The sequence below is a fragment of the Thamnophis elegans genome, chromosome 1, assembly GCF_009769535.1.
Source record: "Thamnophis elegans isolate rThaEle1 chromosome 1, rThaEle1.pri, whole genome shotgun sequence".
NCBI classification, from domain to species: domain Eukaryota; kingdom Metazoa; phylum Chordata; class Lepidosauria; order Squamata; family Colubridae; genus Thamnophis; species Thamnophis elegans.
Window position 1 is genome coordinate 29,566,586 of NC_045541.1, and position 144,179 is coordinate 29,710,764.

The 144,179-nt window shown below is 38.6% G+C and overlaps 1 protein-coding gene across 1 annotated transcript; it reads left to right on the forward strand.

Annotated features, from left to right (window-relative positions):
• Positions 1–36,840: 36,840 nt before the first annotated feature.
• Positions 36,841–114,677, forward strand: LOC116508014 (sodium channel protein type 3 subunit alpha-like). The gene is given in 27 exon segments (XM_032216459.1): positions 36,841–37,107; positions 40,158–40,276; positions 41,402–41,491; positions 44,319–44,447; positions 44,845–44,946; positions 44,948–45,123; positions 46,959–47,231; positions 49,537–49,600; positions 51,248–51,389; positions 51,657–51,863; positions 55,122–55,394; positions 67,727–68,077; positions 68,980–69,112; positions 70,663–70,901; positions 79,223–79,396; positions 81,347–81,703; positions 84,334–84,819; positions 98,362–98,482; positions 100,539–100,693; positions 101,016–101,189; positions 104,207–104,329; positions 105,780–106,061; positions 108,713–108,766; positions 109,388–109,525; positions 111,981–112,085; positions 112,396–112,666; positions 113,485–114,677. Coding segments are annotated over 27 exon segments (6,198 nt in total).
• Positions 114,678–144,179: the final 29,502 nt, after the last annotated feature.

Sequence of the window (144,179 nt, forward strand, 5' to 3'; positions counted from 1 at the left end):
TTTTCCTTCAGGAGCATTAAGGGGCATAAACATTTTGCTTCACAAAAACGGAGAAGTAAAGTGTGAAATGAAGTGAAATGAAGTGCGATAGAATAAGATGAAGTGAGATAGGCTGAATGAGGATAATTCTGCCAAAGTCATCCACTGAGCTTTGGTAGCTGACACAAAACAGATGGAACTGCATTAAAACCTGCCCTATAAAATACTTTCTGATATTTGGATACCATTCAGGTAATAAGACTACAGGCTGTTTCCCAGCTGCGATTCAGCTTTCCAGATTTAAAATGTGGTGCTCCTTTGACTGTTCTACATTCAACAAAAAGAATAAAATGTAAGGAGAGAAAATAGAATCAGCTTAGAACAAAGTGGGAATAATTTCATTACAGAATGTCACTGAAGTGTTTACCTACTCTGCTACTGTTTAGATGAATTGTGAAGACCTGGTTCTTCACCCAGGCCGTCAGTGAAGAAAGCAGAGATCATTTCCTTCATCATACTTGCCATTATTTATTATTCATGTTTTACTGATTTTATTGTACTGGGTTTCATTGTTGTGAGACTCTCAGAGTCATTGAGAGTTCAGCAGCATGCAAGTTTAATGCACTATGGTTTTCTCAGCCAGATGTTTAGACTGAATATGGCATTTTTGTCCACTATCACGTCCTTCATAAGGGCCTGGCATAGGCACATGTTATCCAGTGGTGGGTTCCGGATCCCGGTGCAACCGGTACGGTGCAACGGGGCCGGGCATCCATCACATGCATGCGCACATCACATGCACATCATGCGCATGCATACTTACCGCCCGCGATGCTCCAGCTGCTCAGCAGAATGTCGCACAGGCGCCATATGCTCCGCGCACGTGCATGGAAGCCCCGATTGGCTCAAATGCAGATAAGGAGGGCGGGTGGGTGGGTGGCCCTGTGTAGCACCGTACCGGAATGGTACCTGGTGCTCCCAACAGGCATCGGTATGCCCATACTGGGGTGTACCGGTGGTATTCTACCACTGATGTTATCAGTTTAATAATATTAAAAGTATCATCACAGGATGTAACATTTTGCCATTGACTGAGTGATTTTGTCAATGCTCATGATGTTCCAATGATGTTGCAGATGTTTCATCCAAAACTCCTGTTACTGTTGGTACTACCTTTGGTTTTTTTGCCACAGTCATTCTACTTTTATTTACAGTTTATTTTATTTTACTTTCTATTTTTATTGCTACTATTATTATCATTATTAATCTAGAAATGATACTTGGTGGCTCCCTAAGATGGCTACTGAATGGTGAAGGGTTTTTTTTCTCTCTCTTACTGATAGTCTGCTGAATTTGATGCCAAAGCTGATTCTTTGGTAGTGCTGCTCCCTGAATTTGAATGGGAGCATTTAGGAATAAGCCAAGATGGCATTCAGACAGCTGTGGAGTCTCCTGGGAAGGGGAGTTTAAACATTCCACTTCTCTTTAGAAAGTCATGATCATTGGTCTTTCCTCTCGGCATTTCATTTTCTTAAGCATGCCTGAGTTTTAACTGCACTTTTTCAAGCTTTTGTTTCATTTTGCTTTTTATGTCCAAAGTTTGAATGACTGATTGGATGCTGATTTATCTTAACCCTCCCCCCCCCATGGACTCTACCTGTGCTTTTTTTTAAAAATCCCTTTGATTTATGCTGTTGTTCTGAACAACTTTTTCTTTTTCGGAAGAAAAACCCATGTTCTGAGATATCTGGGACATGCAGAAGGAGTGGATAAAACAATGGCTAAAATGAAGATGAGGGTGATGAGGATGAGACTCACTACAGAATTTTTGTATTTTACTGATTTGCAAAAAGTTTGAATTTTTAAAATTATTTTAATTTTGGATTGAAATATCCAGAAAATATCTTTCCTGCTTTTTTGTGTGTTCTTTTATCTATCATTGCCAAGATACACAGAAGAATAATGTATCAGATTACTGACAAGCAAATGTGGCTGACATCTGAAAAAGACTATTCATAATATGTAATTCCTATGTGAAACCTTTTTTCAAAAGTTTGATGAAATGGTAATATGTGTGAAAAATATTCAGATGCATTTAATTGCAGTTAAATTGGACTCATAGAAGAATGTAATCTGAAAGTTGTAGATTCACTGGAAAGAAATATGAACTCTATAGACTTAGAATTAAAATTACAACTGAGTTGATTCCATATCTTTCTCTGAAGTTCAAACCTACATTCTTCTACAAGAGCAGAAACCTGATTAAATGGAAAAATGACAAATTGGTTCTCCCTAAGACGATAGAAGGAAATTGAGGAATCAACTTACCACATCTAATTGCAAAACGATTTCATGTGGACTTTTTTGGGAAGATAAATCAACTTTGGAGATTAGACATATCATATTTAACCAGAAAATAATTGATAAGAGATGTTATTAAGAAATAAACATGGATATTTGATCCAGGACAAATCACTGCTATCTTTTGGGACAATTTGGGATAAATAAGACGTTAAAGTAAATTTTCTATGAGTTGATTACAATAATGGTGTGCCAGCAGAAGGTTTTGAAACTTTAATCTTGAATTTTTTTAAATTATTATTGTGCTTCCTGTTAACTGCTTGGTCATTAATATAGTGTATCGATAATTGATGAATAACCTGAAAATAAATTTAGTAATTTAGTAGTTTTAGTAGAAGGTGACAAGCAACAGGGAGAAAGCAGAACTATTTAACTCATTTTTTGCATCTGTCTTTACACAAGGGATAAAACAGTGCAACCTATCAAAAACAGTACCACAAAAATCAGATTAGGAACACAAATTGAAATAGGGAAGAAAATGGTAAGTGAGCACCTGTCTACCCTAGATGAGTTCAAATCACCAGGACCAGACAGATTACACCCCGGGTTCTGAAGGAACTGGCAGATGAGATCTCAGAACAACTGAACTATATCTTTCAGAGATCCTGGAGCACTGGGGAACTGCCAGACTGGAAAAGAGCTGATGTGGATCCCATCTTCAAAAAAGGGGAAAAAAATAGATCTAGGAAACTATAGACCTATCAGCCTGACCTCAATACCAGGAAAGATTCTGGAAAAGATAATCAAGCAACGAATTAGCGAACACCTAGAAATAAACAAAGTAATAGCCAAAAGCCAACATGGGTTTGTCAAAAACAGATCATGCCAGACTAATCTTATTGCATTCTTTGACAAAGTGACAAAATTAGTGGACCAGAGGAATGCTGTCGATATAGTTTACTTGAACTTCAGTAAGGCATTTGATAAGGTAGACCAGTGGTAGTCAACCTGGTCCCTACCGCCCACTAGTGGGCGTTCCAGCTTTCATGGTGGGCGGTAGGGGTTTTGTCCGATACTGAAGCACTTTCCTTTTTTAAAATTTAATTGACTTTTTAAAAAAATGTCATAGCATTATTTAAAAACATTTTCATTAGGTTTTGATAAAATCACCATTACTGTGGAACCGGTGGGCGGTTAGAAAATGTTACTACTAACAGAGATACAAAAGTGGGCGGTAGGTATAAAAAGATTGACTACCCCTGAGGTAGACCATAACCTACTACTAGATAAAGTAGAAGAATGTGGGTTGGACAGCATCACCACCAGATAGATTCGTAACTGGCTGACCAACCTCACTCAATGTGTAATCCTCAATGGAACTGCATCTACATGGAGGGAAGTATGCAGTGAAGTACCCTAAGGCTCCGTTTTAGACCCAGTAACTCTTCAACATCTTCATCAATGATTTGGATGAGGGAATAAACGGAGAACTCATCAAATTTGCAGATGACACCATGCTGGCAGGAATAGCAAACACTCCAGAAGACAGGTTTAAGATGCAGAAGGATCTTGACAAACTTGAACATTGGACACTATCTAATAAAATGAAATTCAATGGTGAAAAGAGTAAGGTTTTACATTTAGGCAAGAAAAACGAAATGCACAGGTACAGTATAGGTGATATCTTGCTCAATAGTAGTAACTGTAAGAGGGATCTTGGCGTCCTAGTGGACAACAATTTAAATATGAGCCAGCAGTGTGCAGCAGCTGCCAAAAAAAGCCAACACATTTCTAGGCTACATAAACAGAGGGATAGAATCAAGATCATGTGAAGTGTTAATACCACTTTATAATGCCTTGGTAAATCCACACTTGGAATACTGCATTCAGTTTTGGTCGCCACGATGTAGAAAAGATGTGGAGACTCTAGAAAGAGTGCAGAGAAGAGTAACAAAGAGGATTAGGAGACTGGAGATTAAAACATATGAAGAATGGTTGCAGGAACTGGATATGTCTAGTTTAATGAAAAGAAGGATTAGAGGAGACATGATAGCAGTGTTCCAATATCTCAGGGATGCCACAAAGAAGAGGAAGTCAAACTATTTTCCAAGGCACCTGAGAGTAGAACAAGAAGCAATGGGTGGAAACTAATCAAGGAGAGAAACAACTTAGAATTGAGGAGAAATTTCCTGATAGAACAATTAATCAGTGGAACAGCTTGCCTCCAGAAGTTGTGAATGCCCCAACACTGGAAGTCTTTAAGAAGATGTTGGATAGCCATTTGTCTAGGCAGGTTGTTGGACTAGAAGACCTCCAAGGTCCCTTCCAACTCTGCTATTGTATTGTATTGTATTGTTTAAAAATTGGGGGACTTGTTTTGCAAGGGGTGAGAAAATAATATTGTTGCAATATGTTAGTCATTATTCAACTGGGGTGGAATAATATGTTTACATGTATTAATTTTTAATGTACTTTTTAAATGTCTTGTTTTGTGTTTTTTATTTGGTTTTTTAAAATAAAGTTTTTATTTTTTGTTAAAGACTGAAAAACCTTCAGAAATACAAGTCTCGTATTCACTGGGTGAGTTCATCTTCAATCCATTTAGAAAGAAATAAAGTTATATGTTTAAAATTTGTAAGCTTTTTTTTCTTTGCAATATGTAGCAAAAGATAATTGTAACATTGATTTCAGGAAGTTTTAAACTGGATTAAAGATTCAGATTAATTTGAATTAAAGAAAGACTTAATTAAAAGGATACTCTCACAGGGAAAGTTTTTTTTATTTATACTTTGAACTGATAAGTAGACTTTGAAGATTGGGGGCATCAGATGGCTAATTTAAAGGAAATGTTTGATGTTCAGGTCTAAGATGCTTTCGAGCTAGTTCGATAATGGAATTAAACGATGTTATTAAAGAGAAACAAACACTAAGAGGAAAAATGAAATGGACTCTAAGGTGGATTTAAAATTACAACAAGAAAGAGATGGGAATATTGAATTTACAAATGCAATTAGAGGATGATTTAAAAATTTAAAAAGATATACAGATAATAAATCAAATGAATAATGTAGATTATTTTTCTATATTAAAATATAAGAGATCTATTGGAGTTACTTCAATGGAATTATAAATGATGCTGATGAAGGTCAAAAGAATTTTGAAAAAAACAGATAAGGAGAATACGAGAAAGCAGATATTAGAACTTTATGTGAATTATAGATCGCTGTGGAAAAGAAAAAGATACAAAATTAGTTTATTTAATTATGACTTTTTGACTAGATGATACTGATAATGATTAAGTGGATGTAATGGATTAATTTATTATTTTTGATTGTTATGTTAGATTTTATATATGAGTTAACTCTTTCTGGTTATGTTTAATGGCTTTTTGCCTGGGTGATGAGTGATAATGTTTGTTTTTTGACAATGTTAAATATTTGAAATTGGGATTGGATTTTTATTATTTAAAGAGAAGGATTAGAGCAGGGGTAGTCAACCTTTTTATACCTACCGCCCACTTTTGTATCTCTGTTAGTAGTAAAATTTTCTAACCGCCTACCGGTTCCACAGTAATGGTGATTTTATGAAAACCTAATGAAAATGTTTTTAAATAATACTATGACATTTTTTAAAAAGTCAATTAAATTTAAAAAAAAGGAAAGTATCTTCAGTATCAGACAAAACCCCTACCGCCCACCATGAAAGCTGGAACGCCCACTAGTGGGCGGTAGGGACCAGATTGACTACCACTGGATTAGAGGGTATTTTTTAAAGTGGAAATGGAGATATAAATATTTGAGATGTTAGTTTTGATGCACACTCACTGGACTTCTGCTGATTAATAATGAGAGCTAAAGAATTAGAGATGGACTTATAGAAAATGGGGGGAGGTACAAAATGAAAAAGAATTTTGTTGTATTTTAAGAAATAGTGATAAATTGTTAATGTTGACTATTCTTACTAGGGATGCAGGGGGAAGTTTCTTGTATTTTCCCCCTTTTTGTTTTTTCTCTGCACTTTTTAAACTGTATGTATATATTAGATTATTGTATTTATGTTATTTGTTTAACCAGGCAATGTGTGTCACATTGTGTCATCTTATTAGAGATATTTTCTTACCTAAACAAAGAAAAGGAATGACCAAAAGCAGGAAAAGTTGGGAGCAATTTCTGACTTCCTACCAACTTCCATATTGAATTTCCTTGTGGTAACCTGGCAGGGAACATTGGAAATCATCTTCCCTCCCTTCAGCCCTTTCCCCCTCCTTCCTTCCTTCCTTCCTTCCTTCCTTCCTTCCTTCCTTCCTTCCTTCCTTCCTTCCTTCCTCTTTCTTTCTTTTTTTCTTTCTTTCCTTTCTTCACTCCCTCCATCAACTTTTTGCCAGCTTCCCCATTTACTTTGCTTGTGGGAAGCTGGCAGGCAAAAAGTCAGTGGGAAGCCAGCAGGAAGTTGCAAGTTGAAGTCCAGCAGGCAGGTAAATGGCTGCTGCAGGGGAGGGGAGGGAGGGAGGAGTTAGAGGTCTGGATCATATCCCTGTGCACCTTTTGACCCACATTCTTGTTACCAACCGCACCCTCCCTGACCTATACTGTCCCCTGCACACTTTCCCTCACCCATACAGCACCTCTGACACATCTCCCAATAGGCTTCATGACCCATGCACACTGTCCCTGATGTGCCTGGCACCCTTTATGCATTTCCAAGCATTTCCAGGCACACTACCCAGCTCACATGGTACCAACATAAGTGGATAGCAGTTTCTTCTTCCCTGTTCCTTCCTCTATTCCTCCCTTTTTTCCTTCCTTTTTCTTCCTTCCTTCCTTCCCTCCCTCCCTCCCTTTCTATTCCTCCCTTCCTCCTCTTCCTCCTTCCCTCTATTTGAATAAATATGAGAAAGATGACTTAGAAAGACGTTTCTTGTTTTAATGAAAGTGACTAACTTTGAATTATAGAAAGTTTTGGGCAAACATGGAGCTGAACGTTGGTTACTAAATGTAATATGTATAGTATCTGATGGGGGAAGAGTGAAAATACTCCCCCTATTCAACCAAAGCTCCAGTATTAAGCAAGGAATATAGCAGAATATATTCTGACAGCTTGATTATTTGATGTATTTATGCTTAAGTGTATAAGGAGAACTTGTTATGAGATTAGATGGGTCTACACATTAAAATGTATGTGTATTTTTGTATGCAGAGGGTGACATGTTGTTAGTTGATTTTCAATGAACATTAGACTCTATTATGCAAGAATGCATACACGGATCTGAATAGAAATCTATCATAAACCATGTATTTGGTCAGGAAAACAGAGTGAACAATTAGAGGGAGAGGGAGAAGGGGAGGGGGGATGGAAGGAGGAGAGAGGGAGGGAGAGAGGTTTGATAGAATTATTGAGCTTGGAAGTAAGATGGGAAATGAATGGAAAAGCTTCAAGATGCAGAACCTAGTAGAAAATAAATAGGTAGTTAGTTCTGAACAATGAATGTTTGCTCTAAAAAGAAAAAAAATGCCTGGGTATAATAAGCTTTTGCCCCTTTTCTTAGATGGAAGTGAGAGTTGACTAAACCAGGAGAAATACTATAGAAAATTGAAGGCAGTTAGAGTAGGGGGTTGGTGTACTTAAGATATGTGTATGACAAAAAGAAATTGTATGAAGCAGCTGTGGATGTGGTCAAAGCAAAAATGGTTTGAAAGATGGAATGGTATCGGTATAAGCTAGTTTTTTTTATTTATCATATTTATTTATATAGCTTGATCTATGTAAAACTAGCTACAATATTTTATGTAAACCAACAATAAAAAAGCAAACAATGTTCCAGTCAAGGAGCTACCAGCTCCAAATAACAAGATAACCATAAACAACAAGCTAATTAAGGAACGACCAAGCCCACTTTGACTGGGAAAACTGCTAATATATAACATGAAAACAAACCTTACTCACACTGAGGATGTTACCTAGTTTGGTAATGAAATATCTGCAAGAAACAACCAAGCTCAGACAGCACCAAGGACTCCACACTACGTCAAACTATTTATGTAGTTTTCACTGGGTTTCCTTTCCTTTTCTTTATTTCACATTTAATTTATTTGCTTTATTTTTTCTTTCTGCACATTGCATAATGTTTTTCCCCTAAAAGCAAATACTGTGACTGTAAGCATATATGTGCATATGCTGTTACCCAACATATCTTACCTAAAATCTAGTTAAAAATCACGCATTCTGAACTTGAATACAAATATAATTGTATGAAAACAACAATATGCATAGATGATGCATTATTGTCTGGGTACATTATTTTTCTCAATGTGGCATTCCGTTTTACTGCTGCACTTTCTTTTATCATTATTCCTTTCTTTCAGAAAAGTTGGTTTTCTATATTCTTTCTATAATGCTTAATTTTGATCCAGAGAAGGGCTAGGTTCCTCCCAATTATAGATCATTTCAGAGCCACTGCAAGGAATTATATATATCTTACAGCGGAATTATATATCTGGCATGCACTACCAAAAATATTTATAACCATTTAAGTGCTAAAAACTAGAGCCATTCAAAATGACGCTTATAGGATCCACTATTCCAGGGCTGTCAAACTCCTGGCCCGCAGGCTGAATGTGTCACGCACTGGCCACGCCCACACCTGCTTTAGTGAAGGGGGGGAAGTCCCGATACATTCTGTGATGATGTGAGGTTGACACCCCTGCACTGGAGGAAATGCAAGGCACCTCATGTTGATACCTCTAACCAAAGACATTCAGGTGAGACAGCTCTCTTTACTTCCTATTTCACTTTGGGGGAAATACCTTTTCTACCTGTGCATCATCATCACACAGAAAATTGGCAACAATCAGAAGAATGGCTGATTCAACCCATATGGTGGTTGTTGATAACATGCTATTTTACTTTTCAAAAGCTTGTTGAAAGCAGACTTTGTTGAAGCCTTGATGGAAGCTTCAGAGTGTTTCTCTCAGGCTTCATAGAAGCCTACAAAGCCATCTGTACCAAATTTATGGGTAGTAGCTGATGAAATGTTGGCTAAGCGGAACAATGTAAATGGATATCATTTCTTTGTATTTTTACTCTTTTACTTGATGCTTTTTTTAAAAAAAAACCACTGTCCCACATCACTGCACTGGAAGAGAGAGACGCAGTTTACACAAAATTCAAGGAAACGCTCAAGATGGAATTTTCCAGGATTAAGGAGGAAAACTCATCTCATCTCATGAAAACCCAACACTGGACCCATTGGTGGAAGAAGTCTGTGGAGAAAATCAAACAACTCTACTTGTGAACCAGTTTTAATCTCCCACGATCCACGTCTCCTTCCCCTCTCCCCCCCCTTTCCTCGTTTGTGCATATATAGACATATAATTCACAGCTGTAGGAAAAGTAAAATGTTAGTCTGAAAAATAAAATAAAATAAACAACTCAAATGTTGCCCACTCAGTTCCAGTTTCAAAATTTAGAGAATGACTTCCATCTTCCAACAATTTTCAATCTTTAGTTGTAGAAGCATCTTCTGACTACATGCATTCATGGCAATGAAGCAAATGAAATGTTCTTAATAAACCCTCACAGTAGTATAAAGGATTAATTTGCAATCCATGGTATAAGATGAAGCTCAGTTTACGGTAACAATAAACATTTTAGATTGTGCATATGGGGACCAGATTTGCCTAGTGGTTTAAGGCACCAGGCTAGAAACCAGGAAACCATCAAGTTTTAGTTCTGCCTCAGGCATGAAAGCCGGCTGAGTGACTTTGGGCCAGTCACTTTCTCTCAGCCCAGAAATCAGACTCAGGTGACAAGTTGGTCAGTCAATTCCTGTCACAACCAATGGATCATCACTCAGTTGACCTTAAAGAAGTGGCCCCTGCATTTGCAGGAAAAATGCTAGGAAGGAATAAAAAAATCTAGCTAGTTTATATAAAACTCTGCAGGTGTTCCACTTGTTCAGGTATTCTCTCCATCTTTGTGCTATTTTATGATCCATGTATTTTACTTTTATTTTATTTTAAATCATTCTCTTAAGTGGCATTAAGTATTTTCCTTGATATTTGTTATTTGTTAAAATATAAAAGTAATAGTTGTTTTAATGGCAAGTGTTACAGTACTATAAATCTATAACTAAATATATATGTACACATACAAAGGTACCTATACCTTTGCTGTATCTTTCAATTTTATCAACGTTGGTCATGACTGTCACAAGAAAAATATTTTTTAAAATGATATAAATATACTCTATACACTATGTTTCTTTAAACATACGTAAAGTTAAACACAACTTTAAAGAAAGTTGTAGTTATAGCATTATATAGCTGTTGTATTTTTTCAATATATTATATTTTCCACTCATATTATCTATATCACCAAGATAATGTTTGAATAAATAATCCATTTATTTATAATTTTAAGGACTACATGGCTGGATTAGTTTGTTGGGAAAGAACATTTCACAAGGACCTTCCATTTATTAAAAACTGAAATAACTAACAAATTATTTGCTGTCTTATGACAGATTAAATTTGCTGGCTTGTGGTAGGGCGGGTTGCAAATAATAATAGCTATGTAGCTAAAAGCTTTTGAAACAGAGTAATTCCCAGGAGACCTAAATAAAAAGATTTCTTAAACACACTTCCATTTCATTATTGCCTAAAAGTTAGGCCGTATAATTGTAAGGCTATCTTATTAGGCTTTTCTGGCAGCTTTTTAAAAACAGCATTATTATATGGACAAAAATTATTCCAGGCTCATAACAATTTGCTTACAGCAATTTAAAAATTTTTTTTTACAACTCAGACCAAGTAAAATTAAATATGTGAACAACATTTTTTACCATCACATTTTAAAAACATGCTAAGCCAGGTTAATATTATTGTGTAGTGGGCTTCAGTAGGCAGCAGGGGTGGGTTTCAACCGGTTCGCGGCGGTCCCTGCAAACCGGTTGGTCGGCAAACCCGGAAGTAAGTAACTTCCGGGAACGGCGAAGGGCCCACCCACCCGCCCGCGGTCCTTACCCGGTTTTGATGAGTTCTGCGCTTCCACGCATGTGCAGGACGCATACAGCGCCTGCGCGATCCTCCAGGAGCAGCTGGAGTATCGCACAGACGCTAGTACGCATGCGTGCACCGCGTGTGTGCACGAGGACACCGCCGGCCCCGTTCCAACCGAACCGGTTGGAACGGGGCGAGAAACCCACCCCTGGTAGGCAGGAACCAGTCCAGCATAGCTGCAACAGCATTTATTGACTCAAAAATAGAAGTGAGGAATTGCAGGGTCTTAACCAATCACAGAACTAGAAAAAGCCTGCCCAAATATAAATGGTCTAAATTTCCCTCCAAAACAGTTGGGGTCATCTAAGGGTTAGTTTCACTTTAGCACAGTTAACAGTAAAGGTCATCTAAAGGTTAGTTTCACTTTAGCACAACTATATACATTCAATACATAATAAATATCATGAGTGAGCAGGTACATTTAATAAACTCAGATTTCATACAAGGGGAGAAAATGCATCACTTTTGGCCAGGAGAATTTATCATTGTGTATGGAAATAGTGGCAGGATGTTGTCTCCTGCTAGATTGGAAATATCTTGTCCAATTTATAAATATCTATGAACAGCCTGCTTGTGGAAATGTGACTTCAATGGCACGGAGTCTGACTCTAGTATACTGGGCTATACATACTTAGGGGTATACCCCGTGATTCCTTTTTATCTGTCATCTACCTGCTCTTTATTTTGTGAATCATAGATGGTTACTTTCTGGAATGTTCCTTTCTGGAACATTGCCACCCCTTCATGACAAATCAGGTCAGAAAGTACACATCACAACAAATAAAGGAATTCTACTTTACTGAAATAGATTATAATAACAGATCTCGAAAGCCCAATAGTTTCCCCTTCTCTCTCCCTTATACAAAACAGAATCAAGGCAGGGCAAACTTGAGTTTCTTTCTTATGCTTTCCTGTTTTGCTGGACTGTTTGTGTTTTCCCACATATTTTCCTTAAGATCGTCTCTATTCTCCTCTACAAACACTTCTCCTCTGACTTTCTTCTTGATGGTATTCGGTCAGCTAGGAGCTAAGCTTTACATATCCTTCTCATGAATTTTCATAAATAAATATCCTTTCTGTTACAGTAATAAAATCTGCTTCATTACTTCATTCATCCCACTTTCAGGATGGCATGTGAGCCTACGTATACATATACATATACCTATACATATATGCAAATGCTTTCCCTACAACAAAGCTGAGGCCAATTTTCAATTTCAGAGAACAGAAAAACACAGCTGAAATTTTTGAATAAAAGAAACTGGAAACGAGCATGTAGATTTAACTGTATTTTATATTTTTGAATTATCGGAGCCTCACAACTCTCTGCTATCTCATCACAAAATAGGTTTGCAACAACTCAGCAATGCTATTATAGTTTTGTATATTCTGAAATATTTAATATTTAAGACACATAAGGTTTCCTTCAAAAATGAAGGTGAAAATCAAATTTAGCAAACAAAATTTAAAAACCTTCATGGAGAATCTTATAAGGAGTGTTTAAATGAATATTAAAATTACTGAAACATATTTGAAGGTTTAAATGACAGGGACTCAAGCTGGGCTCAAGAAGGGTAAGGAAACTGGAGAGGAACTAATGAATCATTGGCTTATCTCTGAAGGACTCCCCATTGCATATCCCCGTAGGAAATGGAGGAACACAGCTGTGCTCTCAAAAAGTGAACATGTACAGTGGTACTCGACTTACAAAAAAATGAACTTCTTTAGATTAGAAATTTGTTATCAAGAAAGCATTCTCTAGGGTACTCAGGCAGCAGATTAATGGAGAAAGAGTTAATCTCTTTAACATTGCCTTCAATTAACATACCTCCCAATCTCAGGCTGAAGATGAATCAACCCAATCTGAAAATAAGAATCTAGGCAGGCAAACAGGCAGGCACAAATTGTACAGTACTTTATTCTGTTCTAGGCTCCATTCCAATCTAGGCCCTAGCATATAACTCCAGCCAGAGATGTCACTTATTTACCACTTGGCATAGATGAAAGTGGTAGTTCCAGAGATAGGTAGGAAGGTGAGAAAAAGGTGGCAAGGCTGTTTCAACTCCACTTGCTTCATCTTATTGAAGGTCACTGTATGAAACACCTTGTGCAATCTGGACTTTTTAGGATACTGTACAGTAGTCCTTGACTTACAATAACAATTTGAACTAGAATTTCTGTGGCTAGATAAAGGTGGTTGTTAAGTGAGTCATGCCCAACCTTTTTTTCTTTCCCCCCCCCAGATGTTAAGGAAATCACTCCAGTTGTTATGTAAATCATGTGGTCATTAAGCAAGTCTGCCTTTCCTCATTGACTTTGTTTGTCAGAAGTCTGCTGGAAAAGTAGCAAATTGCAATCACATGATCCCAGGATGCTTCAATTTGCCATAAATACATGTCAGTTGCCAAGAGCTTACGTTTTCATCACATGACTGTGGAGATACTGTAGAGTATGAGGACTAGTTGTAAGACACTTTTTTCAGAGCTGTTCTAACTTTCCAGTCAACCAAAAGATTCTGAGTTCCAATAGGAAAAAAATGTCGCATGGCAATTTTCTTCAGCTGCTAGCTGTGTTTTCTTTCTGACCTCTCAGTTTTTCTCCTTCTACAGAGAAACTCTGTTCTTCCAACTAATTTATGATTGTGTTACCAGTTTGGAAATTTGAGACAGACCGCAAATTTGAGACAGACTGCAAGACACTGCAACTGTCATAAATATGAGTCAATGGCCAAGCGTCTGAATTTTCATCATGTGACCATAGGGATGCTGAAAAATGATCATGTCACTTTTTTCAGTGCTGTTGTAAGTTCAAATGGCCACTAAATGAACTGTTGCAAGTCTAGGATTACCTGTAACTGAATATTGAAAGCTTGACAGAGTTTGTCTTTCCCTCCTTCTTATACCAAAAAAGATCAGAGCAAGGAAATCTTGCCTTCCTTCCTTGTGATTTCCTGTTTTGCTAACAGTTGCTAGTTATTTCAGCAACTGTTCAGCAACTGTTTGCCAAAGTATTGGCAAACCTTTTGGGCTCAGTGTGTGAAAAATTCAGAAAAATTGATAACTTGAATCTGTGGTTTGTTGAACACATACCTCTGAATAAAAGAGAAACAATTCTCTATCTCCCTCCCAACCCCCATCTAGGCCATTTTAAACAGCAGCATTTGGCGGCAGCACCAAGGCTGAAGTAGAGACCCAGGCTTCTAGTTCAATCCTGGTGCCATGCAGCCACTCAAAATGGCCATCTAACACCATGCTGCCATATGCTGCTGTTCTGGGCAACCTAGATGGAAGGAAAATAGAGAATTGTTTTTCTTTTGTTTATGAAGGATGGTGTTTACACACCAATAAAGTTTCATTCTAGAGTAGGTGTGTCCAACCCATGGCTAGTGGGCTGCATATGGCCCCGGATAACTAGTAATATGGCACTACAAGATAAAAAAAACATTAAAGAAAATTTGTTATTTATATACATTAACTATATTCTATATTTTATATGTGGCCCAAGATGATTTCTCTTTACTCAGTGCAGCCCAGACAAGCCAAAAGTTGGGCACTAATGGCCTAGAGTTTTTCACTGCAATGTTGCCTCATGAATATTCAGAATTTTTTCGGAAGTGCTATTTTGTAGCCCATAGATCTGTCCTCGCATTTAGAGTTAGATTTCTAATTTCCTGGTAAGTTTGTCTCAAAGGTGCTTTTCCTTTTAAAAAAAAAAAGCAACTGGACTAATTTTTTCCTTCAGGAACAAGATGTTTTGCTTCCCCTCCAAGAAGCTTCATTGGTTCTGACTAGATGGTAGGAGGGATGGAAGGATTGGTTCTGACAGGATGGTAAGTGTGTGTGTGTATTTGTGTGTGTGTGTGTGTGTATTTGTGTGTCATACTTCTTTGTAGTCATCTGGTCATTAGCGCTCTCTCTGAGAACTCTTGAGACCCCTTGGGGGTTTATCTGTGCCCTCAGGTTCACCTGAATCAGAGTGCAAATGGGTGCGGAACCTTCTTGGAACTGCTGAAAGGGCTGTGTTGTTGACAGGAGATAGGTGGTGTCATACTCCTCCACCTCTGTTGAGAGAGGGCTGTTCAATCTTAATGTACACAGCATCTTTGATCCATCTTTCAAAACAGTAGTCCTCTCTGTCCAGAATTTGAACTTTGCTATCTATAAAAGAGCAGCCTTTGTATTTCCTCTCTGTTGAGAGAGTGGGCTGTTCAATTTTAACATAAATGGCTTCTTTTACTCCTCTTTCAAACCAATGGTCCTCAACACTCCTTTCAGCACTTCCAAGAAGATTTCATGCCCACTTGAAGGTGCAGATAAACACCCTCCACCAAGTATCCTCAATGACTCATAGAGAGAGAGCTAACAACCAGAATACTGCAAAGAAATACAATCCTTCCACCACCACCCCGCCCCCATTATCCAATCCCAACTGTTGATACCTATCCTTCCATCCTTTCACCATCATAACTGATGAAACCTCTTGGATGAGAAGAGAAATGTCTTATTCTTCAAGGAAAAAGCATAGTTCAGGTTGCCTTTTGGGGGGGGGGGGAAGCATCTTTGGGACAACCATGACTGTATGATTGAGAATCTTCATAGACACCTGGTGAGTTAACTTCTTCTCAGAGACATTGGAATAAAGAGATAAAATAGCAATTGATGTACTTCATCTGCCAAAGCCTATGAGAGGGTTCTTCCTCTTTGAATCCTCTTGCTTCCATTCTTGACATTAATTAAAATAAGGGCAACTCAGCAGATTAGCTCTTTGCATGTCTGTGCACCCAAGGTATTATGCAATAATTAATCAGAAAAATTAATTTTAAGCAAGCTTTGCTTAATTGGCAAATACAAATGCAAGTTTTGACCCTTCAAGATAAAAATCCACCATTCCCTAATGATGGTGGAATGCTTTAACATTATGCAGAATTCACAGACTGTCTTATATTATTTATCTAATTCTATATGAAGGATTATTTTACTTATCCCAAATTTCCAGTATAATTTAGAGCAAGATTTGGGAAGTATGGCCCCATTATGACTTGCAGTCATGCTGGCTCTGGAATTCTGGGAGTTGAAGTCCACAAGTTACTAAGGGACGATACTTCCCCACCTCTGATTTAGAGCAATAATTTACTGTTATGAGCTCGAACAGAAAGAAGCAAATGTGAAATATTAGCTGATATGTGTCTTCATTACTTCTTCTCCTTTGTAAGAGAAATAAATCAAGAGTTCCATTTTGTATTGGCAGATTGCCATAGAGTTGTCATTCTCCCTAATCTCAACCAGGGTCTCAGAGTCCCACTTAATTTTGCTGCAGAAATGGCTCTTTGCTGATTCTCAGAGATCCACATGGAAGGGGGAAGGTGATAAAATGGACATCATGATGAAAACCTCAGAATTTATGTCCTTGTATCGAACGTCAGGATATAGCAGTACAAATACTAAATTGTATAGAAGTGCATAAGGGCGGTGTGAACAGTGTGTGTGTTTGTGTGTGTGTGTGTGTGTCTAAATCACTTTGCATATAAATCACTTTGCATGTTTCAGCTAGTGTTTAAGGCATCAGGCTAGGAATGGGAGATTGTGAGTTCTAGTCCCATCTCAGGTATGAAAGCTGGCTGGGTCACCTTGAGTCAGTCACTCTCTCTTAGTCCAGCCCACTTCACAAAGGTTGTTGTGGGGAAAATAGGAGGGGCAAGGAGTATGTTTACCACCTTGAGTCATTTATTAAAAAAAATAGAGGCAGGATAAAAATAAATAAATAAGTAGTTAGCTGCTGTTAACTACTTTCTGACTTCCATCCAGGGTCACTTCATCAATGTTAATCTCCTGGTCCCACCTCATCTTAGCAAGGTTGTAGGCTGGCCTTGGAGGGAAGCTTTTTTCATCAGCAACATGAAATATTCTCACAAGGCTTTCTTTCTAATTCATTCTAACCTTTCAGGCCATGCTTCAGCAGAAATTTATCATTCTGCCGCCCAGAGTCAATTGGATTAAGATAGACAGCTATAGAAATTGAATAAATACATCCATAAATATTTTTTTCCTAGATTTAGCCTAATGCTATTCCATCGTGCCTTCTGTTATTATGTAACTGATTTTATTAACAATTGGATTTTTTTTTCCTTCAAAAGTTTTATTTCTTTTAAAACACAAATATTTCAATATTCCTCAATCAATAAAACATCAAAGTACAATTTTTTTGTATGCCCCTCCCTCCCTCCACCCCCAACCCCCCTCCTCCTTCCCCCCCCCCCCCGACTTCCCAGAACCCGTACACGGTATGGATTTTTAACAAACACAGTCTAAAATCTATTGAGAAAAAAGAAACAAAGAAATTAATGACATTCTGCATTGACCTTAGCTTCTTCTTGCTAAACTAACTTTAAACAATTTAAATCATTTCTGATCTTAAGCATAGGCTAACTGGAATTTCTGGTCCCGTATTTATTTTGTATATAATCAATCCATTTTTTCCAGTCTCGTTTATATCTCTCATTTGAATGATCTTTAAGATATGCCGATATTTTAGCCATCTCAGCTAAATTTGTGACTTTCAATGTCCATTCTTGAGTTGTAGGCAAGTCTTCCTTCTTCCAGTATTGCGCCACCAACAGTCTTGCTGCCGTTATTAGGTGCAGAATCAAGTTAATCTCTACCACTGTAAAGTCAGTACATATACCTAATAAAAATAACTGAGGAGTAAACTTTATCCTTCTTTTAAAGATATTTTGCATAATCCACCATATTTTTATCCAGAATGCCTTAACTTTTTGGCAGGTCCACCATATATGATAATATGTAACATCGAGAGAACCACACCTCCAACATTTAGGCTGTACATTCGGATACATAGAAGCCAGCTTTTTAGGATCTAAATGCCATCTATAGAACATCTTATAAAAATTTTCTCTCAGATTTTGAGCTTGTGTGAATTTCACATTTGTTATCCATATTCTTTCCCATGTATCCAACATTATTGGTTCTTCAATATTTTGAACCCATTTTATCATACAATCTTTAACTAATTCTGTTTCTGAATCCATCTGTATTAATACATTGTATATCCTCTTTATATGCATTAAGCCTTGATCTCTTGTTTGTTTAAACAAATTGTCTTCAGCTTGAATAAAACCAATTTTTTGATCTATTTTCCACCTGGCCAGTAATTGCCCATACTGGAACCATGTTTGAACTACCTTCTCCTCTTTTAATACCTCCAAAGATTTTAGTTGTAGTACCCACCTTGGAATTTTTTTTAACACTCTAGACTACAACTTCCTATCGCGAGCCATTTTCAGTTCATCTTGTGGATTCCTTTATTCAAGTAGTATACAGGTATTAATATTAATATTTACCCCGGATGTTCTATTTTGAACTCACAGCCTAATTAGAAGTGTTGCTACCTGTGGTAATTGATTTGATTACCTGCCCTCTGGAGCTCATGGATCCCCCTTGGTAATACTGACCCCTGGGGTGCCAGGCTGAAACTTTTCCTCCACCAGCAGAATTTTTCTTTTAAGGAAAAAACAAAGCAAAAATCAAACAGAAGTGACAGGAGAAGATGGGACAGTTATCAGTCATCATCACGTGGCCCAAAATGAATGTCCTGTACGAAACCCTGTTTGGAAAGCAGCCACATGGCATGAGGGGAAAAAAGCAACACACACACACACAGAACTAGTGGAACAAATTCTGAGAGAGGCTCTAGAGGACAAGGTAGTGTTATCACACCTGTGAGGCAGCCTTGAAAGAAGTGGCCATCTTCTGAGTCAAGCACAACCACAGCCTAGTCTGGGGGATGGGGTGTGGAAGAGAGGAACCATTGTGCTGGGAGTTTGGGCAGCCACAGAATGCTGCCCGAAGGATAGAAATATTCTGCAGATATTCCTGGGTATCACTTGCCACTTTGCCCATGCAGTCAGTTTGGCACTGGGCGTGTGTGTACGTGTGTGGGTGGGGTGTGTGTGTGTGTGTGTGTGTGTGTGTGTGATGTCTGTGCGCCTCTCCTTTCCTTGCCTGGAGGAACACAGCTACTAAGCTGTTGATTCAAGAAGAGCCTGTAAAAAACCTGGGCTTCTCATTAATGCCTTCCCTTGACCAGTAGATGGAGCTGCCATGTAAGGTGCTGCCTTTCCCCCTCCCCATCTTTTTTCTCTCTCCTCTCCCCCTTTCCCCCCTCCTCTCCCCCTCCTAATGAACTGTTTTCTGATATATGTTGGGTACCATAGAGTGAGCCTGAGAACAGGAAGCGGAGGCAGGAGCCACAAGGATTCTGGAAAGGTCTCTGTGTTTTTCTTTTCCTCCAAGAAGGCAGAAATTAAGTGAATATATAGATACCCAGCTAGAAAGAGGGAGAGAAAACCTTGTGGCCAGAGACCTGGATCATTACAATAGGAAGCAAGCGTGTTATATGTTCCTGATTAGATGGATGTTAGGGCTGTGCTTCGTCCTTCCCTTTTCATCAGGTAAGTTGGCAAGCCATTTCCTCGGACTAAAGTGGGGGTGGTGGTGTTAGCAATCTGAGATCTTTATGGAAAAACAGAGATGCATCCAGTTTTAGTCTCTGGCTGGGAGTACAGATGCATCCAAAGAGGATCAGGGAAAATAAAAGCCATGTTGGATTATCCAGCTGAAGTGATGCTGTGCTGGTGGGTGGTTCTGTGCTGCTGCTGCTGCTGCTGCTGCTATTATTATTATTATTATTATTATTATTATTATTATTATTATTTCTATCTTTCTGCCCTCCCCTGCCTCCACCCTCCTATCTGTTTTAGGCTGTAATCTTTTTACACAGTGACCTGAGCCCAACTGAAAGCTTTGGGACTTACCTCTGAGTAGATATGCACAAGATTAAGCTGCAATAATGTCTTAACACTGAAAATATTGCAATATTTTTTTCTCCTCCTCCCCCTATGGATTTGATCCATTGGTAAAATATGACTTTATCTATTCTAAAGCGAGACCAGGAGTGTTTTATATTTCCAAAGGAGGTCATATTGCTTCTGAAAGGAAAGAAAGAAAATGTGCTTGACATTTTTTTAAAAAGGCTTTAGTATAGTTATAAAGCCCTAAAATCTAAGTGCCCTGGGGAAGAAATGCATATAATAGTCTATCTTATTTTCACAAGACTGCTTTCAGAAGCAGACTCCCTTTTCCTTGGATTTTTGATCCTTGCAGCACATCTATAAATATTATTTTTTCAACATGAAGTAGATTTTGTGAGGGGAGGAATGTGATACCTGGAGTAGTGATGATGAAAGGAATCTTACTTTCAACCTTTAATAAGAAGTTTCTGAGGTGAGAGTGAGGCCTGTTAGGAACAGAAGTCATCACAAGGAATTAATTATACTATATGTTAATTCTCACTAATGTATTTCCTTTGACAATAGTGGTTCCTGCTTGTATCTGTGCCTGTGTGCATGCTAATTAAGCAGCACAGCTTTTATTCTAGAATTATTGTACTAGTCTGTACATCTTATAATTCAGATTAAATTAACCTATGGATATATTTACATTTGTGGTTTGCCTCATTTCTTAGATCATGTTTAGATCTTTCAATAAGATTGCAGTACAGTAATAATGATTTTTCTTTGGAATGAATTCTATATTATTACTGCTTTCCTGTGTGGGCAACAGAAGTTTTTGGAATAATAATTTAGTTTGTAGGTACTACCAAAAAGGATAGCTCTATGAAGAATGAATATATGTTAAGACAGGATTAGATCTCAAGGATAAATGTTTTCTTAATTGTGTTCAATCATGAAAAAATATGATTCTTAATAACTGTTATGGCATATGAAAATATAAAGTATGTATCTTTCTTTGGTAATATTTCAGTACATTTTGTTTGATAGAGATATCAATGGATCATGAGAAACAGCAGCCTGAATTTTCTCTTAATTAATTTTTTTCTAGCTTGTCTATTAAGGCAACTAGATTGGCCTGAAAATCTGGATAAGCAGTAGATAAAACCAAAGCGATATAAGAAACTCTAGCTCTTTGCTGCCTTCCAGTCATTTTATAAATATTTGCATCAAGTTATATTACCAAATGGTCAATGTTGCTTCACCTTTCCCTTTTGAAAGACATGCTTAAAGTTATACACCTCTTCCTGAAATTAAATGTCTATTGGACTAAAAGCAAAAACTGAAATCACCACTAGATGGTAGCAAAGAGATAGTGGCAACCTCAGCACTTTTCTGCCACTGAGTCATTCAAAGTTTTGTGTCCCATGTCTGATGGTCCTAGGATTAAACTCAGAGGTGGGTTCCTACCAGTTCGCACCAGTTCGGTAGAACCGGTTTGTCAAATCTACCGAACCGGGTAGAAGAGGTTCCACCAGTGGACCCGGAAAGCAGGATACACCTACAGAAGAATTTTTTGAAACTCACCACTGATTAAACTTTATTAGAATCAAAGGGACATTGGAACATACTTTCAGGTTATTTCTTCTATTTGTGATATTAGTATTTTCTGAAGTCTACCAAACTTAACTTTCAAAAAAGCTGTAAAAGAAAACAAGATTGTATTGCTTCAACAATGGCTGGGTAATGCTACAGAGATGTTATTAGTCATTGCCGGGGAAGTAAACCCAGGAAATGAATGTCTGAATCCTTCTTACTTCAAACTGAAGTCAATTTTGAGGTTGAAAATTGTTGTCTATGTATCTTTATAATGTCTATGCTTGCAAAAATCTCTTCCATTCCCTTTTTTAGCTGTGGGCAAGAATAAGACAATGCCAAAAGTAATAGGGATCAGCGATGGGGATTAATTAAGCTGTGCCTGCTGTCTATCCTATTTTAAAACTGAGTGAGGATTCTTATTCTCGGATAATTAATGAAGTTATTTACATTAGTAGAAATTATATATATAGTAGATATCCAAATTCTCAATTCAAGGCATGGCCCTGGCATTTTTCTCTAAGCCATAGTTCAAATACTGCATTGGGTGATATTCAGTCAACATGGAAATTCTGGATTTTAACTCCTTTTGTCCTGGCTAACCACAAACACCTAATGCAATCTGCCTGCTATGTGCTTGGTAGATGATACAGGGCAAAGAGAAGTTGTGCACTGTACTGGAATGGAGTCATCCACTGGTTTGGGCCACTAATGCATTATCTGACAGGCATCGGGAATTTGTAATAAGATGAATTTTATAGAATAAAAGGAGAGAGAATTTAGTTGAACTACATCTCCCTGTTTTACACAATCCCCCTCCCCCCAGCTTTTAAGCATAAATTCAATATTCTTCTGTAAGAGTGTGAAGCCCATGTTTCCAGATATCTTCCCTAGCAGAAGATAAGTTGGTGGGACTGAGCTATGAGTTCTGCTTCTAATGTCCTGTATAGTCCCTGTCTGTCTTAGTTGGCATATCTCTCTTTCAACACCACACCCCCAAACCAGATTTGCTCACAGACCTGGTGAGTATGGAAGGAATATCCATTTGAAAGAACCAGACTCTCTCACTGCCCAAGACAGAATGATCCAGGAGGACATTGCCCAAGGATCTGTATGTACCAAGATGAGAAAGAAAACATCACCTTAACTTGGGGACAAGTAACAATGATATAACACTGCTTCATAATGCAGCTAACATATGCTGCTTCATATGGGCTGAGAATCACGTAAAGTCAACTTATGACATAGCATACAGAAGCTTGTTTGGCATGTTGTACTGATGTTAAATAATGCTTTTGGGGTTGCATCTCAGGGTTGCTGGCCCTGAAGTATTGTATGCTGTAACAAGAGGGAGATTGACAAAAAGAGGGAGATCGATTAGGACAGGAATATTCCTTTAGAATTCTTTTTTAAAGTCTAGCAATAGATTAAGAGCCAAGGTGGCGCAGTGGTTAAATGCAGCACTGCAGGCTACTGCTAGATCAGCAGGTCAGCGGTTCAAATCTCACCGGCTCAGGGTTGACTCAGCCTTCCATCCTTCCGAGGTGGGTAAAATGAGGACCCAGATTGTTGAGGGCAATATGCTGACTCTCTGTAAACCGCTTAGAGAGGCCTGAAAGGCCTATGAAGCGGTATATAAGTCTACTGCTATTGCTATTGCTATATTGCTATAATTAAAATATTGAAAATATTAAAACTGTATCTCCAAATAAAACACCGATTATCAAAGTTTAATTAGGGAAGAAGCAAAATTGGAAGCAGACTTTGGCAAGAGGATTAAAGATGATGTATGCCTTGTGTTGAATTGACATAAGTAGTGACACTTTCCAAGAAATGAGGAAATGGCTTGACTCATTTCCAAGGTATCCCTTCTCATTCATAAATGACAGATTCAAACTCATTCCCAAGTATGGTAGATGCCTAGTAGGATTGGTATTCTTAGAAAATGATTCAGAAAATGGGATAGACAGTGAAACAGAGCAGAACTCTCTTATCATGTGTGGAAATATTTCCTTTAATTGGGTTTTGAAGCATGAATCTTGCCTAGGATTCAGTGGTGGGATTCAGCCAATTAAAACCCATCCGGGAGAACCGGTTGTTAACTTTCTAAGAAGTTCGAAGAACGGGTTGTTGGAAGAAATATTTTGTTTTTTCCCACTTTACAGGGCTAATCCTGTAAGGAAAGCAGGAAGGAAACATCCTGGTGTTGTTTCTAGCCTAATCTTTATTGCCCTGCTTACAGAAACTGCCTCTCCGGTTAACCCTTATTACATTGTAAGAGCTAAGCCAAAGCGCCCATCGACATGAGTGACATTGAGTTGGTCACGCCCACCCAGTCACATGACCACTGAGCCATGCCTACCCAGCTGGTCATTAAGGCAGAGAACCGGTTGTTAAATTATTTGAATCCCACCACTGCTAGGATTGTACCCTTTTATAAGGTCTTGGTAAGATCACACTTAGAATATTGAATCTAGTTTTGGTCACCACGATATAAAAAAGATGTTGAGACTCTGAAAAGAGTGCAGAGAAGAGCAACAAAGATGAGTAGGGGGTTAGAGGTTGAAACATATAAAGAACAGTTGTAGGAATTGGGTATGTCTAATCTAATAAAAAGAAGGACTTGGGGTGATACGATAGCAGTGTTCCAATATCTGAAGGGCTGCCAAAAAGAAGAGGGGATCACCTTATTTTCCAAAGTACTAGAATACAAGACAAGTACCAATGGATGGAAACTAATCAAGGAGAGAAGCAACCTAGAACTAAGGAAAAATTTTCCGATAATGAGAAGAATCAATCAGTGGAAAAGCTTGCCTTCGGAAGTTGTGGGTGCTCCATCACTGGAGATCTTCAGGAAAAGACTAGACAGCCACTTTTCTGAAATGTTATAGGGCTTCCTGCTTGAGCAAGGGATTGGACTAAAAGGCCCCCAAGGTCCCTTCCAACACAGGTAATGTTCTATGAAGTTGCCTTCATTTTGGCTGCTGTGTCACCCTGCCCTGTTTCCTTAGCTGTCAATCTAGTCTTCAATCATTACAGCTATTATATAAATATACAATTTGTCATTTACTTTAGTATTAGCTACTAGAAATGGCAGAATATGATTTTGGAAATAAGCTCCACTTAGGTTCCAGTAAGCCAATACAAGAATGAAGTAATCAACTTTGACTCCCTTCCATATACAGAAAGCTGAGAGACAGGCAATTTGTTATTTGGAGTATATCTCAACTTCTCTTTGCATATGAACAGAGATTTCAGCAACAATCTGAGGTGCTTGAAACTGCATAGATGAGAGGCTTTATCTATTTATATTTAATATCCCCCAATGTCTTCCTTTAATGGAAGCTCACTGACATCTCTACTACTTAATCTGGGAGGTTAAAAAGTTGATATACTAATATTTTGGAATTCTTAATTTAGTTTATAGAACCTAAGTAAATATATTTTATCTATATGCTATTGCTGACACTTTATTCCTTCTTAATATTATTTCATTCTGTTTTTAATAACCTAAGAATCACATATAAGTTATTTTTACATGCTTTTAAATTATAATTTATGTCTATCTATCTAATTTTATGTCATTTGGACCAGTTTACACTGTGTGCTATTATGTAACTGGTTAACTGTAATAATTTGCCGTAAAATTGTAATTTAATGTATTCTGTACTCTCAGTTGAATTATTTGGGTTTAATGTCTGTTAAATGTGGGTCTGAATGAAAATATTATTATATCTGAAGTTTATGATCTAGAGTCTAATAAACTAAGGGTTTACTGTACGTCAGTATTTAATTCTGTTTCTTATGTTAAATCAAATATCTGTACTTGATTGTAGCAAAGGATCCAAAAATCCTTGGAGTTGCGGAAGTTCAGATCATGAAGATTTCTCCTTATTCCCCAGATTGCCTATATTTAGGTTTTCCTAGCACATGGTAATATAGAGAGTAAGGAAGATGATCTGGAAAAGAGATATGCAGGATCTGTTATCTAGGTAAACTGAACTGAAACATTTTTTTCTGAAGTCCAGAAAGAAAGTGGTTAGGCAGACACTTCCCCAATTCACTGAACTATTAAGAAGGAAGAGGAGGCATTGAACAATCAGATTGCCAAGATAACTGCTCTTATAGCCATAAATAAAAACGAAGAAAAGTAGTTCTAGCTTTCCTGTGGAGTTGATTTCCTGGTCAGGTTTACTCAGTGGGCTGACTAATAGATACAAAAGTGAGTAATTGTAATAGGGTTGGATTTTTAAAATGACTTTATGACCCCGGCATTGTGTGTATAGGTCCCCTCTTGTGTTGACTGGCATTTCCCCCAGTTGACAATAGGGAAGCCCTGCAGTTGGGAGCTTACCAGTACAATGGCCTTTGCCCCCTGCCTTATCCTTGCTTCCCCATTTAACAAAGGCCAGTTTGCCCATGAAAAGCTTTGATTCCCGGTGGAAGGATGCCATGATGCTCCAGAAGCATTGCATTTGTAGTCAAAAGATGGGGATTGGCCATCTGCCCAAAGCACTGTAGAACTTTAGCATCTCAACCTGCCAAATGGAAGTTTTGTGTAGATTGTTGCAGCAGGAATGGGAACTCTGGAGCAAGGTGGTAATAATACCAACCTCCATATAGGGAAGAGTTCTTGATGTGACTGAAAGTGGCCGGTGCTACAATAAAACTTTTGACTATATTTGCCAATGGACAAATTTCACAGCATGAAATGAACTGGATGAATAAAGTTGGGGCCAGAACTTCCATTGCTAAGCGATGCAGTCATTAAATGAGTCATGCCTAATCTTTTACCTTTTTTTTTTTTTTTTGCTACATAATCTGTCTTTCCCCACTCACTTTGCTTGCCTTCAGAAGTTGTGGGGGCTCCATCATTGGAGGTGTTTTTTTTTTTTGTTTTTTTTTTAAAGTGCTTTGTGAACAATATCATTTCCCCCTATTTTCTTGGTGGTTAATATTTTACCAAGTAACAATGGTTAGGTTACTTTAATGAAGATAGAAAAAAAAAGGACGTTTGGCAAATGGAAAAGATAACTTGACACCAAAATTATTGCAAGGTCTGGACAAGATGCTGCAATATTGTAGTAGGGTATATTTTACAAAAATAGGGTGGGGATAGGAAGTAATGGAGATTATTTTTCTAGTTGACATGTAATGAATAAAATATTTTTTGAGAAAATATTTCCTAGCAGATTATATGATACATGCAAGCTTCTTATACATTTGAGGGTGAAGCCATTTTGTGAAGGGAGTGTAAGCTGGTCTGGAACTCTTTGGCCAAAGAACAAGGTAAAAAAAATACATCAACATAAAAAATAGGAGGTTCTTACCCCAAAACAACTATTATTGATAAAAGAAACGTTTTACACCCTTCAGTCTCCATTGGCCAAGATAAATTCAGGCATATTCTCAAACTACTTGAAACCTGTGGTACTGTATCTACATGATACTAATACAGTGATGGCAACCCTTTTCGGCCCAGAATGCTGAAAAGGGAGTGCGCCCTTGTGGCACCGTGCTCATTTGAGCTGCAGCCAGGAAGAGGAGCTTTCCAAGGGACATGTGCTCTCCAGAAAATGAACTTCTGGTTACTGGCGTGGGCATGCGGGCCAAGTTTTCCGGTTACTTCCATGCATGTGCATGTGCTGATCAGCTGTCCGCTGCACATACTCACGCTGGAAAACAGAAGATCAGCTCTTCTGGTTTCCGGCACTGGTGTATGCACAAAGGCTAACTGATCATCGCATGCGCATGTGTGAGAGAAACCCGGAAGAGGAACGGGCGCATGCCAGGCAACATGGCTCCCAGTGCCACTTCAGGCATGCGTGTTGTAGGTTCGCCATCACGGTCCTAATATGTCTTCTGTATTTTATATAAGCTGCACAGAACTTCCACAGAGAGATGGTAGCAAACAATATAAGGTAACTCTTGCCAGAATACCATTCTGTTTACTGAAAGCATGAGGGCCAAGTAAAAATATTGGAAAATATATTAGAACATTAAAAGCATAATAAAAATATTAAGATTCTTATCCAGTTAAACAGTTGGATTTTGCAGTTATATTCCTGCATAATGTATTATAATAGTTGCTTGATAAAAAAATATAAATCTCTATTAGTTGCAGTTGTTTAAACTCGAGCACAATCCTAGTAAAGGGTCAACCCACAGCTGCAAGAAAAATGTGATTGTGGCTTGAAGTAGCCCTCCAGGCTCTGTGGTCTGGTTAACATAGCTGGATTTTGCATATTACTTGCTTTCTTTTTTCTCTGTTTGCAACTAGTACTAGAAATATTATTGGTATTAATTTATTGGATTGGATTGGATTTGGATTTATTCAACTTGTATGCCGCCCTATTCCCAAAGGGACTCAGGGCGGCTGAACAAAAGCCAAGGGGAGGGGAACAATACAAAAAAGTAATACAAAAACAAGACAACAATACAAACAATTAAAAAAAACACAACAAGCACAACCAATTCGAGTAGGGGTGGAACTCAAGGACCCCAGGCCTGCTGGGACAGCCAGGTCTTAACGGCTATACGGAAGGCCTAAAGGGTGGCGAGGGTCCGAATCTCCATGTGGAGATCGTTCCAGAGGGCCGGAGTAGCCACAGAGAAGGCCCTCCTCCGGGTGGTCGACAGCCGGCATTGGCCGGCAGATGGAATTCGGAGGAGGCCTAATCTGTGGGATCTAATGGGTCTATGGGAGGTAGACTAATATGGTATTTAGGAGGTTCTGACCAGTTCTGGAGAACCGGTGGCAGAAATTTTGAGTAGTGCAGAGAACCGGTAAATATCACATCTGACTGGCTCCGCCCCCATCTATTCTCTGCCTCCCGAGTCCCAGATGATTGGGAGGGAATGGAGATTTTACAGTATCCTTCCCCTGCCATGCCCACCAAAACATGCCCACAGAACCGGTAGTAAAAAAAATTTGAATCCCACCATTGACATATGCTAAGAGACATAGAAATAACCAAATGACCACATTGAGAGATTATGAATTGAGTTCCCCTCTTTTCTCCAAAACCATGAAATCTATGTTTATATTTTATTTATATAATTCATATTGTGTGTTTGAGTGTGTGTGTGTGTGTGTGTGTGTGAGAGAGAGAGAGAGAGAGAGAGAGAGAGTGTGTGTGTGTGTGAGTGTTTTACTAGGCTTAAGTGCTGCTTCAATTATGTCTGACTAGGCAGCTGACAGAGCTACAAAACAGTAATAAGTTTAAAAAGGTAACATAACATGAAGATAAAAGCATAAGAAATAACATCCCCACAGCTAAGGAACAGCCATTATATAATAAGCCTATAGGAGTGATGTTCAGGGGATTCATGTACACCAGAGGTGCTTTTGTATCAACAAAACAAACTCTCACTATTGCGACTCATCGAAGGCATTGTTCTTAGTTAGGCTTCCTTCCGATCAGCAGTGATCCTGAGTTGCGGTTATGTGGCTTTCTTTAGAAGATCTAACAACAGATTTCATTATTATTATTATTATTATTATTATTATTATTATTATTATTATTATTATTATTATACAATTGTATCACAGCGGCCAGTTGTTTCGCCGGATTTGGCATTGGTTACTAGTCGGGCCCCACCCAGGGGCCTAGGACGTCGTAACGTATTTTCGTAATATGCCTGCAGATCCAAGCAGTGAGGCTTTTTGCATTTGACTGATGGTGATTTTGTCAATTTTTAACTGTTTTAAATGTAATTCCAGTGCTTTTGGAATAGCACCTAGTGTGCCAATTACCACTGGAATTATCACTGCTGGTTTGTGCCATAGTCGTTGAATTTCGATTTTTAAGTCCTGGTATCTTGCGATTTTTTCATGTTCCTTCTCGGCAACCCTGCTATCACCTGGTATTGCGATGTCTATGATTGTGACCTTATTTTTCTCAACCAGTGTGATGTCTGGTGTATTATGCGTCAGTATTTTGTCGGTTTGTATACGGAAATCCCACAAGATCTTGACCATCTGATTTTCGGTGACTTTTTCAGGCTGATGTTCCCACCAGTTTGTTGCTGTTTTAATATTATAATTTTTGCACAAATTCCAATGGATCATTTGTGCTGCTGAATTGTGCCGCAATTTATAATCAGTCTGTGCGATTTTTTTACAGCAGCTGAGTATGTGATCAACAGTTTCATCATCTTCTTTGCAAAGTCTGCATTTGGCATCATCAGAGGATTTTTCGATTTTGGCCTTAATGGCATTTGTGCGGATAGCTTGTTCTTGCGCAGCCAGGATTAGTGACTCTGTTTCTTTCTTTAATGTACCTGTTGTTAACCATAACCAAGTTTGTTCACTGTCCACTTTATCTTTTATTTTTTCCAGAAATTGTCCATGCAGTGCTTTGTTCTGCCAACTCTCCATTCTTGATTTTATCACATCTTTTCTGTATTCTTGTTTCGTCTGTTGGGCCTTCAGTAGATTTTTGTTCTTTACTTCGATTAATAGATGTTCTTGACTTTCTTTTAAATAATCAGCCAGTGCATGTTTTTCTTCTTCAACTGTTTGCTTCACTTGTAATAATCCTCTGCCACCTGATTTTCGTGGCAGGTATAATCTATCCGTATCACCACGTGGATGTAAACTGTAGTGCATTGCCATTAGTTTCCTGGTTTTTCGGTCCAAAATGTCCAAATCAGCTTGTGTCCAGTTAACTATACCAGCTGTGTATCTTATAACTGGTATTGCCCAGGTATTTATGGCCTTGATTGTATTTCCACCATTCAATTTAGATTTCAAAATTTTCCTAACTCTGTTGGTGTACTCTCGCCTGACAATAGTTTTTACTTCTCCATGCTTGATGTTATCCAACTGCAGAATGCCTAAGTATTTGTAGGCTTCATTTTCTTTGCATTTAATTAATTGGCCATTGGGCATTTCAATTCCCTCACATGCAGTGATTTTGCCCCTTTTTATGGATACAAACTGCATTGAAATATCGGTGCTGAATACTCGGACTGTGTTTGTCAATGATTGGATTTCTATTTCTGACTTTCCATAGAGTTTCAAATCATCCATATATAGTAAATGCGAAATTTTTTCAGCTTCTTTGGCTGTTTGGTAGCCTAATTTCATTTTTTTTAAGATTACTGATAGTGGGATCATAGCGATGATGAAGAGAAGAGGTGAAAGTGAATCACCCTGGAAAATTCCTCGCTTGATATTAACCATTCCGTAGATCTCATTCCCTACTGTCAACTCAGTTCTCCATTGTTTCATCGCCTTTTCAGTAAAGGATGTAATATTTTTGCTAATGCCAGTTGTTTCTAAGCATTTTATGATCCAACTATGTGGCAGTGAGTCAAATGCCTTTTTGTAATCAATCCAGACCATATTCAAGTTCGTTTTTCTGTTCTTACAATTTTCTAATATCATTTTATCAATTAGAAGCTGATCTTTTGTGCCCCTGCTCCTTCTTTTGTTGCCTTTTTGCTCTACTGGCAAGATGTTGTTTGTTTCCAAATAATCCATCATGTTATCTGCAATAATGCCTGTGAGTAATTTGAAGGTTGTTGGCAAGCATGTTATTGGTCTGTAGTTTTCAGGTGTTGTTCCTTTAGTTGCATCTTTCTGAATCAAGTATGTTTTTCCAGTTGTCAACCATTCATCAATTTGGCCCTTTTGTAAAATTTCATTCAGTTGCCTGGCCAATATTGCATGTAAACTGGTCAGATATTTGAGCCAGAAACCATGTAATTGGTCCTTTCCAGGTGATGTCCAATTTTTTCCCTTTTTTACTCGATTTTTGACCATCTCAGTTGTTATTTCTAATATTTGCATTTGTTTGTTGCCAATGCTTTTCTCAAAGTCATGTATCCACTTTGCTTCCTTGTTGTAGTCCTTTGCATTTTCCCACAATTCTTTCCAGAATTCAACTGTGGCCTGTTTTTCTGGTTTTTCACTTTTGGTGTCACCATTTACATTAAGACTTTGATAAAAACGCCGTTGTTCTGATCGAAATTGCTGATTTTGTTTATATTGGATGATTCGTGCCTCATATCTTTCAATTTTTCTAGCTGTTGCTGTTATCTGCTGTTTTACAATCTCTACAGCTTTATTGATGTTTCTTGTATCCAATCTATATCTTCTGATTAGCCGATCTATGATTTTGTTGTTTTTAAGCCGTTGCTCATGCATGTTCTTTAAGTTACTAGCATCTGCCCTTAATTTTTTGATTTTTTGTTCTAAACGGATTTTCCACTTTGGCTTTGATGCTTTTTCTGTTGTGTGACTAGGTACTTTAATTTTAATGCCTAGTTCATTAGTGACTATTATTATTATTGTTATTATTATTATCATCATCATCATCTTAATCATCATTATTATCATTATCATCATCATCATCATCATCATCATCATCATCTGATTTGTAGGAATTAGATACAAATTCATTTTTATTCATTGTTCAGCTATATAGGGATCCTGCTTACTAATTCATTCCATCATTATAATGCTATAATTTTCAAAGCCCCGCTGAGAGCATTTATTTGCCTGAAGAGCAAAATAAAAGTCCTGTATATAAACAGTCAAAACATTGTATGAGAAACTGACTTATCTGGGTGTGCAGAATAATATTTCAACTGAATGTTAAAAATACATCCATAACATTTGCCAATAGACAAAGGGTTAATGTTGATAATAGCAGTAAAGGATATCTAGAAAGGAAGGATCATAAGAGGAGAATGGTAAAATGTTTCTCATGTACTTCTCAGATTTATTCAAATTCTTTAAAAGAACAGGGGCTTGAAAAATTATGGACAACTCAGACTTCAGGCCCATAGATATATGTCATTGGTTGATAACTTAGCTGTAGAATGGAGTGCCTTATGAGTCCAATGGAAAATAAAAATATTAAACTTGGATTTTTTAAATAAAATTAAGTGGAATTCAGGCCTGGGTCGCAGAACTGGCAGCGACCCAGGCCTGCCACGCCCCTGGACCTGTTCCCTCACCACCGCTTGACCGCCGCCATTTTGGTTTTAGTGACTGCGCATGCACTGTTCACTGTAAATTGTTCTGTGCATGCGTGAAGAACAATTTACATTGAACAGCGCACACACGCTTTATATGTGTCTGGCGTGCACATGAATGAAGCAAGCATGTGTATTTCGAACCAGTAGTAAAACCGGCAGCAACCCACCCCTGGCTGCAGTTCTCTTGACAAGATTTTCACAAATAGTTTGCCATTGCTTTCTTCCTATAGTTAAGAAAGAGTTATGCAGATGGGCTCAAGGTCCCTTATATGGTTTTGGGCCTAAAGTAGGACTAGAACTTACAAACAAAATTCATTGTCTTCCAACTTCTAGCTTGCCAACTTAACCACTGTACCAAACCGGCTCTCTAATTGCTTTTATTGTTATAGATTTTCTCTGGGTCAGGTTAACATTGGTGTTCCTGATTCTCTTCCTCATGCCATTCTCAACATGACTTTAAATATAAATAAAGTGATTTCATCTTCTGCAGTGCAGATTTGGTTCACAGGCACAAATTACTGTAGCTTCTTTTTAGTCCAGGCAGGAAAAAAGAAATTGCACATTGCTTATCTAAGGTGATTGAAGGAGTTCAAATGGATGTCATTCTTGCCATTCTTTTAATTGGCCATATTGCTTTTTAAGTAAGTGCACATAGCTTGCATTAGAAATCAAGCTAGTATTTGAAGAAATATGGACTTCATAATCTTAGCTGGATGTGCACCCTAATAGGGGGAAAATCCAGTGGTTCTGTTTTTCCTATCCCAAGCAACATTAATATATAATTTAATATTGAATTGCAACTACAGATTTATACAAACATCAAGCTATTTTTCCACCTGCTTTTTTGAGAAAAAAAGAACGCATTTATTAAAGCTTTGCTATCTGTGATAGTTCTTCATCCAAAAATGATTAAACCACTTCATTTCTCTGTGTAAACAATGGCAAATTCAAATGGAGATTCAGCTGCATTTTCAGTCAATCTGTGGAATGATTCTCAACCACACTCACTGGAAGGAAGGCAGCATAGGTTAATACCATTAATATAGCTTTTCTAAATTTAGTACCTTCAAGTTGTGTTCAGCATCAACTTCTGTAATTCCAAGGCAGTAGTGCTGGAGAATACTTTCAGAAGAAATTGTTTCAAGGAAAATTCTTCCTGAACGACTTTAAGGAATTTGAAGGAAAGGAACATGCAGAAAGCAAAGTAGCCAACTTTTATTTTGCACCTGGACTCCTTAGTATCATAAAATGTTAGAGAGTTCTAGTCCCGCCTTAGCTATTATGAAGGCTCGCTGGGTGACTTTGGTCAGTCACTCTCAACTTAACCCATAACACAGGGCTATTATTATGGGGAAAATAGGAGGTTTGTGGGATATGTTTGCTGTTTTAAATTATTTGTAAAACAATAAAGGCAGGACATAAATACATAAATTCAAGTTGCTAGAAATTCAATTACAGGGATTATTTTTCCTCAGCCCCTTTCTAGAGAGAGCTTGCATTGCCTTGTTATAATAGAAGCCTATAGTTCCAATAGATTAATAATCATGCTTTTCATGTACAAATAAAATTCTCGCCTCCCAAAGTAGAACAGTCTAAATATATATGCTTTTCCATTCAAGAACAGGACACATAATAAAAAACAAGGCTGAAAAGAAGTGAAATCACATCTATAGCTAGATTAAATATTGCAGTTTTCAGTGCAAAGATGAGTACTGTTATTTAAATGGAATACTTGGACTTGTTAAATGTGATTTTTCTTTATCTGAAAGTTTTCTCCGTCTTAAATATAATGCATCTCTGAATATTGATTGTGAGAATAGATGTTCTTTAAGGTATTGTACATGCCTGTTCCAATTTGCTATAAAATTACTACACTATTTATAGCATGAGGCACTTCACAGAATGGTGACGGTAAATCAGAAATTCTCGGAAGGAGGTAAAATCTTCTAGCTGACTTTTTTTTTTTAATGCTGGGAGAAAATTATTTGAACTGCCAGCATTTAGGGAAGAACAAGCAGACAGGAAATTCTATAAAGTAAGGCAGGAATAAAAGAAAAACAGACTATGAAAGCTGTAAAACTGTTGGACTATGGAGCAAGAAAGAAAGGAGGTGAACATTAATAGGAACAATAAAAGTTTGGGGGGGTTCAAAGTTTACATACTGATTTTGACAGCAAATCATTATTTATGTTAGATTTTTCAAAACTGCTGTTTGAGGTTTCTTATCAAAATGTCTAAATAACTGGTATTTGCTGAGGATTTCTTTCTTTTCCATCTTTCCAAATATAGTAGGAATCCCTTCCCTTCCCTACACCCACTTTCATCAAATTATTGCATTATATTTTTTAATTTTTAAATCTTCAACCAAAAAATATAAGTGAAACATAACTGATAGTAGTTCTTTAAAAGATTAGAAAAATGAATAATGGTTAATTTTCCTCTGAATCAAATGCTGCTCAAAATAGTCCCATAACAAAGAGCAAGCTAAAAGGAAAACAACTCACAACTATACCTTTTATGTGGATTTTTTTGCCTCTTCTCTTTAACAGTGTATGTACCTCCATCATTATTATGTGTTTTGCTCTTTTTCTTTCTGTTTTTTGTTATTAATTGAAAAGCTTTTTTTTTTTTTAAAGAATCCACTGACTGGGAAAGTGTTCTGTTTCAGCCGCTGTTAAGGATGGGACTCCATGAATTCATTTTCCCTCTGGAAGAAAGAAAGATGTTGTAGTTCAGAGCTGCTGCATATTCCACCCTAAGAATTTACATGAAATTCTGTGGCACAGTTTCAGAAATCAAAAAGGTAGAACTTAAAATGTTTACGCCTAAATGTTTCATTTTTGTCTTGGCAATTGTTCCAAACTTCCTCATTCTGATATCCACATAAGCCGTTTGTGTTAGATTTCTTGCTCCCCTTCCCTACTAGAATGGTTGATACCTTGAGCTGGTTTAAATATCAAATTGCCTTTTAGGCAATTGGTTCTTCCCACTGTTATGGTTGCCAGCCCTTTCCCCCCCACATCCTCATCACAGATGCAGGGTATTTTATTTCTTCTGGCCATGCTCTTTCTAAACTACTCAAATAGGGTGGCCGGAAGAAGAAAGAGCAAGGGCTAATACCTAGTCATAATGTCTGTACTGCCCTGTCATCAGTCAATAAATCTCAAGCCATCAGCACTTAGAATGGGGAAGTGTTCAGGGCTAGAGGATTGTTTCATGAAGTCATGACTTCTTATGCTTTTCAATCTTTTCAAAAAGTTAAATAGCAGTTAGCATTATATACATAGAGAGATTTAAGAGGCTGCTTGTCTTTTGACAACCCTATGGGACTTGTTCATTGATACGAGTAACTCTGGAGAGTATGTACTCTAGAAGGCTCTAGAATGGAATTTGATCTAGTCCCAAGACATGAATGGTGGGGGACTAGGAATTGATTTCCAGAGAGAAAAAATTGCAAACTACAGGAACCAGGAGCATTATTCAGGTGACCCTGAGGACACAGATAAACCTCCAAGTGCTTCAACGACTCTCTAAAAGGATGCAAATGACCATCTGTCTGCAAGGAATATAAATCCTCCCATTCCCCACTGTCCTGTAAGAGCTGAAGAAGCTTCTTGGATGAGAAGTGAAATGTCTTCAAAAGAAAAAAAACAAAAGAAAGTTCAGTTTCTTCCTGAAAAAGCACCTTTGGGATGCTGATAACCATGACCTGAATGACTGAGAAGCTCTACAGACTCTTAGGCAATTTCTTCTCTTCCAACATTATTTTAGGGATAATGACTACCTTAAGTCATAAAGCTTGTTCCATAGGTAAAGACACACATCCATCCATCCATGTATGTCCCTCAGCAGGTAACAGCATATGGCTGATCTGGTTTTGGCTCAGAAGCTAAGCAGAGGCAGGTTTGATTAATAGTGGTACTGGGATGAGAAATCCAAAGGGCTTGTATGTATATGTGTGCAGGTATCTGTGTTTGATTATTTATATATATTACCTATGTGCGTTATATTAACACTGTCTATTTCTCTAATTATTTTTTATTTCACCTTGGTTTTTTGCAGGTCATTCTTATGCAATAGGCTAAAAGTAATTTCAATGTGCAGGATGAAAAAATGGCACAGACACTGCTGGTACCACCAGGACCTGACAGTTTCTGCTTTTTTACTAGAGAATCTCTTGCAGCTATTGAAAAACGGTGCACAGAAGAGAAAGCGAAAAGGCCCAAACAAGAACATACGGATAACGATGATGAGAGTGGGCCAAAACCAAATAGTGACTTGGAAGCAGGAAAAACACTTCCCTTTATATATGGCGATATTCCTCCTGGAATGGGGTCCGAACCATTGGAGGACCTGGACCCTTACTATAGCAATAAAAAAGTGAGTTAATTCAGATTGGCTGGATTTTCAATAATATTTGCTGGATTTTGCAAAGGTTTTGGGAACACTTGATGTTCTCAGTGTGTATTAACTTAAGCTTGTCTTTCTCAATTTGCACTCAGAAAAAAAATGTGAAAAATATTTGCAACATAGCTTTATGGGCACTATCGTGGGCTTCCCATTTTATATTTATGCAGAACTGGCCCTAGGGCTGGAAACAAAGAAAAGAGAGATCTTGATTAAAAATCACTACAAAAATGAGTTAAATAAATATAAACAGTTATAAAAATTTAAAGCAAAGTACAATGATCTAAGTAAAAGTTAATGGTTGGAGGGGATGAAAGAAAGTAGTACACCATAGAACACTTTTTATATGCAGGTAGTCCTTGACTTGCAAGTTTGTAGTTACAACAGCACTGAAAAAAAGTGACTCATGATCATTTTTCACACTTATCACCATTGCAGCATCCCCATGGCCATGTGATTTACATTTGGATTGAATTGAATTGAATTGAATTTATTGCACTTATATGCCGCCCTTTTCCCCGAAGGGGACTCAGGGCGGCTCACAATCCAAGTCAGGGAGGGGATACAGATAAGGGATAAAAAAGACGAACAAAACAATACACAATTTAAAAGCACACAACAACCATACCATTCGAGGAGGGGGGCAAAAACTCTTTAGCCCCAGGCCTGTCGGAACAGCCAGGTTTTAAGGGCTTTGCGGAAGGCCTGGAGGGTGATGAGGGTTCGAATCTCCACGGGGAGCTCGTTCCAGAGGGTCGGAGCAGCCACAGAGAAGGCTCTCCTCCGGGTAGTCGCCAGTCGACACTGGCCAGCGGATGGAATTCGGAGGAGGCCTAATCTGTGGGATCTAATCAGTCTATTGGAGGTAATTGGCAGCAGGCGGTCTCTCAAGTACACAGGTCCAATACCATGAAGGGCTTTATAAGTGACGATGCTTGACAACTGACTCAGTGTCATGTGATTCCTTTTTGCGACCTCCTGTCAAGCAACGTCAATGAGGAAACCAGATTCACTTAACAACCATGTTACTAATTTAACAACTGCAGTGATTCACTTAACAAATTTGGCAAGAAAAGTTGTAAGATGGGGCAAAACTCACTTAACAAATATCTGAGCTGAGGTGGCGCAGTGGTTAAATGCAGCACTGCAGGCTACTGCTAGATCAGCAGTTCAGCGGTTCAAATCTCACCGGCTCAGGGTTGACTCAGCCTTCCATCCTTCCGAGGTGGGTAAAATGAGGACCCAGATTGTTGGGGGCAATATGCTGACTCTCTGTAAACCGCTTAGAGAGGGCTGAAAGCCCTATGAAGCGGTATATAAGTCTACTGCTATTGCTATTGCTATCTCACTTAGCAACATAAATTTTGGGTTGTAATTTGAGGACTACCTGTAATGCATATATATTTAATTACACTATAGCATCTTGCTTATCTGTTCTTGATCTACTTTTGCACAGTTCCTTTTGCAATAATAAAATATTTTCTTTTTTAAAAAACAAAAACAATAACTATAGGGTCAGCTAAGAATACAGACTCCCAGTATAATAAAACTCATTGATTTTAAGTAGGACCCATAGAGTGAACAGACCTGTCCCAGACCTGCCACTGATAAAACTGAATATCTCTACTTCTTATTGCCAGAATTCATATCCTACAGAGAAACAGAATCTGAAAGAAAGAAATGAAGAGTAAAGCTAGAGAATGGGAATCAAACTTGAAAAAGAAGAGACAGAGGTTTCAAACATAAACCAGATCTGTGAGATCTTGATGTCTCTGAGCTTTGTTGTTTTCTTGAAGACGTTTCATTACCCAACTAGATCACTTCATCAGTGCCACAAGGGAGTGGGTTTTCTCTGTTTATATACACTAGACCTGTTTTGTTCGTAATAGCTAAACTCATTTCTGTACCTTAACTGATAGTAGTGTGGGAGTTGTGGAACAGTGTGACAAGAAGGTTCTATGATAAAGTTGCTTCAACAGCAAGACAGGGGGAAAGTAAGTTATTTTGAAGGACGAACTAGTCAGAGTAAGTGCAGTCTCAATAAGTTACTGCAGCATGTGAAGATTGCCCATCACAAGTTCATGAGTTCATTGGAGTTGCTGTTCCTCCAGCCATGAAACGTACCATAATACAGTAGAAATTTAGCTGTTTGGTCCAAGATGGAATGCCCTTTAAAGTTAATACTAAGAAATATCATTACCCATGGTTCTTGGTAGATATTCCTTAGCTGAGAGATTACAATACTTCCCAGCTGTAGAGTCTACTACTGTGCAGAGTTCCCAGTGACTCAGCCTCCTCCCACAACGATAGCCATTCTGAGTCAGCCTCTGAAAGTTGGTGGTATATGACATTTGAATGGACATTATTATATCATCATAGCCCATTTTTCTTACAGAGATACAATTATGTGTCACTTTACAAGTTTGTAGTTGCGAGTTACAAACCACACAGTTTTCCTTGTGCGTTGCACCATGTTTCGGGTCAAACGTCTCCAATCTGGTACTCTCCAGATCTGCAACGACCAGAATTTCTAGTCAGCATCTGAACAATGATGCATTGGGCAAGCCTGTTCCAGTTCATAGATTTTCTTACTCATACACAATAATAAAAAAGAGATTATTTACTGAATATGAGAATATTTACCTATGCTTCTGGATTCATTAAAGTGTGGTGGTGGTGTTGCGCTGATGGAAAAAAATATAAACTTTATATGATTCTGATCATTTTTATTTATGTGTTAAAATTTGTGTGTTGTCCTATAAACAATTAATTTGTTTTTCAATGTAAGAAATTGTGCTATCAAATGGACAATAAAGTTAGCAGTGATAATAATCATAGGTATTGTGATAACAAGAACAACAAAAACCCAACACCTTTAATTTAACTTATTTGAATCTGGGTTCTGAATATAAAGTGCTACATTTTCTTCAAAGTCAAAACAGTATCAAGAATTAGGAAGCACACTATTTATGTATTCTTCATGAGAATATTCTGAGCTATTCTTTGTGTGTTTTTTTCCACAGACCTTCATTGTGTTGAATAGAGGGAAGACAATTTTCCGATTCAGTGCCACATCTGCCTTGTACATTTTAACCCCTTTTAATCCTCTCAGAAAAATTGCTATTAAAATTTTGGTACATTCATATCCTTTTCCAGCTGAATGTCACAAATGAAAGTTCAATTGTTTTTCCAATATTATTTTGAAAAATAATTACTATCTTTACCCCTAAGGTCAGAAATGAAAGTCTTTTAAAGGCATGTTTTGAACAGTAGTTTAGAATAAACTGGGTTAAAAGCTCCTGGTCAAATATTTTTCTCTCTCTCATGATATTTAGATTACAAATCCAAATGTTTGGCATTGCTTAAATGCTTAATAGTACCATAGTATTTTTTTCTATTAATTGTACTAATGCATTCTATGTTTGTTCATGTCATTAAAAGGAAAGAATACTGTTGGAATAATTACGTATCTCAGGAGACATGAAATGTATCATCTGCACCAGGTGGCATAAGGAGCATAACATAGTCACAAAAGGGAAATTGGGGTGGGGGTGGGGATGAAGAAGGATGAATGTTTTGAGGGGAATGAGGAGGGGAAACTCAGTGTTTGGATTCTTCTTTTTAATGGGTATCTATTGTCTTGGCTATATAAAGAATTAGATTAGATTAGAAGGTTTATTTATATGCCGCCCTTTTCCCTGGGGGGGCTCAGGGCGGCTCACAATCCAAAGGAAGGGGGGAAAACAGACTTTTACATATAAGACAATACATGATTAGAATAATTGAGAATAATTAGTTATGGGAATAACTTTTATTCAGAAAGTTAAATAAAGTGATGAAGTTGTAATTAGAAAAACTATAACTCAGTGACATGGCCTTGGCAATTTGATGCTAAATTGACATCATTTAGAATGTAGTAGAGGCTTGTTGAATAAAATATCACAAATGCTACTGAGATATCAGTGCAACAAATATATGGCTGGTTCATATAATCCAATTCTCCAGTACAAGGAAAATACTCAGCTATGGGCAGCAGATTGTGCTGGCATATAGAGTCTCCTTGCTATTATTGGCTGATATGTAGCCACATGGTCTGTGACAATCTGCTTATGATAGTTCTCTTAATACAAAGCATGTGCTGCTTTGTATTTAGTGTCTTTGCGGGATTCACTTTGTTTCAGAGAAAATAAGAATGGCTTATAATAATAAATATTAATAATAAACAAATAATAATAAAAGGCCCATCATTCCTTAACTTGAGTTTTACATTGTTCAGCATGCTTATTATGTGCACTATTTTGACCAACTGTGTATTTATGACCATGAGTAATCCTCCAGAATGGACGAAGAATGTAGAGTAAGTTAAACTCTTTTAAAATCTATATAAGCTGTCTTTGTTTTTATGTATTTTCAATTGCAGATTTTAATGAGCAGCCTCCTTTACTCTAAATTGGTTTGTAAATGAAGTTATAGCAATAGCACTTTGACTTTTTAAATCTAATTTTATATTTATAGTTCAATATAATTATATTTGATTATGATTAGTTTATAAATAAAGTGATAAATGTGTGACTTTGGATTTATATCCTTCCTTGAAACTCCAAATGGCAGACTTTGGTTTCCTCAAAAAACATGCTTCTAGTGATTGAAGGTAAGCCTAGACACTCATAGACAGGCTGACCTTCAGGCAATTAGAAACCATACTAAGAGTCTACAGAGCAGAACAAGTATCATGGATTGCATACCTGATATGACTTCAACACTTTCATTCCAGCTACAGTTGCGGTGCATCCCCATATACACATTTGCTCTTACTTTGGAGTTAAAAAAATACAGCAGATAGATTTACTGTCCCAGGTGGCTATCCAACAAGTCAGCTTTTTTTAAAAAGCTATTTCCATAACTTGGGCCTGCAAATTATTTTTAAGAGGCCATATAGTGGCTTGTTAATTCCGTGAATGACATCAATCCTAGTTAGATCCTCAGACCAGCATTAGTTTCCACAAACCTGCCCCTTTTATGATTAAAGTTGCTGAGATTATGGCAGTGATAACCTCCTTCCCTTACAGCTTGACTGCATTCTTTTTTTACTGCTTTCGATTTTCCTTTCCTTTGGCCATCCTCTCCTTTGTAGTAGTTAACCATTCATTTTTGTTTGGCCCACCTCATTTATACTACTACTTCGGGGCCATTCAAATGATGCCTTAATGCTCATTGTGGCCCATCTTTTTTAAGAGCTGAGTAATCACGCTTCTCCTTTTGTGCTCACAATTCCTGCCTATTCAGCAGAATGTATGCATTGCTGTGCATATTCAAAAACAGCTTAAGGAGAGAAGAGGAAAGGAGGTTGTAGAGTCAGAGTGGAAAAAGGAAAAAAAAAAACTGAATTAGTTACAATGGATCTTGTAGCAAAGGTCCCCAAAATGCCTCATACTTTCTTCAGAACTTCGGCCAACTTAATACAGCATACTCTTTTTTTAAGGTCCTTTATTTCCACTCCTTTTTGTAGTCTCCTGAAAGTGCCACAATCAAACATTCATTATTTTAACGTTCATTATTTCTTTCCACCCCAAAACAGAAACAAAAGCAAAACTAGACCAAATCCCATGCTTCTGGAAAGTTCCGGGGCTGAAGCCATTGCTTTTCTGCCCATGTAAAAGTCAGGCTGGCTCTCTCTGGGTTGATTTTCCTCTCTCCATGTTTGTAAAGAGAGCTTTCTTCGGATAATCTTCCCCTAATTTGATTCTTGTTGGATCTTGTATCCTATTTCTATTTTTGCAGTATTGTATTTTTAATTTTTATGTAGGATTGTTTTATATTATGAGTCGCTGACAGTTGTTTTTGACTGGGGTGGAAAGCACATATGTTTTATAAATAAATTATTTATGCAAATCTGAGGTTCCCCCACTGCCCAGGCACCAGCTCTTGGATGTGGGTGTTCATAAAAATGGACATTCAGAGAATGAGCTATTTATATAGGAATAGCAAGAAAGTTGATTTTCTGATACATGAAACATGTTTGCTTGCTTATGTAAGGCATGTTCACTCCTAAAGGGAAACTGGATTTTTAAAAACTTTTTTCTAGAAACAAGAAGTGAAACTTATAATGTATTTACATATTCAACTTTCTACTATAATATATACTGAGAGGCTGATTTATGTATTTGTCAACACAACCTTAGCTGTCAGTGGATCATGGACACAGCCATCCAATGTATCTTAAATTATTGTTGCTAGGTCAAAATAAAATACAAAAATCTATTAATAAGGTATGTTATCTTCATCTGATCTCACTAGGGAGTTATACTATTGAACATTTGGGGGAGATTATTATATTATATTATATTATATTATATTATATTATATTATATTATATTATATTATATTATATTATATTATATTATATTATATTATATTATATTATATTATATTATATTATATTATATTATATTATATTATATTATATTATATTATATTATATTATATTAATTATATTATATTATATTGTTCTGACCCCCTCCTCCATCCAGTAACGAAAGCCGAGACAAGCTTAACTAGAATGTACTTTAATTAGCAAGACCAGAATCTCGGTGGCTGAAAGCCAAGCAAAACAAACAGATAAGGACTTTGGCAGCAAGTCCGACAAACCTTGGCAGCAATTCAGACAAACCTTGGCAGCAATCCAGCCTGCCAAGGTAGTTACGTTCTCTTTAGTCAAAGTGTTGACTTCTGCAAGAAGGGCGTGTCACAAGCCCTTCTTTTTTATAGTCTGGAGAGGAGCCCAATGACCATCGGCTGAGTGCAATTACCTCCTGTAGTTGCGTAATTGTTCCTGACGCATAGTAGCTCTTTGATGGCGTGCATCCAGGAACAACTCACTGCTGGCTTCTGGATCACTCTCCCTTGTCTCCTCCCCACTGGTCCAAGGCTCAGGCGCCACCTGGTGGCCAACCAGTCTCTCTGCACCCTGCTCGGAGTCCAGGATCCTCCACCTCCTCCAGAACTGACTCATAGGGCCCCTTGCTGTTGGAGTCTGGTGGCAGCTCCAACAGCACCTTCTGGGCCACAACATTATATTATATTATTTATTTAAAGTTGTATTTTTTCCTAAGTATTAAATCTGTGGGAAAATTAAGGAGAGTATGGAATTCAACATTCTTCAATTTACATCTGCATGCTTCCAGGTACACATTCACTGGAATTTATACCTTTGAATCACTTATAAAAATCCTTGCAAGGGGCTTTTGTTTAGAAGGATTTACTTTTCTTCGAGATCCCTGGAATTGGCTTGACTTCAGTGTCATTTTGATGGCGTAAGTACTGTACTATACTTATTTAAAAAAAACTTCATAATGGACTTGAAATTGGTGCAAGAGTGTATCTCATCAAGAGGCATATATTCCCTGGAATAAACAACATTCTGCCAAAAGTGAAGTTTGCATTTCAGTAAAAATGCAAATGCTTACCTAATATTGTAATTGTTTCTTTACATTTTAGAAATGATAATTAAATATTTAATAGGATGATTTAGGAAGTCAACACCCATAGTTTCCAGCCAGCATGGCTAAAGGCTGAAGGGCATTAAATAGGGGAATTTTATTGATGGGTGTTGCAAAAGGACAAATTATCTAAATGGCCTTCATGAAAAAACACCAAGTAATAAGCCTAAGCTCTGCCTCAACTTTGAATAACTGTGGTTTAATTCTACAGGTATGTAACAGAATTTGTAAACCTAGGCAATGTTTCAGCTCTTCGAACTTTCAGAGTATTGAGAGCTTTGAAAACTATTTCTGTAATTCCAGGTAAGGAGTGGCTTGACGAAGGTTCAGGCCCCTGATATTTCCAGCTGTTTTTTGTGTGTTGTCATTGTGTTTGTATGTGAACTCCCCTATTACAGATATGTGACAGAGTTTGTGGACCTGGGCAATGTCTCAGCGTTGAGAACATTCAGAGTTCTCCGGGCATTGAAAACAATTTCAGTAATTCCAGGTGAGAGCTAGGTTAAAACCAGAGGCTGACTTCTTAGTTTCATGGAAATCACCCACTTTTTTTGTAGATAAGTCTTGCTGATAGCTGCTAATGTTACTAAAAGGCAGGAATCGGAAGATCTTTGCCTTTTCAAATGTAACATTTATTTTGATTTGCAAAGTCAGCCTTTGAGTTTTAAAAACAATTGCATGTGACACCTACAAAATGCACAGCTTACATGTTTTATTTTGGTTCTGGGTTTGCTTTATGTTGATGCTGCTGCATTTAAGGTGGTGTTTTTTTTTGGCACAACAGAAAGCTTTATTAATATATGGCTCTTGTATTGCCATATTTTTACATATTGTTTAAATGTGTCATCTTAAACACATTTAGAAGACTTCCCAAAAAACATGGTGAGATTTATTCCTGAGAGAACATAAAAGGACAGGATCCTACTGCATGTTCCGATTTGAATGACCATAAGATGTTATAGAAATCTTATTTGACATACTTCGGGTATTCAGTTCCCAGAATTTTTAGCCAGCATGCTGGCCCGGAAATTCCAGGAATTTCTATCCCAATATGTCAAGACATACGAATGAACTGAAGAAAAAAAAAAGGTGGGATAATTTTTAAAATAAAAATAAATGATAGAGACATATACTCATTGAATATATTATGCCTGATCTTAGCCAAAAGACCAAGAAGCAGTGACGTGCAGTCAGGGGAGGCAGGGGAGGCACAGCCTCACCACTGTCAATCATGAAAAGGAAAAAAAATGTAAACGGGAAAAGGCAAGTGCTGAGGTTAGGCTATCTAGCTGCTGCCACACCGTGAATGACTGCCTGTTTTAAAAAGCCTCTAAAAAAGTGCTCTCTACTATGAGGCAGGAGAACTGCATGCCTCATCTAGTCTGACTTTTTAGGCGCTCGAGCAGAGTTAAGCAAGAGTTAAAAGCCCAAAAAATCCCGAGGTAGTTGAGGCACGCAGTTCTCCTGCCTTATAGTAGAGGGCGCATTTTTAGAGGCTTCAACTCTGTCATTCTGTTTAAAGCTGCAGCATCACTCTCACTCTTCCTCCTCTCTTTCTCCGTTTCTGATGCCCCCCACCCCCACCCCACGCTCTCTTTTTGTTCAAATTTTCTTTTTTCTTTAATAAATGCAATGCTCAGGCATTCTCTCCCATGACACCCCACTGACTAAAGCACTTTCTTTTGCCCGCCTGTGCTCACGGCAGCCCACCAGCACAGGCGGGCGAAAGTCACTTTCTTTTGCCCGCCTGTGCTCGTGGCAGAGTTCAGGTGGGCTGCCGTGAGCACAGGCGGGTGAAAGAAAGTACTTTAGTCAATGGGGGGTTGGAGGAGAGGACTGCCTCACCAGCCATAAACCTCACCGCACGTCACTGCCAAGAAGAGATTATTAAATAAATGTCAAGATAGTCATCACCTAGGATCTCACCACTCTGCTTCCACTTTTTTGAAGAATAATTTTAAAAATGGACTTCCTTAAATGAATATGCCATTTTTAAACAAAAAAGGGAAGCAGTCCACCTCATCTTGTATACCTTATAGAACAGGGGTCTCCAAGCTTGGCAACTTTAAGACTTGTGGACTTCAACTCTTTGCAAAGCTGGGGGAGGAATTCTGGGAGTTGAAGTCGACATGTCTTAAAGTTGTCAAGGTTGGAGACCCCTATTACAGAAGGTTTTTCTTCATACATTTTCACAAGTGCTAATGCTGTTCATAAAGCTTCACTGTTTCACAAATGGGACATAGTTGTGGCTGCATGGCATCGTAAATAGAATGGAAGAACTTTTGACACACTCTGATCAGCATTTTTGGTCCTTTCTGCCTGCAGGCCTGAAGACAATTGTAGGGGCCCTCATTCAATCTGTGAAGAAGCTCTCAGATGTCATGATCCTGACGGTGTTTTGTCTGAGTGTATTTGCACTAATAGGGCTCCAACTTTTCATGGGGAACCTGAGGCATAAATGCTTGCTGTGGCCATTGGACAATTCCACTTTAGAAGGAAACATCACTTCCCACTTCAATAGCACGGAGGGAGACAATGATACCTTTGTAAATATGACAGTGACCACTTTTAACTGGGAGGAATACATTGAGGATGAAAGTAAGGATGCTTTAATATAATTGGTATATAGAGGAAAAATATATAACCATGTATATTATTGGTTGTGTCTAGCAGGGATTCTTCTACTAATTGATTTTCAACTAATTGTTAAAAACCATCTCCTTTCTTTTCCATTGACCTTAGCATACTGACATCATTTGACATAATTTCATGCAAATAAAACTTGCATTTTAAAAACTCTTAATGTTCTGTTGTGAATAAAAATCACAATGAAGTGATAATGGTGAAATTGTATCATGTTATCATGACCCAGGTTATTTGTCTCCTCTTTGACTGTTTGCAGACAGCTAGGAGTTTAACATGGATTTAAAAGATAAATGCTTAACTTTTATGGATTTAATTAAATGATCTCTAAAAAGCTAAAATAATAAATTAGGGATGTAATCGTAATTGGTATAGAACTCTGATTATTTATCCAGGTGTATATCTCACTGAACTCCCTCCTATTAATAAAACTAAATGTTCATTTTGTGTGTGTTTACTTTAATACACACAATTAAAGGGCATCAATTGTCATTGGAAGAAGCATTCACCCTTCTTGTCTATGGAGATTCTCAATCATTCAGGTCATGGTTGTCCCAGAAATGTTTTTTCCAAAAGGCAACTGGACTTTCTTGTGTGTTTTTTTGTTTTTTGTTTTTGGTCTGTGAAAACATTTCACTTTTCATCCAAGTAGCTTCTGCAGTTCTAACTTTCTGGAAGGGAAGGGATTATATTACTATTATATTACATTCTTTGCAGTCATCTGATCATTAGTACTCTGGGCGTTATTTGTCAGCTCTCTGAAAGTCATTGAACCCACTTGGTTGAAAATTCTCCTAGAAAAGATCCAGCAGAGCTTGTTCATAACAAAAGAAGAAAACAACAAATAAAGCTACACTATCATTTCATACATTGCAGGAATATCTGAAAACTTAGGAAGATTTTGAACCAACACAACATATGTGCCCACCTTAAACCCAGGAATACATTAAGGCAGAAGCTTGTCCATCCCCAGGACAAAATACTCAGACACAAACTGAGCAATGTAGTATATGTAGTGCAATGCAGTGAGACATGTACAGACCTGAACGTTGGGGAAACAAAACAACCACTTCACAAATGCATGGCACAACACAGGAGAACAAACCCATCAGGACAAGATTCAACAGTCCATCTGTATTTGAAAGACAAAGGTCACTCTTTTATAGACAGTGAAGCCCACATTTTAGATAGAGAGAGGACCACTGGTTTGAAGGAGGGATTAAAGAGGCCCCTCCCCACTCTCGAGGCTTTCCGAAAGTTTATTAAGACCTGGCTTTTCCGGCAGGCCTGGGGCTGTTGACCTCTTGAATGAGGTCCAGCCCCACTAAGGTTGAGTGCATGTTGTGTCTTTTAACTTGCCTTGTCTTTCTATCTTTTTAAAAAAATTTAGTATTCTTTTAAATTGTTTTTATGTAAGCCGCCCGGAGTCCTTCGGGATTGGGCGGCATATAAATTTATTAAACATTAAACATGTACATCAAGATTGAACAGTCCTCTCTCAACATAGGGGGAAGGATACAACACCACCTCTCTTCTGTTTACATAGTAGTCCTTTCAGCAATCCCAAGAAGGCTCCATCACCATTTGCACTCTGATTAATCTCCAAATGATAAATGATAAAACCCCAAAATGACCACAGTACCCTCAGAGAACTAACAACCAGATGAGCTGCAAAGAGTATAAATCCTTCCATTTTCCTCTAGTCACTTAAAACTGAAGAAGCCTTTTAGATGAGAAGTAAAATGTTTTCAAAGCAAAAAACTAAATTCAATTGCTTTTTGGGGAAAAAACACCTTTAGTATTCACCTTTCTCATATACTCTACTGAATTCAGTAAGGCTAACTCCTAAAATTGGGCATGGGATTGTAATTTAAGATTTCTTTATACATACAATGATACAGATTTATGTACTTGAATCAATTAGTAGAGTGTGTCTAACAATGGCCATCTAAATCTATGAAAGAGAAACCCTTGTTTACTTTTAAAATAAAATAAAGTTTTGCACTGATATATTTTATTTGTTCTAATTTATTTGCTGATTAATTCAAACAAAACTCCAAGAAGCTTACAAAATAATTCAGTAAAACAATAATAAAAATGATAGCAAAAAAATAGCATTTGGAGCAATAATCCATAACTTCCATAAAAGAGTTTTCTTTATCACACATTGTTTTAATTAATTAATTGTAGCATTTTTATTTGATACTTCTGATGCTTATGGATCTATAATACCATAATTGTTTTTTCTTTTCTCAATCAGGTCATTTTTATGTTTTGGAAGGACAGCGAGATGCACTTCTTTGTGGTAATAGCTCAGATGCTGGGTAAGAATATTTCATAACCCACTATATTCCATACTATTGTAATGTACCGTGTTTTTCAGAGTATAAGACGCACCAAGGTTTTGAAGAGACAAAATTTTTTAAAAAAGTTTTTGCACTCTGCAAACCTCCCAAAAATGGCCCATTTTTTTTTGCAAAAACTGACCCATTTTTTTTTCAAAAAAAAAAAAAAAAGGGCATGGATAGCCCTTAGGAGACTTGTAGAGTGTTCCTGGAGGGGGGGGCAAAAACAAGCATTAGGAAGCTTGTAGAGTGCTCCTGGGGGCTGGGGGGGCTCATTTCTGTCCTCCCCAGCTCCCAGGAGCTCTCTGAAAGCGAGGTGAAGGGAGCGGAGTTTCAGGAGACAAAAAAATACTGTATTCAGTGTATAAGACACACCCAGATTTTCCCTCTTTTTTATACTCCAAAAAATATGGTAGTTAGGAAACAGTTAACCTCACATGCTCCAGGATCTGTAGGAGCTACTCTGTGAGAAGTAGGACATCTTATGAGCATAAGAGATGATTGTGGATATTAGAATGATCATCCTAATGTAATGTAATTACCTAACAAGATAATGCTAGCAGAAATTAGCAGACTCCTAGTTATGCACTGGTAATGGATTTATTCAAGTATAAGTGCCCGCTCTTATCTAAAAAAAAATATTTGGCTTAAATATTCCAAATGTTTGGTTTAAATAATACAAAATTATTTAAACCAAAATGTTTGCAAAGCACTTTGGTAATCAATGGATTAATTTTTGAAATGTATTTTTAAATTTTAAAAAAATTGTGAGCATATCAAAATTTCTCTAGAAAGATTGCCAAATTATTTATCAAACAGTTGGTCTGCCAGAGTTGTTTAAAATACGTAGGAGCAGAAAATATGTAGTTACTTCTGAAGAAATAAAAATGACCAGGAATTCTAGTTTTGTAAAGGCTAACAATACTTATTATTATTTTGGCTATAATCTTTTTATCACGAGGTAAAGACTAATTTCAGATAGCTTTGAGATTAAGATTAAGTATTTTTCAGATCAAGCAAGTGCCCTGGTCCAATATTAGAGACATTGGCCACTAGATCAGGTTCCGTTGTATACAAAACATGTATAATGCAAAATCTTTTTTTGTAATTAGGACAGGTGTCTTTGAAATTAATGAGCTGTTAATCCTCAATCAAAAGTTAACTAGCTAAAAACTCTGGATGTTGAAATTCAAGCACTTGCCTACAAGATCTAATAAGGAAGTGTAGAGAAGGGAAATAAAAGCAATCAAGGGATCAAGTCTGTCAAATGAAGGCAAATATACGTGTCCCGGGATAATGTTGCAGGATCCAATCTGGGTCTGTCACTGGGACCAGAGGTTTAGTCTTCTGAGTTTTCAGACTCACGCTGGAGTATGGACTCAGGAGTCTGTGCGTCATGGCATCGTCTGGCAAACAGCTCTCTTGCTATCTCAGCATGAACTGAGCATTAGTTATATAGGACTAAAATGTTCATTGATCTCAGTGAGATGTAAAGTGCAGCCGAACCCAGTCACAATCCGGAACATAATAGAAAATAAATGGTTCAGGTTAGAATTAAAATGTCATATTTGAAAATATTTTTAAAGGGCAAATAACAATAATACTCAATGCAATTCCTTTTCATAGCCAATGCCCAGAAGGATACATGTGTGTAAAAGCTGGTAGAAACCCCAACTACGGCTACACAAGCTTTGACACCTTCAGTTGGGCCTTCTTGTCACTCTTTCGGCTGATGACTCAGGACTTCTGGGAAAATCTTTACCAACTGGTGAGAACAGTCATGAGGCAAGATTAATATGTATGATGTTGGGACAAAAGCACCAGTCTTGCTGCTGATTTATTTTAATGTAACTAACTTTTACGTTAGCAACAAAGAATTGCTACTTATTATGCCTATTTGGTATGCCATTGTAGTTTTATGATTGTAACCGTAAAATACCAGTGATTTTTAATAACTAAAACTGAATTTTTAAAATCAGGTAGATGAGTCCTTGTTCTGTTTGTTTGTCTCTCTTTCTTTAACTCATTTTCCCAGACTCTACGTGCTGCTGGCAAAACGTACATGATCTTTTTTGTCCTGGTGATTTTCTTGGGTTCTTTCTACCTGATCAACTTGATCCTGGCTGTTGTTGCCATGGCTTATGAAGAGCAGAATCAAGCCACCATGGAAGAAGCTGAGCAGAAAGAGGCAGAGTTCCAGCAGATGCTGGAACAGCTGAAAAAACAGCAAGAAGAGGCTCAGGTAAGCTTGCTTTTAGAAAATGTTGTTTTGAAATTGCTGAAATGTGCGGGGATGTATTAAATGCAGATTTTTATCTAAGTGTGTTTCACTAGATAATAAATAAAATATAGGATGCACATTATGCTGCCAGTTACCAGAACCTGGAAGAGATGGAGCCACACTGATTTCATATGCTCCCTCTTCCTTTGTCATAGGATTTGTTTATACTGGACCTTTTCATTCCAGTGCTTCTGAGCAGCTTAAATCAAAATATCCCGTAATTAGCAATAAGGAGTGTTGTTGCCATCCATAAAGGGCTGTAGGGCCATCCCAGTGACATAAAACCTCATCTCTGCAGTCTTATGCCTTTGCCGTTGTGTGCTATCAGGAACATGCTAAACAATACTTGCCCGAAGCTGGAGAAAGATGGGACCAGGTATCAACCCAGAGTGGGATGGAGCCCATTAAATGGCTTGTGTGATGTGTTGTCACTGGGGTGGGGGGGATTATACTATTTTATTAATTGATTATTTGATTATTTTCTTCTATTGGTTTTATTTTTTATATATGATGTTTTTTATATTCCTGTAAGCCGCCTTGAGCTGCCATGTGCGAATAGGCAGCAATATAAAATTTCTAAATAAATGAAATAAAAACAAAATAAATTGATAGTGAGAGTGTGGGAATGCAAAGGGGGGGGGGCGGTCATCTTGGTCCATTGTTGAATCTATACCTCCATCCAGCTGGAACCCTCTTTATGGTTTCCCACTTGAGACTGAAACAGTGTCTCCCATTCTTACTGAATTGATTTTGTAAGATTATCCAAGTAATGCCCAAGGCAGTCTATTCTAAAAATTAAATTGTTTGGCTAGAGCAGAAGCATTTATTTTTTTTATAAAAAGTCTTATTTTTGTGACCAGTTAGTAGTTCTAGTTAGGCATTTGCATGATAATTTTGAACAATGTGAAAAGTGGGAATACTTACTTGGATTTCTCTAGCTTCACACATTCAAGCAAGATCATGAAAGGAATCCTGAATTCATATATGCTTGATTGTGAGTTCAGAACTCAGTGTAATCTGTCACCAGACTTTCAAATCATAAGTGGAGATCTACTTGCATTCCTGCAGAAGGGAATACTTCAGTCGTGAAATTCAATTTTTTTTACTACTGGTTCTGTGGGCGTGGTTTGGTGAGCATAGCAGGGGAAGGATACTGCAAAATCTCCATTCCCTCCCCACTCCTGGGGGAAAGATATTGCAAAATCTCCATTCCCACCTCACTCTGGGGCCAGCAAGAGGTGGTATTTGCCGGTTCTCCGAACTATTCAAAATTCAGAACCTGCTGAATTTCACCCCTGGAGTACTTTTCTTCTCACCTGCCAACTAAATGTGTGGAGGTTGGAGAGAGCTTATCCTGGACTGGACAGGAGGTTAATACAACAAATGCATGCAATTTCATCTTCTACCTTGTCTGAAGTCCTTAATGACACAGCTGAACATGGCTCTTGTAGGGAATAGGGGAAGAATTGTATTCTGTATACTCTCTATAGCTAAGGGAATGTAACAGTGGGCTTTTTACTGAGACATTTTTCATATGTGATTGAGATCCCTGACATGACTAAAGTTCATGTTTATGTATACAATAGTTGTTCTCACCTCCTGGTGTCAGAGATGTGGAAAGCAGTTTATATAAGCGCAGTGTTGGCATTCAAGAAAATGTAAAAATAATGCAGTAGGTGAAAATAGTTTACTTTGGCATCTGTGGAGCTTTCAAAACACAGTGGAAGCAGTAGAGGTACAAACTTTGACAGCAACTGATTCTTGAACAGCTGGTGGGATTGTCTGCTGTATTACCAAAAAAAATCCTATGCAGATGTTTCTAGAGGTGATTGTGAGTTAGCAGCCTCTCTGAACAAGCTAATTTATGCAGAGAGAGCTATTAGTCCATCTAGCTCAGCATTATTGACAGCAAGCTCTGCATGGAGACTTTTCTGCCTCTTTAGATAGGCAAAGGATCAAACTCGTCACACAAAGCAGATCCTCAGCCAGTCAGGTTTTGCCTTCTTAGAAATAGAATAACAGAGTTGGAAGGGACCTTGGAGGTTTTCTAGTCCAACCCGCTGCTTTGGCAGGAAATCCTACACCAGTTCAGACAAATGGTTATCCAACATCTTCTTAAAAACTTCCAGTGTTGGAGCATTTACAAATTAGTAGCTAATGCTGAAGTAAATGACAAATTGTATATTTATATAATAGCTGCAATGATTGAAGACTAGATTGACAGCTAAAGAAACAGGGCAGGGTGACACAGCAGCCAAAATAAAGGCAACTGCAATCATAACACATAGAACATCACCAGAGTTGGAAGGGACCTTGTGTGAGGGGGGGTCTTTTAGTCCAATCCCCTGCTCAAGCAGGAAGTCCTATAACATTTCAGAAAAGTGGCTGTCTGGTCTTTTCCTGAAGATCTCCAGTGATGAAGCATCCACAGCTTCTAAAGGCAAGTTGTTCCACTGATTAATTGTTCTAACTGTCAGGAAATCTCTCCTTAGTTCTAAATTGCTTCTCTCCTCGATTAGTTTCCACTCATTGCTTCTTGTCCTGCCCTCATGTGCCCTTTGGAGGATAGCTTGTCTCCCTCTTCTTTGTGGCAGCCCCTGAGATATTGGAACACTGCTATCATGTCTCCCCTAGTCCTTCTTTTCCAAATTCTTAATCAAAATTTAGGTCCTGGAGCAAAGCGGTCTTAATTTTTTCAAAAAAAAAACCCACTTCCTTAATAGCAACCTTATTAAAAACATTAGGGACTGCTGTACTCCCATCTTTGCAGAAAACTGTATTACCTTTTCAGCATCCAATCTGGATCAGTCACCAGAACCAGAGATTTAGTCTTCCGAGCTTTCAGACTTGTGCTGGAGCCCATCCTCAGGGAACTTGTCTTATAGAAAGAAAGTGTACTGTCTATGTATACATCCTGGTAGACAGAAGTTCTATGAAGATGGACTCCAGCACGAGTCCGAAAGCTCGGAAGACTGGACCTCTGGTCCTGGTGACCGACCCAGATTGGATCCTGCAATATTATCCTGGTATACATATATTTGCCTTCATTTGTGTATTCCCTTTCTATTTCATTCCAAAAAAGACATCCATTATTGATGTTAGTATTTAATGAAATTGCTTTGTGACTGTGTATCTTTGGAATAATAATGGAATTCTCTACAAGGATGATGAATGTTTTAATCCAAGTAATACCCATTACCTGATCCTGTAACACAACAGACAACAGCAGCTGTGGCAGCAGCATCAGTAGCATCCAGAGATTTCAGCGGCGTGGGTGGATTGGGGGAGCTCTTGGAAAGTTCTTCGGAGGCATCTAAATTAAGCTCAAAGAGTGCCAAAGACAGAAGGAACAAAAGGAAAAAAAAGAAGCAGAAAGAGCTCTCGGAAGCAGAAGATAAGGAAGAAGCAGAGAGGTATCCGAAGTCTGAATCGGAAGACAGCATCAGAAGGGGAGGTCGCTTGTCCTATGAAAAGAGAACCTCAACTCACCAGGTATACTACAGTGTTCATTTAAACTATACAGTAGATTCTAATGTATATTTCAGGTTCGAAAATCAGAATGGGGTACATCAGTCCCACGTCGATGGAATTTCCTTTTGGAAGAACTTGATAACTTCCATTTGTAGGAAAATAAAGTGGCTTTTTTTTTAAAGATCGGGGACCAGGGCAGGCTATGCCTAATAAATGCTGGTGTTCTTTGCTATGGTTTCCATTGACTTTTATAGAGTAAGATAACAAGTCTGCTGATTTTGGATCACAATTGGTCTCATCTTTTTAAAATTCATAGCCCTGAGTGTGTTTTATGTTTTTTCCCCATATATGTGAACTTTATCAATTTGGTAACCATATTATGGAGTCGCAAATTATTCTGTTAGCAACAAGGGTCTATTATAGAGAGTGTTTCTTTTCTTTCCAGATTCCAGGGAAACTATAGGGTTATGAATAGGAGATAATATCAACCGATAGCTATCCTGAACAACAGAAGCAACTTCAGTTACAACTTAAAGCATTTGTACTTGCGGACAATGGTGGTTTCACATTTTGTTACCACCAGTTCTCCCCATGTGCACCCACTCGCTTGCTTCATGCATATCCCTTCTGTGCATGTGCCCAGCCTTTTGCACATGCGCTTTGCTCACACATGCACCCTCCGCGCTTATGTCCAGCCTCAAAAACATGCCTAAATAAGATGGCATAAAGCCGGAATGGGTGGGCAGGCCCACCCGCAATTTTCGCTACTGGTTTGGCCGAACTGGTCCAAACCGGCTGAATACCAAAATATAGCAGCACAAGAGTTTTCTTTACTTGTTCTTTATTAATGTACTTGTATCCCACTTCAAGGAGGAAATCTTGTATTGAAAACATATTTGTTCAGTAAAGAAACAGAGATAGAGGTGATAGAGACAGAGGGTAAGATAGATGATAGAGATGGAGATGATATTGAGATAGACAGAAATATTGATGCACCTAGAAAGCCCCCTTTTTCTTTAGCTGCATTTGATGCCATCTGGTTTTTTCCTTTCTCATTCTTTGGCTCAGAAAGAGGGGTAGGATGGCTCAGTGGTTAAAGATGCTGAACTTGTCAGCTGAGAGCCCGGGTTCAAGACCTGAGCTTCATGCAACGGGGTGAGCTCCTGTTACTTGCCCCAGCTTCTGCCCACTAGCAGTTTGAAAGCATGTAATTGTGAGTAGGTAATTTGAAAGCATGAAAATGTAAGTAGATAAATAGGTACCACTTTGGTGGGAAGGTAACAGCATTCCATGTGCTTTTGGCATACAGTCATTCTGGCCACATGACCAGAGAAATTGTCTTTAGACAACACTGGCTCCCTCGACTAAGAAACGGAGATGAGCACCATGCCCTATAATCAGGCACAATTGACAGGAAATCTTTATCTTTTTCTCTTTGGCTCAGAAAGACCCTAAAGCTACTTACAATCATTAAAAACAATAAAATCAAATTAGACAGTATACTGTTTATTCACTTTATATAGCAAATGGCAAAATCCAGAGGCCTTCTCATAGTGATGTGCTTTAAGCCAGGAGATCACAAGGATTGCTTTGTTGCTGTTGTGGAAAAACAGGCTGCCTAGGGAACGCTTGAGTTTAGGGATTCCTACACTGCTCAGAGAGGCTTCTTCCTTGTCCTCTATAGTATACTGTGGAGAGAAAAAAAATAGTTAAAATTAACACTATTTACAGTAAGGGTACAGAACTGACTCTGCATTAAAAACCTCACAAAAAATGAATCTAATTAACAATCAGTGAACTATCCCTTGAATCAAGTAACTACATGAACCCATCTATGCTATTATCTTAGCAACAACATACAAGTTGTTTGCTTATAGCAATAGCAATAGCAATAGCAATTAGATTTATATACCGGTTCATGGTGCTTTATATCCATCTCTAAGTAGTTTACAGCTTCTTGCCCCCATTCATTTTACTGTCCTCAGAGGGATGAAAGGTTGAGTCAACCTTGAGCCAGTCAGGATCAAACTGCTGGCAGTGAGCAGTGAGTTAGCCTGCAATACTGCATTCTAACCACTGTGCCACCACAGCTCCACTTTACAGTTTAAAAGAAGGGGGGGAGGACATTGCCAGTAAAAATTCAGTAGGAAAATCTTGTTTAGAAAATTACTTTATTTCAACCTTAGACTGGATTCGATTTTGGATGAGCAGAAGAAAAATAATTACAAACCTAAGAACAAAATGCAGTATGAATGTAAAGATGTAAAAACATTATTTATTTATTTTGTTCCTTGAAGTCAGTTTTTGATTGCAGGTGACTTCCTTGGACTAGTTTCTGCAATTTTCTTGGCAAGGTTTTTTTCCCCCGAAGTGGTCTCCCCTTGCCTGCTTTCTAGGGCTGAGAGGATGTGACTAGCCCAAGATCACCCAATTTGGCTTTGTGTCTAAGGGGAGACTAGAACTCATGGTGTCCCAGTTTCTAGCTTGATGCCTTAACCACAATACCAAACTGGCCCTAAAATCTAAAGTACAGCAACAGGATTTGGATTTAAGCTTATGGCTCAACCTTTATATCACCGATTATGTCATTTGTTTATTAATAACTCCATTCCAAGAAACAGGTTTTTGTACCTTATAAGTCCTGGCTAGATTTGAATCAGATAAAAGAGTGCATTACAATGCGCCGGATCTACCTACGTAGTTTGTTCAAAGAGATGTTATTATTAATCCTTATAGCAATAGCAATAGCAATAGCAATGAAACTTCCTGGGAGGAGCCTACTGGTGAAGGCAGCAAAAAATCAGCTGCCTCCGAATTCCTGGCTACGTACCTGTTTAGAGGATCTTCCATCTGACGTCTTATCAGGTTTTCTTATCCTTCAGGCAAGAGGGAAAGAAGAAACTGTTTTGCTGGCAAATGCTCTTCGATTTTTGCAGCTTTTGTGCTTGCAAGGAAAGGGGGGCTAGCCCAAGGCAGAACGGCTCTCCGTGCTGGGAACTTCAAACTGCCTTGTGCAGGACAAAGTAGGTCTCTCCCACTCTGCTCTAAGTTTTGTTTGATTTAATCTTATCACGAGCTGAATCCGTTTACTGCGAGGACAATAATTGCTTATCAACATTTTAGCTTCTTCTCTTTTTCTCCTCCGAAAAATTATTTACTCAGAGGCTTTTAAAATGGCGCCGAGCAGGCTGGTTTCTCCGGTAATAACGAACACTTTTTGCTAATTCTCACAAGACTTCAAAAGAATTCAAAACAAAAGAGATAGCTTATCATATGTTTTGGTTTCACAATAGAAGAATTTTACTCCTTCATTAACTTTGCTTATTTGGAAGTTAAATGGTGACGAATCTGTTGAACGGTCTTGTTACAATGTTTACTCACTGAAATTTTTGCCAAGCCTTAAACTTCAAAATAAAAGCCTCTTTACTTAAAGCTGCATATTTAGGCAATAGAGTTTTATTAACTGCAGGCAGACAAATTTTGAAATGGCCTCAAAACCAAATATTAACTTGAAGTCGTCACCCTCCACTTCCAGGGGCACATCCTCAGTGCCTGGCACAAAGCTGCAGCCTCCGCTTCCTACGCCCCCTGCTGGGGATGTGTTAACGAAAGAATTTTTTCTGAGTAATCTAAGCGAGGCTCTTAATGCACAGACAATTAAAATGGAAGATAAATTTAGAGATAATAGAGAGGAGGGAAAAGAGGAAATAAAAGAAATGAAAGAAGAAATTAAAAGTGAAATTAAAAGTGAAATAAAAGGACTTAAACAGGAGTTGTATGAGAAATTTGAGGCTAAGGTTGATAAAATTAGAGATGACATGCTGAGTCTTGTAACTGTATTAACAGAACATATTTCTGGAGTGGAAGATACTCTAGAGGTTCTTAATGATGCCAATGCTAACTTGACATTGAAAACAGAGGTGGTGGAACAAAAGTGGAAAATGCTGAAAAAGAAATTATTATGATACAGTACCGACAAATGGAGTTCGCATTAAGAGTAAGGGGGCTGCGTGAGGAGAAACAGGAGAACCTGAAACAGATCCTATCGGAAGCTTTTGACCGCCTGATGGGAAGACCAGGGACCAACCAAGGCTGGCAAATTGACAAAGCTTACCGCGTTAACTCCTGGCTGGCAAAGCAGAAGCAGCTTCCTCGAGACATCGTTATATATTTTACTACAAGAGAGTTCAGAAATATGGTACTGCAAGCGTCTTATAACACTAAGCTTCAAATTGGCGGTGAAGACCTGGCTGTTTTGAAAGAGATACCACCTCAAATGTTAAGAGCCAGAAGAGACTACGCTTTTTTGGTCGAAGAACTCAGAAATCGTCAGATACAGTATAGATGGGATGCACCATTCGGCATCATATTTACATTTGATAAGCAAAGGTACCGCCTCAACTCTGTATGGAAAGCCCGAGATTTTTATTATAATATATTGAAGGCCGGACACCCTGCACCATCTGGACCTAGAGAAAGACCACAAGAAGGACAGGATAGACAGCAAACTATACAACCACCAGACAAGATGGAGCATCTCTCTTCTCTAGAAGTGCAAGGTGCTATGGAACCAAGACCTAGCCGCATGACTACTAGACGTATGGAGAAACAAGCTAAGAAGCAACAGCATCAACAATCATCGGCCATCGATCAAGGAACTACAACAACAAATCTGGAAGCAGTGGGAGGAGCTAGACCTAAGGTTAAACAGGCCGTGCAGGAAGCTCTAAAAATGCTTCAACCAACCAAAGATGACAACTAAGATTTTAACATGGAATGTCAACGGACTGAACTCTCCACAGAAGAGGAAGAAAATATTTCATTATCTTAAACAGTTTAAGAACGATGTAATTTGTTTGCAAGAAACTCATATCAAGTCAACTGATCAAAAATATTTGATCAACTCAAAACTTGGTCAACATTTTGCAGCTTCTGCTATGGAAAAGAAGAATGGTATAGTTGTATACTTAAGAAAAGATATGAAAGCTGAATTAATAGAAGCAGATCCCTTCGGAAGATATATTGCTTTAGACTTAATCTTAGAAGGGAAAAAGACATTACTTTTGGGAATTTATGCTCCCAATCAACAGCAAGATAGATTCTATAGAAATCTTCATGCTAAATTAGTACAGTGGGACTATAGTTCCTGTATACTATTGGGTGACTGGAATGGAGTGATAGACACTAAGAGAGATAAGAAGATTTCCCGCCTAAATACCAAGATGCGAGCAAAGTTACCCAAATCTTTCTTTGACATTATGGATGATTTCGAATTGAGAGATATCTGGCGAGAAAGAAATGCAGAGGAATATGACTTCACTTTCTTCTCGGACAGGCATCAATCCCTTTCAAGGATTGATTTTATTCTAACCACTAATGATTTGCTTTCTAGGGTCAAGAAAACAAAGATTGCAGCTAGAGTCCTTTCGGACCATAATCCAGTTTGGATGGAGTTGGGAAGGGTAGTGCAGGCAAGAAGGTTTTGGAGACTGAATGAAAATTTATTTAGATATGAAAACTATATTAATGATTGTAAAAAATTACTATCTGAATATTTTGTTTTGAATATGAATAAGGGTACATCTATGGAATTTGTATGGGATGCAAGCAAAGCGTATATGAGAGGAGTTTTGATGAATATAAATAAAACACATAGAAATAAGCAAGGGTTAAAACGAACAGAACTGGAAGAGGAAATTAAGAGAAAAGAGCTGGAGTTAACAAGGAAACCAGACGATACAAAGGTTAAGGAAGCTATTAACATATTAAAATCTCAATTCGACATGTTGATCTCTGACCAGGTAGCTACTAATTTATTATATGCAAAACACAATACTTTTTGTAATGCAAACAAACCTGGCAGATGGTTAGCTTATCAGATTAGGAAAAAAAGGAAAACTCGAAATATATCTAAACTGATTTACAGAGGGAAGGAGGTGTTCCAACAGGAAGAGATTCAAAAGGCTTTCTGGGAATTTTTTACAGAACTGTATAAAGGGGATAAAATTAATGGTTTAGACATAGACAAATATTTAGACAAGGAGAAAATACCTTCAGTTAGAGAAGAACACAGGCAAAAATTGAATCAACCAATAACCTCGGGGGAAATCCTGCAGGTAATTAAGCAATTAAAGCCAGGGAAAGCACCAGGTACAGATGGCTTGACAGCGGTTTACTACAAAAACTTACAGTTAGAAATGGTAGAACCTCTTAGAGAATTATTTAATATGATTCAAACGGAAGGTAAAGTCCCTCCATCTTGGAAGACAGCGTTTATATCTTTGATACCCAAAGAAGATCAAGATACTACTCAACCCAAAAATTATAGACCCATTTCATTACTGAATGTAGATTATAAAATTTTTACTAAAATATTAGCAAATAGGTTAATGTTGGTCATTCAACAATTGATACATACGGACCAAACAGGTTTTATACAAGGGAGACAGATGAAAAGTAATGTTAGATTAATTATTAATGCATTAGAATATTTGGGAAAGAACAACCAGATCCCTGCTGCGTTTATATTTTTGGATGCTGAGAAGGCCTTTGATCGAGTTAATTGGCAATTTCTGTTGAAGATACTGCAAAAAATGCAGATAGGAGATAATTTTTACAGTCAATTAAAGCAATATACCAACAGCAAACAGCACAAATCATAGTCAATGGAAGTCTGACAGACTCTTTTCAAATTGGAAAAGGTACAAGACAGGGCTGTCCTTTGTCCCCATTATTGTTTATTATAACTTTGGAAGTATTGTTGAATAAAATACGGGGCTTGGATGGTTTAAAAGGGATCAAGATTAGGCAGCAAGAATATAGAGTCCGCGCTTTTGCGGATGATTTGGTCATAATATTGGAACAACCGCAGGAATCCAGTATGGTTTTAATGAATATGATTAATCAATATGGTCAAGTGTCGGGCTTTAAAATAAACTTAGGAAAAACGAAAATATTAGCTATAAATATGAATATTAAACAAAAGGAAGAATTAGGAGTGATGCTAGGATGTGAGGTAGTTAAAAAAGTCAAATATCTTGGAGTTAACATTTTAACTTCAAATGGGAAATTATATAAGCATAATTATGAACCACTTTGGTATAGCATACAGACAGAGATGAAAAAATGGGAGAAATTGCACTTATCTTTGCTGGGTAGGATAGCGGCAGTGAAAATGAACATTTTACCAAAATTTTTATTTCTCTTCCAAATGTTACCTATACTTAAAAAAGATGCGAACCTTTTAGAATGGCAGAAGGGTATCAACAAATTTGTGTGGGCAGGAAAGAAGCCGAGGGTAAAGATGAAAATAATGCAAGATGTACGTGAGAGAGGAGGATTGAAACTACCTAATTTAAAACTATATTATGATGCAGTGGCATTATCTGTAATTAGTGATTGGATTCATTTAACTAATGATAGAATATTGAACATTGAGGGACACGATCTGGTATTTGGTTGGCATGCTTACCTGTTATTCAACAAAAAATTGGATAAGACCTTTAAAAGTCATATTTTAAGAAATGCTTTATTGCGGGTCTGGAAGAAATATCAATATAAATTAAATGACAAGATACCCATGTGGGCAATTCCTAGACACGCAATTGAAAATATGAATACAGCACAAAAACAGGACAGAATTACTTACAGACAGCTTCTTACCTCGGAAAGGGGGGTATTACAATTAAAATGTTTAGAGGTATTAAAAGAGGAGAAGGTAGTTCAAACATGGTTCCAGTATGGGCAATTACAGGCTAGGTGGAAAATAGATCAAAAAATTGGTTTTATTCAAGTTGAGGATAATCTGTTTAAACAAATAAGAGATCAAAGCTTAATGCATATAAAGAGGATATATAATGTATTAATACAGATGGATTCGGAAACAGAATTAGTTAAAGATTGTATGATAAAATGGGCTCAAAATATTGAGGAACCAATAATGTTGGATACATGGGAAAGAATCTGGGTAAGAAATGTGAAATTTACACAAGCTCAAAATCTGAGAGAAAATTTTTACAAGATGTTCTATTGATGGCATTTAGATCCTAAAAAGTTGGCTTCTATGTATCCGAATGTACAGCCTAAATGTTGGAGGTGTGGTTCTCTCGATGCTACATATTATCATATATGGTGGACCTGCCAAAAGGTTAAGGCATTTTGGATAAAAATATGGTGGGTCATGCAAAATGTTTTTAAAAGAAGGATAAAGTTTAGTCCTCAGTTATTTTTACTAGGTATATGTACTGATTTTACAGTGGTAGAGACCAATTTGACTCTGCACCTGATAACTGCAGCAAGACTGTTGGTGGCGCAATATTGGAAGAAGGAAGACTTGCCTACAATCCAAGAATGGACATTGAAAGTAACAAACTTAGCTGAAATGGCTAAAATATCGGCATATCTCAAAGATCATTCAAATGAGAGATATAAACGAGACTGGAAAAAATGGATTGACTATATACAAAATAAATACGGGACTAAGAAATTCCAGTTAGCCTATGCTTAAGATCAGAAATGATTTAAACTGTTAAAAGTCAGTTCAGTAAGAAGAAGCTAAGGTCAATCTAGAATGTCATTAATTTCTTTATTTCTTTTTTCTCAATAGATTTTAGACTGTGTTAGTTAAAAATCCATACCGTGTACGGGTTCTGGGAAGTCGGGGGGGGGGAAGGAGGAGGGGGGGTGGGGGGGTGGAGGGAGGGAGGGATACACACAACAAAAAAAAATTGTACTTCAATGTCTTAATGATTGACAAATGATGACATATTTGTGTTTTTTTTTTTAAAGAAAAATAAAAAAGTTGAAATACGCAATAGCAATAGCAATTAGATTTATATACCGGTTCATGGTGCTTTATATCCATCTCTAAGTAGTTTACAGCTTCTTGCCCCCATTCATTTTACTGTCCTCAGAGGGATGAAAGGTTGAGTCAACCTTGAGCCAGTCAGGATCAAACTGCTGGCAGTGAGCAGTGAGTTAGCCTGCAATACTGCATTCTAACCACTGTGCCACCACAGCTCCACTTTACAGTTTAAAAGAAGGGGGGGAGGACATTGCCAGTAAAAATTCAGTAGGAAAATCTTGTTTAGAAAATTACTTTATTTCAACCTTAGACTGGATTCGATTTTGGATGAGCAGAAGAAAAATAATTACAAACCTAAGAACAAAATGCAGTATGAATGTAAAGATGTAAAAACATTATTTATTTATTTTGTTCCTTGAAGTCAGTTTTTGATTGCAGGTGACTTCCTTGGACTAGTTTCTGCAATTTTCTTGGCAAGGTTTTTTCCCCCGAAGTGGTCTCCCCTTGCCTGCTTTCTAGGGCTGAGAGGATGTGACTAGCCCAAGATCACCCAATTTGGCTTTGTGTCTAAGGGGAGACTAGAACTCATGGTGTCCCAGTTTCTAGCTTGATGCCTTAACCACAATACCAAACTGGCCCTAAAATCTAAAGTACAGCAACAGGATTTGGATTTAAGCTTATGGCTCAACCTTTATATCACCGATTATGTCATTTGTTTATTAATAACTCCATTCCAAGAAACAGGTTTTTGTACCTTATAAGTCCTGGCTAGATTTGAATCAGATAAAAGAGTGCATTACAATGCGCCGGATCTACCTACGTAGTTTGTTCAAAGAGATGTTATTATTAATCCTTATAAAAGGAACAATTTGATCAAGCATGTGCTACTGATTCAACCAGACCAGAACAGATAAGTGCATACTCATTCAAAATGTGGGGCACTTGTATAAAAATACATGGCAGCCTCTTCAGGAGAGGCATTAGAAAGGAAAAGAAAGAAGCCAGACCGAAGGTAATAATAAAGTTACAAAGAAAATAAACAAATAAAATAATAAAGTTTGGGTTGGTCTGCCAAAATAATTTTGTTTATCAGTGTTCGAAGCACTCTGTTTTATTTCCTTGACTTTTAGATATTCCATAGATACATGGATAGTTTTGTTTTAAGAGAGAGTTTATCTGAAATGATTATGTAAAGTTGGGATGGGATAACTTTTTGGCCAATATTATAGCTTTAGCCAAATATATGAGTTTATCTTGCCAAACAGGGCTTCTAGCGAAATAAAATTGGCTTTATTTTGAAATCCAAAAATTTGCCCTCAGAAAGTTAGGTTGTATTTTTCCAAAATATAGAAATCTTTATAGGTAAGGGTCTGTACACCAGTGGTATAATCTAATTTTTTTTACCATCAGTCCTGTGGGCGTGGCTTGGTGGTTATGGTCATATGACCGGTTGGGCGTGGCCAACCTTTTTCCACTTTTCAAAGCATTTTTTTCCTGCCGGTTCAGGCAAATAGATAGGGGAAAAATGCTTTAAAAAGTAAAATAAAGAGGGTCTGATGATTGCGCAGTTCACAGCTGATCTGCGGGATTGTTGAACCCTCTTTATTTCACTTTTTAAAGCATTTTTTCCTACCCAAACTTGCTTTAAAAAGTGGGAAAAAATGGTTCCCACAATCGCGCGGATCAGCTATGAGCCACGCGATCGTTGGAACAATTTTTTTCCACTTTTTAAAGATTTTTTTTTACTACCGGTTGGGGCGAACCTTAGCATTTTTTGCTACCGGTTCTAGTGAACTGGTCAGAACCAGTAGCATTTCACCTCTGCTGCACACCAAATAAAAGATTTGCAAAATTTTACTCTTTAAAACTTCCCAGAAGCCATGAGTATAAACCGGCCTCCCATCTGAATTTTAAAAATAAAATTTTAAAGAGTATCAGATTCTTATCCTTTGTGGGATTTGGGCTTCTTGTGACCTTGTGTGCCATGAAATACGTGTAGTGTCTATCTTCCTCTGCGGCCACCAAGCTGCCATTTGTGTTTGATCCTTTTTTTAAAAAAGAACTTTAGTTTTTGTGCAATTTATATTAAGTCTTCTTCATTGTGAAGGGCTGTAATGCTTTCATATCCTGTCACCAAGAAGGAAAGAACAGCAGTATTGCCTACCTAAGGTAAAGCAGTAATTTGCTGGTGAGATGAGAAGGGTGGGAATTTTGGTTTTCAAGTGCCTGGTTTATAGAATTTAAGTAAACACTGCATGGAAAGAGGGCCAATAGATTGTTTCCTCTCTATTTCTTTATTTATTATGGATTTATCAAACTTGTATGCTTCCCATCTTGCCCAAAGGTATTTAGGCAGCTTATGAATATTAAATAAAATATAGTACAAAACATTGAGACAATAAATAGAGCTCATATTGATGAACACTTGGTATTAACTTTATTTGGGCATTGCAGTGGAGTCTCTAAAGTCTAAAAGATGATTGTCTGATTAATAATTTGCCTGAAAAGGTCACTTTTTCTTGTAACTTGGACAATTATATCTCTCTTTTCCTTAAAAGAGCACGTAGAATTTGATATGATGTCTAAATAAAATCGTTAGTTTATCATCTTAAATTCACATTAATAAATTGAACTAAGTGTTTTGTAAATGTTTGCATACTGCAATTGCAGTGATCATTGTGAATATAAACTACTGAAAAGAAGTTCAAATATAGGAACAATAATATATGAATTGTTTGTGAATGTGTGTTTTTTTCTGACATTGGTGATAACTTTATTAATTCATGAATGCTACTAATAAAATATGTAGGGAAGGAGCAAAAGTTTCCATTGAGGATTTCTTGTAGTGCAATTAAATAAAAGGATAAGCAGCAAAAATTGATTTTTTCCTGCTCTCAATGTCAAAATAACCACTTCAGTCTCCTGTGGCTTCTGAAAGCATCAATTGATGAAGCAGCATGATTAATAAATGGTGGATTAATTACAGTAGTTTAGTTAAATAGATCTAGCCATTGGGTTGCTCCCGTAACTGTCTGTAACAGCTGGCTGGTCGAGGTGTCTTTTTTGTCATTGGAAATCATTTTCTTATATTTGAAGTGTTCCACTCAAGGAAGACAGAGGATGAATGGAAGAATATATGACCCATTGTTCTTCTCATGTTGTCTTGTAGAACAGATCAGAGCTAGATATCTTAATTTGTAAGAATGCATGTCAAAGAATGTGTCATTTATTTCTTTAATTCATAACAGGGGGTTCCCAACCTTTTCTATACCCCGCACCACTAGAATGCTTCTGATATATTCTCTCCACCCATTTAAAAAATAAATAATTATATGCATATAATTATACATCTACACTATAATTTTGAAAGTTTTCGCACCCCTGGAATATCGTCCCGCACCCCCAGAGGGTGCGAGCATACCCGATTGGGACCCCCCAATTGATAACCTCTTTGCTTTCCTGAAAGATAACTATCAGGGAAGCTACTCATCTACAAATAACTCCCAACAATAACGGGTTTGGTCTGTGTTCTGTTTTGCCTCCCTTACAGTCTTTGCTGAGCTTTCGCGGCTCTCTGTTCTCCCCGCGGCGCAACAGCAGAACAAGTATTTTCAGCTTCCGAGGGAGAGTGAAGGATATTGGGTCAGAAAATGACTTTGCTGATGATGAACATAGTACTCTGGAAGACAATGAGAGCAGGAGAGATTCTCTCTTTGTTCCAAACAGACAAACAAGTGAGCGTCGCAACAGTACTACCAGTCAAATCAGCCTGTCATCAAAGATGGTGCCGGTGCTTCCTGCAAACGGAAAGATGCACAGCACAGTGGATTGCAATGGTGTTGTTTCCTTAATGGGAGGACCTCCTGCTCTCCCTTCACCTACTGGACAATTTTTACCAGAGGTGATTAAACTACGTTTGTTGTATTTGACCTTTTCCGAAATACTTATTTGCTATGTTATTTCTGGACTGTCCATCCTTTCATCTTAAGATACGTGGTTCTACGTTGCCTGAGGGTGTGTCTGATTGACAGAGGTCAATCAGATCCCTAATCTGTAAAAAATCCTCTTTGAGAGTTAGGAAATGTCAAAGAAAAAGGGATGGAGGGATGGAGAATTAATAAGAAATTAATCTTGGGTAAGCAGGAACTCTGTTTGTGGAGTCACTTCATCTGATTTTTCTGTTTCCTATCCTTGCATGAGAGATAGGTGTGATGATATATATTTGACAGACTCAGAGTAACTTTGGTATGCTCTTTCACTAAAACCTGCAACATACTATCATAAAAGTTTAATTCTTTTGTGACTTATTATCAGATATAGTGAAGAGGTTTACCCTAAAACAGTGGCCCCAACATGGGGCCCACACCCCACTGGGTGGCAATTTGATTTTTAATGGAGGCAATTTGAACCTTGTTTAAACCAAGTTAATGGCCTTTTAGGCTTCCTCCGCGTGAGTAGAGTTCACCTTCTGAGTAAATTAAGAATTATATTTCACCAGGAAGGGGGGGACGGGCATCAGGATTTTAAAGATGCTTAGGTGGGGCATGGCCAAAAATAAAGGTGGGGAACCACTGCCCTAAAGCTTTAAATTGGAAGATTAGCCTGAAACCATTTTGTGCAACACAGAAAAAAATTATTAAAATCAACTGTGAGGAAACATTTTACTTCCATCATCACCTAATAAATGATAGGTCTAATAGCAGTAACTGGCACATACAGATAAGATCTTTAAAGTCCCCCTTCCCTAAGGTTACATAGGTACCAAGAACTCAATCTATCTCTCACTCATAATTTTATTTTCAGGGCACAACAACTGAAACAGAAATAAGAAAAAGAAGATTAAGCTCTTATCAAATTTCTATGGAGCTGATGGAAGAATCTGCAGCAAGGCAGAGGGCCATGAGTATAGCCAGTATCCTAACAAATACTATGGAAGGTATGGTAGGAGTCATTATTTTTATGTAAAGTGATACCACTCTGATTTCATTCTCTCAAATGGAAGCAGTTTTACTGGTGAAATCTTAGGCATATATTTTAATAGTTCCAGGATTCCAGTACTTTTTTTCTTTTTGTGTCCCATCCATGAAGTGGGAAGGAACAGGTGGAATGTAGGGATGTAGGAATAAAAGTTGCTGGCTTCCAACATTCTGTGCCAAAGTATGGTGGGAAAACTTCATTCAGTAATGAATGAAGACTGGGTCAAAATGCCAATGCTTTAGATTATCAGACAAAGACACTTAAAAACCTTTAGCTAGAATTCATGCAAAGGTCAACCTGAATACTTACAGGTCAGCTACTGTACATAGAATGAAGTGATTACTTTAAAAATAGCATATTAATGCAACAATTTAACAAGAGCTCTAGGACTCTGAACTCAAAAGTAATATATTTGCAACTCTTTGGTTGCAGTAATTTTATTGTTGCATTTTGTTATTGTTCTTAGCCACACAGAATTGTAAGCAGTGGTGGGTTCCTACCAGGTTCGGACTGGTTCGGCCGAACCAGTAGTGGTTTGGAGGCCTGGGTCGCTGGAACTGGCAGCGACCCAGGCCTGCCATGCTCCCGAACTGGTTCTCTGGGCGGCGTCATAAGCGCCACCATCTTGTTTTTCAGTTCTGCACATGCGGAGAACAATTTTGATTGTATTGTGGAAGCTTGCACAGTGTGCATCAAGTGCACGCACGCGCAGCATACCCACACGTGAACCGGCAGTAGTGCCTGCTGGAATCCACCCCTGATTGTAAGTAACAAGATATACATAAATTTAATCAATTCACTGAAATGATAGGTCAGATAAAGCAGTGAAGGATAGTCTGTGATCTAAGTGTGCTGATTTTTCTACTTTCCATTGAAAAATTAAAGTCTTCCTTACATTCTCCCCTAATGTTTACTGGTTTAACTGCAGCAAATTCTTGTGGTGAATAAGACTTAATTGCAGCTAAGACAATAGGTAGGAGTAACTGTTGGTAAGAGTCTTATCTGTTTCAGTTAAAATGTCCTATGTCAGAATTAATTCTGAGGGCTGTATGAAAGCATGTTTAGTTATAAGAGTACATGTTTCTGTGGATCCTTGTTGTTCTCTGAGCTTAGTTGTTTGCTTGCAGGCATTTCATTACCTTACTGCATGGGTGTCAAACTCGATCGCGTCACGTGACGTATCCCAGTGCATCGCAACATTTTTTGCCTTTGTGGAGCTGGGGTGGGTGTGGCCTGCACGTGACACATCTGGCCTGCAGACCGCCAGTTTGACACCCCTGCCTTACTGTGTAGCATGAAATGTCTGCAAACAAACAACCAAGTTCAGACAGCACCAAAGACTCCACAAATCAACCCTGATATTTCTATCTCTGTAAATAAATTAGTAAGCAGTAGAAATAAACATATTTACCGTGCATTCTTAATTTTACAAGTAGTTTACCAGAACACTGCAGAACATGGAATACACTAAATTGAAAAAGCTAATACATATCTTTTATCAATCTCCAGAACTTGAAGAATCTCGACAGAAGTGTCCACCGTGCTGGTATAGATTTGCAAATGTTTTCTTGATCTGGGATTGCTGGCTCCCTTGGTTAAAAGTAAAGCACATCGTCAATTTGATAGTGATGGATCCATTTGTCGATCTTGCCATTACTATCTGTATAGTTTTGAATACACTGTTTATGGCCATGGAACATTATCCAATGACTTCTGATTTCTACCAAGTACTTTCAGTGGGAAACCTGGTACGTATTTGACAAGCAGGATTTAAAATATCTGTATCTCATATGTGTGTCCAACATCTTTATGTAGGAATTGTTAAGACACTGTGCAGTACAATTTGCAAGGATTTTAAATTAGTAAGCTTAAGAACTGAAGCCAATGCAAAAAAGAAATCAGTAAAACATTGAGGTATCCATTTAATTTTAAACAAACGTAAAGAGCCAGAAAAATTTCATGGCATCCAAAGATAATTAATTGGATATTAAGCTTATTAATTTTTCTACAAGCATTGATTTATACTATAGCCCCATAACCATTTTGGCCGTTTCACAACTGCTGGTTTCATTTGTGAAAAGGAAAATTTTTCTTGCTATATGGATGAAATTCATGGGGAAAAGAAGCTATTGTATGGGGGAGGAGAATACAGTGGCTGTCTCTTCAATTGGATCTGAAAAACATGCTCTTCATTTTTTTTGATTGATTTAATTGAGTATGTGCCATCACGTCAGTGTTGACTCTTAGCAACCACATAGATAGATTTTTCTCCATGACGACCTGTCCCTAGCATGGTCTTTCAGGTCTTCCTACAGTGTACTCATCGCCATTATCATTGAGTTCATCCATCTGCTGCTCCTCTTCTTTTTTTTTCTTTTCTTCCACATTTTCCAGCATTAGACCTTTCTCTAGCTTTCATAGCAATATCGCTAGCATTTAGGCTTATATAGTGCCCCAGAACACTTTGCAGCATCCTTTGGGCTGTTTACAATGTAGGCATTATTTGCATATTTGTTCCCAACAATCCGGGTCTTCATTTTACCAACCTCAGAAGGGTGGAAGGCTGAGTTGATTTGACTCTTGTCAGGATCCAACTCCAGGTTGTGGGCAGAGTTTGCCTGAAATACTCCACTTTAACCACTGCACCACCAAGGCTCCCCATATGATGTGTACAAAATAAGCTAATTACAGCCTGATCATTTATACCCTGAGGGAGAACTGTCGAGTTGATTTGTTTGATCCATTGATTTATTTCTTTGCCATTCTCAGGAGTCTTCTCCAACACCAAAGTTCAAAAGCATCGATATGTTCCCCATCCTCCTTCAAACTCCCAACTTCCAGGTTCATAATAGAATGTCACAGAGAATACCTGTGTGAGTCACTTTTAGAGAGATGGGCAGTTATATAAATGCAGTCACTAAATAAAAAATAAGGCCTTGGGAGATGAGTCAAGGAAATGCTGCTGCCTAGCGAATGGTCAGATATGGGACAGATAGCCCACATCTACATAGTAGGTGGAGGAAGAGGCACAAAGTTCTTGATCTGTAAGTTCTTCATCTGCAAAGATGGAAGCAGGAGAATTCTACTTTCGGACCTGCAAGATTCTATTAGAAATAGCAATAGCACGTAGACTTATATACTGCTTCACAGTGCTTTTACAGCACTCTCTAAGCGGTTTACAGAGTCAGCCTATTGGCTCCAACAATCTGAGTCCTCATTTTACCCACCTCGGAAGGATGGAAGGCTGAGTCAACCTTGAGCCTGGTGAGATTCGATCTGCCAAACTGCTGGCAGCTGGTGATCAGCAGAAGTAGCCTGCAATTCTGCACTCTAACCACTGGGCCACCACGACTTAGCTTTACAATTAAGTATAATTAGTTTATCTGGTCATGTTTTTGGTCTGGTCTGCCTGGTAAGTCTACTGTATTGATCTTTGTAATAGACCAGTGATGGCTAACCTTTTTTGGCTCCTGTGCCAAAAGTGGGGGGAGCACAGGGGGGGGTTGTACACAGTTGTGCCATACCCATAATGATATGCGCGCAACTCCCCCCCACTTTTGGCACGGTTTTTCACCCTCCTCAGGCTCCAGAGGCTTTCTAGGAGCCTGGGGAGGGCGAAAACAGCCCCCCCCCCGACTTCAGGCGCTTGGAGAGCAAAAAACAGCCCTATGGGGAACCCGGAAGTTCCGGAATGATGACTTCCGGTTTGCCTGTAAGGCCGTTTTTCACCCTCCTGAGCCTTCAGGGAAGTGTCCTGAAGGCTCCGGAGGGCAAAAAGCGACCCTATGAGCAAACCGGAAGTCCATTCCTGAATTTTTGGTTTGCCCGTAGGGCCGGTTTTTCACACTCTGGAGGCTTCAAAAGAACGGCAAAGTCACCTGGCCAGTGCTGGCGCTGACAGGGCAATGCCTCGCATGCCCTAACAAATGCCTCCGCGTGCCATAGGTTTGCCATCACGGATATAGACTGTTAGCCAAATATGGTTTTCCAGGACTCATCATGCACACTTTCCAATGAAACAGACCGAGACAGGAGGATCATTTTATTATAATTTATTTAGAATGTTCTGACTAAAAAGGATTCCTCTTATTCAACGAGGGAACTTGGAGACCTACCTTTCAGTCCCTTTTAGAATTAATATATCACAGGAAATGACACGAGAAAAGTTGATCAGACAGGACAAAAGTAACCTCTCCCCTTTGCATAGAAAATCAGTTATACAGAGTTAAAACATATTACAGGTGACAAGGCACATGCCCATTTAAATGTGGTTTGACAAAAGCAGAGGTGTAAAAGTTTAAGATGTTAATGAGGAAAAAAGTCATAAAGTTATTTGGAGTTCACAATGAGAGCAACCAGGTATCAATTAGTGCTAATACATTTTCTCTTCTCAGAAGACAAACTCCAGACCACATCCTATCCTGACCTGGGAAACAAAGAAAGTTTTTTTTTTAATTTAGAAGTTTAGGAATGTGAGAAGTTATCAATCAAACCACTAACATCATTAAAAAGAGAGAAAAATAAGTCAAATACAATACAAAAATACAAAATAATTATGTTAGTTAACAAGTAAAGCAATACTACAAAGTCCATGTTGTCAGTATTGCAAAGTGCATCTTGTGTGGCCCACAAGACCCATAATGTAATCTGAATATTTTTCTCAGAGGCAGGCCTTCATGGCTTCTTTCTATATGCTGTTCTGTAGCATATTTCTCAATTGCTTGTTTCTTTCGGTGGTTGATCCTAAAAATCAGAAGCTATCAACCTTTGAATTGATGTCTTCATTGTCAGGTCTAGGGCTGATTATTTCCATCCTGTCATTAGTTTGGTTTTTTTTATTATTTAATTTTTGTCCATTTTTTTCACTGTGCTCCTTGACTTTTAATGCTGCATGTTACAGATCTTACATATTTTCAGCTATCCAAATAGTGCTGCCAGCATATTATTAATATTTATTTCTCCAATTCTGAAACCATGATCATCTTTTTACATAGTTCTTCATCACAATTTGAAAACATTATTTCAACATTAAACTATACCTCATAAAAATGCAGGATGTTATCCAAGGATTGCGAGAAAGGGTGTGTGTGAGCAAAGTTTTGCTTATCATCGGTCAAGAGTGTCAAACTCGATTTCATCAGGGGTGTGCTTGACCTTGGGGGGCCAGGGTGGGCATGGCTAGTTTGATGTCATTTATGTCAGGGGTGCCTGTGGAGACCTGAGCACTCTGCCAGTGAAAACGAGCTTCCAAGCTCCATTTTCAGCTGCAACGGCCTCCTGCAATCCTCTGCCAGTGAAAACGGAGCTCGGGAGGGCTACACTCTGGCAGAGGCACTGCAGGCTGGTCCTTCACTATTTTCAGGGCAACCCCAAGGGCCAGATCTAAGCACTCCATGGGCCGGATCCTGCCCCCGGGCCTTGAATTTGACACCCCTGTCCTAGGTTGTTCCAATTGATTGCAGAGGATATGCATTACAGATAGTCCTCAATTTACAATCCATCGCTTAGCGATTGTTCGAAATTCCGACCTATCTGAAAAAGAGGACTTACAACCCAATCCAAAATTTTGAGTGTCTCTCTCCCCACCGGGTCATGTGATGACTTTGAGTGATTGACCAACACAGCTGCATCCAAGGTCATCTGCAATGTCCCATGGTTACATGACTGCATTTTGCAATGGTTTTGCTGAAAACTGCACCGATAGCGAATCATTGCAAAATGATAGCCACAAAAAGTAATAAAAATTGTGTTTTATGACTGTTACAGCTCACAGTCATAATGGGCAGCTTCCATTATGGTCTTAATTTGAGGGGAGTCTCTGTAATACATTAGTAGCAGGGGAAGCTGAAGAAGCAGTGCAGAACAGTCTTAAGCTAAAGAGTGTCCTACTCAGGAAAGGGCAAGATTATTGCTTGAAATTGTCCTGAAGTTGTCAGTAATGAAATTTCATTGGCAGTTTTCCTTTGTAAGGAAGACAGGTGGGAAATGACTACACAAAGCTCTTAAGTAGATGATTCCCTTTACATGAAGCCCACTATTACATTCAATGTGATTAGTAATGTTGTTTGACAACATTATGCAATCTTAAACGTAGCTAAGCTTCTTAATAGAGATCATTTTAAGAAATATTAAGGTTTATCCTATGAACAATTCTATAAGCTGATTTAGTCAACCCATCTTTGTTCATTTGTAAAATTTTAATGCTAGAAACTTTTTGAACCATATTGTAATCTCAGACCCATTTAACTTAAACTTATTTGAGAGACTCATATTTCTGAAAGTACTTTTAAAAATTGTTCAATGTAATATTGCTACTTTAATATTGGAGAGAAAACAATAGCCAGAAATAACAATTGCACTATTGTTAATAAGTTAATTTGTTTTATTCACTCTTGAAACTCACAATATGTTTTTTTTATGAGCAAATGCCACTCTTTTAATTTTATTTAATTTAAGCCAGAGATTTGAAAATGTGCACCAAGGTATTAACTTCTATAGACAGAAATCATATATTTATCAGTTGTGGGATTCTGAAATGTTAGCAACCAATTCTCTGCCTGGTTGCTAAGTAGGCATGGCCATGGTGGGCGTGGCCTACTCAGCCTCCTGCAGCACAGCAGGGAGAGGCATTTTCACCTTCCCCAGGCTCCAGAGGCTTCTCTGAGACTCCAGGAGGGCGAAAATGGCCTCCCTGGGCTCCGGAGGCCCTTCGGATGCTGGAAATGGGCCTTTCCAGATTTTTAGTACTTCTATTAGGCCCATTTTTTGCCCTCCAGAGGCTTCCCCGAGCCTCCAGGAGAGTGAAAACAGCCTCCCCTGGGCTCCAGAGGCCCTCCAGAAGCTGGAAACAGGGCTGTTTTCACACTTCCAGAAGCCCCAATTTTTGCCCTCCCAGACCCTCTGTGTAGCCCCTGCACTTACTTGGCATCTGAAATGGGCCATGTGGAGACTTCTGGGAGGAGTGGGTGGGGTAAGCGGGTCCTTACAACTATCAGTTTGCCCGAATCGTGCGTACCGGCTGAATCCCACCACTGATATTCATGCCAAAACTACATGACGATATGTGGAAGATGAATCCAGGAGGAAGACATAGAGCTTAATCCCATTTATAGATCCATATTTGTGATCTATAATGACGGCAAATGTATAGTGTACTTTTAATCAAATGTATAGATCATTTCCATCATCATCTTAATAAATTGGAGAAGCATTAGGGGAGAATGAAGGCTTTCTGCTATAGAATAGCTGCAGGCAAGGCCTAAACCATATTCTTTCAAAACTGTGTCCTTGAAATTCAGCAGCCAAATAGGATTTCCTGCCAAACAGTTTTTGTGCTTGATTATTTTCAGTGCAGAAAAGAAAATAGAAAGGAAGAAAAACCTGTGTAGGCTTATCACATCAGGAAAAAAAATAAAGCAATAACAACCATGAATGACAAAGAAAAAACTCTTCTCTAAGCCCTGCCTCTCTCATTTTTAGAAACAATCCTAAATCACTGCCCTGCCCCAAAGTCCTTATCCTTACCTCAGACTTTTGTCCACTGAAAAATGTTTATTCTTGTTGAGAAACAGATTTGGCTTTGTCTTTTAGATATCAATAGTACAGTATTCTTAAATGCCCAGAATTTGATATGGTAAATGGGCATACATTTTGGTGACGGCTTCAGTTTGATCATTTTAGGAAAGCAGAATACAGTAAAGTATATCATTAGAAATATATTTAAGGGGAATTTTATTCTAGTTTAGTATTTTTCCAACTTGGCCGTTTTAACATGTGTACTATATGCTGTTGAGGAATTCTGGGGTTGGAATCCACACATCTTAAACTTGCCAAATTTGAAAAGCACTGTTTTACACTGTATTGACCATTGGGGTTTATATGACAACCTCAGCAGTGTGCAGAGAGTGTGCAAAACATGTTCAGGGTAGCATGTAAAACTGCCTTCATGCCAGAGGTGGGTTCCTATTGGTTCGGACCAGTTTGGCTGAACCGGTAGTGGTTTGATGGCCTGGGTTGCTGGAATCAGCAGTGACCCAGGCCTGCCACACCCCTGAACCAGTTCTCCTATGAGGCCCCCATCTTGATTTTCAGTGCTGCGCATGTGCAGAACAATTGTAATTGCACAAATTTAATTTTTCTTCTTTTTTAATGTTTTGCGCATGCACAGACACCTGTGTTCAAATACAAATGTGTAGATCATCTAACCACTGAAGCACAGCATTGCTTATATTTTAAAAATCAGATACTGGACTGGTATATGGCCTCAGCTTACAGCCAGTAGCAATGGGATCTTCAGTTTGACATGGGACCCTGAAGTCTCACTTAGAGGAGGATAGTATGCCGCATTTAGATAGCGAGTCCAGGCAGATGCCATGTGGGGTGATATTCTTATTCAGAACTAGCTGATAACTGCGCTGCCTGGATATTTATTTATCCCAACCTTCCTTCCATGAACGTCGCCACAATTTCTAATGTTGGATTTTCCCCCTTAACAGAGGGAGCCCTCTTGTGGAGTACTGTGAAGCCGTTACCATGGCAACTTCAGTGTACTTGACAGTAGTCATTTTAAGGCAATATGGTAGAAACCATTTTAAGGCATAACAGGCTGTATCTGAACAGAACATACACCCCAAAGGGTGTTAGGGGTGTCCTACTCCCCACAGTATTTGTTTCCAGAGAGTAATCTGTACCACGTTTGATTGAAATTGCTCAAGGCGTTCCACAGCACTTGACAGTAGAAGTCATTTTAAGGCACAACAGGCTGTATCTTAACAGAACACACACACCGAAGGGTGTTAGGGGTGTCTTACCCCCATAGTATTTGTTTCCAGAGAGTAATCTGTACCAAGTTTGGTTGAAGTTGCTCAAGGCAACTTCACACACACACGCACAGAGAGAGAGGGGGGGGGGGAGAGAGATTTTAATATATATAGAAGATTGTCCATTGTTGGTGCGGTAGTTCAAAGCCTGGCACTTTTTTCGTGGGGTAATTTATATTTCTATGTCTAGGTGTTCAGCAACCCATTTGGCTTTCCATTGGGAATCTATGTTAAAGTTGTTGGGCAGATGTTGTGAAAGCGTCAATGGGGGCTTTAGGAATTTGAGTCTTCAAACTGATAAATGAGGAAGGTCGCCAGTGCACTGGTTGGAATGAGTTGTTTATTACAGTCATTGACTATAATAAATACATTTCTTTTTATTCAACGAACATTACAGTGAAGTATGATGGTTAACTTCTATAAAATTTAAAACAAATCATATTAAACCAAGTTCTTTTTTTAAATAAGAAATTAAATAAGAAATTTATTTAATCTAATAAATTATTTCATCATCATCTAAAATCTCTGCAGAAATTACAATTTTAAAAAAGGATGAATATATGCTGTGGGCGGGAGTGTACATTTTAAACCTACTTTTCTATATATAAAATGCAATGCAGAGAACACAGCTAATACTCCTCCCTCTTCCTGTTTTCCCCACTGGTTTAAACTCATCCAACTGGCCTAGAACTCAGACCCCTTCTCTCTTTATCTCTCCCTCTCTCTCTTTCTCTCCTTCCATCCATCCTGTTTATATCTTCAGAGTTCAAAGCAGATTACCACAAACCTTTAGGAAAGGTTGGGTATCCCATTTTCTACTCTCCCATTCCAAGGATGTTAAGCATAATGCCCTTGGAATGTGAGATACAGTACATAGATATGCAATGCTTAAGAAAAGAGTTCTCTATTGAAATTAAGTATTAATAGCAAATGTATATAATTTGAAAGCATTTAAACCTGTGTATTAGTATCTCTGCGATGCTATACCTCTATAGCAAGCTGTATCTGCATTTTCTATCAGGAGGAATTATAGTTTAGTGGAAGAATAGATGCTTTCTGTGCCAAAGAACTTGGATTTGATATTTAGCATATTTCCATACAAGGCCACAACTCTGAATACCGATCTAGATATACTAATGTTCTGCTTCAATATTAAAAAGTGTTTCTCACGTGTAGGAAATATTTGCATGAAGTACTTGCTTTAATTTCAAAACATCATAAATCATACTTAAACTGATGTTTGCATATAGGTTTTCACTGGGATCTTCACTGCAGAGATGATCCTCAAAATAATTGCCATGGATCCTTATTATTATTTCCAAGAAGGCTGGAATATTTTCGATGGCATCATAGTCAGCCTGAGTTTGATGGAGTTGGGTCTTGCAAATGTGGAAGGGTTGTCTGTTCTAAGATCCTTCAGATTGGTAAATATATCAAGAAATATAATCCTTTAAAAACCAAATTCCATGCCTTTATATTCACAAACAATATCAGCATAGTCACAATGAACTGTAAAACTCTTGAATGTTTCTCTTTATACTACTGTTTCAAAAATTATTTTGTAAAGCTTATTATGATATCTCAATGGTCAACTGAATATAAGGATGCTAATGAACAGTTTCTAATCTCGGCTAGGTACAGTATGCTCCTAGAAACCATGCACTGTAGTCATATTCCAGAGACTGAAAAAAACTTATAATGTCCCTTAAAAAGATCAAAAAGTGCTCCTACAACCATTAATAATAAAAAGGGAAATCTGAAGCAGCCATTATTCAAGCAAAAGGAGTTTTCATAGTTCACAATTATTAATATTAATATGGTTTTTGAACCTAGATAATGTTCAGAGTAGCTCAAAACAATGCTAGAAGAATGCAAATGTTTTTGAAAAATGAATTTTAATTTCTGTATCTGGTAAAAACAAGAAACTGAACAAAAATCTTGATCTATGAACTTCAGAAACAATGGCTGAGATTAATTGATCAATAGCTCCATACACTTGCTTAAGTACAGTTTATGTTATTATGCAAATGCCCCTCTTAAAAATAAGAAATAACATGAGAACTACCTTCCCTATTTCAGCGTAAATTAAAATATGTTTCTAAATATTGCTCTCAGATTTCAAGAAATCACCTCTTACTGATCTTTGGCTTATATTTCATCAAATGTATTTAAGTAAGTAGTGGGCACTTCTAGTAATAGGAGCATCGAATTATGCCTATGTTTGGCCTATGGACTGATTTTCTCTACCACTAGTAACGTGATTATCTCCCATTGAGTACTGTACAGTAGTGAAGGAAGATTTTGCTGGAGTAGCATGGCTGTTTGGGAATAAAGAAGGAATTTAAGCCAATTCCAGGATTAAAGGTAAAGGTTCCCCTCGCACATATGTGCTAGTCGTTCCCAAGCACTAGGGGATGGTGCTCATCTCCATTTCAAAGCCAAAAATCCAGCGCTGTCCGAATATGTCTATGTGGTCATGTGGCTGGCATGACTAAACACCAAAGGGGCACGGAACACTGCTACCTTCCCACCAAAGTTCCTATTTTTCTACTTGCATTTTTTACGTGCTTTCAAACTGCTAGGTTGGCAGAAGCTGGGACAAGTAACGGGCTCACTCCATTATGTGGCACTAGGGAATTCAAAACGTTGAACTGCCGACCTTTCTGATCAACAAGCTTAGCGTCTTAGCCACTGAGCCACCACGTCCCTTACTTCCAGGATTATGGAACATCATTTCCTAAGATGCCGGAAGGAATTGAATGTATGGTGATTTCTAGGTGACATAATAGAGAGAAAATAGTGCATTTTGTTTTATTTTAAAGGAGTTCCTTACCTAAATCCTTTCCCTGATCTTCAGTCTCCATTTAAGAATTACTCCAGTTATTGTTTCTTGGTTCATATGTATACTTTAATACTATTCCTTTTTCTCTAAACATTTGTCTGTTTTTTCTTTATTGTGTGTTTTAATAAACACTGTTTAATAACCTAAATGCTGTTTTGAATCTTGAGTGACACTTGGAAAATATTGGGCTTAAATAGTAAACTCACTTTGGGAGTGAGGACATTACGAAGCAGCATAGTTCTTTCTTCCTCTAATATTTCTTTTTCTAAATTGTGATGTAAAACAGGGGTCCCCAACCAGTCCGTGGCATGCTGGTCCACGCATGCTGTGGCAACGGGTCCACACAAACAAGTAAAGCCCCATCCATGGGATGCAGGGAGCATGCAAAACCACACCCCCTCTGGTCTGCGGAAAAACCTCTCTCCACAGAACCGGTCCCTGGTGCCCGAAAAGTTGGGGGCCGCTGGTGTAAAAGATATCCCCAAATAATTTTGAATATTAATAATTGTATTTCTTTACTTCTGGTTTTCAGCTTCGTGTTTTCAAATTAGCAAAATCCTGGCCAACGTTAAATATGCTGATCAAAATTATTGGCAACTCTGTTGGTGCTTTGGGAAATCTGACTTTGGTCCTGGCCATCATTGTCTTCATTTTTGCTGTGGTTGGTATGCAGCTCTTTGGTAAAAGCTACAAGGAATGTGTGTGCAAGATCGCAGAAGATTGTGAACTCCCTCGCTGGCACATGAATGATTTTTTCCACTCTTTCTTGATCGTGTTCCGAGTTCTTTGCGGAGAATGGATAGAAACCATGTGGGACTGTATGGAGGTTGCAGGCCAAACCATGTGCCTTATTGTTTTCATGTTGGTCATGGTGATTGGAAATTTAGTGGTGAGTGCTCTGCATTTTTATATCCAATACACTAACTGTGTGTTATCAATAGAAAAGTCACTAGACTGAAGATTGGTTAAATTTCTTCTTAGGCTTTACACAACCCCCCTCGATGTGAATGTATTTAGCATAGCTGATTATTGAAAGCATAAATTAGCTCCTGGGGAAAAAATGGACTTTTCTCTGCAGTATGCAAAAACATGGAAGGAAGAGAATCAGAACTGGGTACTCACCCTGCAATGCTCTCTTCAAGTTGTTCTTCCAAAATTAAAGAAAGTATTGACCCAATGCAGTTTGTCTTTACTGAATCCACCGTCGTCCTGCATCAGAACAAAACAGTAGGCAGCAGTTTGGAAGAAATATTTTGTGATGATAAACTTGAAATTGTGTCAACACACACTCATGCACCAGCAAGAGTTAAACGAAGTAAGGAAGTAAGGGCATGCATCAACTGAAATCCGCAATATATTTATACATTACAGCATTTATTGGGACTATTTCTGCAATATTCATTACTTATGAAAACTTCTTAAGCAGTAGCCTAAATGCAGAGTCTATTAATTTGTTAACTGTTTTAAAATTAAAGGTGAACATAAGGCAGGAACATAGACATGCTTTCATCCTCCATTTAATTAGTTGACTTTAATTATGTACATATTTAACTTTGTGAGGCCTTCATATAAGTACAGGTAGTCCTCGACTTAAAACCACAATTGAGCCCAAAATTTCTGTTGCTAATTGAGACATTTGTTAAGTGACATTTGCCCCATTTTACGACCTTTCTTGCCACAGTTAACTGCATTTGTTAATTTATTAACAAGGTTGTTAAGTGAATCGAACGTCCCCATTGACTTTGCTTGTCAGAAGTTTGCAAAAGATGACCACATAATATCAGGATACTGCAACTGTCATGAATATGAGTCAATTGCCAAGCATTTGAATTTTGATCATGTGATCAAAATGGAGATGTTGCAAAGGTCATAACTTCGAACGGTCACTAAATGAACTGTTGTAAGTTGAGGACGACCTGTAGCTAATGCTTTTTTCACATTTGCTTGATTTAGCTTTCAAATATACTGGCTGACTGACCACAGGAGTTTTGTTTGAATGATCTCCTAAAAATCATTCCGATAGCAAAAGAAGCAAGCCATCACACAGTGTGAAAACAACTTGTCTCATTAAGAGCCAGAAACAGCTAAAAGATCAAAAGGGAGCTCTTGACTATATGACAGCAGTTCCTTTTTCTGGATGCTTTAAAACTTTGTTTAAAAAACATGACTGCCCTATATAAGATTTTGCCTATTTAGAGAAATTGGGAAAATAAAACATAGATAAGAATGAAACTGCTTTGTTTGATTAGATCAAACTTTGTTGCATAAGGACCAACTAGATATTTTATGTATAGTACTGTGTTAATAGTATTAATAAAAGAATACACAAATCAAAGCAGAATAGGAACATCAATAAATATGTGGAGTGTATTGATTCTAATTACTGTTCTGCAGACTAGGGTATATATAGTGAGGTCCTCAGAATGGAATGTACTGATTAAGAGGTGTCATATTTTTAATGTTTCCAGGTTAAAACTAACACAACAAAACTATGTTCCAATCATAAACCACCCAAATTCACTGGGAATTGGGTAGCATATGAATTTAATGTTTTTATTAAAAATATTATAGCACAAAGCAAGGAGACCAGAACTTTGGGTGTTCTATTTTTTAACCCACCGAAAATTGGTGTGTATGTTTCATTTATTTATTTTACTAGCTGGATACCCGTGCTTCGCTACAAAACTATGTGATCAGGTTTGATAAATTGACACTTAAAGATTGAAAATTAATATAGGATATGTAACTCTTTAGTATCAGAGTGTGTTAATATAAGGCAACTGGCAGTTGGAACAGATTTCTTTTCATGTGGGGAGGGGGAGTAGAATGTCTAAATTCCCAGCCCGCAAGCTGTATGAGTCATGTGCTGGCCACACCCATATAAGGCAACTGGCAGTTGGAACAGAGTTCCTTTCAGGTGAGGAGGGGGAGTAGAATATCTAACTCCTTAGCATTGATGTGTGTTAACATAATACTGTATAAGAAATACTGATGATCTGATGGTCATTTTGAAAAATCCTTTCTTAGCGAACACCTAAAAGCCAAGAGGAACATATGTCCTGAATTTCAAGTTTGTAGGCTTTACAGTTCTGGAGATTTCGTGATGAGTGAGTGGTATTTGATGAGGTTTTGGAGTGTTTCTAAGAATTAAGATAAATGTCACAGTTCACTCCATTTCTGATTTCTGCTAACCATGAAGGTGAGACTGGCCCTTTGGGATGTTGCTGATGAATACATTTAAACACAGCAAATAATGGAGGTCTGGAACTGAAGTAGCTCATAGTATTCTGTACCTCACCTCTGTTTTTCCTGATATAACGTACTGATGAACTAACACCTCTCAGATCATTATTCATTCCGGCTGATGAATACAGTATAGAAGACTAAGAAAGAATATTTGAACCTCTTTCATAAGCAAGGTTCCTTTTCCATGGTTGTCATTTTTTCTTGCTATAAAACTTACTTTTATATTTTAAAAAAACTCATCTGCATTTGATGCTTTCCTTCTTTGTCTTTTAGGTATTAAACCTGTTTCTAGCCTTGCTCCTGAGCTCCTTCAGTTCAGACAATCTTGCTGCTACTGATGATGATAATGAGACGAACAATCTCCAGATTGCTGTGGCGAGGATTCAGAAAGGAATAGATTACATTAAGAAAAAATTGGGAGAAATTGTCCAAAAAGGCACAGTTAGAAAGCAGAAAGCTATAGACGATATCAAAGTCCTTGAAGAACTAAACCACAAGAAAGATGTCTACATTTCCAACCACACCATGGCTGAAATAACTAAGGATGTTAATTATCTGAGAGATGGAAATGGAACGACCAGTGGTTTAGGAACAGGCAGCAGTGTGGAAAAATATATTATTGATGAGAATGATTACATGTCATTTATAAACAATCCAGGCCTTACTGTAACTGTACCAATCGCAGTGGGAGAGTCAGATTTTGAAAATATAAACACAGAAGAATTTAGCAGTGAATCTGAGCTGGAAGGAAGCAAAGAGGTAGGCCTTCTTATATTTATAATATACATATACTATTAAGCAGAAAAATAGTGACACAAAAATATTTTAAATATGTTATGTTGAATTATTCTTATTTATGACATAGTTTAAAAGGTTAACATAGTTGTCTTTTTAAATAAAAAACTAATCATTTTTTAAACATAATGATGAATTCATTTTGTTATAAATTGGTATTTGCTGTATTTTTCAGACCATAAAATGCAGCTAGATTTAGAGGAGGAAAACAAGAAAAAAAACAGTTTCTGGCGTCCTTGTGTCCCATTTTTGCCCTCCCTGGCTCCCAAAAGCACTTTGCAGGTCAAAAACAGGCCCATTTTTGTCCTCCCGAACCCTCCGGGCATCCTGTTTTTGCCAAAAACATGCCCACTTTTTGGCCTGCAGAGTGCTTCTAGGGGCCGGGGAGGGTGAAAATACAAAATGCAGAAGGTTCAGGACTCGGAGGCCAAAAACAGACCCATATTCGGTCTATAAGAAATTATAGAAATTTTCACCCACTTTTGGGTGGGGAGTGTGTCTTATACTCCGAAAAATATGGTAACTTATACCGTACCGCTGGTGTTTGGTTTGTTCTGTGTAATATGGAACCAGATTGGTGTAGTGTTTATAGGCCAGGAACTAGTGCATTCTAGTCTCTTCTTGAATACAAGCCTTTTGAGCGTCTGAGCCCGTGGTTCTCTCTCAGACCTAGGAAGACAGCAATGACAAACCATTTCTAAAAAGGTTAGTATGAAAGCTGCATGGGCTTATCTAGGCAGTCTTAAGGAGTCAAAACAAACCATTAGACAAAGAAGAAGAGATTATAGAGTCAGTGGAGTGTATCTCCATTAATCCACAACTGTAACTTAGATCAAAGCAACCATGATAGATTGCTGGCTACTCTGAGCACAGTTCTGGAAGGAGAACTATTGAACTATTCACAGACAGACAGACAGACAGACAGACACACACACACACACAATAGCCTATTGCATTTTTTACAATTCAAACACAACAAGATCTCCCTTATTTTATTTAGCAATAGAGATGAGCTACAACTATGGCCTAAGAGATTAACTATTAGATTCTTTTTGAACTAGTCTTCATTTTATCTTTGTGTTCATTCATAGGACATCTCTCTATAGTAAATTCCATTTGGCTGCTATGATTTTTAGGTGTTTAGCAATGAAGCCAGAGCTGATCTTTCCTTTCTTTGATGATCCAGGATTTGTATATCAATTTTAAAGACTGCATTCCCCTTCATTTTAGGCTTTCCAATACCCTTCTGCTTGTCTCCTTAAGTAGGGATTACATTATAGTAAGTATAATAGGATGTTATTCTGGAGAACCCTCAGCCATGCTAGAAAAGAAGTTCTGTATTTTTTGGGAGGGGTGGGGAAGTAAAAGCACTTTAGTCATTTTCATTCATTCTTAGTATTTTTAGTTTTAGTTAAAACTGTATTATCAAAGATTCAAGATATGAAGAATTCAGATTTTTTTACCATTTGTTTTCTTGTGTATGGAATATTTTACCCTCCTGCAAAAATGGTTGAGAAAAAAATTCAAGCACATACATGTTAGCTATTTGGGATTTGAGAAAACTGTTGACTTACTTTCATTATTTACTGAAAAAGGTTCCATAGGATATACCATGCATGTTTCAAAAATAGTTTGGAAGAAATGCTTCAGATCTAAATACCTCAAAATTTCAGGTTTCACTTTCCAGCCAATGCAATCTAGAAAGAACAGTAAATAACAGTATGTTTGGATCAGACTTGTATTTGAATATTTCTGGAATTTTGCGGTGATGGTGGTGGAGGTTAATTTTCTACATTTTTCTAACCACAGTAAGAATTATTGTGATTTTTCCTAAATCATATGAACTATTTTAGAGAGTAAAGTAGAAGCCAGAAGAACAGGGCAGAATTGAGTGAATATCTCTGCAGAACAATGCAGTCAGTAGCATGAGTGTGATGAACACACAAGAAATAAGGAGTACACAGTAGAAATAAAACAACAATAAAGTATAAACATTTGTGTATTAACAATTTATTTCTTGGAACGTGAGAGGTAATAAGCCAAATTCCAAGCATGTTTTCTTAGAAGTTAGTACAGGTAGTCTTCGATTTACAAGACTAGTTTTAGTTCACTGTGATTTAGTTCATTGTGACCGTTCAAAATTGCAAAGGCACTGAAAAAAGTGACTTGTGACTGTTTTTCACAGTTAAGACCTTTCCAATATCCCCATGATCATGTGACCAAAATTCAGACATTTGGCAACTAGTTCATATTTATGACAGTTGCTGTGTCCCAAGGTCACATGATTGATCCCCTTTTGCAACCTTCTGACAAGCAAAGTCAACAGGGAAGCAAGACTCACTTAACAACCGGATTAGTAACTTATCAACCGCAGCAATTCACTTAACAATCATGGCAAGAAAGGCGGTAAAATGGGAAAAACTCACTTAACAAATGTCTCACTTAACAACAGACATTTTGGACTCAATTGTGTTCGTAAGTTGAGGACTACCTATAATACAATATTTGTTCAATCTTACTTCTAGATAAATATACTAGAATTGTAGCCTTATTTTAGCACATACAGTAAATAACTTAACACTGTGCAAGGCCAGCTTTCCCACTGAATTGGAAGAAAGAAATAATTTATAGATTTCCAAAGAAAGAGAAAAATGTTCAATCCTCTTTTTATTTGTTTATAGTTAAAGAAGATAGTCATTTTCTTACATTTCTGTTAAAGTTCCAAACTGGGAATGACAGAATTGTAAGGGATTTTACATATTTCCCTTCTAAAAAGTCCTATATTTCTTCCTCAAAGAAAATACATTTTTGTTATATTTTTCTTTGGTGCATCTATTAATTTGGTGGTTCTGCTAATTAGGAAGAGTAGTAAAACAAAGACTAGGTGAAGCTTCCTTATAAAAACCAAAGTGAGGGAATGAACTTAATTTTTGAGCAATTTCTTATAAAGTTTAAATTAATTTCAGTGGTAGCCCATTAGAATATCCACTGGTAAGAGAGATGTGAAGAAAGGGAAGAAAAGACATTTCTGAAAATGTATGTGTTTTTTGTGATAATGGAATAATTCCATTCTAGAGACAGATATAGTTAAGTTTTGTTCCAATAATCACTTGCTGTTTAGATTCTACTTTGAAGAATTATTTAGATTAGATTGCAGTAATTTCCCTGTCACACAACCTTTTCCTGGCGCCACCATTGTTGATACCATACAGAATGGTAGAACATAGAAGGAGCAAAAGGTCCTCCAGATTCAAGCAGGAGAAGTCAGTCTGGTTTGTTGACTGTGGCCACAATGGGTCCCTCCCAATGAATGATCCCCAGCAGCTCCTGGTTCTGGTGGTGAGCCAAGTTCTTTTTCTTCAGTGTGAATGAGGTCAAGCCAAAGACCACTGTTCTACTTTAGAATGGAGGAGGGAGGGAGTATAAATTGAGGAAACTTTCCTCATTGCTCAAGGATTACTAATGAATTGCGAGCATCATTAGCAGACAAACAAACAAACAAATAAAAGCAGTTATGTGGCATAACCCTAGTGATAAAGTATCACTGGTTCCTCATGCTTTATTTTATTCCAATAATATTGATGCCTTCGCCAACCCAGTTGTCCACAGAACAATTGGGCTACAGCAAAACTCGGCAAGTCTTTTTGAGATGATGGAACTCATAATATAAAATGTCTATAAGCCACCAGTTTTGGAGAAAGCTGATTTAAAATGTCATTAGGGCCACAGGCATTCAATCTCTCTTTCCCCTAGCTTTATGATTACATCTTTAGGTTCTCCTCCTGCTTTTTTTGTTTAACTTTTCTGAAGATGCTTCAAAGCCAGAGCAAAAGATGTAAGGTACTGTGTCATGAACTTCATTGCCTGCCCTTCTTACTTCTCACAGGGGTAAAATCAAGCTGGAGCAATCAAGAATGCAGCTCTGTTGCTTTTTAACCAGGTAGATTCAACCTATCACACCTCCTAACAGGTTATCTAAGCAAGCTATACATAATCAATTTCTGGATATTGACTGGCCTGCATGCTATATTGAGCTGTGTTTCCTTCCCTATTCATCGCAAGATAGTTCAGACATACAGCTACTCTCCGCTGAGTCTCATGACTCATCACAGCATGGTCAGGCAAGATTGGCAACCTTTACATACATTTCGATCCCGCTAACGATTTCTCTAGATTACGTTTTATTATCAACTCTTTTGAACAGCTACTGCATGTCTTAGAGGTGTTGAAAAGTAGATTAAATTGATGAGAATGTTAACTCTTTCAAAGGTCAAGAGGGGGGAAAAAACAGAGCATGCAGCATTTTTAAAGCAATGAAAACAACCCCTTTTTGATTCAGCCCTTATAAATGTGTTGTGTAATTATTTATACAATTAACACAGGTGGACTTTGGAGAAACAATTTCAAATTACTAGTTTAATTGTATTCTGTTTGCTTATTCACTTTTCTAATTTTAAGGTATTTTTATGCAGCAAGCCTTCCTACTTCTAATATCTTTCTCCCCCAGTATTTGTCTGAGTATTTTGGATTTTCATGTGTGATGTCAACTGGTGCACATTCTATACAGAAAATTAAAAAAAGAATGTTTCACTGTTTTATGAAACTGCTGCTTAGAACAAAGATATGAATTCATGAATTAACCCTAGCATTGATATGCATTTCAGTGTTGGTAGAGTGCAGTAAGTAGCAAGCTGTAATTTAAATACATACAAAATGTATTTTATAATTTAAAAATTCCAATTATATTTCTTTTCTTTTGCTAAAGAAGCAATACAGGTAGCGCCTGAGTGACATTTACTGTTTTGTGTAAGATATTTTTTATTGCTAAAAAAAGATTACAGTAAATTGTTCAGTTCAGTTTGGCAGTGGCCATTGCTAGGGAAACAGATGTTTCTATCCTACTTGTTTTTCTGAATGTCATGCTTTTAACATTAAAGAAATAAAAGTTATTTTAAGAAGGCAGTAGTTACGAGCTACTGCATAAGTACCAACATTTAAAACTATTGATAAATAGGTTAATGGTCTAAAAGGAGAACTTAAATTATTCAGAATTTAATTCTATGTGATACAGAAGCTTTAAAACATATTTATGTGATTCAGTAATAGCCAGCTCATACTAGCATATTCCCCCTGAATATGAAAAACTGCTCTTTACATTTTGAGCCAGACTAATTTCATCTCCTACAAGATTGTCCATGGTGCTTTTTCATCCTCTGGCTATATTCCCCCGTTTACAACTGGTCCTTCATTTGAAAGTTTCCCTCTGTGTACCATTAAGAGAGACAAAACAGATAATGGTTATATATAGTGAGATACTCTAGAATAGAGCAAGAAAATTGCTTTTGTAATGTCTAGATTTGAACAAGCAAACAAGTAATTAACTCTTATTTTCATAGAAAGTGCTAGTCTCAGCCTTATGGATTTTTAACAGTGGCTAGGGTTTCCTTTTTTTTTAGACGGCGTATGCAGTTATATACATGTTATATGCAGGCTACTAATTAAGTGTTTCACTTGCTTCAGAGATAAGGAACAATATTTAATAAAAAGTGAGAAACTTTTTGTCTTGCTCAGAAATCAATTCAAAACCTTAAAAATAGTCAAGGGACGGGGCTGAAATGCGAAGAATGAGGGTAACTGTTTCCTGCAGGTTTGTCAAGTCATGAAGCAATTTAGAATACTCAAACAGTACGAGATGACTTATTCCTAATAATTTATAATGGCTGAATCCCTTTGTTTATTTGAATGTCATTTGACTCATAAAGTGGTTTGTAAAGCTTTAACATTTGTAAAATAACCTGCTCCTGCTCCCATTGAGGTAACATAAAGCAAAAATAAAATGAGAGCAAGACTGGGTCCGAAGTGAATGCTTTAATAATAGAAATGGGCTCTCTTAACATGCTGTGGGGCAAAGCTTGTGTGAATTGGCCTTACCTGGGCAAACAGATATGGGCAAAAAAAAGAGTTTCTCTAAAATCCAAGAGAGATCTTTAAAATGGATGTCCCATTGCTATCTATGCCGATTTTGACTGCACCTGTGTTATGTAACGTTCGTAAAGCATCTTTTTTTTTTAAAAAAAAAAGTGAAGTTGGATTTCTCTCTGTCTTGGCACAGTTTCACTAATATTGCACAGGCTTCTGCTCTAATCCAGCATGTTGTTTTGCTGATCCAGGTCTTGGGAATGCTGCCTATTAAACAAATGCCTTCCAGTGTACTCTTGAAGATAATTAAGATGTTTCTTCCTTATATATGCATAGTTGTCTGTCATAGGGAATAGTTGGATAACTTTTCTTAAATTTTTAATATTTTATGCAGAAGGATTTGAGTATCTTATAATAAGAGACAATCTTATCCTGAACCCTTCCTTCCTTCCTTCCTTCTCTCCCTCCCTCCCCCCCTCCCTTAATTCCTTAATTCCTTGATTACTCTATGTATGTGGGCCTTTGGATTCAGGTATTTCCTGTGAGTTAGAGTTTTCCCTTTTTGCTTTATAAAAATATTGTTCTATTTTCAGGATCTTAACTTCTGACATACTACTAATTGCATTGTAGGTGAGAATAATGAGGTATATTATAATAGGTCTGATATTGCTGATATTATTTCCCACTGGAGAAAATGAAAAAGTCCAGTTCACATGTATTATGAATTATTGCTCCCCATGTCATAAATCGGTTGCTGCAACTCAAGACCCCCTTCAGCTATCTTTCTTGATTTCCTAAACTTTAAAAGATAACTAGCAAAAGCCCATACTTTGAGCCAAGATCAATTCCTTGTGCCATCCTAGTTCTTAGGCCTAAAGAACCAAAAACAATGCACGGAGTTATTTCTGAGTTGTTCCTTTATGGTTGTTTGTCTATAAACAGAATGTTGCCAGACTAACCCAATTATCTGCAATAACTATGGATCTACTCTCTGAATTACTAGGGAGAATCCAACTTTGCTCTCTTCTTGCCTATTGGACATTCCAAGTTATCTGGTCTTTGTGCCCTCTGGGAAAGAGCTGCTCTCTCCTTTGACTCCTGACTACATTCTACAACACTAATTTAGGGAAACATGATTTATTTTGTCTCGGGTTTTGGAATCAGATATAATTAGAAAACATACTTGGAGATTAGAGAGCCACGGTGGTGCAGTGGTTAGAGTGCAATACTGCAGGCAATTTGGCAGTTCTAATCTCACCAGGCTCAGGGTTGACTCAGCCTTCCATCCTTCAGAGGTGGGTAAAATGAAGACCCAGATTGTTGGGGGCAATATGCTGACTTTGTAAACCGCTTAGAGAGGCCTGTAAAAGCACTATGAAGCGGTGTATAAGTCTATTGCTGTACTTTGATTTTGACTCATCTTCACCAACCACAAGTTTAAAAAGCAAAATTTTAATCAATATGGATGTCAGTGGAAATGGTGGTTTGTTTAAAAACAAAAACAGATATCCTGATTGCAAAGGTAGATGGTGAAGAGAGTAAACTGCAACTTTTTAAAATGATTAAATGTACTTCTCTTCTGGTACATCTCAACTGGAAAACTAAATTGAGATGTTTGTAGATTTTAAATATGAGGCATATAGTATGTCTAAATAATATAAATAGCATTTATTATTTGGAGGCATATCCAGGTCTAGGGCATCGGTACTATTACCGTACTGGTATTTCTTCATCATCTTTTGAAAATGTCCTCAACAGTATCAGCTGAAAAATTTATTAATAGAAAGGAATTAACATTTAAAAAGTGGATCACTAAAGAAATATAGTGTATTAAGAAATGAACAGGATATTTTATTGTTCCGAAAATAAAGCAATACTGTATTGCTATTAAAATGTTGAGTACAATGCAGTTGGGGAAAGAGCATGGGGAAAAAACGTTGAGCATCTCTTCCACATAGCTGTAGCTGCGCATGCTGGCGGATCAAATGCTCCCGTAACATTAAAAAAAATAATCCTAAAGTTTCCCAGAAATTATGGCAGAAAAATATATCCATTTCTACAAAACATAAAATATAAACATCAAAAAGTTTCCTGCTTATCTGGGTGTTGACTTTAGCCATCAATAGACACATAGAAATAAAGCATATTTACACACCATTCAAAAGAGACAATCAAAAAGCTAAAGAAACAAAGTCTATATCCTCTTTAGTAGCGGACACCAAGATAAACATGAATTAATACCAGGCAAACAATAAAGCAGAAACAATGCCCTTATCAAGAAACTTCCAGGGAGCAAACTACAACCCTTCCAAAACTGGCAGGGCAAGCCAATGTATAATATAAATGGAAAGCAAATCCCAAACTCATTCACCTTAACGATGGTACCTAATTGGATAATGAAACATCTCCAAGCAAACAACCAAGCCCAAAGAGCACCAAGGATTCTTTAAAGTACTTTAGCCAGAAAGTCTGTGAGTATGCTTGGCACCACCTTACCATAGTTAGAAGGAAAACAGATTTGCTAGAAAAAAAAGGTGCAACATTGCATTAAAATCTGGTTAACCAGAGGTGAATAAGCTGAGATTCCAAGGCTTTTATCTGGTCCACAAATGCAGTCTGAAAGTTGTGACCAAATCACAATCTTAATGCAACATCAACAATTCTTAAATGCATGTCTGGAAAATATAAGTAATATATTGAATCAAACTTAATTTTTATCCTGATTCCATGCATTACTTTTTGGAATGTATCTCCATGGCATATCACCCAAAGACTAAATATAGTCCTTAGCTTGCAGAAATTGTACCTTCTTCATGTAACATGTCTGTATTATTCCTTTCACTAAAACTCCTCAAACCCAAGAATGTGGTATGACTTTAGTTTGGAAGCATTCATATAGCCCCATTTTCTTTGCACACCTTGGTCTCCCAGTTCTGGGATGAATATAAGAACAAAGTACTAACTGTTCCCAAACAGTGTGTGAGAACTCAAGTCCACAGGTTTTCCAATTTGCCAAAGGGGGAGGAGGGGTGAGGGGGAAAATATTAAGTCATAGGGATATATAAATAAGAACTAGTTTTTATTCAGTAAAAGGAGGATTGAAGCAACACATATTAACTGCCAAATAAAACATGAGGGAATTGAATTCTATTATTCCTGGTTCTTAAATAGTATAGTACCTTAGCAGGCATGGGGTGGATTCCCTTAGCATCAATCAAGAATCCTAGAAATTCCACCGAGGGTATCCCCAATTGACACTTACTCTTCTTAAGACACAACCCTGCTTCTCTGAAGCAAAGCAAAACGGCCTGTAATTTGATGACAAGATCTGCTTTATCTTTAGCAGCCAGCAGTATGTCATCAAAATACAGGACCACCTCGTCAAGCCCTTGGAGCAGGCGCTCCATTAAACATTGGAATATGCCAGGAGCCACGCAGACTCTAAACTGGAGTCTACGGCATCTGACGGCTCCCTTGTGGGTTACAATGGTTTGGGCATTGGCAGTAGACTCATCAACAGGTAACTACTGATAAGCCTGTGCCATGTCCAATTTTGCAAAATCTGTCTCTGTCCCAATGAATGCAGTAAATGTTGCACTACTGGAACAGGGTACGGATTAGATTGTAAGGCCTTATTCAAAGTTGACTTGTAATCAGTGCAGATCCTGATGGACTCGTCAACCTTCACAGGGGTGACTATAGGGGTCTCCCACTGTGAATGATCAACGGGTTCCAGGATTCCTTGTCTGATCAACTTATTTAATTCTGCCTCCACTTTTGCCCTAAGTGCGAAAGAAACTCTCTGAGCTTTTAAGTGAATTGGCGCAACAGTAGGGTCTAAATTTAGCGTAATAGGGGTGCCCTTATAATTACCAAGTGTCCCCCTCAAACACATCTGCAAACTCTTTGGATAGTTTATCAAAGTCATCAGAAACAGTCGATGTGTGGATGCCCACAATAGTCAGGCCCAGGGGCTCAAACCAGTCAATGCCAAAAAGGCTAGCCAGTGGATTGGCCACCACGATTAGCGGCAGGTGACCTCAGAACTCATTGTGCTCTATCAACACCGAGATCTTTCCGAACACTGGAATTGAGTTGCCTTGATAATCGCAGAGACAGCAGCTGTAAGGAAATAAAGAATCTTTAGCAATGGCTGGCATCAGCTGTTTCAGAGTGGACCAGGAGATAATGGTTTTAGTGGAACAGGTATCGATTTCCATTTTGCATGGAGAACCTTCAATCTGCACCGTGAGGATTTTTTTTTTATTTCCGAGAGCGCGCTGCTGCGGAACGCACATCCCACACTTCTTGGTGGGGGGGGGGGGGTTCGTCGTCCACCATGGCACAGGATGCTCTAGGGTGCCAGCTTGCCCAGCATTATTCCTTTCTGGATAGGGATCACTTGCTTGGCCGGGCCCAGGCAGGATAGCCTGGCATACGTTCGCCAAATGGCCTTTTTTCCCGCAGCGGCAGCAGGTGGCTGTTTTAAAACGGCAAATTGATCTATTGTGGTTGCCACCGCAACTTAGGCAACCATTCTTAGGAAATTTGGCGGGCCATCCAGTTCCCGTCGCTCTGGTTTTCAGGTGGGCAATCTCATCGTAGTCATCAAATAACTTCCCTTCAGGGCTTTCTTGCTGGTTGACCGCAGCTGATTGGGGCCCTGAGGTGGCAGCCGCCATGTAACACTGGATCTGGGCCGTAGATCTTTCGGCCATTTCAGTGGCCCTTGCCTCATCTACTGCAATTTGGAGGGTGAGCTCAGATTTAGCCAATAGCCTCCATTGTAGTTGCAGGTCCCTAATGCCACACAAAAATTGCTCCACTAGTGCATCCTCTAATTCAGGGAACTGGCAATTGATCACTTCTTTGTGTAGCAATGCCACGTATTGGCTTATCAATTCTCCCTCTTTTTGGATACATTGTCTAAAGCAGTGGTTCTCAACCTTCCCAATGCCACGACCCTTTAATACAGTTCCTCATGTTGTGGTTACCCCCAACCATAAAATTATTTTTGTTGCTACTTCATAACTGTAATTTTGCTACTGTTATGAATCGTAATGTAAATATCTGATATGCAGGATGTATTTTCATTATTACATATTGAACATAATGAAAGTATAGTGATTAATCTGCCAATCTTGGTTTGGGAGAAGATCAGCCAGGTTGGGATTTTCCAGGATAAAACGACCTCCCTGCCTGCCTCCAGTAGCAGTTTATGGTTCACACGAGTTTCACTTTATTAAGTTAACTTTTTTACATTCCATTACCCACCCACCCACCTTTCTTTCTTTCTTTCTTTCTTTCTTTCTCTTTCTTTCTTTCTTTCTTTCTTTCCAGTCCTCTCTTCTTCCCTTTTCTTTCTTTCTTTCCTTCCATTCTTCCCTCCCTTTTCTTTCTTTCTTTCTTTCTTTCTTTCTTTCTTTCTTTCTTTCTTTCTTTCTTTCTTTCTTTCGAATCGTTACAACCAGGCATGGAACTGCGTAGCGGTTAATTCGTGCGAGCAATCAATTTAACACAGATTAAGAAGTTGCCCTTTAAATGGGATTTTAAACGGAGGCTTAAGCTACATGGAAGGAATGGGTGGGCGGGGCCTGTCCTCCCCTCCGGCCTCTCCTGCCAGCCCTTCCTGGGGGCCAAAAAGTTTCTGAGTTCAGTTTAGCCCACAGGACAGGACTGGGGGCGGCAAAGGCAGCGTCCAGGCCCAAGGCAGCTTGAATCCCGGCATGTGCCTGCCTGGATGAGAGCCCATCCCACTGGCTGAAGCAGGTGGCCCGACTACCCTGCCGGTGTCCTGCTCTCCGGGTACCTTCAAGCCCCTGTGCAGGCAGCTGGGCTGAAGCGGCACTGCCGACTGCGCTCGCTTCAGATGTCCATCGGAGCCGAGGTTGATCCGCCACCCAGAAGAACCTGTCTCCCCATTCAGCTCCTCGGCCTTTCCCTGGCATGGAGACCGGGCGGGGTGGCATCTGAGTTGCGCCCGGAGCCAGGAGGAGGCTGCTTTGCCACCTGGCATTCTTCATGACCTGCACTTCAGGACGCGCTCCTGAGCATGGGCGACGCCGGTGGAGATGGATGGTCTTAGGCAACCCCTGTGAAAGGGTCGTTCAAATCCCAAGGGGGTTGCAACCCACAGGTTGAGAACCCCTGGTCTAAAGGCATGTCTCCTCGGAATCTCCTCGGGTTGGCGCATAGTGATTTTTTAATTTAGTCAACAACAGCTCCCACAGCACTGTACTCACTGGCATAGGAGCCAACAGCGCACTGGCTGTGCCAAACATATCCAGCCCACAGGCACTAAGAAAGAATCCCTTCTTCCTGTCACTATTCACCTCAGTAAGATCATTAGCGATTATGAAGCACTCAAATAGCTCAATAAATGGTTCCCAGAATTCTTTCTCTGTGCTGAACGGTGCGAAACTAGGTACAGCCGACATTTTTTTGAGGCGGAGACTTATGGCGCTAGTCACGGTGGCTGAGGAAATTAAAATCCCATCCACATCACCAATTTTGCATATTCTGTGAGAAGGAATAACTGACTGAAGCGAAGATCAATGCAACAAGAACCATTTAATAGGAACCAGCTGGAATGACAGAACAGAACTCTCCAGTTTGACAGCTATTTATATAGCTCCTGTCAAATCAGCAACCAATCAGAACACGAACTGTTTCCCGCCTGAACACTCCCCATTTCTCAGCCAATGGAACTCATCCACAGTCTTGATTGACACATAAGACACAACATATACAGATCCAGGAATAAAATTGTCAATTTCAATTTTTAATTGCTGTCTTCAAGCTCAGAATTTGTCTTGTTCTTCCAATCTGTATCTTCAGAATTTCTCTTATTATTGCTCCAGTCTTTTCCAGAACTCCGGGTAATTCAGCATTTCCATAAGTTAGAAAAGATTGTGGCCTAGATATTTCAAAAAGTGATGCATTCCACAGGGCACTTCACACCTGCAGTTGCACAAACAAAGTCCATGTGCTAAAAATGATGTGCAAAGACATGCTGTTGTTAGATTCCCCCCCCCCCGCCCCATGCAGCTGAATTAATCTATTTTGGCAACAAGGTTTAAGGATTATATTTATGCTAGATTTTCAGACTATAGCTCAACAGCCTATAATTTGATAATATGTGGGTATTAATATATTAATGATATCAGGAACTTAATTTGCTAATTTTCTGTTTGTTTGTTTTTCTGTGAAATTAGCAAGGAACAGTTGGACAACATGCCATTTTCTATCATTCTGTCATTTTCTTCTGTAGTATTCAGCAGTCCTGAAGATAGCTATCAAGTGTCTGGTTTCATTAGGAGGGATATAATTGATATTGTTGCATATTTTTCTTTACAATATGGTGATATTATTTATGAAATATGAATTGCCAGATAGAGATGTTTGTCAGCAGCATTTCTGGTGAGTAAACATAATTGCAGGAGCAATATTCATGTTAAATTATTTACTGCTTTGGATGATTACTGTAAAATTGAGTAGAGACCTCCATCAGAATGGTCTTTGAGCGATGATAAACTTATAGGGGAAAGGAAAAAAATGCAAACTTTTCTGTGTGGTTTTTATTTCCAGAAGATAAATGCCACCAGCTCATCTGAAGGCAGTACTGTGGATGTTGCCCTGCCAGGAGATGGGGAGCAGGCAGAGATTGAACCCGAAGAAGCTCTTGAGCCTGAAGCCTGTTTCACGGAAGGTAACAGGGTATTTCTGAGCCTGGCTTCCCAGGAATGGCCATTTTGTGAATGAGATCCCTGCACAAGCTGGGCTGGCTTCTAAGCACTAGCAGTCAGATTTCATTCTCACCCATTATGTGGCATTGGTACTTTTGTCAATAACTTACAGAGATGTTGCTTGATTTTCTCAAAAAGGATAGGCCAACTTAAGGCTTATATATATATATATGTGTGTGTGTGTGTGTGTGTGTGTGTGTATACATATATACACATATATATATGTATATGTACATATATATATGTATATATATATATGTGTGTGTGTGTGTGTATATATATATACATACATACATACATACATACATACATACATACATACATACATACATATATATAAATAATATCTCTTTAAATCCATTCAGATGTTTCTTCCTCCACAGGGAAAAAAAAGAACTATTTTCCATGAATCTGAAAGTAACTTAGAAAAGAAACGTAGGAGAGAAATTGTATGAAAGAAAAGTGAAGTACTTACCCTAACCCTAACCCCAAACATTGCTTCCTCCTCCATTCCACCAAATCCTCTTTTCAGGAGAGTAAACACTTTCTTGAAAGAACAAAACAAAAATAAATTAGTGAGTCATATATCCCAAAGTTTGGGCATAATCAGCTTTAAAAAAAAAAAATGTCTGGATGTATTTTCTCAAATACAATCTCTCCCCGGAATGTCATCTTCTGCTTCCAAAAACATTTTTGGAACCACTTTGTGAAAAATTGAAATCCAGAAACCAAAGCCTGTCCAAGATACTAACTGTGAGAAAGAAAAAATGATGCCCCATCCATCTTCTATGGTAAGAAACTGACTGGACAGACAGAATAGTTTTATTTCAGTAGTAGTTGATAACCCGGCATTGCCCGAGTATTTATTTATAGGGGGGAAATGTTGAGACCAAATGTAATTTGTTGGATTTTTCCCCTTACCAGAGGGAGCCCCCTTGTGGAGTACTGTGGAGCTGTTACCATGGCAACTCTACTGCGCTGTACAGTAGAAGGCATTTTACGGCAGTACCGTAGAAGCCATTTTAAGGCACAACAGGCTGTACCTTAACAGAACACATGCCCCAAGGGGTGTTAGGGGTGTCTTACACCCACAGTATTTGTTTCCAGTGCAGCAGCTATGGGATGGTTTTCTCTTTGTTTCCAGAAAGTCAGAGACCCAGAGACCCAAGGTACAATATTAATTTGAGCATCCTCCATTCTCCAAATGCTTTTCTCATTGTGTCCTGTATCAGTAATTTAACTCTCCTCTTTTTAAACTTTTAAATTCAGTGGTTCATTGGACAGGAATGTTAGTACTAGTTACTACCTTGACTTACAACACTTCATTTAGTGACTGTTCAAAGTTAGACTGAAAAAAGTGACTTATGCTCATTTTTCACACTCAAGACTGTTGCAGCATCCCCAGGGTCATGTGATCAGAATTCAGACGTTTGGCAACTGACTCATATTTATGACAGTGGCAGCATACCCTGGTCATGTGCAACCTTCCGACAAGCAAAGTCGATGGGGAAACCAGGTTCACTCAACAACTGTGTTGCCAACTTAACAACTTCAGCCATTCACTTAATAACAATGGCAAGAAAAATTGTCAAATTGTCAAACTCACTTAATTCATGTCTCGCTTAGCAACCTAAATTTTGGGCTCAGTTGTGGTTATAAGTTGAGGACTACCTGTATACCAAAATGTTAAAATAAGCCTTAAATAAGAGTTTAACAGATGAGATTTTGGCTTTAAAAGTTTGGAATGAAAAAGTCTTCCAGTCTTCTGAAAGGACATGATTTCTTTAAATCCTGGCTAACATAGGAATAACTCCAGGTTCGGAAAATTTATACATTATATGAATTCCATCATTTACTTAATACTTCTGGAAATGTTGATATACCTATTCAGGTTATGCTAACTTCAGAGGGATATTACAAGGTTAAATACCGTGTATAAAAGTTATACTCTTTGGAGAAAAGACAGGGTTTTTTTAAAAAAAGTATCTGTCAGTAACATTTTTACTATTGTTATAACAGGCTGCATCCAAAAGTTCCCATGTTGTCAAGTGAGTATAGAAGATGGCAAAGGAAAAATCTGGTGGAATTTTAGAAAAACCTGCTACAGCATTGTTGAGCATAACTGGTTTGAAACATTCATTGTATTTATGATTCTCCTCAGCAGTGGTGCTCTGGTAAGAAAAAAAAAGAAAACTAAATATTATTCTCAAAATATTAATGGTATCAATGTTTTTAGAAAAGAACCTGACAAGATTTTATTTGGTGAAGTTGCATAGACTGTATTTTCAGATCTGAAAGCTTTAGTTAATTAATAAAACCATGGAAAGACAATTGAGATTTTTATGTTAAAAAAGAAAGTGAAAGAGATTAGAAAAATAAACACTTTGCAGCTTGCTATTTTTTTAATGTGTTATTGGGAAATGATTTTTTTTTTTGCCTTTTCCTCCATTTTAAAATATGGTTGGTGAATGATGAAAGCAACACATTTCTTTTCAGGCCTTTGAAGATATATATATTGAACAGCGTAAGACTATCAAGACAATGCTGGAATATTCAGACAAGGTCTTCACATACATTTTCATTCTAGAAATGCTTTTGAAATGGGTGGCCTATGGCTTCCAGATTTATTTCACAAATGCCTGGTGTTGGCTGGATTTTTTAATTGTTGATGTAAGTATTGAAAAATCATAGTTTGCTTTGTAGATATATTATCTAGCATCTTTCTGTTAAGAATACCCTGCTAAGCTAAAAAGAACTGAAATGGAACACTAGTGTTCCATTAATAAAAGGTTATTCTGGAAATACTATTAGCATTCTAATTAGCATAAAGCAAATTTTTGGAACAAGGAGTTGATCATAATTTTCTCTTTTAATTCATATATGCACATCTATATTGGTGCATTTAAAAAATATTATAGCCTTCTAACTTGTCTAGATGTCCTCTTCAACATGATGAATGATATTCAATTTCAGCAATTGAAAGGCACCACACTGAAGGAGAATGATCTGGACAGTAAATATCTATCTGGATCAGTGGTGGGTTTCCATTTTTTTAAACTATCGGTTTGCTTGTGTGTATGCCACCACTACCAGTTCGCCCGATCCGGGCCAAACTGGCAGAAATCCACCTTTGATCTGGATCTACATGAACACTGTACTGTAATGTGGTTGTTTAATTTTTGTTTTGATTTATAGTCATATTTCTGGCTTGGTATTAAGTGTGAATGAGACCACTATAGCTTATTTAAGAAAGTATGGCTAAAAGTTCAGTACGTGAATCCAAACACTCTATTAGAGAACAATTACATCCTCCGCTTTTCTACTGCTTCTCTTTTTGTGTTTTTCTTTTTGATATTGACTGCTCAAGGACTTTAAATGTGAAGCATTAGACAGCCTTCTATTCTTTGTCACTTATCATATAATTTAATATGACAGATCTGTGCAACTTGTAACATGCCAATTCCTTCTTTCAGCCCTCTTAAGACACAATAAAAACATGCAAAAATACAAAATTGTAAAAAATAAAAATAATTATATAAATTTTAGTGTGTACAGCTAGTCCTCAACTTACAACTGTTCATTTAAGTTACTACGATACTGGGAAAAGCGACTTATGATCAGTTTTCACACTTAGACCTAATGGTAATGTTATCAAAATTAGGCACTTGGCAACTGACTCATTTCTGATGGTTTCTGTGTCCTGGGATCACATGATCCCCTTTTGCAACCTTCTGACAAGCAAAGTCAATGGAGAAGCCAAATTCACTTAACAACAGTGCAACTACTTTAACAACTACAGGGATTCACTTAACATGGATGGCAAGAAAGGTCATAAAATGGGGTAAACTTGCTTAACAAATGTTGCAGTTAGCAGCAGAAATTTTGGGCTCAATTGTCGAGAACTACCTGTACATAAAATCACTGCAACAATTTTAAAAGATTTTAAAGGCTGAGCCAAAATTATATCCATAAAAGTAAGCCTAAAAATTGTTTTTAATAAAAGTTGTATGAAGCACATGAAAACCAGCACAAACTAATAAAAAGAAAGGGGGGAAGGGAATGGAAGGAAAGAAAGAAAAGGAAAGGTATCTGATTACCATTGGAGCAAATATAAATACAATTAACAGAATCATCTCTTATTCTATGATTCCCCAAAAAGCTCTTTTTCTATTAGCCCTTTTTCTAGTAAGCCATTCTGGAGAAATCAATAACGGTGATCCTGGTTACACCTTGTCCTAGAATATAGCTACCAGGTCTTCCTGTGCTTTCAGAATGCCATAAGGCTAATGTGTGAGAAATCATAGCTGTGCTTGATTCAGCCTTACCACGATGAAAGTGATATGTTGTTTGAGATAACATACTCTGATGTGTTTACACATGCTGTCAAGATGGGATGTTGATACATAGCTGAATTAATTGACAGGCAATGCCAATTATATTAACTCTTTGAAAGACATGGAGAGGCCCAAACTGCTTCCAATCAGTGACAGCTGTAGAAAAAATTAAAACACAGAAACATCAAATAGACTTACAAAAAAAAAAGAATAAGGAATAACAACACGAATGCTTTCAGAATAAAAAATAATAGCAGGTGTCTCAGTTTGCAGAATCCCTTTTAGCATGTAAGGTTGACTGAAGAAATAATTAACTGGGCCTGTTGAATTAAGCCATAATGCTAAGCCTTTGTCATTCTGAGAAATGTCACCCTGAGAGTTCTGTGAGTGTCCCAGTTTTTCTTTCTCAACCTACCCGAAGTATGTGCTTGATTTGAAAAACAGCCATGACTTCAAAAAAGAGTCTAAATCGTGAATTTTAAAAGATAAGCTTAGTTGTCATCCTGAAATAGTCTTATTAGTTTGGAAGATAAATACCATCTACTTTCCTCCCTACTTTCCATTTTGCATGAGAATGTTCTTCTCCTCATGTTGGGTAACTAACATTAAATTAGTAGTAACAATATTTAAATTTAATATTTCCTCTCAGTTTTATATCTCCCCCCCCCCCAATGCTACTTTCTTGTTTTCTATCTCATTCTGTGGCAAAAGAAAAGTAAACTCAAGGAAATAAATATTTTTTATTTTAATTATCCAAGAAGAAACCCACAGTTTTTTAAGAAATATGTGGAAATCTGACATTCCTGCCTCTCTGTTTAAAAGTTCTTTATGCCTCCTTTTGGAATTTATTTTAAGAATGGATTTACTAGATTAAAAATTGGTGAAAGGTGTGTGTAAATGCATGTAAAGAATTACACATACATATATACATATGCATATGCATATACATACATACATACATACATACATACATACATACATACATACACACACACACACACACACACACACACACACACACACACACACATATATATATATATATATATATATATATATATATAGAGAGAGAGAGAGTACACTTTAAACTCACTTTAAGTCAGATCTGTTCTGAAGGCAAGCATCTAAGTGTATGAAAGCGGGCGCTTATCAAGCACATATACAGAATAAAAAACACTTAAAGAGTCTGACTTGAAGAAACATAATCTATGGGAATTTCATTTTAGTTTTGTGTCCTTAGCCCATCCATTCCAGGCAACATAAAAGCCCAGTTGGAGCCTGTAGAATCTCACTCAAAATATGTTATATGAATATCTGAACTTACTTTCTTCTCTTTTTTTTCTTTTGTTCCAGGTTTCATTGGTCAGTTTAGTAGCCAATGCACTAGGCTATTCTGAATTAGGAGCCATTAAATCACTTCGAACACTAAGAGCATTGAGGCCTTTAAGAGCTCTGTCACGTTTTGAAGGAATGAGGGTGAGACATTAAGAAACAAACCTTAAATTAATATTTTCATGAAAATAAATCTGTCTCTGCAATATAAGCAGTGATGTATCAGAGCAGAAATGTTGAGCTTTTTTCATTGCTATTTCATGCCTTGGTCATAAGCACTTCCAAAATATTTTTAAAAAATCTTTCTACCACCTTCTTTGAGGTATCCCCCATAAATTGTTTAAGCCATTTTAGTGCTTCCGTGATTAACATTATGTTGTGTTTCAAGTATTAGGACATTCTTCAGCTGTTAGGGATATATGTACAATGTATGTGAACATCAGTATAGATAGCTACAATACATGTATTTTGAATCACAAACATGTATTTTTTAAAACTATCAAGATATTTATGTTGTATATTCAGAAAATTAAAATTTTGAAGTTTTGATTATCCAAGCCAAGAAATATTGAAATCTAAAAGAAATATCCGTTGAGGGATTCCACTCTAGCCTAAAGACTAGTAGATCAGACAAATCTTTAAGTTCCTCTGGAACTCCTTTGGATAGAAGTTACCCAGATCTCAGGAAACCTGATTCCAGAGAGCAGGTACTCAACAGAGAAAGTGCACTTCCTGGTCTTCATAGATAACACCATTTGATCAAAGGAACCCAAAGCATGCATACTAAGTCAATATCATTATGTGACATCAGCCAGGCAGACACATAATAGACAGGTGGTCCCTCAAATAACTAGGCCCTCTGCTATGCATGCCTTTGTAGGCCAATCAGATCCAGAAGCAAAGTGGAGCACTTGAAGTTTCCAAGTGGTTTTTAAGAGACCAGAGCACATTATACTAGTCAAGCTATAAGGTGACTAGTGCATATGTGACTGTTTCGAGGGGCCTCTGATCCAGGAAAGGGTGCAACTGTGCACCAGATGGACCTGTGCAAGGACTTCCTGATCACAGTTGCTGCCTGCTTTTGAACAGAAGTTATGAGTCTATGAAGACTCCACGATTGGCTGCATTTAAACAAATGGTCATTCATCTCTCCCTAAATTGTTAGTTTGAGCTACATTGATTGTTATCTTTTTTTTGTCTCTTTATTGATTTCTTGAAGTCTGTGGCTTCATATATTTTGCATATTTATGTTCTTGTTCCAGCCATTATTTATCAGACATATACCTGTACGTACTTTTTACCAGTTATGTTCTTGGTATGTAACCTTTTTCTTTCTTTCTTTTTTTTCCTCAGTGCACGCAAATGTTATGATTCCATCTTACCAGGTTTTTGTTTTTGTTTTTACCTTCTGTAGCGTTTAGTTTCTGTTTTGCCTTTTGGGGGGGGGGGGACTTTAGCTTTCCTATTTTGACATGTGTATTATTTTTTTCCATACAGTTTCTGAATATAAACAGCTTCACTTGCAAAAATAATAATAATCTAGGCCTTCTTCCCCTCCCCCTCCCTTTTTTCCCCTCTTCAATATGTACCCTAGGTGGTTGTTAATGCCCTTGTTGGAGCAATTCCCTCCATTATGAATGTGCTTCTGGTTTGTCTCATATTTTGGCTGATCTTTAGTATTATGGGTGTGAATCTCTTTGCTGGCAAATTCTACCATTGCGTTAATACCACAACGGGTGAAATGTTCAACATCAGTGATGTCAACAATAAAACTGAATGCGATGAGCTAATACACAACAATCAGCAAGCCCGATGGAAAAACGTGAAAGTTAACTTTGATAATGTTGGGGCTGGTTACCTTGCTCTGCTTCAAGTTGTAAGTATATTTTTTCTATCCAAGTACCTATAAGAATAACCATGAAAATCATCTAAGTTCATTACTTTCACTCTAAAGCTCCACTTAGGTTCCAGTGACACTTGCTTGAATCAAGCTCCAGGATCAAAAGAGTTGCCTTTGGTGAGATGGGTGACTATATGTAGTAAATTTAATAAATAAAAATAAATAAAAGTAATAGTGAAACTGTTGCATTACTACTTTGTTATTCCAGGTTCACACTGGAATTTCTATAAGTAAAAAGAATTCCTGATTTAACCATGATAACACTGTTTGATGATGTTCTCTAGATGCCACTCCATTAGATATAAGGCTTATTATAACAAAGGAGAAGTATTATAGTGCTTGTCAATCTAGTGAAATTCCCTTCCTGGAGAGTTTGCTCATAGAAGTTAAAGGCCAGGTTATAGAGGCGGGTGAATCAAAAGGAGTACTTATTTTCCTGAAAATAAGACAGGGTCTTATTTTCTTTTGACCCCCAAAATAAGTGCTTGGATTTATTTTTGGGGAAGTCTTATTATTTTTGAGGTGCAGGTACGTGGTCACCTCATGGCTGCTGCTGTGTTGCAATATTTTTGGAGAAGGCTTATTTTCAGGGGAGGGCTTATTTTAGTGCATGCGCTCAAAAGCCTGATTGGGCTTATTCTCTGGGGAGGTCTTATTTTTGGGGAAACAGGGTAGAGTGATATGTGGTAAGCCATTTTTTGAAATGATACAGTTCCATGTCAATATTGCAAGTATCTTTAGTGACTCTCACAGGAAATGCAACAATGAGAAAATTCCAGTGAATTATGTTGGTGGGATCCATATGTCTTGCCTACGATTATTAGCAAACTCCACTGATAAGGTGATCCTGGGCTGCTGTGTAGCGACAATATTCTCTTTCTACAGGCAAAGACTTAATGAAAAATGGAGTTAATACAATAGGATTGGAAATGTCCAATCCTTGGTCTTCCTTGCACAAGATTAATTTATCACTAAGAAGAGATTGAGATCAGATACACAGAATAAAGATTCATCGGCATTACCATTTATTTGGTGATTCAGACACACTTCTCCTCTCCAAAAAATATTCCATTATGCAGAAAATTACTATGGCTAGCCTGATAGTTCTTCCGGTTGAAGTGAAGAGTGTTATTAATTTTATTCTCACAACTACAATACCTTTTTAGAGAGGTTAGGCAAAAAGAAAATAGTTTTCTCAAAGTTATCCACTCTGAGCTTTGTGGCTGAGAGAGACTTGGTTTCCCTGTCCAGATTCAGTAATTCCATCACTACATCACAAATATATTCAGTAAAATATAATAAACACATCAGTGGAGAATAGTAAGTCCACTAGTACAGGTGCATCAATTCTTGTTAGCCAAGCACAGGAAGTAAATGCACCTTTGAGGGCATCTTTTAATTTCCCTTTGTGTTAGTTCCAGTCCAGTATTATTCTATCAGTTCACATCTTCTTCTGTAACATATCAGAATGCAAAACGAGGCTGTATTGACTCAGTTCGTCTATTAAATAAGTATAAATCCTTCCATTTCCCCACTATCCTGCCAGAGCTGAAGAAGCTTCTTGGATGAGAATCAAAATGTCTTCAAGGGAAAACCAGAAAGTCCAGTTGACTTCTGAAAAAAGCGCCTTAGGGGCAACCATGACCTGGATGACTGAGTATCTCCATAGACACTCCTCTATTAAATGTTTACACCAATATTTCCGGCATTTATGCAGCAGAAATAGAGTCACTACGTTTAATGCTTTGTTTATTGGATGTAGATTTCAGAATTCCAGGTGGGCTGCAGAAATTCACATGGCCACTAGAGAGCAGCATAGAAATCCAGAAACCCCTAACTTTTTGCTACCACTCAAGTCCAATCGGGATTGTTGCAGTTTACATTCGACAATCTTGCACATTGTGAGATGTGCACATAAGTGGGGGAAATGTTTTACTTCTGGAACAAATCATTCTGATGAATCTGTTGAATCATTGAATTCATCTGCTGAATTCATCCAGATGAATTGTGGATCCACAAAACCCCAATGTTTTGGTTGTTCCAGGCTTCAAAATGAAATCTGGGGTTGATGAAGAGGACACCTGTTTCTGCCCGCCGTCCGTCAGGAGTTCCCTGTGCAACATATTTATTGGCCCTTCCATCATTTTCCCAGCAGTCTCCTTCACTCTGTCCTGTCAGCTGCCTCCAATGGGCACAGTATATTATATCTAGTGTATTATATCCCATCATCTTGGTAGTCCCTGCTCTTCCTAGCATCTTCTTATTTTCCCTTCAGCCACTGTCAACGTCCCAGCGTGTATATTCCACAGAAGTGCCCACCAGCAGCTACTTCTGCCAGTGTTCTCATGCAATATATTCTACCAACCTTGTCTATTCATCTTTGCAGTGTTTTTCTTCTTATAGCTGCCAGTATCTTTGGCTTTACCTACAATAGTTCTCCCTACCTTTGCATGTCTGCCCTGAATAAAACATTCACATTTTGAATCATGTATTAAACACTTTGCACATCCCTAATATTTCCCCATGACTAAGTTACATTCCAACACGACTTTTTAAAGTAGGATTTAAAATCTGTTGCATATTTATGTCTCTTTCACTGAACTTTCACTCATTTTGATTCTGTTTAGGCTACTTTTAAAGGGTGGATGGATATTATGTATGCAGCTGTTGATTCACGGGATGTAAGTAGCATTTCATATTTTATTAAACACAGAGAAAGGTTTCTGGTTCATAACTATATGTTGTATTTTATAATCCATAGTTTTTCCTCTGCTAAAAATTATATTTGTTTAATAAAAATGCTTAAAGCATTTCTCAGTTCCTGTAATTGAGAAAAGGTTTCACAGGAATGATGAACTGAAAGACATTTTCATTTCATAGCTTGGTTCCAGTTTTGTCCTCCTACAGATGAAAGTTTCTGCCACCTGTGGAAGTTTTCAATAAAACATTTCAACAATGGAATGAGATGAGAAGTGATCTTTGCTGATTTCCCCTTCTCCCTACTTTGGCCCCATCACCTCTGGAAATTTGGGAAAATTAGGAGGGCCTCCAGAATTCCCAAAGATAGGATGCTATAGAGTGTAGCGGGAAGAAAAGGACTATGTGAAACATGGCAGGCTCCTTGTAATCTGAGTACATTGATTATGGGAGAATTTCTGATTGATCAAAGTCTACTTTCACAGCATGGATAGAAACAGGAATAGATTCCTAATTTATGCTGAATTGTTGTGTTACAAAATAATTTGATTACTGCCTGCCTTAAGTGATTGTACTAAGATACTGTATTGTTTTATGCCTTGTAGGTAGAAGAACAACCCTATTATGAGGATAACCTATATATGTATCTTTACTTTGTTATCTTCATCATCTTTGGATCATTTTTTACCTTAAACCTCTTCATTGGTGTCATTATAGATAATTTCAATCAGCAAAAGAAGAAGATAAGTATTTAAAATGTTTGCTGTATACTCTGGAAATAAAATTTACAATTTAAAAAAAAACCATAAGAAACCCCCTTAAACTATTAGAACAATATACATTTAAATATTTATATAAATACTACTACCTTGTCATCCTGAGTTTCCAGTAGGTTTTTTTGCCAGCTACAATAATGTCACCATTATTAGGTGTTTTTTTTAACCTATAATCCTCCTTCCCAACCACAACTTCACTTTCAGTGCAGGAACCAATATGAAGGTAAAGAAATTAAATGTTTTTTATGTACTGGTTGACAAAACAGAAAATAAAAATTAAGGAAGTAAGAGTAGATAAAACTCATTTCTTCTAAAATATGTTATTATATTACAGCTTTTCACTGGGGTCCCCTGAGCATGATTACAACCCAACAACTTAAGTTGAGAAAGTATAGTTTGTTCAAAGTTGTAGTTTTATGAGTGATTGGGGGAGGGGGGGAGGTCCAGGACTTTATAATTCAGTGCAACATGTGATCTAGTCTTGATGTCCTTTACAACAATTGCCTGTTTGTATTTGGAATATTAATTTCATAGGAGGAGAGGAGATGTAGTTATTTCATAAGCATATTTATTTTTTTCAAAAGGATGATCAGGATGAGTAATAGCATAAAACCAAAAGAAAAAGGGGATCAACAAATCAAAGCATAGTGAACCAGACATATAAATGATTGAATCACAGAAAACACTAAAAGGAAGTGAATTCTAATTCCCTTTCTAAAGGCAGATGGAGAAGAGGGGCTGAAGACAACTTCTAAGAGTAGGCATTTGATAACTAGGAACTGATGCATGGCAAGACCCTATTCCACCCACACAAGGGGAGGTGAGAGTTTTAAATAAGGGTATCCATAAAAGGCATCTCCTGCAGATCTTAATATTCAAACAAGTTCATAACAAGAAAGGTTCCTAACTGATCATTAGGACCTAAACCATCCAGCATATTAAAAATTAAACTCTTCTGTGTTGAATTCTGCCCATAGGATAGCCGAAACTAATGCAGTTCTTTTAGCATAAACATAATATGTTCCTGGAATTTGACATAGTTTAACAATAAAGGAGCTGTATTTTACATTAATTGCTTTGGGACACTGTTCAAAGATTATTTCGCACACAGCATATTGCAGTACTCTAAACACAACCAAGACATCAATAATTGTGCCTGTATTTAAGCTTTACAGAAAGTTGCTGCTTGCTACAGCAGGCATAATTCTGCAAATGTGCTTTTTGGCACTAGAGGATACAAAGACAAATGTGGAGAAAGACTTTCCTAGATTATAAGCCTGGTCTTTCAGGAAGAGTTTAGCCAACCCTGCTTTAACTTCTTAAATTTATTCTCTAATAGTCTATATTTATAAATATTCCCTGGACAGCTAACAAAACTATACTTCAGAAACTAAAACAATGAAAGCATTGCACACATTCTATTAAAATGATCTATCACAGTGGTTCTCAACCTGTGGGTCGGGACCCCTTTGGGGGTCGAACGACCCTTTCACAGGGGTCGCCTGAGACCATCAGAAAACACATATTTTTGAAACAATACAGGAAACATAAAATAGTTTTATGGTTGGGGGTCACCACAAGATGAGGAACTGTATTAAAGGGTCGCGGCATTAGGAAGGTTGAGACCCACTGATCTAGCAGCAAAACTAGAGAAAAGAGAAACCTTTAATTGTTCTTCCTCTTTCTACTAAGAGCGGTGGTGGCACAGTGGTTAGAATGCAGTACTGCAGGCTACTTCTGCTGACTGCCAGCAGTTCGACAGTTTGAATTTCACTGGTTCAAGGTTAGAAGCCTTTCATCCCTCCGAGCAGAGGTGGGTTGCTCCTGGTTCAGCCCGGATCGGGCAAACCAGTAGTGGCAGCAGTGGGGGGCCCACCTGCCCAGATGCTTCTGCACATGTGCAGAAGCAGTGCACGCACGCATGAGCGAAACAATAGTAAAAAAAATGGAAACCCACCACTGCTTCCGAGGTTGGTAAATTGAGGACCCATGTTGCTGGCTCTGTAAACCACTTAGAGAGGGTTGTGAAGCGATATATAAATCTAAGTGCTATTGCTAATACAAAATATAGAGAAACAAGAATGGTTATATATTCTTTGATCTCATAGCCAGAAAAGAAATCTTATCTTGTGAACCTACTGTCCATATTTTGAGGGGAAAGGTCAGATTTAAAAGTTATTCAGTGTATATGGTATTATACAGAAATAAATTCTTAAGACTCTTCCAGGTCTTAAACTTCAAACGCAATTCTTTTTATTTCGCCTAGAAATAAACTCAGGCCAGTGGATATGATATGATACTGAAATAATATGAAATTGTAATAACATAATATTATTACCAATGGATTAATATGTGTTTCTACATCATTACACACATCAGTCTGAAAACATGTTGTGTAACTAGATTTGATTTATTTCTTTACTTTGGAGGACAAGACATTTTTATGACAGAGGAACAGAAAAAATATTACAATGCAATGAAAAAGCTGGGTTCCAAAAAACCACAAAAGCCGATACCAAGACCAGGGGTAAGGATTTCTATTTTACATATTTTCTACTCTCAGATCACACTTTCTAACTCTTAACATCTTGTTTAAAATAATATTTCCTGTAATGATATGTGGACAATAAAATATCTGAAATTACAGCTTATCAAATAGTGGATTTTGTTTCAAGATTTGATTTTTTTTTCTTTTGATTTATACCACTTAGTATAATCATCAGTTCCCAAAAGGAGAGGGCATGAACATTTGTAAAACAAACAATGAAGGAAAAATAATCCAATACTAAAGAAAACTCTTTTTGCAATATTAATATTTTTTGTATTTGTTTTTACAGAATAAATTTCAAGGATTAGTCTTTGACTTTGTAACCAAACAAGCCTTTGACATCACTATCATGATTCTTATTTGCCTTAATATGGTCACCATGATGGTTGAAACAGATGACCAAAGTAAAGAAATGGAAATTATTTTATCCAGGATTAACTTGGTATTCATAATTCTTTTCACTGGAGAATGTGTACTCAAACTGATTTCACTTCGTCATTATTATTTTACCATTGGCTGGAATATTTTTGATTTTGTCGTTGTCATTCTCTCCATTGTAGGTAAGAACCACTTGTTTCCAAAAATACATAATGGCTAACCTCATTTACTAAATTGCATTAGATTTCTAATTCAATAATAGGTTTGTAATCTGATTCAATAAAGTCATGTACCCTTTTTTTAGAGTCTTAGTTCAGTAATAGGATTGTTTTATATATATAATTCAAATAATAGTTAATAGTAATTGGCAAATAGAATTAAATATAAGCATGACGAAATGATATATTGAAAAACATAGAAAAATGCTAAACTTCAAATACGGGGCGGGGGGAGGGTTGGTCCTGCATGAGGCAATCTACATTAAGATTGGTTGCTGGAGGAGTTTCCCTTTTCTCCGCCTTCTGTGTGCTTTATATGCTGTACTGTGATTTACCTCATGATTTACCTCATGATGTAGTGGGGCGCCTGGCTATCTTGTTTACTGTAAATATAAATGTAAAATTATATAAAACTACAAGTTCATGTTAGCATCTCTGACTCCATTTGGACACTGGCTGTGAAATTCCTTGACAGAACCAAATAATTTTTACACATTTTCTTCTGTTTGCAAATTGATTGGTTTAGAATTTGCCTAAGACAATGAAGATTAACAGTCTTATTGTTTTTAACTGTTAAGTTTATTGCTTGTTAATTTTTTTCAACATACCAGCATCTAATCCATATGTTTCCTTTGCACTAATATAGCAATTTACATTTAGGAATCATTTAAAACTATTTTAATTTGCATGTGTGCTTAATGCACAGGTTCTGCTTTTTAAAGTGATGAGAAATAATGGGTGCTATAGAAGTGTCACTTTTATTTATTTTTTTCCTTTTGCAGGAATGTTCCTCGCAGAGATTATTGAGAAATATTTTGTGTCCCCCACCTTGTTCCGAGTAATTCGACTTGCCCGGATAGGTCGAATCCTGCGTCTAATCAAGGGGGCAAAGGGGATCCGCACTCTGCTTTTTGCCTTGATGATGTCTCTCCCTGCCTTGTTCAACATTGGTCTCCTGCTTTTCCTGGTCATGTTCATCTACGCCATATTTGGAATGTCCAACTTTGCCTACGTGAAGAGAGAAGTTGGTATTGATGACTTGTTCAATTTTGAAACTTTTGGCAACAGCATGCTCTGCCTTTTCCAAATTACCACTTCTGCTGGCTGGGATGGCCTGCTAGCGCCCATCCTAAACAGTGGGCCTCCAGATTGTGACCCTGAGATAGACCATCCGGGTAGCTCAGTCAAGGGAGACTGTGGCAATCCTTCAGTTGGGATTTTCTTCTTTGTCAGCTACATTATCATCTCATTTTTAGTTGTAGTGAACATGTACATTGCTGTCATTTTGGAGAACTTCAGTGTGGCTACTGAAGAAAGTGCTGAACCTCTGAGCGAGGATGATTTTGAGATGTTCTATGAAGTCTGGGAAAAGTTCGATCCAGATGCATCCCAATTTATAGAATATAGTAAACTTTCCGATTTTGCTGCTTCATTGGATCCTCCTCTTCTGATTGCCAAACCAAACAATGTTCAGCTAATTTCAATGGACCTGCCCATGGTGAGTGGCGATAGAATCCACTGCCTTGACATCTTGTTTGCTTTTACAAAGCGTGTCTTGGGAGAAAGCGAAGAAATGGATTTACTCAGAGTGCAGATGGAAGACCGCTTCATGGCAGCCAATCCATCCAAAGTTTCATATGAACCAATCACTACCACATTAAAGCGAAAGCAGGAGGAGGTGTCCGCTACCATTATCCAGCGGGCTTTCAGGCATTTCCTCCTCAAACAGAAAGTTAAAAAAGTAACTTCTATGTATAATAAAGAAAAATGCAGAGATGGCGAGGTCCTACCCATCAAAGACGTGACCTCCGATAGGTTTAATGGGAATTCCAGTCCAGAGAAAACCAATGAGAGTTCCTCGACCACCTCTCCCCCTTCCTATGATAGTGTTACTAAGCCAAACAAAGAGAAATATGAAAAGGGCAAAACAGAGAGAGACTTTAAAGGGAAAGATATAAAAATTAGCAAAAAGTGAAAAACGATCATTTGTATTATTTGTTCTTCAACCTGTTTACAGCCTTTGAAGGGGATGTATTTGTCAGCAAAGCTCCACTGGAGAGTTATGCTAAACTGTCAGCATTTATAAATATAAAACCTGTATATCTATGTATAGATATAGACATACAAAGATATGTCTCTATACAGATATGTACGCTCTCTTTCAAGGTTAGTGCCTATAACAAGACAGTGACCCCCCCTAGTCACCGGACCTTAACTCTGGAAATGGAGTGGCAGCCTTCATTGCTCTAGCTGAAAAAGAGAAAAGGAACGACATTGCTGCTCAGCATAAAGTGGGCAAAGCTATCACGCGTTCAGCAAGTCACAAGACACTTAATTCAGTAAGTGTTCTCACTGTGTGTGTTCTTCAGCAGCCACATTTGCCATATTTTCGCATGTGCGCACGCGCACACGCACGCACGCACACACACACACACACAAATACACATTATAGGTGAATTTATCATTTTTTTAAAAAAAAAAATCCGCAGGGTGTTTATATATGTGACTATTTTTGTAAATGGGGTTTCTGTTGTGGGAGGGAAGGGATGGAGGAAGTAGGACCAGGTGTTCCACTCTCTAATTCTCTATAACCTTCAGACAGGGGAAGCAATTTGCTCGAAGAGATGCTGCGCGCTCCTAGATTGTGTGTTGGAACCCTTGTGGCATCATCCAGTACAGGTTTTCACTGTTTGCTGTTTCAGCTTGGAGCAATTTTATACTTTCTGTTACGTGGCAACCTCTTAGCCCTACTATTTATACCAATTCCAAGTTGCATTATTTTTTATGCTGGTTACCAAATCAGAAAGGGTGCACATGCACATACTTATGTTTGTGTCTGTGTGTGCTAGCACACGTTGCACACACACACACACACATACAAGGAGTATCTTAGTCCTAGGGATTTGTCTCAACCCAGTCCCTTTGCCTAAGATAGGATTATCTTTGCACTGAACAATCACTTAGGTCACAGGTTAATTCCTAATACATTGCAGCAGATGGGAACAAGGAATACACAAATGTCCTGTGTCAGAGCCGCCTGTTGATTCAAAGTCACAGTTAAAACGTTCAGAGGGAAAAAAAATAGAGAAAGAAAATGCCCTGAAAGAATGGACAAAAAAATTAGGATTCTATTTTGTCTTAAAATACTGCGTAATCAGCTGCTCTCTGTATAGTATATGCCTACATTCTTTTTAAAAATAATACTGCTACAGGTATAAGTTGCAAAGACCTGTTTGTACATATTTGAGCCTACAGTTGTTCTGGACACAACATTATTTCTGCAAACATGTGCCCTAACAGGCCTAGCTTGCAAACTATTGACAAATCCTTGTACTCTGTGCCATTATAGATAATTTTGATGGAAGATGCTGAAGCTTGTGAATACTGCCATTGCTACCAGTGTACTGTGATCTTTCTACCAGTTACCTTTGCTTTCTATAGGAAGTGCTGAATGAAAACGGTTCCTCCTACCACTGAATTATATAGTTTGCAGTTATTGATCACTTTTCTTTTCTTTTTAGCTTTTTGAAATTTGAAGTGGCTACTCCATGGTGTAGACCAAGGCTATATATATATGGAATAATGCAAGCTGTTTAACCTGTTGACAGTGCGATTAGCATATATAAATAATGTAAAAAAAAAGAAGCAGTATTGATGTACCTAAACTACATCGGTGCTCTCTTTGTTTCCATGTTTTATTTTCATTGTATTCATTTCAACTGAGCTCTCCACAGTGCTAAAAAGAAATAAAATAATTAATGACCATTTGTTCATTTCTTTGTCTAATGACACATTTCACATTGATGCCTCGGTATGAAGAAATCGTGCTCAAGCTAAGAGAGCTTATATGCTAGTGATTTATAACACTGCCATATCAGTGATGATAAATTACAGCGTTCTTGTCAGTATTGCATGAATGACAGCAAAACCACTGATTTGAAAGTTCTAGTAAAGCTACTAACTGCCACTGTCAATTGGCAAATTTCACTTCATTCCTTTGATCATTTTAGTTCGTTCTTTTGTTGCTAGAGCAAAGGGGGCGCACTATACTCTTCATACTTCTAAAATGCTGCAGTGGGAAAAAATATGTGGTGTTCCCATTTATTTGATTAGATAACGAGCCAAATAAAGACAGAGTGGTTACATATGCAGCATGATCCTTTTAATGTCCCAGTTCAGGTAGTCCCTGACTTACAATAGTCCGTTTAGTGACCGTTCAAAGTTACTGAGGCAATGAAAAATGTGGCATGGCTGTTTTTCACACTTATGGCTGTTGCAGCATCCCCATGGCCACATTATCAAAATTCAGACGCTTGTCCACTGACTCATATTTATGACGGTTGCAGTGCCCTGGGGTCATGTGATCACCTTTTGCAACTTTCTGACAAGCTAAGTCAATGGGGAAGCAGAGATTCACTTAGCAACCATGTTACTAACATAATAGTGATTTGCTTAACAGCTGTGGCAAGAAAGTTCGTAAAATGGTACAAAATGTAACAACTGTCTCGCTTAGCAACATACATTTTGGTCATAAGTCAAGGTGCAAGGTCTTGCACCTAGATGGGGAAGCACTTCCTCTGAAGGAGCAGGTCTAGAATTTGGAGTCCTTGTTGATACATGCTGATAAGTGGAAGTCATAACCGGGAAGGTGATTTTGGTGAGTATTTTCCACAATTCCGATTGATACACCCATTGCAACTTTACAGGAACAGATAGTAAGTGGGAATGACCTTGGGGCACAACAGGAAGAGCCACAGACTGGACAATTCTCATGTAAAAGATTTCTCATCCTGCAGAAGGGATGGAATGGGAAGTGTTTCAAAAGGGACCCTCCCTACTTTTCTGGATAGTAAAAAAGAGAGAAGGAAGAAGTGTTTCAAGCTCTTAATGTAATCTTACCATAAAAACTAGAGTAGTACTCATGGTTGTGCTCTTCAAGGATAATCAGGAGGACTCAACCAAGTAATATGTTCTCCTTCCCACCCATACGGATTATTGCAATCCATTCTACAGGAGGTTTCTTTTGAAGACCATTGTAGAAACTACAATTAGTTTCCAAAGCAGTAATCCACTGACTGGTGGGCACATGTCACGAATGCACATTAATCCCTGTGCTATAGGCCCTGCATTGGCTTCTAGATGCAGTCAAAGGGCAAGTTCTGATTGATAAAGCCGTACGTGGCTTTGAGCCCAGAAGTCTCTAGGAGTCTATTTTCCAACTTGAATTGACTCACTGGGTTTGTTTGTTCCAGGAGAAGCTGCTGTCATTAGTTCACTTCCATGAAGTGGGAAAAGCCAAGATACAGAATACAGCTGCTTTTCTGTGATAGTACCTGCTTTTTGGAGCAGCATCTTAGTTGACTTCAGTCTGTCCTCCTTCACAATGTCATTTTGGAAAGTGTTGAAAACGAAGCTCTTCCAATGAACCTTGTGGTGTAAGCAGCGGTCATTTTGGGGTTGGGGCAGGGGTGAAATTCAGCAAGTTCTGGAGAATCGGTAGGTGAAATTTTGAGTAGTTTGAAGAACCAGCAAATACCACCTCTGACTGGCCCCTGAGTGGGTGGGAATGGAGATTTTGCAGTATCCTTCCCCTGTCACACCCACTAAGCCACACCTACAGAACCGGTAGTAAAAAAAAGTTGAATTTCACCTCTGGGTTGGGGTTAGGGGTAGATTTGCTGGTTTTACCTTTGATTTGGTTATACTTATGAAATTGTGTTGTGCTTTAATTTATGCACCTTTATTATTATGTGCCTGGTGTCAGAAGTGAAAGATCAGGTCCACAAGTGAAGGTACAATTAAATTGATTTATTGCTAATCATATGTATGCACAAGAATCTTCTCAACTAATGGTTAACCCCTGTTTGGGGTTAGATAAAGATCAATAGAATTCAAGGTAGGTTGAACTTAGTTCCATTGTGACTTATAGGGATTCTAGGCTGATCCCTCTTTTAACTCCACCTCCACAGTCTTCCATTTCTTTTATAACTGCAAGTTGAATGGATAAATGAATGAAGGCCATTATGCCACTGTTGCCTCTGGGAGCAATAGCAAATATAATGATGAAAGAGATAAATGTCAAATATTATTCTCTTATGCTATGATTTAATTTTAAGCAGCCCAACCAGAAAATTACCAAGATATTTTTCACTGTTCTAAAGTCAAGTTCCTTTTCCTTCTCAATATGCAAAACCACAAAATGCAAGCATCCACTGACAGAAATTCTACTATTGACTTCCAGTTGAGTTAATTCATTACCCCTCATTTATTTATTCTGGATCTTACTGAAAATCATTATTTGCCATTTGCTGTTGCATTTCAAATGAGGATTTGAATGAAGCCATGCGGATTTATTCTGAAATAGTCCTCAGAACCCACAACCGATATTCAATGTATGGTGCTGAGCTACTAATTTATCTTTACTCATATAAATTCAAGCATTTTGACCTTCATGGTAAAAACATGCTGCAGTCAGCATCGTAGAGAGAATAAAGATGCTGCAGTGAACTGAAATGCATTACCAGCTCCCTGGAGAAAAGGCCTTTACATCCATCTCAACCACAGGAAGCAGGTTAAATAAGTAAGTAGGAAGGTGTCATGAATAATTTACAGCTGGGGAATTCTGGGAGTTGAAGTCCACACATCTACAAACTGCCAAAGTAGAAAAACACTGATTTAAGCCACACTGTCTTAATTTGAATGCCCTCCCTTCAAATCTATGCTTTTTCCTGGGGGGGAGGGGCATATACTATATGTGGATGCAGAACAAAGAAACTGGGTTATTCCAGATAGCCATAAGGCCAAGAAATAGCAGTCAGAACAACAAAGCTAGCTTGGCCCTGGGACGCACTGGAAAAACTTCAGTAAAACTCCAGCATGGTTTATACAATACTAAAGCCATAAAGTGGGTTGCTACATGACTCTAGTGTTTGTGACTAGAAAATCATGGTCAATGGTTTAGCATGTGATTCCAGGTACCTGTAATTTATTTAGTAAATCATGCTAAAAAGATATTATAGTTTAGTACGCACCAGCTCGTAATCACGCTCTAGATCAGGGGTGTCAAACTCAAGGCCGGGGGCCAGATCTGACCTGCAGAGTGCTTAAATCTGGCCCTCAGGGTCCCCCTGGAAACAGAGAAGGACTGGCCTGTGGTGCCTCTGCCAGCAAAAACGGAACTCACGAAGGCAACGGGCAGCCCTCCAGAGCTCAGTTCTCGCTGGCAGAGGGCTGCAGGAGGCCGCCACAATGAAAACAGAGCTCGGGAGCCCGTTTTTGCTGGCAGACCGCTTGGGCGCCGCCCCGCACAAGTGACATTGAGCTGGCCACACCCTCCATGGCCACACATACTCCCCCGAGGCCAAACACAACCCTGATGAGACCTGCAATGAAATTGAGTTTGACACTCCTGCTCTAGATAGTTCTTTCCTAAGGATCAAGAAAACAGAATCTCTCAGTAGTATCAACATAAGTGCTTAGAAGTTGGGGGGGGGGGGAATACTTGAAAACAAATTCAAAATGCCATCAGTTGACTTGAGTAATTCATCTTGGAGCTAGTACTAGTAGCTCACTAGTTTTGCATTGAATTTTTTCTGTGGGCATAGCTACTGTATGTTGCATCTACGTCCACACATGGGATTCTGTTGCTCCAACTTTGGGGGTTTTCTTGGTATGTCATTATTATTTATTAGCGTATGGTGTTTTTACCTTAGTTAGGAGATTACAATGCAATTGCACAGCAGTAGTTTGGCTGCCAAGGTATGTGCTCCACTGTAGGAAATGCTCAGCCGGTTCCCATGGTGCACTACAAGAGACCGAGCTGGCTTTGCACAAGAAAGAAAGACAAGTGGCTCTTCCCGCAGTGGCATCCAAGGCCCCCTACCTTCTCGGAACTGCCTCGCAAATGGACACTGCAACTGGGAAGGTTCAGAGGGCAAGAATCTGACTTTCTGCACAGAGCACCACTGAAGTGGTATCTATTTTATCTACTCACACAGAGCATACTTTCAAACTGTGGGGTGGACAGAGCTGAGATGAGTGACAGGAGCTCACCCTGACACGCAGTACCAGAACTCGAACCACTGAAGCAGAAACCATCTCCAGTGGCATTAAGACACCGAGCCATCGTGCCTGTTAGTATGTGATGAAATATTTTTTTGTGTCTGTCTTGGAATCACAAAAGCTTCAACTGATCTTTTTCAGAGTTTAGCTTGGGCCAAACTATTAATAAGCTGCTCATTGCTTTCTTTGCACCTTTTCCTAGTGTCATCGTATAAACTGGACCAAACTAAGAAACCAATGCCAAATTACTTTAAAATTACTTTTATTGGTACAATTATAAGGACAGAATCTTGCAAGTCTGAATGTGGTTCCCCCCTCTCTCCCTTTATTTATGTGAATTAAGAAGGTCCTGACTGAGACCTAAATTACTTTCTTCTTGCTCCTCTGATTATTGTCCTGGTAGAACACTTCATCCTGCCTTTCAAGGCCACTCCCTATTTCCTCTACACCTGGAATTGGGTTTTTTGAATTACCATAGAGTACAAGTGACCTTTCTCACCCCTAGTTTCAACAGCTAGGTGTCATCCTCCAAGAGACTTCCCTGTAGAATTTAGGTTGTCATGGTGATGGGGCATCACCACCTGCACTTCCCTGCCATGGCGACAGAGCTGGAATAGAACATTTTGTTTAGCTGGCATTGGACATTCTGCACCCAGCATGTGACCTAACTGGGCAGGGGGGGGGGGCAGCATAATTGAGAAAAGGGAAACGTTTCCATTTTCCAAAGACGAGACAGCAATGTAACATTGTACATTTGCAAGATTTTATTTCGTATGATGATGATGATGATGATGATGATGATGATGATGATGATGATCGATGATTGACTATAATGATGATTCACATTCTTCAGCCGGAAAGAAAGGCTTCGGAAGCCTTATTAGGTTTAACAACTTAAAAAATGACAGAATGTGAAAAGAGGCTGGGGAAGGAAAAGAAAAGTAAGGCAATGGGCATGCTTCATGGTACTGTAATGGCCAGTGGTAGAGATGGACTGCCCAAGAAAATTCAGATAATATACCTCCCTCAAGAGAGGATTCTGTGCTGTTCTTCAAGGCCCTATTATTTCTGAAAAGGAGGAAGTCTATGGGTAACTACAACTCTACTAGTTAGAGCAGTAGCTGTGGAGTCAAGGATTCTTGTGGTCTGTATCACAGGTGGTAATCAGCAGGTTCTGACCAGTTCTGGAGAACCGGTAGCGGAAAGTTTGAGTAGTTCAGAGAACTGGTAAATACCACCTCTGACTACCCCTGCCCCCATCTATTCTCTGCCTCCCGAGTCCCAGCTGATCAGGAGGGAATGAGGATTTTGCAGTATCCTTCCCCTGGAATGGGGAGAAGGGAGATTTTGCACTATCCTTCCCCTGGAGTGGGGAGGGAATTTTACAATATCCTTTCCCTGGAGTGGTGTGGGAATGGAAATTTTACAGTATCCTTCCCCTGCCATGCCCACCAAGCCATGCCACGCCCACCAAGCCACGCTCACAGAACCTGTAGTAAAACATTTTGAATCCCACCCCTGGTCTGTATCTGATTCACAGTCCTGATGACCTTTGAGAAATTGGGACTGCAGGGAGGCCGAAGTCAGCCCAGAAGCCTTTTTCTGAAAGCAGTGAAAGATGGATGGATGCCACCATCAAGGCAAGGCTCAGCCAGGGTTAGAAGTCAGTGGATGATGTTGGCTTCTTACAATGCAGCAAGAGCTGAATGCAAGCATTCTTGAGTATAAGTGCAGGAAGTTACAGGAAAGAACTATCAGAATAACTATATCTGTATTGAAATTTCAGAAGAAAACAGCGAATATCCTTGATTTTGTAGGGTGGTTTTTATGTGTTAAATATGCATCTGTATCTGAATACAATCTGGGTTAATCAACAGTCATGGAACCATAGGGTTTGTGGGTATGAGGTGTGTTGTGAACTCTTTCCTTCAGGCAGCACAGTATCACAAAAAGTATGATGAAGGCAGTGGTGGGATCCTACCAGTTTAACAACCAGTTCGGTGATCGCGCATTCTGCTGAGAAGATATAGGTGAGTTAAGCGCAGGGGTGGGCGGGCAGGCCCACTTCATCATTGGAGCGAGCAGGTTCGCTCCCAGCTGATGGTCGGAGCTACCAGTTCACCCGAACTGGTCCGAACCGGTAGAATCCCACCCCTGGATAACGGTCATATGCAACATTCACATTGCGCTGCTTTACCAGCGCTGTAATTTTGACAGAAGCATTTCAATAGGCTTGCCTTCCTCCATGGCTACCTATTAATTTCATCAAAGAAATTAATCAAAAATAGAAAGACAAAAGTTTCATAATATTCTCTCACTCTATTGCTTTGAATTAGACCTTTGACCGTGGGTGATAAGGCTGCTTTGTCTTTCATCACGTCTGGTAAAATTGTTCATGTAAATTGCATTCACACAACTTAATTGCACTCATGGAATTGACTCACATGTAAGATGACAGTTGGAACTGATCTAAATAATGAAAATGATTATGTTCTCTGTTTACAGATGCTCAGAAGAGTTGTATTTGTCAAAATTAGCCTTCATGGTTATATATGCAGCCAAATTCTGCCACCTTGTGGAAAGCTGCTGCCATAAAATTATTTAAATTTGATTTTATTACTGCTGGAATAATTGCTTTCATCCCCTCTTCCCTGCCTAGACATATGCATTTCCAAATATTACACTGCTTTTATATGCCACCCACATGACAAAAATTGTATTGTGTCAACTCTAACAACCAAAAATTCAAATCTCTATAATCACTATCTTTCATTATTACCTCTATCATCCATCCATCCATCCATCCATCCATCCCTCCCTCCCTCCCTCCCTCCCTCCCTCCCTCCCTCCCTCCCTCCCTCCCTCCCACCCACCCACCCACCCACCCACCCACCATCCATCCATCCAGCCAGCCAGCCAGCCATCCATCCAGCCAGCCAGCCAGCCAGCCAGCCAGCCAGCCAGCCAGCCAGCCAGCCAGCCAGCTATCCATCCACCCATTCTAATGTGCTGTCAGTCATACATGTTAAAGCCATGTTGAATGGCTCTGACATGACAATGTCAGCCTAGTGACCAAAATCAAATTACTTGTCTGGTGAATATAAAAAAATGAAACTGCTCGCAGAATTAATATACACTTATGATAATACTGTTCTTAAGCTCACTGATCACTGTGCAGCACCTTAGAGATAATACAAGTTATGAACACTGCAACTAAATGGTTTAAAGGTCAAGAGGTGCTCCTCCACAAAGAAAGATCACATCAGTTGCGACTCTGTTTCCTCTTCCTAGCTTTTATTTATAAAATCTACTAAATGATGTGAGGAAAGTTGGGCTGCATTTAGCAGGACTAAGAATGCTTCCTCCGGAAGGCTCCCAAGGACCAATCAGAAGGCATTCTGCAGTGACTGCCTTTCCTCCATTCACAGATTTCCTGTGGAAAGAAACAGGATGGACAAAGGGGTGGGGCTTATGATTCTGTATGGAACAAATGGCTTCTGGTCTTCAAGCTTGCTCCCTCCTCGCAACAAAATATGAGGTAACTAAAAATCAAACTTTATAAGGGTTCTTGATTCAGGCAAGATTTTAAGATTAGCATTTTGGTAAATACCTGAGTAGCATTGGTGGGATTCATTTTTTTTTTACTACTGGTTCTGTGGGTGTGGCTTGGTGGGTGTGGCTTGGCTTGGTGGGCGTAGCTTAGTGGGTGTGGCAGGCAAAGGATACTATAAAATCTCCATTCCCTCCCCACTCCAGGGGAAGGATACTGCAAAATCCCCATCTCCTCCCAATCAGCTGGGACTCGGGAGGCAGAGAATAAATGGGGGCGGGGCCAGTCAGAGGTGGTATTTACCAGTTCTCTGAACTACTCAAAATTTCCACTACTGGTTCTCCAGAACTGGTCAGATCCTGCTGAATCCCACCTCTGAACAGAAGGCTCTGAGCAGTATATGGAAAAGTTACCAAAGATCCTGTCAGCCTTTCAAGGAGGCAGGTTAGGAAAAAGAGACCACAAGAAAAAATACAAGAGCTGTACCATATTGATGTAAGCTACACAGGCAGGATTCATTTAATGATCACATTTGGGATTGCCAACATGATCATTATGTGAAGCAGTTGCTACGTGAAATTTCTTTCTTTCTCACACTTTGTTTCTCTGGTTATGTTTTATTACCTCTGCCTGGATTCTTTTCCAAGGCCATCTTGGTGCTCCTCTCCAGATTCCCCCTTAATATTCTGCAAAAAAATGTCAAAATGTTTATACAAGTCTTGACTGGAAGTATTTAATGTCTTTTAAAAATACTTAAAAAACATATGATTATGTTCTCTTTCAGAAGGTTAAGATAGCTACAGTGTAAAATAGAGAAACAATGTGGGAAAGAGATAGCACAATGGATCCTATCTAAAGAATATCGGATATACAGTATATTTGCAGTAATAGGGGTTCTTTTCATTGCCTTCTTGCTTTGATATTTCCACACAATTTAATATTTTACTGTCTCAGAGAAACACTGTCTTCAGGGTGTGCTAATGAGTGCCCTAAGAGCTCCCACTCCATTTGCTTTAAATCTTGCAAGATTATCCAACTTTAGTGATGATGGATGCTGTCATCGTTCCATTTGGTGACAAAATAAAGAAAAACGTCTCTGTTCCCACACAAGATCTCCTCACTCTGGCTTACGACTTCATTGTTCTGGGGTTAAAAAAAATGAGGTGGGACACAAGCTTGTTGAAATGACTTCCAAATTTGACAAAATTGCTCATGATTCCAGGTGAAGTTTGTTTGTTTTTTAAATAGCAACTTAGTTTGGGATTTATGATGAATAACCTGTCTTTTGCCAATCTGCAGGCTAGAATAAACCAGGCAGATTTTTGCTTGCTTCAAAAGAGAAATACGTATACAAATGAATATTGCAGTTATAAAAACCACACCAATATGAGTTAGTATTATGAATTAAATTTGACCCTTCATAATGAAATATTTAAAAAGCCACAATAATATCTTGGTTGTGTACATTGTTCAATGATATTTTGCAGGCAGCTTTCGGTTTAGAGTAGACTTAATACTCTTCTGCATATTTTAATTGGAATCATTTGGAGTACATATGAACATAAGCATCCTTTTCTTGCATGTACATATTGGGGCTTCACTAACATTTGCCTAGCAAATGAAAAGAATGCAGCAGAAATGGTATTCTGGAAACTGTTAGGTACAAGGCAGTTGCTATGGCAAACAGATAAATGTATCTTGCGGGCAAAGTGCTTCAAATCTGAAACGTTTCATGCTTGAAACACACCTATGTCCAACTCATAACTGTTTTTCTAAGGCTGAATCAGTTTCTGATTCTGTCTTAATTTATTGAAGCCTGGAAGATGGCACTGCCTAATCAGCAAGATCCAGAATGTTCTAATTCTCCCCAGCCATATCCTTGGATTCAAGGGAGTGTGAGTAAATCTTATTTGGGAAGAAGAAGGTAAAGCTATAGCCACTCAGGATAGGATTTGTGTAAGCATCCTCCTCTTGGTCCATCTTTAAATAGTAATGTGTACAGACTCAACATTGACGTAACTATCTTGGGAGACAGAGCAAATGAGCTTCTTGGATGAGATAATCTACGAATCCTGTGTTCTCTATCCTGTCAACTAAACCATACTTAGTAGATAGCTTATAAAACAAAGTGGGATTTAAAGAATGGAGAAAAAATTCCAAGAACTAAAAGACATCTATTTTATCACAAAAGGGCAACGTTTTCCCTACAGTATTCACATAAAATGGTTAACTATTTATTATGAAAAATCATATCCCCTCTTTCAAATACTTTTTTCTCCTTATGTGATGTCAAATCAGCATTGGCTCTTATCAACCACAAAGACTTTCCCCAAGATGAATTATTGGCCACAAACCTGGCCCTAACAATAAAATAAGTTGAGCCAAGAACAACCAAACTCTGAAACAATAGATAAAGGTGATCAGAGATATTAAAGTAGACAGGGAAAGTTACAAGAATCGGAAAAATGGCTGATTAATTACTACTAGAGGGAGAATGCAAGAACTTTGTGTATAGTGGGTTTGGGATAGACTTAGGGAATTTTGGATTGGAGTTCAGTTTGATGCTTTAAACAATATGGAATTGTGAGAGCTTTCTTAGATCTCACTAAGTGGGGCAGTAGTTAGAATCAAGGGTGGGTTGCTACTGGCATTACTGCCAGTTTGGCATGCAATTTTTTTTTGCGTGCGCCAAATGTGCGCTCCACGTGCATGCACATTTACAGCTAAAAAGGTCTGCACATGTGCAGAATGTTAGAAAAGGGGGAAAATTACACTTCTGCAATGGAGATTGTTTTGCGCATGTACAGAACCAAAAATCAAGATGGCACCACCAACAATAGAACCGATTTGAGTATGTGGGCAGCCGAGTTACTACCTACTCGGCTGAACTGGGCCAAACCAGTAGAAGCCCACCTCTGGTTAGAATGCAGTATTGCAGGCTAATTCTGCTGACTGCCAGCAGTTCAAACCTGACCAGCTCAAAGTTGATTCAGCCTTCCATCCGTCTGAGATTGGTAAAATGAGGATCAAGATTATTGGGGGTAATATGCTGACACTGTAAACCGGCTGTAAAGCATGATGAAGTGATATATAAATCTAAGTGCTATTTCTAAAACAATACTCAATTTCACTACCATCACCAACAAAACACAGTGCTGTGATTTCATCCAGATTTTTATAAAAATCTAACATGGAAAAAGCCCTTGCTGTACACAGGAATTTCAGGGAAGGGGTCTGGTGATGATCTCAAAAAAATGGTTAGACCAGATTAAAATAGTTACTGTATTTTTCAGAGTATAAGACACATCTTTCCCCCGCCCCCAAAATGAGTGCGTCTTATACACTGAATACAGCATTTTTGGCCTACTGAAACCCTGCTCCCTTTACAAAAATGGGTTTGTGAGGCTTGCAAAGTGCTCCTGAGGGCTGGGGAGGGCAAAAATGAGCAAAAACAGCCTGTTTTTGCCCTCCCCCAGCCCTCAGGAGCACTCTACAAGCCTCCCAAAGCCTCTGCATGTCATTTTTGTGTGAAAAATGGGCTGTTTTTTGCTTGTTTTTGCCCCCCCTCGAGCCTTCAGGACCACTCTACAAGCCTCCTAAAGCTCTGCATGCCCCCCCTTTTTTGTTGTTGCTAAAAATGAGGCATGCAGAGGGTTTGGAAGTCCTGCAGAGTGCAAGAACTTTTTTTTAAAAAAAAATTACCTCTTCAAAATCATGGTGCATCTTATACTCCGGTGCGTTTTATAGTCCAAAAAACACGGTAATCTTCCAAATGCAGAATGGCACTTCGACTTACTTCAAGGAATGGACTGAGAACTAATAAAGAAATCAGATGCTTTACTTCTTTACTTCTTAGATACAAACAATCACTTAACATGATTATCTCATTAATGTATGACCAATTATATCCACTTCAAAAACAAATGAAAATAAATTGTGTTACAAAGTCTCCATGAAATCAATCCTGGATCTTGGTCTATAAACATTCCTGCACCTATTAATCCTTGCAAAAAAAAACCTCCACTTCCTATTTTATTTAATATATTATCACATTGTGCATCAACAAGCTGACCTAGATTTTAGCATGTGCATAATTAAAAATTAAACAAGTACCGGAAAATAATCCTTATCATATCCTTTATGTTACTGCTGGAAACAGTATTCAGTAAGATGAAATAGAAAGCTGTATGTCATCTGTAAACAGATGTATCACATAAGATATGTCAAATCATTCCCTGAGAAATATCAATATTTAATAAAGACAGTCTATATCTAAAAGTTGAGCTTCTTAGTATTTAATTGTAGTTTTACTGATATAATGGAAAGTAAAGGACATATAAAGGTAAAGATAAAGGTTCCCCTTGCACATATGTGCTAGTCGTTCCCGACTCTAGGGGGCAGTGCTCATCTCCGTTTCTAAACCGAAGAGCCAATGCTGTCCAAAGACATCTCCATGGTCATGTCGCTAGCATGACCAAACGCCAAAGGTGGTCCCTATTTTTCTATTTTCATTTCTTATGTGCTTTTGAACTGCTAGGTTGGCAGAAGCTGGGACAAGTAACAGGAGCTTACCCTGTTATGTGGCACTAGGGATTCGAACCGCCAAATTGCCGACCTTTCAATTGACAAGCTCAGCATCTTAGCCACTGAGCCACTGCGTCCCTCCAAAAGGACATATACCAACTAATAAAAATGGAACCTGAGGTGTGTATTTGACTTGTACAATTTTTAATGTATTTCCCCAAGGAACATTTCATAAACCTGGCATCTGTCCAGAGCTTGGCAAGGCAGATCTAGCACAGATGTTCTACCAATCTGAATCTTCAAGCTGATTGCATTAGTTAAAATGAAAGGCCCGCTGAGTGGAGCTGTGGTACAGTAATTAAAATATGACTTTTGCCTGTCACCTATCTGTCCTCATAGATACTTTGTGGACTCCTCCATTCGGGATTCCTTAGGTTTCTGAAAACATTTCCACCATCCCTTTATATTATTCTTTATTGGGATATAGAATAGAATAGAATAAGAATAGGAATAAGAATAGGAATAGGAATAGAATTCTTTATTGGCCGAGTGTGATTGGACACACACAAGGAATTTGTCTTTGGTGCATATTGATTGAGATTGATTGAGAGTTTATTTATATGCCGCCCTTTTCCCTGGGGGGACTCAGGGCGGCTTACAACTCGAAGGGGGGGGAACAAACATTTAACACGTAAAACAGTACATAATTAAAAGCACAACATTCATACCATTCGGGTGGGTTACAGTCTTTAGCCCCAGGCCTGACGGGATAGCCAGATTTTAAGGGCTGTGCGGAAAGTCTGGAGGGTGGTGAGGGTACGAATCTCCACGGGGAGATCGTTCCATAGGGTCGGAGCTGCCACCGAGAAGGCTCTCCTCCGCGTAGTTGCCAGTCGGCATTGACCGGCAGATGGAACTCGGAGGAGGCCTAATCTATGGGATCTAATTGGTCGCGTGGAGGTGATTGGCATATGCTCTCAGTGTACATAAAAAGACAAGATACATTCATCAAGAATCATAAGATACAACACTTAATGATAGTCACAGAGCACAAATAAGCAATCAGGAAACAATCAATATCAATATAAATCATAAGGATACAAGCAACAAATTGCTAAATGGTTGGATTATCCTGTCTTTTCTGCAATAAGAGAAGGCTGATTGTCACACAGCTGATCGTCAGAACTTTTTTAAAAAAACTTTTTTTTAGCATTTTTTTACTACCGGTTCGGGCGAAGCAAACCAGTAGCAGGGGGGAGGAGTCGGAAGAAGAAATGTAGAGATCAGATAAATGTAGAGGCACCTTATGACTTAAAGTTAAAGCCTATTCAGTGGGGATGTACAGTACTTCGAAGGCATGCTTCGGTTTAGTACAGCTTTGATCATCTCATCAATGCCCCAATCAAAATGGAGATGTTCTTAGAAGTAGAGAAACCCCACTCATATGATTCTGAAGCTCTTTGTAGTCTTTTGAAGTGTGACGTTCCTGGAAGCAACGAAAGACAAGCAGAGAGTCTGCATGCTAAGAAAAAAAAAAGGATCATTCTAGGATAGGAACAAGTTGTGGGTAGGGAACAGTGCAAAGAGAAAATCAGAATTTCCACTGGTGGATATCACAGAGAAACAGATGCATAGAGATTGCTAAAAATACAAGAAGAGCATTTTATTTTATTTTATTCATTAGTTTATAATATAATATAAAATAAAAAAAAAAAAAATAGAAGAATATAGTAGGAAAAAAGGGGCGTGAGATGGGGAGGAAAAAGTATAGGGAAAAGAGAACAAGGAAAGAAAAGACATTGACTTCCGACTCCCTTTGGTACAGTAGAATAAGATAATAGCATGAAACCTCAACTTTTTACTTTTACATAATAATATAAACTATCCATTTCTACAACAACAAACTCATCTAATCGGTAAAATCCAAAATCAAAGATTCTTTTTTTCCCACCTCAAGCATAAACTCCAGAAATGGTTTCCAAGTGGAAACAAAAGTTTGACTGCCTTGATTAAAGGAAACACACACATACAATTTAGCCATCTCTGCTAACTCCATCAATTTTTGCAGCCATTCATCCATTGTGGGAACCAAAGTGCCCTTCCATTTTTGTGCATAAAGTAATCTTGTTGCCATCAACATATATAACATCAAAGTTCCAATTTCCCCCCCAAGTCTTTTTGAGCATTTTAAAAGTTCCTGGGCAGAATCTGTGGCTGCCGATTAGAAAGTTTTAAGCATCATGTCTTCCCTTCCTTGCTTTGATGCTGAACCACAACAGCTTTTAGTTCACAACATGCTCCATGACTGTCTGCTTCCTTCTGACAATGGTAGGTGAGGTTTGACATGGAGGATACTGCAATTCCTTCTTGATTGTAGGTTATGGTTTTGAATTGTTAGTGTAGGCCAAACTCAATTTCATTGGGGGCCACATCACTGTTGTGTTTGACCTTGAGGCCAGAGTGGGCGTGGCCAGGGTGGGCATGGCCAGCTTGACGACACTCATGTCAGGGTGACTGTGGCGGCCCAAGTGTTCTGCCAGTGAAAACAGGCTCCTGAGGTCTGTTTTCGGCTGTGATGGCTTCCTGCAACCCTCTGTCAGTCTTGCAACACTCTGCCAGAAAAAATCGAGCTCTCTCGAGCTCTACTTTCTCTGGCAGAAGGTTGCAGGAAGCTGCTGCAGCTGAAAATGGACCTCAGGAGCCTATTTAAGCTGGCAGAGGCACCGCGGGCTGGTCCTTAGCGGTTTCCAGGGTGGCACTGTGGGCCAGATCTAATCACCCCACGGGCCAGATCCAGCCCCCTGGCCTTGAGTTTGACATCCCTGGTGTAAGCCATGTGCTTGCTGTAATCTGAGATGAAAAAAATTGTGCGTGGGTTACTCGCAAGTCTCAGCAAATGCTTTAGGAAGTGATCAAAAAAGCAATATGCTGAAATGGCATCAGCTTTATGGAATCAATCAAGCTAAACTCTTGGCCTCGGGCAAAGGCCTCCATCTGAGCAACTAGACGACTGACTGACACAGGATTTGAAATTTCTGGATGCTGCTAGTCAAGTTCATGAGCTGTCTGTTGCTTGTGATGCCTTGGGAAGAAGACTCATTTGCAGAATTGAAGATTTCCCTGAAGGCACGGCAGGGAGGGGTCTGGGCAAGGTGATTCATTCACCCATCCATCATGGGCTGAAACCACTTTTCTGCATGCCGTTTTGGTGTCATTTGATAGATATCCATATCAGCATTTGGCTGAAGACATGCCACTGTTTCGTTTGGAGTATTAAAGTGTGGGTAGGTGGGCGGGTGGTAAAAACAAGATTATGGCACATCTCTGCCGATATTGATACATGCTTGATAACACTCAAACTTCCTGCTAAGCTGTCTCTTTATCTCTCAGTTTCCTGCTCATCAGACAGCAATTTAAAACTGTGTTCACAATAGAAGTAATAAAGAGAATATTTTTAGCAAAGCTCAGAGGTAGCATGATGAACTTCAGTTAGCAGTAATTTATCTGATTGTAATATCAGGAACATGTGCAATCATAACCCATTTTCTAACATCACCTTAATTAGGAATGGTTGCCTGTACATTTTTGAACTCACAATTATCTCATGCTCAAAACATCAGTTTTAACATGAGTGATGGAATTCCTCGGCTGCCATATACAGCGATTGACCTGAGGGGAAGGGAGAGAGATAAGCATAATCTATGAATATATCCAGACAGAATATTCACTCATATGTTTGTCTGCAGGACCGCCGAGATGATTATTAAGGGCCCCCCAATGCAATGTGCGTGCCCCCTGTGCATGTGCCCTGCCGCTCATGCATGTGTGCGTGACACTCCCATATGTGCCCCACCCCCTGCACATGTGTGTGTGTGAACCCCCCATGCCACCCACGCATCCATGTGGGACCCCCCCCGAATGCATCCCCACATGCTGTGGAGGGCAGGGCACGAGTGGGGAGGTCACTGCTTTGCCAAAAACCCATGAGATCACTGTTTCAACCTCTGTGTCAGTATCTGTAGTTATTAAGTGAATCACATAGTCGTTAAGTAAATCCTCCTTTCCCCCTTCATGGGCCCCCTTTGAGCTCCATGAGCCCTGGAACAATGTACTGGCTGCACCCCGCCCCTCTCCTCAGGCCTGTTTGTCTGTGAAGATGGTCTGGGTAGTCCTGGACTTAACAACAGTTCATTTAGTGACAATTTAAAGTTACAATGGCACTGAAAAAATTGGCTCATGATCATTTTCCACACTTATGACCATTGCAGCATCCCTACTGTTGTGTGATTGACATTTGGATGTTTGACAGCTGGTTCATATGGATGATCATGGGTTCTGGGATCCCCTTTTGTGACTGTCTGGCAAGCGAAATCAGTGGGGAAGTCAGATTCACTTAACAACCATATTACAAACTTACCAGCTGCAGTGAGCCACTTAACAAATGTGGCAAGAAAAGTCATACAATGGGGGCAAAACCCACTTAATTAGCAACATAATCTTTGGGCTCTTGAGTTGTGGTCATCAGTCGGGGACCACCCGCACTGGGTATCCTTGGGAAGAAGGCATTTGAAGGATGCTTGATGTCGTAGTCTTCTTTGTGAGTATCATCTCGGCATCAGTGCTTCTCTTAGAGTTGCCATCCTTAGAGGTTACATGAAAATACCTTATAGTGCAATATTCTCCTACAACATTTACTTTACTCTGTGTTGGTTTCTAAGCACCAGTAGGAACTATTTTAGAATTATAACCGGCCATTTAACAAGTCAGGGTTGTGGTGGGCTCAGGCAGAACCTAGAACAGGGATGGTGAACCTTTTCAGCACCGAGTGCCCAAATCAGAATATGCACATGTGCTGGGAGTGCCGGTTTTATAACAAGAGATGATTTCAGCACAGTTATCCATGCAATGATCGCTTCCAAATTAGGATACTGCTGGGTGTTGCCTCCAGAAATGTAATACCTAACTAGGTTGAATTATTAGGAACACGTACCATATTTCTAACCTATTGTTTAAAAAAAATGGATCCTACAGTTTTGCGGCAAAAGTTAATTTCCACTGTAAAGTGGAACAGCGATGCAGTTCCACAACACGGTCAAGAATTTTATTAAAAGCATGATTTCCTCTGAGAGGCATTAACTTTGGCTGAGACAGAAAAGCACTCCAGTGGGGAAAATAAATCAATAGATTTCTTGAAATGTTTTTATTAAGGGGCTCTTTTTGAGGTGTTTTCCACAAGACGACGCTTTTACCATGTTTCCCCGAAAATAAGACAAGATCTTATTTTTTTTTACCCCCAAAATAAGCGCTTGGCCTTATTTTCAGGGAGGCCTTATTATTTCTAAGGTGCAGGAGGTGGCAAGTGTGGTCACCTCATGACTGCTGCTGTGTTGCAATATTTTCGGGGGGGGGGAGGCTTATTTTAGTGCAGGCGCTCAAAACCCCGATTGGGCTTATTATCCAGGGGGGTCTTATTTTCAGGGTAAGAGGGTAGAGTCCTTCACAATACATCTTTTTCCATCTTTTCCTCCTTAGGCGTAGCTAATACTTTTCTTAATAATAATTTTATTAAAGTTTACAAATAAAAAAATAAAAAATTACAAAAATATAAAAAGTAATGAAAAAATGAAAGAACAGAAAGAGAGGAAATATAAAAGATGATTTCTCCTTCCCACCAGGCATGTATAAACAATCTGGATAATTTAATACCTTGTCTAGTACTTCAGCTCTCCGTGTCATCATGGTGGCCACATGACCATGGAAATGTCTTTAGAGGACTCTGGCTTGATGGTCCTTGAAACAGAGATGAGCATCGGCTCCTAGAGTTGGCTACAACTAAGAGGAGCAAAATCCACAGGGAATCCTTTCCTTTCCTTTCATCTGAAAAAAAACCCCTCTACTTCCCGTATCAATAATCCTCATCCCTTATCAATAATTAAATTGCAAAAAACATATCCTTTGATCCTAATTACCAAACGTTTTGTCAGGTCTGAAAGCCATCTTTTCTTTTTGGACTTCAGGCCTGCCACACTTTGTTATTCATTTTCTACTGTGGAAAAATGGGAGGGGGGATTATATGGAGTTGGGTGATGTGTAGCCATAATAACATTCTTCTTAGAAATTCAAGGTCATCCTTTGTCTCTGCACCTGACTGGAACTGGATGGGTGGACTCTGCCTCCGTGGCAGTGGAAGATACGACCATGTGATGAACTTGTGGGTGTTGAGGCAGGATCTTGAACTTTCAACTGGGTTGGAAAACCTGGAAGCTTTCAGATTTGGGTTTTCCCATATGTGCCAACATGACTCTTTTAATAAATTGGAACTTTGAGGAATCCTTGCCTCAGGCTCTGATTTAATTTTGGATGCTATTTTGAACCCTGACAAGTTTGTTAACAGCTACCAGAGATATGGTATTAATAGATAAAAGTTAATCTTTATGAAAAATTCAATGTTATAATCCAAACTTATCACCTTCTCTAAGAAATAAAGCATAAGAAATATCCCCCCACTCATAAACAATCTTTATGGTCTCATCATACAATCCTGATCTAGAAGAAATCTCATTAACAACTGCCGGAAACAGATTTTAATCTTTATCCAACAGATTCACTTTATAAATCTTAGTTATTTTATTGTATTATTTATTTTATTTTATTTTAGATAACTTATATAGCTGCCTACTCTATGTGGCTTACAGATAAGAAAAACACAATGTAGAAAAAAAAAAAAAGTAAAATAATAAAATAATAACTCCACAGCCTCCCTTGGCGACAACACTCAAATCAGCCATTTAATGGGATCCATCCCACTCTGGGTTCCCCAGGCCTGCTGACAAAATCATGTCTTCAAGGCCTTATGAAAGAGAGAGGGGCCAGTCTAATTTCTGGGGGGATAATGTTAATAACAGAATCTTGAAATCTGACAGTTTCCCTTTTATTTAGTTTATTTATTACTTAGATTTTTTAAATCTCATTTTTACTACTTAAAGGTAAATCACAATGGACAACATACTGTACCTAATATCCCTTCTTCCTCCTATTTTCCCGCCAATAACCCAGTGAGGTTGGTTAGTCTCAGAGGTGGTATTCAGCGAGTTCTGACCTGTTCTAGTGAACCGGTAGCGGAAAATTTGAGTAGTTTGAAGAACCAGCAAATACCACATATGGCTGGCTCCATCCAGTGGTGGGTTTCTATTGTTTTTACTAACAGTTTGCTCATGCAGCATGTACGCTCACACGCGATGCTTCTGCACATGCGCAGAAGCGTCCAGGAGGGTGGGCAGAGCCTCCTGCCGCCACCACTACTAGTTCGCCCAAACCGGGACGAACTGGGAGCTGTTATTCTATTAATCAATTTATTCGCTGCCTCCCAAGTCCCAACTGATTGGCGTCCCAGCTGATAGGCTGGGTCTTCTTCTGTTGCCCTGCACAAGAGAATGGAGCTAGAAAGCAGGTTAGTGAGGTGGGGATTTTACAGTATCCTTGCCCTGGAGTGGGGTGGAAATGGAGATTTTACATTACCCTTCCACCGGAGTGGGGTGGGAAGGGAATGGGGATTTTGCAGTATCCTTCCCTTGCCACGTTCACCAAGCCACACCCACCAAGCCATGCCACGCCCACAGAACTAACTGTTAGTAAAAAAAAAATTGAATCCCACCACTGGTTAGGCTGATATGGAGTGTCTGGCCCAGAGTCACTTAGAGCCTTTCATGCTTAAGAGAAGACTAGAATTCACTGCCTCCTGGTTTCTAAGACAGCACCTTTCCCACTATATCAAAAGAATGGAGGTGGGCTAATTTTCACTTTCTTCCTCACTCCTGTCTACTTTTCAGAGCTGATGTTTTTGCAATGATGCCACATGTTTTTTTCCCCAAGGCTGTCTTTGTACTCCACTACCCAATCAGGCAGGTTCTGAGGTTATGATTGCTTTATTACACCTGTGTATCTCACTTGGCTGTAGAGTGATATACCTTCCATCCAGTTGCTGGTTTCTCCCTGCTGAGTTGTCAGTAGCATATCTGCCCTGCTGTGCATTAGCTGAGAGAGAGAGAGAGCCCTCAGATTCATCTCTATGAGTTGGTCAGTGAACAGTGGGAAAGCACTAAATCTAAGTAGGCTGCAGAAATCCAAATTATCACTAGATGGCAGCAAAGAGGCACAGAAAACTGTGGCCCTTTTGTCCCAAAGATGCTTTTTCAAGGGGCAACTTGACTTTCTGGTTTTTCTCTGAAGAGATTTTGCTTCTCATCCAAGAAGCTTCTGCAGCTCTGAAGAAGCTTCTTGGGTGAGAAGCAGAGGTGGTATTCTGCCAGTTTGGGCCTGTTTGTCCGAACCGGTAGTGGAAAAGCATCTTTGGGACAACTATGATCTGGATGACTGAGAATCTCCATGTGGCCCTTTTGTTCCCATTTTGTTCCCACTGATAATATCCTTAGCTAAAAATGTCAGTTAAGGTGAAGCCCAAAAGCTCTGAAGGACACCAGGTTAAGGAAGACTGCCTTTATCTATGTCTTATTAGCACTATGACTCCATCGATTGGGTGATGAGATTTAATTCTCATTTTCACCAAGAATATTCTGTTCTTTTTTCCTTTCGGAGACTGAAAGCTTTGTGCTAAATTGACCTGAGGCTGAAACTTGTCATATAACAAGTTCTTCAAAGCATTTATTCTGCAGCTTAAAATAAAAAAGAGATCATGTTTATAGAGGAAAATCGGAGATGGGAGAAATCTGTTTTCATGAAGACTTTTGCCAGAAAAGAAAAAAAAAATGAAAGAGACACGCTAAATATAAGAGATGCCTTCTGATGTATTATAAAAAGTTTTGCAAATAAATTCAGTGCGTGGCTGAAACAGCTGCAACAATTTCCTACACTGAATGAATGGTAGAATAGTTCAAAGGGATTGTGAAATGTGCTTACTGATGCAAATGCTGAAACCATTATCTATTGCCAGTGGCTCTACTACTGGCTTCTGATCACAAGGCCAGAAAATGTCTGCCTATTGTTGCAGAAAAAAGTTGTATTATAATACTTGCCACAAGGCCAAAAAACAAAACAAAAAAAAAGCAAAATAAAATCTCAATTTTAAAAGGATGCCGTAATGCATTTATTTGTTTGTTTGCTTGTCTAATGCCAGACATCAGAGGCAGCTTCTGCAATGTAAGAATCAACGGTGATCCAAAGAGGAGGCTACTAGCTTGTACATAACATTAGCTCAGCTATCTGCCTGTACAAAAAGGTTTATCAACTGAAGCTAAATAATGAGGCCACTGGCGTCCTTCCGTGCAATGATGGATTAACGAGTACCCAAAATTCTGGGAAGAGTGCACCCCTTCTAGAACAGAAGTAAAGTAGGACGTAAAGTGAGATTTGGACATTAAGTGTAAAACCTACTGGGTCAGGCTGGACAGCCTCTCGGGCCCCCTTTACTTCTATATTAAAAAGCCACATAGGCAGAGTTGCAGCTTGCAAAAGAACAGGAAGCAAGTGCCTAACCACAAGATGTTCTAGCCAACGTCCCTATGTCAAAACCTATGTCAAAAGTCCAAACCACAAGGTTCAATTGAAGTTCGTTAATGACACGTAATCCATACCTGTAACAAAAGGAGAAGTAAGACCCCATCTCCTTATAAGGCTTTCTCCTCAAGGTAACCACTAAGAAATGAGTTAAGTGTTTCCGTGTTACGCTGCCTTTGAGAATGTATAAGAACACGTGCTTCGATAATGAAGGTTGTTCAAAACTTGCAATGCTAGCCATGGGCTAGCTTTCTGAACCTGGCTGCCAAATAAACTTTTCCTGTATCCTGAGAAGTCTAAAGCCTGTCAATTTCTGCAACAGAAGAGTACTGTCCAACACTCATATTGTCTATATTTCCCCCCTCCACACCCCCTTCCATTCAATTGTTGGAAACAATTCTTGGAAACTGCCTGGACAGGTCACTTCAGTTTTCTTGGGAAGGTTTTCAAAAGTGGTTTGCCATTGCCTCCTTCTGAGGGCTGAAAGTGACTGACCCAAGGTCACCGAGCTGGCTTCATGCCCAAGGCAGAACTAGAACTCATGACCTCCCAATTTCTAGCCTGATGCTTTAACCAGTACACCAGATAGATTCTCTGTTCCTAGACCACACCTAGAATCCTGCATCCAGTTTTGTTCAACACACTATAAAAAAGATGTTGAGATTCTAGAAAAAGTGCAGAGAAGAGCAACCGAGATGATTAGGAGACTAGAGGTTAAAACATATGATGAGCGGTTGCAGGAACTGGGCCCGGGTAGTCTAATGAAGAGAAGGACCAGGGGAGACATGATAGCAATATTTGAAAGGAAGGGGTCAAGCTATTTTCCAAGACACTTAAAAGCTGGACAAGGAATAATGGATGGAAACTGAACAAGGAGAGATTGAACTTGGAAATAATGAGAAATTTTCTGACAGTGAGAGCAATCAACCAATGCAGCAGCTTGCCTTCAGAAGTTGTAAGAGCTTCATCACTGGAAGCTTCCAAGAAGAGACTGGACTGCCATCTGTCAGAAATGGTGTAGGGTCTGCTTGGGCAGGGAGTTGGACTAGATGAGCTACAAGGTCCCTTCCATCTCTGTTAATCTGTCTATTCTCTGGATTAAAGTTCAGTTTACTGGCCCTTATTGACAGCAGAATCACAGAGTTGGAAGGGACCTTGGGATCTGGAAACCTCTCCTATCATTGACAGAAAGAGCGACAAAGCTGGTTGGCTGACTTTAGAACATCATTTGTCGGCTGTGACCAGGGGGGCTTTTGCCCAGGTTCGCCTGGTGCACCAGTTGCGACCCTATCTGGACCGGGAGGCACTTCAAATGGTCACTCATGCCCTTTTCACCTCAAGGCTCGATTACTGCAACGCACTCTACATGGGGCTGCCCTTGAAGATTGTTCGGAGACTGCAGTTGGTCCAGAATGCAGCTGCGCGAGCGATATCGGGTGTACCTCAGTACACCCATATTACACCTATCCTCCGCGAGCTGCACTGGCTCTTTATTACTCTCCGGACGCGCTACAAAGTGCTGGTGATTATCTTTAAAACCCTACATGGCATTGACCTGGATATCTGAGAGACCGTCTCCTGCTACACACCTCCCAACGTCCGATAAGAACCCACAGGCTAGGCCTCCTCCGGGTGCCGTCGACTAGACAATGCTGACTGGCGACCACTTGGGGGAGAGCCTTTTCTGTAGCTGCTCCGGCTCTGTGGAATGAGCTACCAGCAGATCTGGACCCTTCCCACCCTTGTGGCCTTCCAAAAAGCCACCAAAACCTGACTGTTCCGACAGGCCTGGGGTTGCTAATTCTCAAATCAGGTTCAACCCCCAGTTAAACCAAATGTATGTTGTGTTTTTTAAATTGTTTGTATTGTTTGTATTCTTCCCCTATGTGTTATTTTATTTCATTTCGTATTTGTAAGCCGCCCGGAGTCCCCCGGAATTGGGCGGCATATAAACTCATTAAATTGCAAATTGCGAAATTGGTATTAGTGACCCCATGCCAGTTTTTTTAATGGTTGTCTATTTTTAGATAACACTTTTCTCCCTATCACTGCATTATATCAGCACCTGAAAGAAAGACAGAATGAAACGTTTGGTTTCTTGTTCTGCATACACATATTCGAAAGCATTGCGTTAATTGCCTTGCTGTTTGCTTGACTTTTAATGGCTATTGATTGATATTGACTATTTAGCCAAAATTAAACACTACAGTGGGACTCGTTTAATAAATGGAGATATACTGGCCAAGATCTTCCCTGTGGGCACAACACATAACTTTTATTGTGGCGATCCTCTTGGGAAACATTACTTTCCTTTGCCTTTTTTTAAAAAAAAAAATGATTTTCATCATGGGATTGTGCCATAGATCTTTAATAGCAGCTTCCGTTCCATTTTAATCCATTTAGATCCATTTGGCGAAAACCTTGTGTGTAATAATTTGAGTAGCTGTTAGATCTTGTGAATGTGGGGCCCGGATGTCGCAAAGAAAGAAAGCTGCTCTATAGGAAGAGCCTACAATTTTCAATATTATCTTTGGTCTTGGAAGAATGGCTAGGACCATGATGGTGGACTTATGGCTCATGTGCATGCACTCCCGCCTCCCGCCAGCTAGCTGGTTTTTGAGTCTCTGCTGTGCATGTGCAGGGAACCGGGTGGATGTGGAGACGCATGTGCATGCACAGGGAGTGGGGCCCGCACACGGGGTTGTGCATGCATGCGGGGGGGGCCTGCACAGGGGGTCATATGTGCATGGGTGGGGGCAGGGCACCTGCAAGGTGCAAGCGCATAGAGTGAGGCACACATTGCATTACGGGTGCGCATGTGCCCACTTTCGGCACTCAGTGAAGAAAATGTTAGCCATCATTGGCTTGGGAGAACTAGGCCCTGAGAGAACTTCAGAGTAGTAATGACTCGGTATATTTTATTCTGTTTGATAGCAACATTAAAACCACTTTTAAATTCTGAGCCTAGTAGAACTTCATTTTGTTCCCAATCTTGGTCATGGTCCTTATCCAAAGAAACACAAAACGGGATTATTTGTTCACAGAAAAATGATTAATTAGACATTCAACCATGCAAATTCAATTTAATTACAACCATAACTCCCCAAATCCCAACTAGTCCAGCACAAGAGGAATTCTTGATCCCAAAGGGTATCAGGTTAGGGAAGACCAACTTATTTATTGCTCTCTTATTAATGTAGAGCTACCCCTGAAAGGGCCACTGGAGTCCAGGTTCTCTGGGCCTTTTTGGTATGGCCACCGGTCCATACTGGTCCCTTGCTCAGCCACCTCTACTGGCCCGTGGCACGACAAAACCGCGCTCGTCAAAATAGCGGTGATAAAATCGCATCGCTAAAGCCGCAACGTCATCACCGCCGCGACAACAGCGCAGCGACAGAAGGGCGCTTTAAAACAGCGCGGCGGCAGAAAGCAGATTTAAATTAAGGTAAGGGTTAGGATTAGGTTTAGGGGTTTGTTTTAGGGTTAGGTTTAGGTTTAGGTTTAGGGTTAGGGTTAGGGTTAGGTTTAGGGTTAGGGTTAGGTTTAAGGTTAGGTTTAGGGTTAGGTTTAGGGTTAGGTTTAGGATGCTGAGTGCTTGGGAATGCGCGGATTTGCCCTCCGCGATTATGTCATCGGGGTAGGGTCGCATTTTTCCTTAGCGCTTCGAATGGCGCGAATTAGTCTTCGTGCTTATGTCTCCGCGGATAAGGGCTTCATGGATTTGTGGTGGAACCCTACTGGCCTGGGTCACGTAGGATCATGGTGGTCAGTCTCCTCTCAGCAGGCAGGTCCCATGGTGGGGTGATGGCCAGTCTTTTCCCAGCCTCAGGTCACATGAGGAGATGTATTTGTGTGGCTGGTCAGCCCTTTTTCCTTCTTTCTCTCTCTCCTATCTCCCCCCATTGAATTGCCTGCTGAGTCTCCTTCCACCACCTCTGGTCTTTTGTGGATTCCTCTCCTTGTCCCACAGAAGCCTTTCCTCTCCTATCTCCTCCTTTCACTCAGGCTTGCCCCACAGAAGCTTCTCCTATCCTCTCTATTGCCTTCACCCCCTCCGTCTTGTCCCTCTTCCTGCCAAAACCTCCTCCTCCTATTCCCTCCCCGCTACATTAGATTTACAACTCAGTAAATTGGGTGATGGGACTAGAAAAAAGAATTTTCAATTCCAAGCTTCTAAGAGAAATTTTTACAGTGTCATCTCTTTGAAAGCAATCAGCCACACCAGCTCTTCTTATCCATTGGCCAGTGGTGGGATTCAATTTTTTTACTGCCGGTTCTGTGGGTGTGGCTTGGTGGGTGTGGCAGGGCTTGGTGGGCATGGCAGGGGAAGAATACTGTAAAATCTCCATCCCCTCCCCACTCCAGGGGAAGGATACTGCAAAATACCCATTTCCTCCCGATCAGCTGGGACGTGGAAGGCAGAGAATAGATGGGGGCGGGGCCAGTCAGAGGTTGTATTCGCCGGTTCTCAAAATTTCCGCTACCGGTTCTTCGGAACTGGTCAGAATCTGCTGAATACCACCTCTGCCATTGGCAACAACTTTCCATGATTGTAAGGGCAGATCTGGCCAGATAAGCAGGGTGCCTGCACAGGGTAAAAAGAGCAAAAAGTCTGTTTGCAGTTGGGGTAAAACTCAATAATGCACAATACAGCATGCTGGAGTTAAGCTTCCAGCTGTTCCTGATTTACAATTGGCAGCTCTCATTATTGCCCTACTATCTTGAGCTATTAGGAGTTACACTTCAGTAGCATCTGGAGCCCCCAATACCAGGCTTAAAGTTTTTTCTTTGAATATTTTTTTTTCCAAAACAGTTTTATAATAGATATGACTCAGATAGGGCATTTGAGTTGGAAATACTCGTCACAAATATTCCAGAGCAATCTCTTTCCTCTCTGCTTTTAGTAAATATCTATTCTTTTCATAAGTGAAATAACTGAACCTTAACATAACACAACAACAACAACAACAACAACAACAACAACAACAGAAATAATGCATCAGCTGTGAAGAAGCTTCTTGGATGAGAAGAGAAACATTTTGAAAGAAAAATAAATAAAAAAAGTCCAGTTGCCTTTTGGAAAAAGCATCTTTGGGATAATTTTATTTGTTACAATATTTCTATGTTTCCCTAATCCACAAGGCTCGATGGCTTTATGGTGCTGAGACAGGTATTCTAAAGCAACCCCCAACAATTTCTTAAATATGATGTTTTGCTTCAAATGCTCTGTATATTTTAAGTCTGTCAAGCTGTTAACTGATGGGGAGGAAAAAGCCAATATTGCCCTCTACTGGATGTAAAAAATGAAAAGAAAAAAAAGAAAAGGTTCGGCTCTCCTTCAAAATGCTTCTCTGCTGACATTTTACTACCGTGCCATAAACTCTAAGATATAAGTTGCTAGTGATGAATTGGCCAAAGGTTCAAGTTTGCAAAGTTCAATCAATGAGATGATTGCTGGTCATTTTTCAGTGGTTGACTTCCATGCATTGTTATTTTAATCTGCCGGATCTCAAGTTCTTTGTATAAGTCCTTGGTCCTTCTAACCATTCTTCTCTAACCATTTAATTCCCTCCCATCTGGGCTGTGTCTTCCCCAGCGTCTTCCTTTGTGTCTTTATTTTACTTTATTTTAATTTTGGAAGTACCCAAATGGGCATCGAAAAGGAAAAGGAGATCAGGAAGATAAATAAAATCCTCCGCTGAGATTTACCCCATTCCTGCTGCCGAACTCTGAGTGATGGAAATTTCTCCCATTGGTGGATGATGTGTGGAAAGAAGGTGGAAGTAAAACGAAAGAAACCCCATCACTTCCTGTTATGCCACTTCTTAA